Source organism: Quercus lobata, chromosome 8, assembly GCF_001633185.2.
Source record: "Quercus lobata isolate SW786 chromosome 8, ValleyOak3.0 Primary Assembly, whole genome shotgun sequence".
Taxonomy (NCBI): Eukaryota; Viridiplantae; Streptophyta; class Magnoliopsida; order Fagales; family Fagaceae; genus Quercus; species Quercus lobata.
In genome coordinates this window covers 43536823-43681001 of record NC_044911.1, presented here as the reverse complement: position 1 = coordinate 43681001, position 144179 = coordinate 43536823, and the positions used below count along the sequence as shown (strand labels likewise).

At 35.3% G+C, this 144179-nt stretch overlaps 8 protein-coding genes across 15 annotated transcripts; 7 read left to right on the top strand and 1 right to left on the bottom strand.

Moving 5' to 3' along the window:
* The first annotated feature begins 9427 nt into the window (after positions 1-9427).
* On the top strand, positions 9428-14050 carry LOC115956009 (ATP-dependent DNA helicase PIF1-like). 3 transcript variants are annotated; one of them, XM_031074454.1, is made up of 2 exons: positions 9428-11676; positions 13527-14050. In XM_031074454.1, exon 1 carries the CDS (start codon positions 9822-9824, stop codon positions 11400-11402), a length of 1581 nt encoding a protein of 526 aa, XP_030930314.1. In that variant the 5' UTR covers positions 9428-9821; the 3' UTR covers positions 11403-11676; positions 13527-14050. The 3 variants fall into 3 exon arrangements, with proteins under 3 accessions (XP_030930314.1, XP_030930313.1, XP_030930312.1); XM_031074453.1 differs by having other exon boundaries at positions 13518-14050; XM_031074452.1 differs by having other exon boundaries at positions 13212-14050.
* A 680-nt stretch (positions 14051-14730) lies between these two features.
* LOC115957567 (integrin-linked protein kinase 1) lies at positions 14731-26309 on the bottom strand. 3 transcript variants are annotated; one of them, XM_031075849.1, is made up of 12 exons: positions 25596-26309; positions 24516-24629; positions 23873-23968; positions 22946-23031; positions 22687-22807; positions 20208-20287; positions 19264-19326; positions 18955-19073; positions 18435-18520; positions 17105-17226; positions 16640-16751; positions 14731-15371 (listed from the first exon to the last, which is right to left on the bottom strand). In XM_031075849.1, the coding sequence occupies exons 1-12, from the start codon at positions 25944-25946 to the stop codon at positions 15348-15350; spliced, it is 1374 nt and encodes a 457-aa protein (XP_030931709.1). In that variant the 5' UTR covers positions 25947-26309; the 3' UTR covers positions 14731-15347. The 3 variants fall into 3 exon arrangements, with proteins under 3 accessions (XP_030931709.1, XP_030931707.1, XP_030931708.1); XM_031075847.1 differs by having other exon boundaries at positions 14731-15492; positions 25596-26307; XM_031075848.1 differs by having other exon boundaries at positions 14731-15492; positions 24516-24590; positions 25596-26306.
* A 2763-nt stretch (positions 26310-29072) lies between these two features.
* Positions 29073-31566, top strand: LOC115957776 (B-box zinc finger protein 22-like). Its single transcript, XM_031076098.1, has 2 exons — positions 29073-29391; positions 31048-31566. The coding sequence occupies exons 1-2, from the start codon at positions 29203-29205 to the stop codon at positions 31474-31476; spliced, it is 618 nt and encodes a 205-aa protein (XP_030931958.1). The 5' UTR covers positions 29073-29202; the 3' UTR covers positions 31477-31566.
* Positions 31567-45688: 14122 nt separating this feature from the next.
* Positions 45689-60918, top strand: LOC115955751 (serine/threonine-protein phosphatase 5). 2 transcript variants are annotated; one of them, XM_031074063.1, is made up of 14 exons: positions 45694-45892; positions 47326-47416; positions 47838-48007; positions 48092-48163; positions 52966-53116; positions 54440-54649; positions 55461-55569; positions 55666-55783; positions 56682-56829; positions 59279-59527; positions 59688-59813; positions 59896-59996; positions 60250-60324; positions 60496-60918. In XM_031074063.1, the coding sequence occupies exons 2-14, from the start codon at positions 47338-47340 to the stop codon at positions 60553-60555; spliced, it is 1668 nt and encodes a 555-aa protein (XP_030929923.1). In that variant the 5' UTR covers positions 45694-45892; positions 47326-47337; the 3' UTR covers positions 60556-60918. The 2 variants fall into 2 exon arrangements, with proteins under 2 accessions (XP_030929924.1, XP_030929923.1); XM_031074064.1 differs by lacking the exon at positions 54440-54649 and having other exon boundaries at positions 45689-45892.
* A 10312-nt stretch (positions 60919-71230) lies between these two features.
* LOC115956921 lies at positions 71231-71965 on the top strand. Its single transcript, XM_031075182.1, has one exon. The coding sequence runs from the start codon at positions 71231-71233 to the stop codon at positions 71963-71965; it is 735 nt and encodes a 244-aa protein (XP_030931042.1).
* A 14207-nt stretch (positions 71966-86172) lies between these two features.
* Positions 86173-92315, top strand: LOC115957336 (protein MAIN-LIKE 2-like). Of its 3 annotated transcripts, none has more exons than XM_031075556.1 (6): positions 86173-86293; positions 89114-89238; positions 89352-89996; positions 90101-90268; positions 90761-91150; positions 91238-92315. In XM_031075556.1, exons 2-6 carry the CDS (start codon positions 89131-89133, stop codon positions 92213-92215), a joined length of 2289 nt encoding a protein of 762 aa, XP_030931416.1. In that variant the 5' UTR covers positions 86173-86293; positions 89114-89130; the 3' UTR covers positions 92216-92315. The 3 variants fall into 3 exon arrangements, with proteins under 3 accessions (XP_030931416.1, XP_030931415.1, XP_030931418.1); XM_031075555.1 differs by lacking the exon at positions 86173-86293 and adding an exon at positions 86835-88957; XM_031075558.1 differs by lacking the exon at positions 86173-86293 and adding an exon at positions 86837-88896.
* Positions 92316-95366: 3051 nt separating this feature from the next.
* Positions 95367-97594, top strand: LOC115957410 (receptor like protein 29). The gene is made up of 2 exons (XM_031075644.1): positions 95367-97039; positions 97384-97594. The coding sequence occupies exons 1-2, from the start codon at positions 95675-95677 to the stop codon at positions 97465-97467; spliced, it is 1449 nt and encodes a 482-aa protein (XP_030931504.1). The 5' UTR covers positions 95367-95674; the 3' UTR covers positions 97468-97594.
* Positions 97595-131579: 33985 nt separating this feature from the next.
* Positions 131580-131918, top strand: LOC115956920 (uncharacterized mitochondrial protein AtMg00810-like). The gene has a single exon (XM_031075181.1). It carries the CDS (start codon positions 131580-131582, stop codon positions 131916-131918), a length of 339 nt encoding a protein of 112 aa, XP_030931041.1.
* Positions 131919-144179: the final 12261 nt, after the last annotated feature.

The following is a 144179-nucleotide window of genomic DNA, read 5'->3' as shown; positions in this document are numbered from 1 at the left end:
AGCCTGAAGATGACTCCGACAATGAGGATGATGGAATCCTAAATTCCTTCACTGCCTCCTATTGAAGGGATTGTTGAAGATGTGGATGAAGAAGAAGACTTGGTGGAGTCTAAATTTGAGAAGATAGATTAACAAGATGACATCCACACAGCCTATGCAAAATTATATAAGGTCTCTGAAAAACATGAGAAGTTATATAGGTTGGCCACCAAGAAGCTCAGTGATATGGAGCTTGAACGAGAAGAAATTTTCACAAAGTTTGATGAAGCCAATCAGACCATTGGAGTAGTGGGATTTGAGAATAATTTCTTGGCTGAGAAGACCAAGAAACTTGAGGCAGAATTGTTCCAAGTCAGAGCTCAATTGGAAAGGACTTCAAGTGCAAAGCTTGATGAGATGCTTAGTTTTCAAAAATCTGCTTCTGATCAAACCGGTTTAGGGTATGATTTCTCTTCTCCTAATATTGCTTCTGCTAGTACTACTATTTTTGTTCTTCCTAGTAATAATATTGAATCTAAAATCAATGATGTGCAAAATGTGTTAGCTAGTGAGAACATAGATAAAGGTAAATCTATCTTAGGAGCACCCCCTTAACAGGATAAGAAAGAAATCAAAAACCCTAGGGCTAAGAAGCTAGGGAAACACTCAAAAGCCTAAACAGAAGAAGCAGCATCTCTATCATCACTGTGAAGCAGCTAGACATACTCGACCTAATTGCTACAGGTGGTTAGCCACTCAACAGAGCAACAGTATGATCTCATCGGGAAACCAAAATCAGTTTCTATCCTCCTTTGCTCCTCTTGGAGATCTTCTCAAAGCCCTCGTGTTCCTTTCGAACTTGAACGGTTTCAATTCTTCCCCCTCATCACCGGATCAAGGGTTTGCTAAACGAAATGGTTCTTTCAAGGTGTGGAAGAAAAAAGACTCCAAGTGATTTAGTCACTTTTTCTCTCTTTCCCCTTTTTGTTTTTGTTTTCGCATTACTTGTGTATTTTGCTTTATTATTTTAAGTCAATCTAGTTTTATGCATTGCTTTGTTTAACATGTTTTTTTTTTTTTTTTTTCAGTTTTGATTCATTTTGTTTTTCATAAAAAAAAAATGAAAAATCAAAAAATACAAAAACAGTGTGTGTTTGTGTATATTGGTTCTTATGTAACTTGGATGGCCATTAAAATTTTTTTTTTTTAACTTTGTATCTTTTGTATTTTAGATAAGCATCTCTATGCATAACTAAGCAAGTGAGTTTTGTGGCTCATGTTTGTAATGAGTAAGATTAAGTAATATCTTATACTTAACACTCGTATCACTCTTTTTGACAGAAATGACTAGAAAATTCTAAGAGAAATGCATAAATAACCATCTCACCACTATTACCCGCCAATCATGAAATGACATTTGTATGCTTTGGCAGAGCAAAAATGCAATGACAAAAGCTTAATATCATTGGGTATTTCTTTTTTCTCTCTTGTATGTCCATGCATGGTTTGCTTAAAAGAAAAACATGCAAAGAAAAATAAAAAGCAAAAAGAATCAAAATGCTTTATAGGATGTACCTCGAAAGTGATAGTCCCCATCAAATAATTATGATTGTGTGTAAGCTAAAGTGATTTTCTCATATCTTAAATCATCATAACATGTAGACACTTATGCAATCTTGTGATATTTTTCACACACAACACGCAATATTCTTTGCTACTTTTGATACATGTGCAAGTACAATGTGATTTGACCATCACAAAGAATACATGTGTTAATGTATGCTCACTAAACTATCTTAACTTGTTTTTGAAATATAAAATTAGTTAGACTTGTTTAGTATATATGTGTGTTTTGGATCTATGTGCTTGACATTTTTTTGTTGAGAAATGATTTTGAGAGCTTAAAATGTTGTTTGGATCTTTAGTTGTGTAGCATGCTTGATTGTATTCATATCTGTATTTTTCTCTTCTTGAAAAACTGTTTTTAAGAAATCTCGACAGCTGTTGGACACCTCTCGACAGCTAGGCTATCTATCAAGCCTTTTCAGTTTCTTTTTATTGCATTCTCGATAGCTTCTCGACAACTACTCGATCCATCGAGGAACTTTCTGGATGCTTGATAACTTTTCGATCCATCGAGCCCCTTTTACTGTGGACAGCTCTTGATAGGTCCTCAATAGCTTCTCGATAGCTATTTCTTGCGTTTTTATTCTCGACAGATCTCGATACCTCTTGATCCATCAAGAAACTGGAGTTCCTAAATAGGGTCCACGTGATGTTTTCTTCATTTCTCCTCGATCTCTCTCGACAGAAAACGTCTTCTCACTTTCCTAATCACCTCTCTCTCACTCCAAACTTCATTCCCAAGAGATTTTCGGCCTAGATTGATCTTTCTTCTTCTAGTAAGATCTTCTTTCTTTCACTTTTTCATGCATTTCATGTTTCTGACCTAACTTTTGGGATTTTTTGATAAACTTTGGGGCTTTTCAAAAAATTTGGAGTTTTTGTGAAATTTTTGGGACGGGTTTTTGTTTAAATGAGTATGAAACATCATGCATTGCATCAAATCTACATTATAACAACGTTTCATACATTTTAGATATGTGTTTACTTTGTTGCAATGATGTATGCTGGTAGGTTTGGATTAGGCTAAGCCCATGATATTTTTAAGTTTGCATGTCACATGTCCATACATTTTTCATGCATACGTACCTTCTTTTTTCTTTATTTTGATATTGATCTCTGTTGATGCTTTTCTGTGTGTTACTTTCTCTCTCTCTCTCTCTTTCTTTCGGTTAGTTGCTCTATGGCACTTAAACGAAAATCCACTCCATCCCAAAACCCTCTTCGTTCGGGGGCATCTTCCTCTAACCCTACCCCCTTCCATGTCAGGTTTCGTGATGAGAAGGCCAAGTCGGACTTCTCGAAGAAATTTTCACAACGCAGCATTCATTTGAAATGCCAAGTCATTCTATTGGATTTTTTCGATACTGACCTTCCCACTGTCATCTACAGTCGGGGTTAGGAGTTACTATGTGGCATCTCGGTCATTTGTCCCTCCGTGATCATACAAAAGTTTTACTCTAATATGTATGGATTCGACACTTCAGTACCTCATTTTATTACTCGTGTTCGAGGTACGCATATCGTAGTTACTCCGAATATTGTATCCGAAGTGCTACACGTTCCTAGGGTAGCGCATCCTAACTACCCTAGCTGCGATCATCTGAGGACTATGTCCAAAGACGAACTCTCATTTCTATTTTGTGAGACACCTTCATATTGGGGTGACTGTTAAAACACCCCTTGCTAAGGCTTTGTAAAAGGTTTGAGATTTCTTAACATGGTGATAACATTCGTTCTCCATCCATTGTCTCATTATAACTCCATTACAGAGTCTCGTACTCGATTTTTGTTATCCCTTCTTGAGGGACTTTCTATTGATTTTTCCTCTCACTTCATCCTATCCTTCATAGATGTCTATAAGGATACGGCGACCCATGATAAGCTCATTTTTCCTTCGGCTATCACGCGAATCCTTCACCATTTTTCTGTCTCTTATCCCACGTCTCCTCATTTCTCGGTCTTGTGTACCATAGACGTTGCTACCGTTTGACTGAGTGAGGCCCAGCTTCGACCAAAATGGCCACAGACAGAGACAACAACTCCTCTAGCTTCTTCTGCTCCTTCCACATCCGCACCTTCTTCATCAACGGGTGGTGTGACCCTCGAGGCAGTCCTGGCGTAATTGTAATGCATGGATGCTCGCCTTGACACACTCAGTGATGAGTTGTGTCAGGTGAACACCCGTATCGGCCGTATTACTAGACGGTAGGCTTGCCTTGGTGGCTTAGTGGAGTCTCCCCCTCCTTTTTCCAGAGGCATCTGAGGACAAGGATGATGACAATGACTCTGACGACGACGATGATGATGAAGATGAGGATGTTAGCTCGCCTAGTGATGATGAGATGTCTACTTGATTTACTTACCTTTTGTCACTCGTGACAAAAAAGGGAAATAGTTTTGATATGAGAGTAGTCATATACATAGGGGGAGAGTTAGTATAGGAGATTTTTATTAGGGGGAGTATCTATATTTTTTTGAGGGATGTAGTGAGGACTTATGTATTTTTTTTCTTTTCTTCTTTTAGAGATACATTGTTCTTACATTGTGATAGCAAACCTTGTATTTATGATGTTATATATATGATGAGGTTGTTATTACAGTTCTTTCACCTATCTTTACATGTACTGTTTCTTTTCTCTCTTTATGCACATGATTCTTATATATTATATGTAATCTTTTATTTTTGTTTCACACTAAGATGCCTTGATGAGTTTTATTTAAAGTATTTCAGAAATACAAGTTGTCAAAGTCTTCTTGCTATGAATTCTCTTCTTACAAAATTTTTCAAGAGTTTGTGTTAGAATAGATTTTACTGTATTCAACAAATGAGTATGAGTTGAGTGATTTATGACTTCTCTCATATGTTCATTTATTTGTTGTGGTTTTGTCACGGATTGCCAAAGGGGGAGATTGTTAGGACATATGTGAATCATTGTTAGGAACATATGTCTCTTTGACAAAACGCACTTTACTTATAATAGGTAGATCTAGGATGTATTTAATACTTCAAGGAACAAGAGTTCAAATTCAAGTGTTAAAGTCATACAAATCTGTCCAAGAGACAAGTGAAGAAGTACTGGATTTTAAAACTCGACAGCTAGTATCTATCGAGGTTTAAAAAACTATTTTAGCCCGATACTCGATAGCTACTTGACAAATAGGATATCTATCGAGGTTTAAGAAAATCAGATTTTCAGTTCTGATTTTCATCCAATCCATGTATAGATGTTTGGGCTTTCTTTTCTCACAACCCTAAATATATATATAAGGATTGTTTTAAAGGCTGTCACAACTGATGCAACTCAATGCAAAAGTTTTTCACAAGTATATTGTGAACCGGAGACATATGCCCTAGTTCATATTTCTATTCAATAAGCTGTTGTGTTTGTACACCGTAAGATTTTGTAACCAAGGAGTTTCGTGATCTTCATCGTATTGATGAACTGAAGAATTTTACAGCCAGCATCTTTCTCAAATTGGTGAGTAAGCCACATACTGGGATTCGCGCATCAAATTGGTTAGTCATGTACTGGGAGTCGTGCATTAAAAGGAGAGATTGTCACTACAAAATAAGTCCAATTGGGTATTGGGATATGGGTTCAACTGAAGGTTGGTATAAGGTACTGGGATTCATTTACTTATAACCGCTTGTTGTGATAATAGTGAATTCTCGGAAGTGGTGACCTTAAAATTACCCGGTGGGGTTTTTACCATATAGGTTTTCCCATTCGTAACAAATCACCATGTCAATTTATTTTCAGCTATATTTTAATTTAGTTGGTGATTTGTTTGTGCTACCACGCTTATTGCATGCTAATTGAATTAATTAATTAACTTGGCTAATTAATTGGTTAATTTATCATAAGGAGTCAATACATTCTTAGCCTATCAAGCTTAATAGATTATTTATCCATTAAAATAACATAAATAAATTATGTCTTCCGTTGAAATTTCTCACTACTTAATACCTCTAACTTTCAAGACAGGTGGTGTAAACTATAAATACTATTGAATCCCACGTGAAGAAGAATTAGTATAAGATAAATGATCTTCCACCATTCTAGCTTAATCTTTTATATATAACATGTTAATTTATCATTCTCAACACTACCCTTTAGAAGGTTTACCACCATCATTAATTAAAAGCATTCTTTTAAGTTTTTTACTGTAGGTAAACATGAGGCAAACTGGCACAAGTACAAACAATTCATGCTTAGTGCCTATAAACACATTTTACAAAACTCTCAAAAGTGTAAAGTCTATATATATGGTCTGTACTCTACACTCATTGTAAACGTTCCCACAAGTTTTTTACCTTAGGTAAACATGAGGCAAACTGGTACAAGTACAACCAATTCGTGCTCGGTTTTTACAAAACTCTCAAAACTCTAAAGTCTATATATAGTCTATATTCATTGTAAACGTTCTCACAAATTTTTCACCATAGGTAACCATGAGGCAAACTGTTACAAGTACAACCAATTCGTGCTTAGTGCCTATAAACACATTTTACAAAACTCTCAGAAGTCTAAAGTACGTCTATAGTCTATAATCATTGTATACGTTCTCACAAGTTTTTTTGCCATAGCTCATAGGTAAACATAAGGCAAACTGGTATAAATACTAGTGAGTCCAACGTGAGGAAGAATTAAAATAAGATAAATGATCTTCCGCCATTCTAGCTTATTTTTTATGACATGTTAATTTATCATTCTCAACATTATTTTTAGAATTTCCTCAAAATATATATATATATATATATATATATATTTAGAAGGTTTACCTCCATCATTCATTAAAAGCATTTTTACAAGTTTTTTACCATAGGTAAACATGAGGTAAACTGGTACAATCAATTCGTGCTATTAGTGCCTATAAACTATCTTACAAAAGTCTCAAAAGTCTATATATACTTATCAGAAAAGCATTTGAAAGTTGAGATGATTGGTACTGAGAGATATAAATGCATTTGAGAAATGAATCAGGAATTTATTTTCGGAAGGCCAAAAGATGAACAGAAGAATTTTGATCATTTAAGAATATGAAATATACTAAAATTAAAAATTAAATTGATACATAAAAAATAAAAAATAACAAGCTAATATTTATTTAGAATTAAAAAAATAAAAAAAATTAAAGACAAAAATAATTGTTTTTTATACATTTCAACCCAATCATTTATGCTATATTAAAATAGAATGTGGCGTTCTTTTGAATGCTGACAATAAATAATTTATGATTAGTTATGTACTAAATTTTACAATATTTGTTTTTTGATGTACAAAATTAAAATAGTCCATTTTATTATTAGTTACACTGGCGGCTCCACGTTAGAGCCAGGATGGTCACAAGACCAACCTGACCTGGAAAAGAAAATCATTATTATATATAAAATTTAAAAATTTTATGATTTTTTTACCCTTAAAAAAATGTGAAACCATCCTAAATTTTTTTTAACTCAATATAATTAAACTTTGGACAAAGTTTAGCATTGTAAACTAAGGCTACAACTCCACTCAATATTTTTTTTTTATTGAATACGAATTTTGACAAATCTACAATTAGATTATATTTTTTTTCTTATATCATCCGTGCTTGCAAAACTTCAAGAAAATCAAAGATCAATAGCTTATATCATCAATCAAATGTTTAAATTTCAAGTTTTTGTAATTTAAAATTATACGCAAAAAATAAGTTTATAGATCAAATAGTAAATAATATCCAATTGATATGAAATTTGACATGCGTTTTAAGAACATAAAGAACATACAATTCAATAGTTAGATTTTCAGAATATATATTCATGTTAATTTGTTTAGTAAAAGTTGTAGTCTTAAGCTACAATTAAGTTTGTAGTCAAATTTTGTCCTCAAACTTTGTTCCTCTTAACAATATTTTGAGCTCTTAAAAACAAGAAGAAAATTTTATTTAACTAAAATTTTGAAAAAAAATGTGGCTTGCAACATTAATAATGAGATTACCATGCAATAATTTCAAAATAAAAAAATTCGTAAAAGAAAATTGTAAGACTTCATGTATTTGGGATTTTTTTTTTTTTTTTTTGCTTTTATTTTTTGTTGTTGTCAATATATGAATTTATCCTTTTATTAGATTTTTTTTTTTTTAATTTAAGTTTCTTCATGACCACCCTAAAAAAAATTCCTAAAGCCACCACTAATTAGTTATGTACTAAATTTTGCAACAATTTCCTTTTTGATGTACAAAATTAAAATAGTTCATTTTATGATTAGTTATGTACTAAATTTTGCAACAATTTCTTTTTTGATGTACAAAATCAAAATAGACCATTAGAATGCCATCTTTTATTTGGTTGCAAAAGCCTATTTTTGATAATATTTATTATTGAAAATATTTTTTCCATGGTTGCAAAAGAAACTAGAAGAGTAAACAATCTCTCTACAAACAAATTGATCAGTTATTAATTTTCTCGTTCTTACCATCGATTGGCACAATTCAAAACTATTTATCAATTTATTTGAATTTCAGATGCCGAACTATATAATGCTATTAATGAATCAATGATGAAGTTCCATTAGGTAGTTGCAAGTTGCAACCAAATCCCAAAGTCTGAATGTTTTTATTTTGGGTCTCAAATAAGAAACCACAAAAAATGTCATAGACACATAGACATAGTTATAACGAATAAGCCATTTATATTTTTTTTTATCGGAGATTTTTTTTTTTTTTAAATGGATTTCACTTTGCTTTGTTAGTAAGAAATTATTTTGTTTTTGTTTCGGAATGTGGCCCATCAGCCCCATATTTTGTACGCTATGTAATTCAGGATTTTTATTTTTATTTCCTGCAATGAGGATTGACTAATTGTAAGTTTGTAACACAATTAGGTTCTTCTTAGTTTGCCATTAATTTTTTTTTTTATAGAGAATTTCAACTTATGACGTTTAATCTTGATAATAGCTCTTTATTATTAGATCAAGATACCAGTTGGTTTTTTATGTATACGAAGATTGAATCTTATATATTTTATTCAACTATAAAAAACTGCTAATGTAGGTAACAACTTAAGAAAGAAAAATTCTAGTAGCAAAAAGGTGGAGGAAGATGTGCCAAAAGATCTTAAGTCTATTTGAGAATTGTGCTATTTTAACCTAAGTTTTGAACATTGTCACCTATTAGTTACAAGCCCATGGGTGAAAAGTTGGAGTCCAAATCTTCTATCCCACTTTTTTTGCTTCGCTCTATACTCCACAAATAAAAGCTTGCCACGTATTCACCTAATTAATTAAATATTACCATTAATTAATAATGGTAGTATTTAATAAGTCAATAATGATAGTATTTAATTAATTATGTTAACACGTGGCAAGTTTTTATTGGTGAAGTATAGAGTAGAGTAGAAAAAGGGGGACAGAAGATTTGGATTCGAAAAGTTGACGCTATCCCATCGTTTAAGGTTGCTATTTACTCTCCATTAAAAAAAATGTTCACTATTTACTAAAGAACCTCCACAATTTTATCAACTTAAAATTGGCAACAAATTAAATACAGTCTGCTCCATAATGAAAGTATAATTGTTTTAACTATTAACTACGTGCCGTGCATAGAATTAAACTGTTTATTCTTCTTCTTGGGCCTGAGGTATGATTTTTGGTCCAAATTCAAAGTTTGCCATAGATATTTGATATTTCCCACCCTGCAAAAGCTCAAACAGTAACAGTAACAGTAAGCCCAATGACCATTGGACATCTTAGCTAAAGCCCAAAGAGTAGATCAACATGCATGAATATGGTGCAGCTCCAGAGAGATAGATAGAACTGTTTTATTTTGGGTAACATCTTAGAAGACTTTTACCCAAAAAAAAAAAAAAAAAATATCTTAGAAGACGTTTCTTACTTCCTCTTATGGAGGTTGTTTTGTCTCTGCCAGTGCCAGATAACAGCAATTTTGGTTAAGCCCTTGGTACCAACTCAAAGCCAAAGCCACTCAACAACTCTCTTATCCATTTACCATTTGGTAAGACATCTCTTCATCATATTACATCTTCTCTTTTGGAATTTCACTTTGCGCTTATATGAAATAAAAATCCCATTTCAGTTCCAAGTTATGCAATTTTATCTTCATGCTATATGCTGCATTTCATAGCTATTATCCTCAAGTGAAAAAGAACCTTAATTTGGCAAAACCTTGAAGACCCAGATAGGGAATTGTAAGAAACAAAGAAAAAAAATTTAGGTATGGGGTTTATCACCACTGCAATAGCGGCATACAGATACTTTAGCACCAATAGTATTGGGAAAAGCACAAAATTTGCACAAAATAGGTTTAGGAGTAAAACCAAGACCAAAAACAGTGAACCCAGAAAACCTAGGACCAGAATCAAGTGGACTGACCAACAAAAACAAATCATATCTGCCATTTCTGAGGGAAATTCAGTGTTCATCACGGGCTCGGCAGGAACTGGTAAAACATTATTGGTTAATCATATTATCAAACTGTTGAAAAAATGTCATCACCGATCTGGGGTCTTTGTCACAGCGCCCACTGGCGTTGCTGCATGTGCTATTGGTGGACAAACACTGCACTCGTTTGCAGGCATTGGGCCTGGAGTGGGGGATCGCCACACTTTGCTAGATAGGGTTCTTTCAGATAAGAAGGCTTACAATAGGTGGAAAAAAGTTGAGGCATTGGTTGTTGATGAGATTAGCATGGTTGGTGCAGAGTTGTTTGAGAATCTTGAATACATTGCGAGAGAGATACGTGGTGAAGATGAGGTGTGGGGTGGAATTCAGCTTGTTGTGAGTGGAGATTTCTTTCAGCTACCACCAATTCTTTGTAAGTGGAATGCATCAGGCAAGGAGTTTGCATTCGAAGCTGACTGCTGGAATGCGAGTTTTGATTTTCAATATGAGCTTACTGAGGTTTTTAGGCAATCAGATTCGCGATTTATCAAGCTGCTTCAGGGTATAAGGAGAGGGGAATGTGAAGCTCAGGACATAGAATTTCTTGAACAATCTTGCTTGGTGACTGAGTCTGAGTCAGATCCTTCGGTGGTACAGCTATATCCATTGAATAAAGATGTGGAAACAGTAAATCAGATGAGGATGGAAGAATTGGCAAAGGAGGGTACTATATATTTAGCAGTTGATAGTGGTAACAATCCTTGGAAGAATCAACTCAATCAGGGAATTGCACCTGATGAGATTTTCCTCTGCGAAGGTGCGAGGGTGATGCTGATCAAGAATCTGAGTACTTGGCGTGGACTAGTGAATGGTGCCACTGGTACAATTATAGGATTTCGTGAGCCAGAGAATATGGATGTGACAGACATGTGTTATGACAACCTGCTACCAATTGTCAGATTCGATTCAGGGCTAACCATGGTGATTACACCAGCAAAGTGGGTTGTGATGGAGGGAGATAAAGTTGTTGCTGAAAGAAAGCAGATACCCCTCATACTGTCATGGGCTCTAAGTATTCACAAGTGCCAGGGTATGACTCTTGATAAACTTCAAACCAATCTATCCAGTGCTTTTGGCTATGGAATGGTCTATGTAGCACTTTCCCGTGTGAGAAGCTTAGAAGGCCTTAAGTTACAAGGTTTTAGGCCTTCGAAGATTAAGGCACACCCAAAGGTTTTGCAATTCTACAAAGTTTTTGTTAGTGAACGAGATACAGAAGTCAAGAATGATGGAGCCAACAAGATCAGTGATCGGAGCAGTGAGGTAGCTCATGTTACAGACACAAGAAGCAATGGGGCAACAAAATATCATTTTTCTCTTTCTGAATTCCTGTCTTCACGCCAAAAAAGAAAATGAAAATTTCAGATACTCTGATATTTCTCTACTAATTTTGAGGTTCTTAGTAGGGAAGTTTAGTTGAGTTTACATGGTGGTAAATAATTTTGAATGCCTGAAGAGTAACCAATTACAGCTTTTCTGTGGGATCTTAAAAATTCCCTTTAGTCTTTACCGAGCCTTAGATTGGGGAATGCATCAATGTTTGTCAAAGAAGAAGGTGAATTGTGATTATTTATCCTTTGCTTTGGCCCTCAACTACTGATCTCTCAATCCATTTGCTGTAGCGCGTAAGGTATGCAAGGAAAAAATAAAGATCCCTCATTACTACCTTGATGAATGTTAATGCACAAACTTTTTAGCAAATATGTACATTGTCTTATGTCAATCAATATGCAAATGTTGGATGTAATAATTTCATTTTTGTTCAACATGACTGTATGCATGCACACATGGTAGTGTAGTACAAGTATCTGCACAGTATGCATGTGCACACATGTATCTTTATGAATGTGTGTGTTAGGTCATAGGTCCAGGAGGGGGAGGGAGCAGAGGGATATCAAAAATGTCCTACAGTAATGTTATAGCTTAAAACTAGAATCACTAGACCTTGCCTTTTTAATATGTATATATATAGGGTTAGGTTCAAGTTACACCTGTTGTAACTCTAAGCAATGTTATACTACCCAATAACTTGTTAATGAATTCATATATTGAAAATCCTACCATTGGATTACATGTTTTGTATATTCTTAACATGCAGTTAATTTTCATCCCAATCGGATTTTATTTACCAATTCTATCCATAAACTTATCTTTTATGTATTATTTTGAACTACAAAAACCGAAATTTAAACAATTAATTGATAACATGGCTATTGATATTTGATTATCTTGAAATTTTGTAAGTATGGAGAATATATGAAAATAATGTAATTCAACAGTGGATTTGTTATAATTCACTTCCAATTAAAAAATATTGAGTGATGTAACATTTTGAATCCAACCCACACACACATACATATAGTACTATATTTGGTATTATTCTCTGTTACATTTTTCCCCTCTGTAAAACACATCATTTGTGCACTGTAACTAATAATAATACTTGACTACTATTGCACAACTACTACTATTGTTACTTTATTTGGTGGATTTCCATTAATTGGTGATCAACTTGCCTTCCATTTGGGTTTGTGAAACATGAAAGTAGTGTATTTATTTCTCATAATGTGTATGACCTTTAACAAAATAGATTATAGGGTTAGTTATAGCTATCTATTTTACACTAACAGGATATTTGCGATATGCACCCTAAACTTCAAAAATTTACATTTAATACCTTAATTCAGCATTATTTTGCAATGTTCACTCTACCATCAAAATCTATGCTTTAATTAGCATATTAATAGTAATCTTTTAATCCTAAATTATGAGGGTACTTGTAATGTGCGGCTTCAAATATAAATTGATATCTTAATTTGAGATTAATTAACTTGTTAATATGATAATTTAAAAATGAATAAAATGGTGGATGAACATTGCAAATTAATCTTGAATTAAAGTGCTGATCACAAAATTTTATAATTAAATATGCACACCTCTAATAAACACAGTTTAGGGAAGAGAGCTTCAATTAACTCAAAATTATAATTCTTTCTTTTTGCCAATTTTCTAAATTCTAGTTGGGCTCCGTGGTGCTGCTCAAAAGCAATATGCATTTTGTCTCAAACTTTCCCATTCATCCATCTTCTGCTGACAATATAAGAGTAGCTGCATGGTGCTTCATACTTTTACATTACCTGACTTCTTCTCTTTTTTTGGTTAAAGTGGTAGCCTCTAGGGATTGAAAAGAAAAAAAAAAAAAAGATTGAAGCAATAGCAGAAGTAGGAGCCTGCTGTGTATTTGGTGTATATCTCTATGGGTTAACAAAGGAGGGACACATGCACACCTATGCACGCAGATGAAAAATGGGTCTCTAATCATGGAGCATTTTATTTTCACTTGACCTGTTAGACTATTAGTTAATTGGGATATGGAGAAAATATCCCAACTTTTTGATGACAAATATGCAGAAGAAATTTGAAAGATGCCCATTCCAATTACCTATAGGCCTGATGAGTTTGTCTGGCTAGGGGGAATAGGTGGTGAATTTTCAGTAAAGTCAGCATATAAATTGAACCTACAGCATAGACTCTCTCAAGTTTGTGGAAGAAGATATGAGCTATGGAGCTGGAAGTTTCATTAAAGACTCAAGATGTTATAGCAGAGAGTAGCATCAGAAATTGGAAGTCCTGCCCCTTGGAGCTGGACTGGCAATTTTATCAGAAGTCCTACCCCCTGAAACTAGATTGCAAATTTTATCAGATGAGAGTTAAAGATGTGTGTGTGGATAGGGCAGACGGCAGTGTACAGGAGTTCTCTCCATTGATCATTGAGAGTGATTTTCAAATGGTAGTAGCTAGTATTCATAATCTTGTTATGCAGTTGACAAAGGACATCAAAGATCTGGTTAGAACCCTCTTATCGGATTGTGATTGTAATTTGATTGCTCATGCCCATTCTAAATGGGGCTTTGTAATAACCCTGGTGGCTCTTTTATGTCATAGGTTTTCCCTCAGCAATTGTTGTGCTTTTTTTGATGAATACGATTGTTGTGCTTTTGAGATGGCTCTTTGCATAGCTTTTTTTGTTCTCGTGTAGTGACACTTGGTTACAGCACGTAATGTGGCCTTTAAGTTTGTCACCTGAGCACCTATGCAACCAGACCACCATAGCATGGATGCAGCCTAAACTTACAAGATAGTGTTAATTTACAAAGAGAAATGTGGGATAAGATCCTCTCCCGTTCAATTCTCAAATTCCCTCCAATTTTTATTTAAATGTAAGACGTGGCATTCAAAAATCAAATAAATACGTATGTCACACATGGCTAAAAATGGAAAGGAATTAGAGGGAAATCCTTTCTCCGAAAAATGTCAAACGTTCCTACTCCCCTTATTGCATTGTGGAAGCAGAAAGGTATTTAGGTGGTAAAAGTTGATATCCAATCAGCTTAATCAGGTCTTGTTGGTCTGTCACCCATGTGTACATTATATTTCTGGTATAATGCACTGGGATTGGAACGTGAAGGTAGGGCTCTTCATTCCGATATACTACCTTGGAATTGAAATAGGCAGTCATGAGAACAATTTAAAAGTTCTGAATAAAAAACGATTCCAATGACATTGGACAGAAGATTTTCTTTTTTCCAAAACAGTGCACATCCGACATGAATGTCCATATTTACCATAGGAGAAAATCAACGACCTGTAGTTAATTGAAGGAAAACTCAATGCCAAACCAGCAGAAAACAATATACAAATTACATATATTGGAAAATCTCATACTATCAACTTATCATACTTATCATTCATTCAGGTTTTGAATCGTTCAAGTCACTTATCACCGGGAACACTTCAAGTAAAATTGCACCAAAGAAAAAGATTGATAAAGGAACAGACAAGGAAAGTGGGGCTCCTGATGTCCTGTTCTTGACTGAGATTTTTGGTAAACTGCAATGACACGGCTCTGCCTTGCCATCCAATTGAAGGCTCTGTACCAAAGTTGAACAATCAAAATCACCTGAAGCATAAGTTTCATTGGACAGATCTCAGAAGTTCTACACCTTAATTAACATCTAGAACCAATTAAAGTAACAAACTTCCACTCAACCATAAGTTCAGATAGATTCATGAGAACATAAGAAAAGTCGGGTTCTTCAAACGAGTAATCGAGTAGGCCGGATCCAATATGTAGCAACTGTGATCCTGTCATGCATCTATGTCTGTCTAAATTGTAGCCCTTGGCCCAAAAGAATAAACTAAACATGCGAGAAAGACATTGTTTAACAAGTGAGATGAAATCAAGTCAAACCAGTATGTACTTTTGCACAACAGAAACCTGCCACAGAAAGCTTCCTCACTTCACGCTGGTAAAGAACTGAAATTCTGCACACATTAAGGCAATTATTACTCATCTGATTGTGGAGCTAGATGATCGGATGCTTGGATTTAAACGATTCCTCTTCATAAAGGCCTCAAGATTCCGAAAACAGTTAAGATCCCCAATCTGTTGATGATACAGGAGAATTCCAAAAGCTTAAGTGCAATAACCACCAATTCTCAGGGGGAAAAAAAGTGCAATAATCACCAAGATGGCCTGATAGCCCTGATAAAAAAACACACACACACACACTACAAACATGCAAATCCACCACTTCACATGCACCAAGAAAACTAAACATTCCAGAAAATTTTGATAAGGAAACTCAAGCCAAGACGGGTTGGATTTTATTTAAAGAAGAGTTCAAAGTTGTTGGATTTAAATTTTTTATGCTTTTATGTTAACTTGTTCAAAAATAAAAATTCATTATTAAGTTACACATGGACCTGGTGGGTTTAGAACCCACAACCTCATCCTCTACCTTATTCTTACAAACAAAGGACATACTATTTGACCTAGAGCTCATTGGCATAACAAAGTTATTTCTATTACAACTCTTACAAAAATGACATTGACAGCCTAGTGATAAGAGGATTTGAATGAGCAGGTTCAAGTCCTCCCACATTTAAATTTTAGCACTTTTGTTCAGAAGTTAAAAGAGGGGATAACAGCCTTATGACCTGCCACAGGTCATGCAGGTGAGCACCAATCCAGTTTTTGAATCAATCTGGGTATAATGGTATGACCAGACTGGAATTTAGGCCAGTTGACAGTTTGACCAGTACAACCAGCTGGTCCAATCTAGTTTCTAAAAGCATGATTGTGACTCTAGAATATTCACAAGTTCTAGACAATGCGTAGACTATTTTTAGTGTATTGACTTATGACTTATCCATTGATTAGGAAGACAGTCACAACCAGCTTAATAAGTGCATTTGTAATTCAGATATTCATTTTCTTAACAAGTAGTTCGGGATTTTCCTATTTCCAACAACTCTACATGCGCATTTCAACTTCCATTTGACAGCAATACATGTTCCTATTTTCATTAAGTCTTTGACACTGCTATGTCAGAAACCTCATAAAGACATCAAGGACCAACCATGCCATTTTCCTCATTACAAGAACATCACTAGAAGTTAAGGTAAAGAGCATTTATCATGGTTCTTACTTTTTTTTTTTCTTTACAATAATGTGTAATGACAAGCTTCAAAAATATTGATAAAATTCAGGCTCACACAAACAGAGATAGATAAACACAAAGAGTTCACACCTTCCAGCGCCTATTTTGAGCAAGTTGGTTATTAATGACATCCAACCTCGCAATTATTTGCCTAAATGTTGGTCTCTTGAATGGTTCGTCACTCCAACACTCCTGAATTAACCTGTAGACAAATCACAAGACCATACTATTTCAGAGGAATAGTAAGAGAAAGGGAAGGAAATAAATTATTCCTAATGGAATGATACCAAGAAATCACATGTTCCTTGACTCCGGAACTGACAACTCAGAATTAAAAAATAAATAAACAGGAAAAATTTATTTTTGGAGGGGGAAAAAAAAGACTACCCCTTTTGGAGGTACATATCAGAAATGAGCATTGCATACAAGAAGATATTAGAAGATAAGGACAACAATATTTATTGATAATTACCCCTTCTTAGTTAGTGTCTAACTCAACATCTATTATTTCCTGGAATTCATTCAGCTGTTATCAAATGAACTTGAAGGACTTACTCTTTTAATCCATGTGCATAATGCTTGGTGGAAGCTCTAAATGGCGGGCGCTCGTTTGAGACGTATAATTTAGGAACTTCGTTTTCTGGATTTGTAGAAAATGGTGGGCACCCTTCAATCATCTAGAGTAACAGCAGATGATAAATATTACCTTCAAGCCCTAATACTGAAATCTTTTATCAAAATTTGTGTACTTATATACCACAGATGCTGTTCTTGTGCATTTATCACATTGTGTAGTTAATTAGAGTCCATTTACAATGAACGAAACAAAAATGAATGAAAAGATCATAAAATTTAAATGAAATGAGGGCAGATTATAATCCTTATGATTGGGAGTCACTAGAGAGCTAATATCGAATGAGTGGTACTTTTGTGTTGTATTCTTCTAAAAGAGTGTGGTGATGAAGTCTCCCAACCAGCTGTCATTGTCAAGAATATTCCTTATCAATTTGTAACTAACTCTCGTTTATAAGTGGATAGGGGCTAAGGGCTGTATAATTTTCTCAGTTCCTCTCTCTAAATTTTCTTCATGCACATGGTAACAAAGCAGGGGATTTGATATGCCTCTAGTTCTGCTCAATGCTGTCATCTTCTTCTTCATTTCTTAGTTCTGGTCCTGTTCATCATTACTCTGTTTAGTTTAGTTGGGTTAAACGTGTGTTGATCATACTGAGGTTGTGAGGTGTACGCAATCTTCATCACCATCGTCGTTGTCAAGATATAGTGGTGGAAACAGCATACCCATGTTCATGGCTGCTGTGTAGGTTGTTTCCTAGTTGGTTGGTGGGGATTCCCAGCCATTTCCAGTCGCTTTAGGCTGTTTTTTAAATTTATTTTTGGCATTTCCAACACAATCATGGTTGTTCATGATGAGATAGGTTGTGTGTTTAGGTGTTTATGGACATTGGTGACCTACATCTAGCGCAGTGGTCATCGACACTTGAAGAGAACTCCAAATCGAGACACATTATCTAAGAAAAATGGTCATCTCAGGGTAGAAGACTTCACTGATGCAAATTGGGCAGGGTCATCTTCAAATAGAAGGTCCACCACAGTGTGTTGCACCCTTCTGAGAGAGAGCCCCATAACACAGAAATGTAAGAAACAAAATGTAGTTGCTCAGTCAGGTGCTAAAGAAGAATAATGGATGGATGGCAGTAGGTTTAGATACATATGAAGGTATGTAGAAAGGATACATAAATGCATATCAAGAAGATTAAAGAAAAGAAGTCCTTGAATATGACACAGCTTGATGCAAATTGTTAGCAGTGCTATTATATTATGTATGTTTTCTAGGGAAGGGGAGAGAGAAAAAGAGAAATGTTACCTCTTGCAAGATCAAAGCAAAAGAAAATACATCCACTTTTGTATCATATTCCTCATTTTTATAAACCTCTGGAGCCACATATCGCCCTGTTCAAGGAGATAGTTACTCCATTAAAAACAGTTATACCTGTCAATTGAAGCTACAACAAGTACTTATGATACAACATAATATATTGCATATAACACAAAAGACATCTTAAAGCGCTTTCCATTAGCATAGAGGAACTTTTCAGATTTCAATGCATTAATATGAGATATTGCAAGGGCTTTGGGAATTTTCTGTGTTTAGGGACCATTTGGCAAAACCCAAATGTGTAGCCTTACTCTCTTTTGCAGAAAATGGCAACATACTGAAAAATTTTACACAATTGCCAAGAGATACAATTCACTTTACTCTCTTTTCGTAGGGAGACAATTAAATGACTGTAATTTCCCAAACTGCCCCTCCAGACCAATACATAAAACTGATAAAAGCAACAAAGGGGGATGCAATGATTCAGAATTAGAAGAAAAATACATACAAGATGCGTCTTGACTAGTTATAGGTCGGTTTTCTTTAACAGTATTTGCAAATTTCAGCTGCTTGCTGACCCCGAAGTCTGCAACTTTCAGATGTCCAGAATCATCCCGCAGTAGGTTTCTGTTATCTTACTCGTGAACAATCAAGAAACTTTTCAATACTTTTGATATTAATAATGCATATTTTTCACACCAATATTATGGAAAATGCTTAACATGCAAAGCGGACAAGAAGTCAAGCTAACAAAGAGAGAGGGAGACGGAGAGATAGAGGGGTTGGGGGGTGGGGGGTGGGGGGGTAGAGAACATACGAAGGCTCAAGATCTCGGTGGATTATTGCTTCAGGTTTATGCTCATGCAAGTAATTCATTCCTCTGCAAAAAAATATAGTGTATATTAGGATTCGGCAGTTAAGATATAAGAAAACGTCCAATAAGCATCAGCTAGGTCAACAAATAAGGGTCAGATTCTAAATTCAAACTATATTTATATAGGGAAAATTCAATAACATAATATTTGCATTTAACAGCAGAAAGAACAATGAACCAACAGCTGAAATCTGAATACCCATGGCAAGATACAGGACGACACTTCTAATGCTGATTTTATCGGTTCAAGTATGTGGGTTTGCTAATCATATGATGGTGCCTAACATTTTACTTCTTTCACTATTTGGTCTTCCAATAATTCCATTTCAATCAAGAATTATGGGTCACTTTACTAATAATAGATCAACCAGCTTGTCTAGGCTGCTCATGCTATTGATACCTCAGCAAGTAGAGGCTACTATGCTTAGGTAGGGTTCCACAATTGTTCGCCACCCCTCACTCTTTTTTTCAAGCAAAAATAAAATAATAGGTCAACAAGCTTTTCTTTTTCTTCCTTTAGTTTTGAAAGGGTAACACCACTTTTCCATTGTATTATACATCTCTCCTGCTCTTATATAAGTATCCTACAATTTATTAAACAGATTATTTAATTACTTCTTTGTTTTTAGTTTATGCATAATAGGGCAATCCCTCGGGCAAATAAAATCTTTAATCCTGAACATCCTTGTTCATAAGATCTATAAGAGTGTCTACAAATAAAATTGGTTTTTGTTTTGTGATATCAATTCCCAATAAAATTCTTGTAAAATCCAAATTCAAATTAATCGGAACATCAGATTCCATGTCAATCCCTGGGGTCACAAATCTTCTCAATGTCAACAGAAAGAATTTGCTACAAATTTTAGCATGCAAAACATTTAACTGACCTAGCAATGTCAAGTGCAAACTTCACAGCTACTATTGGCTTTAAGGAACGTTTTCTTTTCAAATAAGTACAAAAATCCCCCTGCAAAAGACAATAATTGAACAAAAAGTATGAAAATCATTTCCACATGCAAGTGATGTGGTGTAATTTGAGTTTAATACATCAACAAGTTTGTCTGATGAGTATCATACCATCAGCCAGATGACAAGTATGAAAAAACAATAAAACTGCCTCTCCCCCCCCCCCCCCTTTCCCCTTTTTGGTTTTATATGGTCCATGTACATTAGGAAAAAAACATATCATGAAAGCATCTAAGCTATTCAATTTGCTCAATCGACACCGCAATTTGAAAGAATCATATCTTTGTGTATAATTGGGTATAATTACAAAATTACCATCATTTCTTTGCAATGAAAATCCATAATGCCCATCTAATTTAACTCTAAATTTAAATGGTAAGGGTTATATGGACACAATTCTCTCAAATTCAGGTGTCAATAAAGCAAATTGATAATTTTTCTTTGAGGAGGGGGAGTTTTTGGGTTTTGGGGGTTGGGGGGGGGGGGCATTGTAAATGGAGTGAAAGGTTAGGGTGGGATAGTTTTATATTGAACACATGCTTACAATTTTGTAAATTCAAAAAATAATAACAATAAATAAATAAGAATAAAATTTCACCCTAAAAGTAAAGGAAAGTTTTAATAGCCACTAGATGTACTGAAATAAGCAATATCAATCGTTGTGTTTTGTCTAGTCTTTTATTCATCAGTATGATTACTACAAAATTTCTATTGGAATATTCACATGCGAGTAACATGGTTAGTTAAGTAGCAAAGTCCTACATTAAATACTATTGAGAAAAATGAATGATTAATATATTATAATTAGACCCAAACCTATTGGCTTAAGCTTCTAGGTCAAATAGTGTCCCTATGTGTTATATTAACTATCCAGTTAGAGTCTCCCCAATGAGTTATATCTCCTGAACAAGTGGTATCAAAGCCAATGGTTTGAGGGCAAGTGTTTATTAATGAATTACAAAAAGAAGAACAAGAAAGACTTTCATATTCTCTCCACCCATGGTTTAGTAAAGGTTCTACTAGGTGTGTGCTAGTGACTCCCATAGTTATGCAAGGAAGACTCTCATGTTTGCCCCACTCATGATTGAGTAAAGGGAACACTATTAGTGATGGTGATGCATGCACTTGGATTGTAAAGAAAAGGCTTTCGTTTAAGGGGGAGGAGGCTCGCAAATGAAGGGGAGATTCATTAGAATAATCATGTGTGAGTAGCATGGTTAGTTGAGTAGGGAAGTCCCACATTGAATACTAATGAGAAGAATGGATGGTTAATATAATATAATTGGACTCAAACCCATTGGAGTCTACTCAAGTAATGTACCTATACGTTATATTAACTACTCAATTGGAGTTTTCCCAAAATATTCTCTCCCCAATATTTTATTTTGCACTAATCTCCACTTCTTTAAAATGTTATCAGAATCAACCTTAAATTCACGTTTCTTTTAGTTTTCTGTTTCTTTTGATAAAAGTAAACATCAATCAGTTTCACCTAGACAATTCACTTCACTTTGAAATACTGGTGCAACAAAAAAAAATGACATAAAAGGGTTTTTTTGGGGGCGCTGAAGACAAGGAGGTGGGTTTTACCAACTACTTGCTAGACAGTTCATTAAGGTAGATGCTTTTTCAAAAACAGATTAATTTGGCAATTGGACATGTAACGTGCCAGACATTCATCGAAGTTCCACATACATTAGACATCGAAAACTCCCACCTAAGCATTGAAATCCTTATGTAGGATGCCTAAAAACACTCACATCTAGTGCATAATTATTAGGGTCTAAGTGTGTCTCAACTCAATATCTATCCAGGCATCTCACACGGTATTACTAAAAAAGTTTGAAAATTTCCCAACTAGCTTGTTAATTGTCATTTCTAGTGCAGGCAGAAGTTCCCCAAATCAACTTTTCCTCATTATTTTACCAAACCAGTTGGTGCAGACATGATTATTTTAGAGTTTCACTTCAGAATTTTCTTATTTGAGAATTGTATGGGATTTAATTGTTTTTTTTTATTAAACTTTTGTTATTGATGATTTGACGTAATCCTGGTAGCCCTATAAAAAAGATGCTCTAGCAATCGTGAGGCAGTGCTCTTTGCATCAGAGTTTATCTATAATTTGGTGGCAATTCCAACCACTGCTAGGTGGTGAAGCCTTGGGTCTCATGATCAGTTCCCTATTTTCTCTGTTATTTCTATTTGCTACACTACCAGTTCAGCATCACCAAAAAAGCAACATGCTAATAGATGATGACACCAATGTATAGCCAAAGAAAAGACAAAGCAAATTTACAAAATGATAAAATAATAAGGATTTAGGAACAAATAATCAGAATATTCCAATAATTCAGAAGCTAAACTTTTCCTTGTTATGGTGGATATAAAAAGAGGAATAACCTTGGGTAAATATTCTGTGACAATCATCATCGGACTGCTTTGGGTTACAGCACCCAAAAATTGGACAACATTCGGATGGCGTATTTTCTGAAGTAGTGCTAACTCATCCCTAAATGCCTCCCTGAGATGCCATAAAGATATTGAAAATCCAATCATTATAAAAGATATTTGTGAAGTTTAACTCTTCTATCTAAATTGGAATAAATAGTAAAAGAAACAACAAAGGAGAAATAAAATCCACTTGTATAAGCCAACCCACACTTTATCATCATCACTAAAGACTTCCTCCCCAAGAGTTTTAACAGCAACTTGAATTCCACGCCATAATGCAATGCGAAAGGTTCCCTGTCATATGTTAAAAATAGAAAATATGCAATAGTTTTAGAAATAAAGAAAGCAGAATTCCTCAAGTCAAAAAGTAGGTAATTTAGATCACTATTGTTGAGAGATTAATACATGTACTTGCTAATTTGATGCCACATATACAGTTGAGCCATCTTCAGAATTTAAGGACAACATCTATATCATTAAAATTAGAAATAATAAATACAGCCAAATTATTAATTCCACAATAGTGACTTGATTATTAAAATCATTTATTTAAATTTGTATGAATAATATATTTTATCAGCCAAATCACATGATAATAACATCTTTGAACTAACAAATCCCACATGTTTAACAGTTATAAAATTTTACTCACTCAAGATATTCTACTACTACTACAAAATGTCACAAAAGAGTTTAAACAATTAAAGAACTATTATCCAAACCCAACATGTTATACTATTTCAGGCACAATTATCGAGGTAATGAAGAGGAGAAGAGAATGCATGCATGCTTGCATACATACATACATGTTTGTGTTTGTGTGTGTTCAACAATTCCAAGCATATTATCAAGTAAATCAATGAAGATAAGAATATCTTACAAGGTTTTTGTGTACACACATTGTGTACACTAACTTCTCATCTCTTTTTTTTTTTTTCTTTTTCTTTTTTTATAGGTAGATAGTAGGGGAGGGGGAGGTGGGGTTCAAATCACAGTCATGAGGCACCACAAAGAATATTATTACCACTAAACTATCACTTTAAACCCTCCTCTTGTTAAATTATATATATATATATATTAAAAAAAGATAAAATAAGAATATTAGCTACCAAGAAATGAAAGCTTGACATGTTACCTTTGTTATGTCAACACTGTTAGAAAAATCAAGCTCCCTAGGATCAATCTCATATTCTGGGACTTCGCGAGCATTTTGCACATGCATGGGAGCCATCTAAAATGAAAAATTCAAGGTGACTATATACATAAGCATATAAAGAAAATGTTCACAGCACGATAAAAAAACAAACACAACAAGGTTGTTAGGAATCCATAGATAGAACTCACCCTTGAAATCCGGCTTACAAGGGAAGGGTACCCAAGAGCTTATAAACACAAGGTTAAGTTTACACTTAATCCATGTGGGACACTAGGATCATAACATACCACCACGCTTTGCAGCCGACGTCCACAAATCTAGCCTCTAAGTCGCCCCCTCCAAGATTCGACCACAAAGCCATAACTCATTTGATCCCATACTAAATGAGTTACGTTCGATTACTCAACGTGATGGTTGGTTCTGATACCAAATGTTAGGAACCCATGGGTAGAACTCACCCTTGAAAACCGGCTTGCAAGAGGAGGGTACCCAAGAGCTTATGAACACATGGTTAGACTTACACTTAATCCATGTGAGACACTAAGATCATAACAAAGGTAAGGGCTATGAAAGTACACAATAAAATAAGATTCAAACACAATAGAAGACAAGTAAGACATACCGGAGGCTTTGCACCATGTTTCTCCAAAAGTTTGATAACATCATGGTTTTTGTAGTGCACTGCATCTGCAAGAGGCTGTAAGATAAACCAAGAATCATTTTCCAGCGAGAAGATCTGCAAGCTAAAAATGATGATGAACTACATTTCATAGCATAAATGCTATTATCAGCTTTTCAAGTCCTACAAACTTAAGGAACTAAACTAGTTAACAACATATCTAACTTTTTGTACACATGCGGGCGCACGCGTGCACAAAAAAAAAAGAAAAAAAAGAAAAGAGGAATTGAGTGTGCTAAGCCAAGTCGAGTATTAAAAGTTCAGGCTTGTTCAATTAGTTTTAATATCGACCGCGAACCAAGCTTGAGCTTCTTACCAATGAAGACACTCCGTTTGGTTTGTTTTGATGTAAACTGTTTTCAAATGTAAAATGTTTTCAGTCATTTGAAATTATTTTTAAATGTTTGGTGTGAAATAAAATTTTTCAAGCACAAACCACCAAAATTGGTGCCTCCCAGCCACCAGACCGACTATCAACCACCAGATGGAGGGGAAAGCCATTATGTGTTTTTGTAAAAAAAAAATTTACCAAATTATTTTTAATAAAACGTTTAACAAAATTTTATAAGAGATTTTATGGTCAACAAAAAAACATTTTCAGATTTGACCAAAATCAAATAAATACAGTAAAATTCGTAACAGTAAAACAAAAACAGACGGTGAGCTGCTTAATTAACTTATTCTTTCCTATAATATAGTGAGACCACGACTAAAATTTTTTAGTCCTTCAATAATCTGTGAATTTTTACTACGAATGAGTTGTTTATATTATCAGTAAACTTCAAATAATAATTTGCTATCGTATAGAACTATTTTACAAACTTAACACAATTTAACTTTAAATCTATGTAAATATATTTTTAGACAAATTTACATATAAAAAATGTAACTATAAATAAATTCAATGTTTTGTCAGCTCAAACTGTTCATGAACAGTTTGACAGTCCTGAATCCGTCACTCTATCTCAACCAAACACATTGTTCAAAAAATCGTTAAAAAAAGATTAAAAGGCAGCAAATTACCGTGCTGCCCCAGCGGTCCTTGGCGTCAACGACGGCGTTGTGATCAAGCAATAATTGGACGACATCGGTGCTGCCTTGGCAGGCAGCGAGGTGCAAAGCGGTTCGCTTATCGATGTCTTGGAAATTGACGTCGGTGCCGGAGTTCAGAAGCTCTTTGATCCCTTCCAAGTCTCCCTCGTTGGCCAAGTACATCAGTCCAACTCTAGAATCAATCGCCTCCTCCGCCTCCGCCCCATCAGTTGAAGTCGCCGTCGCATTTTCCTCACCCTCCGGCGCCAGAGACGACTGCCTCATCATCTTGGACCGAGCTGGCGGAATAGGATTAGGATTAGGATTAGGATTTCTCTCCATATGCAAGTACACAGTAGTCTGTGCTGTGAGTTATTTGGTTGTTGTAATGGGAAAGAGAAAGACCGAGAAAAAAGAGGGAATATATGATAGCGTGTTAGATGGTGGATAAGAAGAAGGAGAAGGAGAGGGTGAGTTGCCTTTCTTGAGAGTTTCTTTACTTAGTAGTTGCTAGAGACAGAAGATCCTGTTTGATGGTGACGAAGAATCAAAGACGGAGTGTATCATATTTTACTGTATACGCCTAAAAGTCTACGGGGGGGTCGCTTCAGTCAATACCGTCTTTGATTTTGAGGGCGACTCCTCCTGGGGGTGGGGTGAGGGCCCATCTCTCTCTCTCTCTCTCTCTCAACTGTATTTCTTCCGGCTTGTACGTTTTTTTGTTTCCTTCTAGGAATAATGATAAGAACCAACCCTCTTTTTTTCCCTACCTTTTATTCCCAAAAAAAATACTACTGTAGTATTTCTTTTTCTGGAGGGAAACTGTTTTTTTTTTTTTTTTTCAACCTCTTGTTTAGCAAAAATTATATTATGTACCCGGCATATATGCCAGGTATCTCACACATAGGCAGGCCCCACAGTGTGTGGGACCCGACATGTGGGGCTCGCCTATGTGTGAGATACCCGGCATATATGCCGGGTACACCATATATCTGCTCCTTGTTTAGTGTGAATTGTAAACTACTATGGGTAAGTCTGATTTCTTTTTCTTTTCTTTTCTTTTCTTTTTAATAATTCTTGATGGGACCGATGAAGTCCATTATCTCGGATGAACTAAGCAAATATCTCCGTCAATAGATCCAAGACACCGACGAAGGTAAGGAAGCTATTCAATGCAATCAATAATGCCACAGACGGTTACGAGACCAGCTGTACAGACCGTTGGAAGCCCATCAAAACCTATATTACTGAGCATAAAGCGTTACCAAAATAGGTATTAAAACCACAATAATAGCCACAACGGCTAGGAGGAGTGGAAACATATATAAACCCCTCACAACCTCAACACAAGGTACATAGACACACCTAAAATCACTAATAGTTACTCTAATATTCTTTTTAAAAGGCTTCCTTATACTGACTTTGGCATCGAAGACGTTATGGGAGGCAACACACTGGTAACCACCTTAAGGGAGCCATCTATTCTTATTTGCAATGACTCAAACGAGGACTCAGTTCCATCTGGACGCATTTACAAAGATTGACGATTTGCACTTCATCAATTCTAACATCACTTTTTTTTAGATGACAATTCATTTCCTAAATAATACTTATCATTTTTTTTTTTTTTTTTTGCTGAATAATACTTATCACTTTTTTTTCTCTTAATAATACTTATCACTTTATTGTATTGTCACTTGCACTCTAACATTTTAAAAACAATAAGAAAAAGGGTTGTCGTATACTTGTATCTGCAAGAGTATATGGTAGTAAAAAGAAAGAAGCAAGAGTTCACTTAATTATGGATATTGCATATGACCCTTGAATGCATGTTCATTTCTTTTTATTACCACATACCTTTATATGCAGCATTTCAAAAATGTTAAATATGTATGTGTCTATATATATATATATATATATATATATATATATATAATAATTTATAATAATTTGGTAATTGCAAAATAGAGTAGAATTTTTAATTCTTGAAAGTTGGCATTTGTTACTTTTATGGCAAATTACACTATTGTTTTTTTTTGAGAAACAATTACACTTTTTTTAATCTTAAACTATCGCTTCGATTATACTTAAACCCTAAATTATCAAAAAAACACAATTGATCCCTTAAAGTTACAATTATGTTTCAATAATCCCCTACCATTTGTTTTAGCGTAAAGTCTGACAGAATTTAACATTAAAAGACAAAATCCATCCCTCTCTACAAAACAGACGGTTAAGGGGTAAATTCGTCTTTCAATACTAAATTTTGTTAGAGTTAATAGCAAAACATACAATTTTGAAATTAGAGAGTTGACCATGCATTTCAATAGTTTCAAAGGTGATGTGTAATTGGGATAATAGCTAATTTTAATAAAATGTAATCTCCCCTTATTTTTATTCAACTTCTTTCTTAATTGATTTTTTTTTAATAGCTAAATTGCAAACTACATCCCTGAAATTTCAAAATTTGAATTTTACCCCTTAAATTTGTATTTTGCTTGCATCGATAACTCCTTCATTCATATTTTCCGTTAAGTGCCACATAAATTTGTCTCGCATGTTTAGCTTATCTAATAAAATAATGCCATGTCATTTATAATTTTTTTTATGATGCAAAAATGATATGACATTATTTTATAGGACAAACTAAACACACGTTGTAAGTTTATGTTGCTTTCAACAAAATATATAAATAGATAGGTTGCTTATGCAAATGGAATAAAACTTTAGGTGATAAAATCTAAATTATAAAATTTTAGAATGTAAAATTCAATTATCCCAAACTTTAGGGGGTGTAGTTTCCAATTTACCTTTATTTTGTGTTTCTCTCAATAGTTTTGTTATACATTATGATTATTAGTGTATTAACTATTAATAATACTATATAAGTGGACTATTCAAGTAAGAATTCTTGACTATGAGGCCTGAATTTAGTAGCCTCTCTCTTATTAACCCAAAAAGAAAAAACCCTTACCCTCTGTATACCAATGAAAAATTAAAATTATTTCACTATTCAGCTTATTTTAGCTACTATTTATGAGCCTTACTGAACTTTTTGGTACTATTTATGAATCTCACTGTATTATTTTAACTAACTTTTACCTTTATTTACAATACTTTCAATAATAAATTTTCAATTTTAACAAACTAAGCAGTATCCAAACAAACTTAGCCTCAAAATCCTGAAGTGAAACCAATATCTGGTTGTCAAGTTATAAAAAAAAAAATCTGGTTGTCAAAACAAAGCCTAATTTTCAATTTCGGCCAATTCGGTTGGGCCCAAATCAAAGCGAAATGTGTCCACACTCCACTTTCAGACCGGCGAGTATTATATCGCGCGCAACGAACGCTACTTTACGTGGCCACATGCCAAGTGGTCACCGCCATTCGGTTTTTTACATTCCCGAAAATACCCCCGCCGCCCTTCGTAAAAGTTTTAAAACCCCAACTCAATTCAACCCGTGTCTTTTTGTAATACTAATAGATTAGAACAGTACATTTTATCCGTAAAGGCTTAAACCCTGCCTGGAACTGGAGGTTGAGACCGATAAATATAAAAAGACTTTAAAAAGAGTTTTGAATTTTGTGAGCGGAGAAGATGAAGATAAAGATACAGTGCAACGCCTGCGAGACAGCTGAAGCCACCGTGGTCTGCTGCGCCGACGAGGCGGCGCTCTGCTGCTCGTGCGACCACAAGATTCACACCGCCAACAAACTGGCCAGCAAGCACCAGCGTGTCCCTCTCTCCTCCTCCTCCTCCACCACGCCCAACTGCGATATCTGCCAGGTAAATTTCCAAGTTCTCTTTCGTAATTTCAGTTTCTCGCTTTCATTTCTCTGTAATTAATTTTAATTAAGTTTCATGCTGTGAAGGCATAGTAGTAATTTAAATTGGCGATTTGGTTTTGGATGATTGGTGGAAGTGGAATGGAACTGCGCTTTCTCTCGCACGGGTTAATATAATAATAAAGTTTACTGAGTTATGTTTAATTCTACCAATTGTCCCTGCCCAAATGGGAGCTATAGATTTCCTTATCTAGACAAGTTGAGTTCCAAAACAAGCACCTAGACTTAGAGGGTCTTTTAAGCACTACAACATTACCTATCCTCATGTTTCACTTGAGTTAGAGCTTACTGGTATATTGAGTATAGCTAGAATTTATTGGGTGGGGTACATGGTAGCTAGAATTTATTGGGTGGGGTACATGGTATCTGGCCTTTCAGAACTGCTATAGAATAATAGAATATCTGTAATTTGTGTATCAAAAAACGATAATCTTTGAAACACAAATGACGTGGAGTGAGACTGACTGTACAAGTTGCATTCTTTTTCATTTGGCTTTGGCAGATGATTGGGGCGGTTCTCACTTTCCCAGGAACATAATATATTTTGTATTAATTTATTTATGAAATAAATACAATTTTTCAATGACTTTTTATCACTAATCTTTTCTCATCGTCCAAATTTTGTTAGAATAAAAACATGCTTGCCCTTAACCAAATTTATTATCTTCTTCTTTGACTTTGAAAAATAGTGAATATTCTTAAACCATGAACTCAAAGTGGAACACAAATACTGGTTTCCTGTACCAAGGATGGCATCGATAAACAATTCATGCAATAATTGTGTTATTTTCAATTCAGTAGGTGGTAAGAAATTCATTGACATGGTTTCCTACATTTGATATCTAATTAATTGATTTGAGTTATGAAACAAAAATCTAAAAATGCAAGTGTTCAAAGTCGTTGAAAAAGTAAAAAGTAGCAGGTTGTTTAGCCAAAGTAGCGAGTGTTCAAAGTCGTTGAAAAAGTAAAAGTAGCAGGTTTTCCTCTCATTTTCTTTTTCCTTAACCAAATTTATCATCTTCTTTTTTGACTTTGAAAAATAGTGAATAGTCTTAAACCATGAACTCAAAGTGGAACACATATACTGGTTTCCTGTTCCAAGGATGGCATCGATAAACAATTCATGCAATAATTGTGTTCTTTTCATTTCAGTAGGTGGTAAGAAATTCATTGACATGGTTTCCTACATTTGATATCTAATTAATTGATTTATGAAACAAAAATCCAAAAATGCAAGTGTTCAAAGTCATTGAAAAAGTAAAAAGTAGCAGGTTGTCTAGCCAAAACTTTGTGCACTTGTTATTGCTAAACCGAAATAGCCACTTTGTAAAATCTGTACGAAAAGAAGCCCGTATGTCCCTTTTGTGATTTTCATGGACTTTATAAGACCCAGGTGCTTTAATTCTCTCTATCTAATGATTAATGCTGTAAGTTTTCGGACCTGATATATGCTTATCAGTAAAATGTTGCTGTGATTCAAAAGTTCAATTATTCGTTATGGTGTCGCTCTAAGCAGTTCAAACATAAGATTTTCTTGAATTAGTTTATGTTTTTAAATACTTAATTGTGATTTAAGCATTTTCTATCTACTGTGTAGGAAACTGTTGGCTATTTCTTCTGTCTAGAAGATCGAGCTTTACTCTGTAGGAAATGTGATGTTGCAATACACACAGCAAACTCCTACGTGTCTAGTCACCAAAGGTTTCTGTTAACTGGGGTGAAAGTGGGGCTTGAAGCAACAGAACCCTGTGCGTCTTCTACCAAGGAGAAGTTGAGTTCTGTAGAAAAAGTTTCTGAAGCAATGCCATCCCAGCCAATGTCCAAAAGGGGTGGAATGGCTTCGTTCACTGGTGAAAGTAAAGAACTTATGCCCAGACAATTAAGTGGAAATGGGACTCTTCCAACAATCAAGGCACCATTAGCTGGAGGAGGTACCATTCCTGGGGGTGTCCCAGAGTGGTGCGTAGATGAATATCTTGGATTGACAGGTTTTAGTCAGAATTATGGGGCTATGGACTGCGTATAATCCAGGACGCCCTAGACATTTTGAGGTCTAAGCTAAAAACTAAAATAAGACATTTTTTATACGTATTGATTAAATTAATATTTATTTAATATTTTTATATTATAATATATTTCATTTAAAATCTATTTTTGGTAAATTTTTTGCTCATTTATGATATTTTCATCTAAATTTTGTGTTATATTTTTATTTATTACTAATAACAAATTTATCCATTGATCATTTTTGAGACTCAATTAGTTTTTTTTTTTAAGTTTTTCATATCCAGATGCATATTTTCTGGTAGACATTTCTAATCAAACAATATATTTATAAAGACTAAAATAAAAATTAACTTTCAAGTATAGAGCAAATGAGAAATAGAACTTGATTTATAGAAAAAGTATTGTTGTAATTTCACTGAATAATAACAAGTTTTTAGCAATCTCAACCTGCATAAATAAAGATTTATTCTTTATATTACCGATAACTAAAATATATATAAAAACACAAGATTAAAATTAAAGAAAAAAAAATTAAGTACAACCATAACAAAAGTACAAGCCCAGCCCAACCAAGAAGATGCCAACATGGCCACACAAGTCTTATTAATAAGACCCACCCACAAAAAACACAAAACAAATCCTATTACACCTATAACCCAAAAAAAAAAACCCCTTGAAGGCCAAACGTCCATCCATAACTCAATATAAACAGGCCCAGTTTTTACAAATAAAAAGTAGAGAAAGCCAACCTTATACCTCAAAAGTCAAAACTCATCCATCTACAAAATCAAAACGTGGTAGCAAAACAAAATAAATAAAAAATGCAATTGGCAATCCTCACTCCTCAGTTAGTTCAAAGTTTTCAGATAAGATGTGGTCGGATGATTTAGATTAGAGGAAACTTGAGCCAGGCAGCCAGCAACAATGGAGAGAAAGAATGAGAGAAGCGGAGAGTAAGAGTTGTGAAAAAAAAACGAGCAAGAATGAGAAAGAGAAACGGTAAAATTTTTAGGGATTTGATGTTTTTTATTTGTGATTGTTCTGTGGTTAATTTCTTAAATTGGATTTGTAGTTCATCTTGTTGAATTTTAGTTTATCTAGAGGATAATGGTGTTATTTTTAGGACAATTGATTTTGTTTAGACCAAATTTTTTTTTTTTGTGCTACCAATGTTTAACCAGATATAATAGAAATTTTGTTTTTTTGGTCAAAAGGATGTGTCGGATTTTTTTTAGATTCATCTGAAACCTTTTTTTTTTTTGCCTTCTACCCCTTCTTTTCTAAAATTTTGGGGCCCCCTTTTACTTGGGGGCCTTAGGCAATTGCCTAATTGACCTAGTGGAAGGGCCAGCCTTGGTGTCATCTACAGTATGTTTCCTTCTTCTATTGCAATTTTATCATGCTCAAACCTTGAAGTGCTTTAGCCCTTATTTGGCAACCAAAAACAGTTATTTACTTCTTTTATTGGTTAGTGTGAACCAAAGACTGAAATGTGAGATTTTTGTAACCATGGCTAACAGAGAGCTCTCACAATATATTTATTGATTATCATATAGCAATGGATCTGCATTGCATGCATGGGGCTTACCTTCTGAAAGATCACATCGCCCACAATCTCCTGAAGCAATAAAATAATGATAAATTCATTACGTATGGAATATGTCCTTGAAAGGAAAAAAAAAATGTTACTATTTTTGCAAGATTAGAAGGAGTTTTCTTTTTTCTTTTTGATGAAGGAGAGGATTTTTCTTAGTTTTCTTTAAGTGCAATGGTAGATTATATCTTCCAAATTGTCAACTATTTGATATCTTTGTTCAGTTTGTAGATTTGGAAGGACCTAAAACAATGTTAGCTTCTAACAGATTTATGCCAGATACTGTGCGTAATTATGTCTGACCTTTAGCAGGAGCAATAGAATTTCAACTGCTCTGAAATTCTGCTAAACAATAAAAAAGGTTCTATGAAAGAGTGCTTGGACTACGTACCGATGTCTCATGGGCACTGGGCAGTGCCATGGCCCCTTCTTCACCCGCAGCCTAGAGTCTACACTGGTCAAGAAACATGGGAAAAGCCCCTAACACTTGTACAGTTGTGCCAGATATAGACAGATCTCACAGGGAAAGACTTTATTGGCACCATTTGAATGCCATCTACTTATCACAGGGAAGGCATTAGAAATCCAAAAGCTGCTAATGGGGAAAAGATAGAGGGGAAAATGTTGTAATTTCATATAGTGTGCTTTGGCTTTTGTGTTCACCTAGTTATACATGTTGGTCTTGGGTTCTTTTCTTAACGTAGATTTGGTTTATCTCTATTTTGTAAGCAAAAAGACCTCAACAAAGTCACTCAAGAAATTTTCCCTTTTAAACATATTTTTCTTTATATGTGTGATTTTCTCCATGAAAGGCAACCATACTATCTACTTGCTGAAACCTGAAAAGCAACAAACAAATTCATAAAATGAAATTTGTAAACCATAAAACCAACTTTGTTAGCTTAGAACTTGTATCAAAGTCTAGAAATCCAAGAATAAATCAGCTATTTAAATTTCCTTCTACAAGTCAAATAGTGAAGAGTTTTCAAAAAGATAAAGGCCTACTCAGATCCACTCTAATAATTGAATTAATGAAGGCTTGTGACTCGATTGAGTGGAAATTCGTGATCTCTTGTTTGCTTGCTATTGGAGCCCCCCAAAGTTTGTGCATTGTATCAAAGTGTTTATAACTTTTTCAAGTATTCAATAGATTGGTCTGTTTGAGATCTGTTTATTTTGCTGATACTGAAATTTTTTTGCTAAAAATACTATAGATAAAGGTAAAAGTTAGCTGAAATAATACAGTGAGACTCATTAATATACCAAAAAGTGCAGTGGGGCTTATAAATAGTAGAAAAATAAATTGAATGGTAAAATACGTTAACAAAAATAATTTTTTCCAACCACACTTTATTGGATGTTTAGTGGGCTTTATTTCCTCTTTCTTTTTCTTTTTTTCTACAGTTCTAGCACCGAGTTTCCAAGGCATCTAAGCACCGAGTATTGTTTTACTGTTCCTAATAGTTTTCAGCTCTCTGTAAGAGACTTTCAGGTTTGAGAGCTTATGCTAAGACTTTCAGAAGCCAATTATGCTAGACTGAATTTGCTAGTCTCAACTAAGGTATCTTGAAGTGCCTTGTTTAAGCCTCTCCGGTTCAAACCATTGTGGTCCAATGTGTAGCTAGTAGCTGACTAAGTGTGCGTTTGGGAAGCGTGCGCACGTTTTTTTTTTTTTTTTTTTTTTTCACGTGTTTCAGGCCAATATTTTTACTGTTCATTCACTGTTGTGGCTACTGTTCATAAACAGTAGCCGCAATATTTTTTTTTCCATAAACAGTGTAGGGGGAAAATTCCTTGTTTGTAAGGTATCTTGAAGTGCCGCTTCAAAAAGGATTGTAAGGATCAGTCCCAATTTGTGGTCTTCCAAAATGCTATCCTAAGTAGGCTACTGTGCCGCAATATTTGACTTTTTTTCCGTAAACAGTTTTGTACAATTTTCATTAAAAATGGGTCCCACGGTACTATTCACACATTTAAAAATTATTTTACTACAGTGTTTTTCAGTTTTCAATTTTCAGTTTTCAGTTATATCTAAACGGACCCTTATCTGTATTGTTTAGCCTTCAAGTATACTGGACGAGGTTGTTCATCTTACCAAAGATGGTCATAAAAGTTGTGAAGCAGAAATTAAGTAGCTCATTGTGGAATGGCTCTAGTTCATCAGCAACTAGAGCAAAGGTCAATTAGGATTTGGTTTGCAAACCAAAGTCTGTAGGAGGCTTAAGGCTTAAGGAGTGGAACACGGCTGTAACTATTTGAGATTTGTTTTCTCAGCCAGATTCTATCTGGGTGGCTTGGGTTATAGGTACATGTAAATCTTCTCAAGGGTAAGAGTTTCTAGGTGGTGAAGACCCCTCAAGAACGCACCTAGTCATGGAGAAAGATTCTAAGTTTTAGAAATATCACTAGGCATCCCAGCAAATTTGAAGTTGGCTAAGGTGAGAATATATCTCTATGGCATGATTGGTGGTAATTCTAATGGCATTCTCTACTTGAAATATGATCGTAGAGTAATGTATGATGCAGCTAGCTCTGTTGATGAGTATTATGAATAATGATACTGAACATGGAAGCATGCTCAATTTAAGGAACTGATTGTTGGAAAATATGGCTAAATAAACAAGTTTTGATTCAACAATACAAGCCCTAAAAAATTAGCAATGACAAAAATAAATAGATAGAGTTAGAAAGATCTCACAAACTATAGAATCACGCAAATGCGTTGTCTTTAAAGGTTGATTCGTGCCACCCATAATAGAACTCGGTGTGAATGGCTTTCTTGGCCAAACAACCCCCCAAGATTAGACTATAGTAATTTCTTCAAATTGATCACACACTCAAGCAAGAAGAACTAAGAACAACCTTACTCTTGCCTTTCCTTTCCTTAAAAAAGCTGAAGCTGAAACTGTGCAGCAAAACAGAGCAAAGACAGAGGATATGTGGCTGGAGAAGAGGAAGAAAATATGATATATGAATAGTGTGAGTTGTAGGGTTTATAAGCTAATGAAGTGAGAGCTGATGGGTTGAACCACCGGACACTGTGCAAGCCAATGAGTAGCACATTAAATGCCCTAACGGGCTGCTTATTTAATGCCCAACGGGCAGAACTAAGATGGGCTAAAAGCAAAAGATAAGAAAATGGAATGAGGCCCAAGAGAGACAAGCTTAAGTCCAACCCAAGCCCAAATCCAACCTTTAGCCCATTATCTTTCAAGCTATCACTTAAGAGGTGCAAAGGTTTATAAACATATATGCAAACTTATCTCTAACCAATGTGGGACACAAGCATAGTTTAAGAGTTTGAAACACACGTACTCCAACACTGATTACCATCCAAAGTTGATTGTCTTTGGTGGAACTATGAGTTGAGGACAAACCAGTATGTGTTCCACGCAAGACCGTACAATTGTCATGTGTCAGTGCTTGGAATGATCTAAGAAATCAGGTTTCCTGAGGTAAAATGGTAAATTGCTATGGTTCCCTCAAGCAATCCATAAACATGTTTTTATTATGTGGCTTGTAATGCATAAGAGATTGGTGACCTAGTATGTTTGTGCAGTGTGAAATCAACATTGATTCTCAGTGCGTTTTGTGCAAAACAAGAGTAAAAAGATGGGAGCAACTCTTCTTTGAATGTATTTTCTCTCAAAGAATCTGGAAAACTGTCGAGTTTGTATGTTATCATAAATCCTAAAAAAATTGTTAAAGATACTCCAAATTTTACAACATGACTTTAACAAACTAACATGGCAATTAATGTGATTGGTGAATCTCAAAAATATAATAAAAGAAGGGTCATGCTAATGAGTGCCCTTATGGCACTCGTTAATAATCAATTTTAGGAAAGTTTTGACATCACTTTTATGGAAAATGAAAAAAGCTGTCAAAACATTAATTGTTTTTTTCTTTTCCCATAAAAACTTTCTCTATCTAGATTCTTAACCAATACCCTAAGGGCACTGGTTAGCATTTCCCATAAAAGAATATCATTTTTTTTTATTATAATTGGTGACTTGTAAAAGCTAAGTAGAAAAATTTGTAGTAACCCTTGCATTACTCAAATCCTAAAGTCAAATGGAATGATATAGTGGCATGGGGTGAAGGAAAAAGTTTGAGGGTTGTTATATGCAAACTAGCTATATGGGTTATTGTTTACCATGTTTGGAGACGAAAAAAGTGCTATTGTTCATCAAAACAACAATGGAAGTGTGATTGTACCATCCCAGACATGGTTGTTCGGGAATACACCACCAACAAGTGGGCTACGGTGGAGAAATGGGAGTCACCATTTGTTTAGGTCTAGGAATCAAACTAACCTCTATGTAGAGGTCTACACTCAAAACCTTGAGTCCGACGAGTTTGGAAAGGTATTAAGCACCCAAGCTTGTCAGGCCAAGTGGGCTAGTCTCTATCTTTGTATTTGTAGCCACATTTTAATAAGGGCCTCTCCAAGGAACCTTCCTGATCATACAACAATTAAGTCAATCAAGAGGGCACATAAGGAAACCACATCAAGCAAATAAGGTGACATATTAACAAATTAAATTTAAATTATAAATCAAGTTTAACCAAATCTGATTATGCACACAGGGAACCCACATCAAGCAAAGAAGGAAACATATAGAAAAACCTTACGTGAAAGTTTTCTATGTTTTCATGTGTTTGATAGTATCAAAATAAAATGGGTCATAGGAAAATTATCTCTTTGTATGGAAAACAACTCTATCTTACACTAAGTTAAGTAAGAAAAATCAAAATATACTTAAAGATTGCTACTAAACGTAGAAAAATAAGATAGTTTTCTATAAAATGTTTTTTTTTTTTTTCAAAAAATGATTCATTTTTTAGAAAATGTCAATTCCGTAACGAATAGAGCTTAAAATTCAAGTTGAAATAAAAAATCAAGTCTAACCAAGTTAAGATATTAGCAAAACTTAGGTGGTGTTTAGTACATACACTTAAAAACTGAAAACATGTGTGAAAATACGTGTGAGTGAAAAAGTGTATGAAAATACGTATAATATTGTTTAAAAAATGAAAATATGTGTTTGAGTAGTATACCAAATGGACCTTAAATAAAATTACTTAATAGGAATTGTGCATATTGTTGATGACACTTTTTTTCCACATCTATGAGCCATAACGTTAGCTGCTAATCTTTCACAGCCCTAATGTGACAAACCCAACAAATAAACTTCACTTCTTCAAGCTCAAAAAGTTGTAGAAGTCACCATCAAAAAAAAAAAAAAAAAAAAAAGTTGTAGAAGTCTATTTCTGAAGGTTGACCTGAAACTAGGCCATCGAAGGAACCCATCACCATAGGATGCTTATTTTCATGATCCAACAAATTTAGCAAGTTTTAGAGAATTTAGTGTGTATTTGGCATTGGTTTAAAAAATTAATTTTTTTTTTACTATTTAGATTATTTTTGTAACTATTCATGAATTTCATTACATTTTTTAGTATTATTTATGGGTCTCATGCTATTTCAGTTAAAAGTTTATTTATAGTACTTTCAGCTAAAAGTTTATCCACAGTACTTTCAACTAAAAGTTTTCAGTTTCAGCTAAAAAAGCTGTTCCAAAACAAACACTTAAGAGTTTGTTTGGGATCTACTTATTTTGTTGAAGCTGAAAACTTTTTGCTGAAAGTACTGTAGATAAAATTAAAAGTTAACAAAAATAGTACAGAGAGACCTATAAATAGTACCAAAATGTGCAGTGAGACTCATGAATAGTAGAAAAAATAAGCTGAATAGTAAAATAAGTTGGTAAAAATAATTTTTGCCAAACATGCACTTAATATAAACTATACAGCGTTAAGTCAACAAAATTACTCGAAACAGTAAATTTGGGGTAATGTAGGGAGTAGTGTTATTGTAGGCTATGTATAGTTTGGAGCAATGTTATTTTTATTATATCATGGTTATTTGATAAATTAAATATATGTGGTAAATTTATGTGGCACTAAACGAAAAATATGGATGGAGGGTCTACTATTGCAAAAGAAATAGAACTTCAATGGGTAATGTGGGGCCTGAAGTTTGGAATCTCGGCCCACTTCACATTAAGGGCCCAAAGCCCAAGCCGAGGAGGCTTATTGCCGAGGAGGTATGACGAGAACCCCTTAATGGCCCAAGAATGTAGCCGAGGATAACCTCAGGCTCAACGCCTCACAAAACACCCGAAGGAAAGGACAAAATCAATACAAGAGCAGTACAAGCAAGAAAGCTGCCAACACCCTAACGTGGAGCCCAGCACCTGACAAACCCATACCCCATACCATGCTATCCAGTTTTTTCCAACCACTCTGACGTGAGGATTGATAAGACGAGTAACCACCCCAAAGAAGGAGAAACTGACACGTAGATGAAGAAAGGAAAATGAATACTAGTATAAAAGGGAAAAGAGAGCTAAAAAGGAGGGGGATCTTCCTAGGAACTAGAGGGAGGAAGGGGGAACTCATAAAAAAGAAGAATGGCGAGGATGAAACGCTCCTCGGACTAGTCCGAGGAGATAGATCCTCACACCACATCCGTGTAAGACTCAGCCCTACAGGTCAAACCCATCTTCGTATGGGCTTCCATAAAAAACCTGACCAAACCATTGCCCAACGACCAAGGTCCAGCCTTTCCAAACCCACTCTCTACAAATCATATTGTTTGGGCCTTTTACATACGAGCCCAAGGTCATTCCCGGGCCGTTAAAAATCGTGTCCCTACAATTGGCGCCGTCTGTGGGAAGGCTTGCGCGTTGGCGCAGGTGGCGGTGGAGACAACTCTCTAGCAAGTAGAGGTTCGCAGGGTTTTCCCCCATCTCCGGCTACATGCAGTTGTTGCTCCAACGTAAACTCCCGCTAGGGGCTATGTCTCACAGTGCCAATGGCACGGGCAGCTCTAGGGGCTTCTAACAAGCAAGCAAACCCTCCTCACCTTGATCGAGGGGCTAACCTTTGAAAAGTAAGTAAGTAAAAAAAAAAAAAAAAAAATCACAAGTTTTGGACAGAACCAAGGCCTTGCATGGTCCTCGGACTCAAGCCCATGGGAAAACCAAGTACAGAAAAGAAAAAATCACAAGTTTTGGACAGAATCAAGGCCTTGCATGGTTCTCGGACTCAAGCCTATGGGGAAACCAAGTACAGAAAAGAAAAAAAAATCACAAGTTTTGGACACAACCAAGGCCTTGCATGGTCCTCAGACTCAAGCCTATGGGGAAACCAAGTACAGAAAAGAAAAAATCACAAGTTTTGGACAGAACCAAGGTCTTGCATGGTCCTCGGACTCAAGCCTATGGGGAAACCAAGTACAGAAAAGAAAAAATCACAAGTTTTGGACAGAACCAAGGCCTTGCATGGTCCTCGGACTCAAGCCTATGGGGAAACCAAGTACTTAAAAGAAAAACCACGTTACATGAACCTTAGAATCTACCCGAGAAGAACTCCCCATTAACAGTTGGGTTAATCCCTAAACTGAATGGATTCCCCAATCCACTCTTGGATCCTCAGTACCAAAGGGGATAGATGCAATATGGAGCAATATGTTACCAAAAACACAATCAAAGCCCCTCAATACTCGGCTACCCTCTCGGACGAATTATTTAGAGTTCATCGTTCTCAGACATTTGTTTTGCATGCATCGCACAGCGCTCGGCCGTTATCTCGGTTAGTTTCAAGAGTTTAATTTATTGAGAATTACCATTACTATACTTGATAATGTCAGTAAGTTTAAATTAGTAGGAATTTGTTTTAAGGCATTTTTCTGCTCCAAGTATCATTAAAGGCAAGCGTATATTTAATATTCATGCGTAAAGTAGTTGTTGCAGAAAAGAAAAGTATTTAGAAAGAAATAAACTCTTCTTTTATTAAGACAAAAAAATAGTACAGTGTACAATGTAAAGCTAGAACAAGCTTATACTAAAGCTAATTACGTAAGTGAAAAGAAAAGATACAAGAGAATGAAGAGAAAGCCGAAGAAGAAGCACAGAGGAGAGGTTGGCTGCTGTTCCAAGATGTCGATTAAGGGAACCTTTCCTCAATACTTTTACATGCCCATAACTCAGGCAGCCAAAGAACCCAACGTGGGGCCTGCACCGTTGAAGAAAAGGTGCAGAGAGCACCTGGCATTGGGCTAGCGCCGCTGAAGAAAAGGTGCAGGGAACCCAACTTGAGGCCCGCACCGTTGAAGAAAAGGTGCCGGGAACCGAAAGTTGAGGAGCCCCCGCAAAAATTTGCCTGCGACAAGGCAGACGGCGCTGATGGCGGAAATTCCTTCTTCTGACATACCAAAAATCTGGCATGACCAGAACCTACTTCGGATTTTGACTGAAAGAGGGAGAAATACCATCTTCCCCCTGTCAAAACGGGGGACTGGCTTGAATCTGTGCCATCCTTGTCCGTACCATATCACCTTGAGGATTCGGTGCCTCTGAAGCATGCGAAGACCTTTCATCCCCATCCACGCCTCAAACATCTTGCTTTGAAGCAGAACGGAACTAGAAATGGAGATCGTGAATATGGAAGAAGAAGTATGATTCTGAAAGGAACAGGAGAGTTCATGTGTAGGTGGAGTGACCCCCTACCCTATTTATACACACAGCAAACCGGTGGCATTTAATTTATGCAAATTTCCAAGGAACGCTACGGACAAAGCAGAATTGGCTCAATTTCCAACCTCATCCTCAGCCGTAGGATCTGAAGATCCTCAGGAAGGCGCGCCTCGAGTACCGAAATATCAAAGGACTCCGCGTGAATGAAAAATAAAGGAGTGTCCCTTGTTTTGACACGACTCCCAGGTAAATGAAAAAGCACAAATAATAATAGAGTACAGGATTTGAGCAAGTCACGAGGTGGGCTCAGCATCACCAAAACCCTCCTTCCCAACTAAAGAGTCGGGAAGTAGGATTTTGAGGGGCTATTGTGGGGCCTGAAGTTTGGAATCCCGGCCCACTTCACATTAAGGGCCCAAAACCCAAGCCGAGGAGGTATGACGAGAACCCCTTAATGGCCCAAGAATGTAGCCGAGGATAACCTCAGGCTCAACGCCTCACAAAACACCCGAAGGAAAGGACAAAATCAATACAAGAGCAGTACAAGCAAGAAAGCTGCCAACACCCTGACGTGGAGCCCAGCACCTGACAAACCCATACCCCATACCATGCTATCCAGCTTTTTCCAACCATTCTGACGTGAGGATTGATAAGACGAGTAACCACCCTAAAGAAGGAGAAACTGGCACGTAGATGAAGAAAGGAAAATGAATACTAGTATAAAAGGGAAAAGAGAGCTAAAAAGGAGGGGGATCTTCCCAGGAACTAGAGGGAGGAAGGGGGAACTCATAAAAAAGAAGAATGGCGAGGATGAAACGCTCCTCGGACTAAGTCCGAGGAGATAGATCCTCACACCACATCCGTGTAAGACTCAGCCCTACAGGTCAAACCCATCTTCGTATGGGCTTCCATGAAAATCCTGACCAAACCATTGCCCAACGACCAAGGTCCAGCCTTTCTAAACCCACTCTCTACAAATCATATTGTTTGGACCCTTTACATACGAGCCCAAGGTCATTCCCGGGCCGTTAAAAATCGTGTCCCTGCAGGTAAAATCAAAATTCTGAAATTTTAAAATATAAATTTCAAACATCCTCAAGTTTTAACGGTGTAATTTGTAATTAAGCAAAAATATAATAAAACTTCATCTCTTTTTGTTAAATCTTATGCATGAACTATGACATTTAGTTTTCTACGTGAAATTAATCTTAATTTGGTTAGTAATAATTCATTGAGTTAAATGTTAAATCCATTTTAATTCAAGTAGATCGAGACTGTTGGGTGATTTTGTTGTTAAGTTACAATAACACATTAGATAAACTATGTTCTATTGTACACTTTAAATTTTATTTTATTCATATCATTTCATAATTTAATATTTTATTATTTTTAAAAAATATTTTTTAAATTTGGATGATTACCAGAAAATATCAATTCGGAGATGAAAAAAAAAAAAAATTGAATCTTAAATCAGAACTCTTGATAAATTTGTTACTAGCAATGTAAAAACTTATTAAAAAAATGTAGATGAAAATCTCATAAATAAATAAATAAAATCATAAAAGAGTTAAAAGATAGTGAAAATACGTAATATATTATTAATCAATGAAAAAATAATTGTAATGATATTCAAATGTAATAAAATGATTATTGGTTATATAAAAAGAAATTACTAGATTATTTTCCATGTACATATGTTGCTAAAAAATATTTACTAGCAATACTTGTTATAATTGTTTTTGCAAAAAGTCCATTTTTTTTTCAAGATTAAAACTGATAAAATCATCCAAGATATAAAAACATCATCTTTGACACTTTGACTTGTACCAACTCATGAGCTATCTCTCCTCTTCCTACCACAATACCATTCACTCATATTCTTCTTTACCATTATGCTTATGTATGGATTATCATATCTCTCTTGCTTTGCATTGTGGTTATAAAAATGGTTGGTTGTAGCTTGATGACGCAACAATGGTGAGCCACAAGTTTAACCATGAAAGGAATGTATGATCCGACCAGTACTTAGCAAAGTGAAGCTTTAGATGGTCTATTTCAACCCAAGCAATCCATATGGTAGCAGCTACAAAGCTTATCCTCAACATATTTCTCTTATATTGTTTTAATTTGATTGTATTGATGTTGGGTTATCTTTGAATATACAGGGCTATTGTAGGTGATTGAGTTGTTGTGAAACAAGTATGAGTGTTGATAAATGAATTTCCTTGTTATTGAATGGGTTGCTTCATTGCTATTTAAGCTTTCGTAAAATGACTATAGTCCATAGCTAAGCAACCCACATCCCACAATGAGTCACTAAATGTTGTACACAAAGCCTCGAAGTCACATAAGCAATATGCTAAGGGCCAAAGCACGCCTAAGCTAAGACTATCAAACACCCTCTTTGTTAGTTAATTTTCTTATACTATTTCATCCACTTCATTTATTATTGGACAAAATTGCCAAATGCCCATTTCGGGCAAACTAATCAATCATTTGCCCTTCTTCCCAAACTAAATAGGGAAATGCCCCTCTTTTGAAAATCGAGTTTTTAAAAATCGATTTAAGCCCTATAGCGACGTTTTTAAGGACCTATAGTGACGTTTATAAGGACCTATAGTGGCGTTTTGTAACTTGATATCCATAAAATCGAGTTATAGACAATTCTATTGCCTATAACTCGATTTCATAAATATCAAGTTATAAAACGTCACTATAGGTTCTTAAAATGTCATTATAGGTCCTTAAAAACGTCGCTATAGGGCTCCAGAAAATTTTTTTTTTTTAACTCGATTTTAAAAAACTCGATTTTCAAAAGAGGGGCATTTCCCTATTTAGTTTGGGAAGAAGGGCAAAAGGCTAATTACTTTGCCCAAAAAGGGCAAAAGCCCATTTTGTCCATTATTATTCCATAAAACATAATGTTCTTGTGCTAAATACAGCAAATGTCATAACAAGTTTCTTGGATTCTTGATTGCATGTGGGAAATTCTCTCTCCCTAGATCTTCAATCTTCCTAACATATCACCAACATTTTCCTATAAGTTTTATGTTATTTTTAATACATAGCTTAGCCATGATTATCTTTTACTAATACAAATAATATTTTTCACTAGGGAACAAAAATGATAGCCTTCTCAGAGTTTCTAACAACAAAGGGATTCTAAACTTGAATCCTTTTAACGAACCCGGGTTTGAAAGCCAAGCCAAACTAAGCTTGGCATACAACACACTAAGAAGTGAGAAGGATTTTTTTTTTAATTAATTATTAATCAAATATAAAAATGCCCCACTTAAAGTTATCACCTTATTATCCTCAATTTGTATTGAGATAGCCCTAAACGATGTGGTGAGGTCTCCTCTTATGTAAGTGTGGGTTAATTGTCAACTTGACATTTAATAAGTACATCATTAATGGAAATGGACAGAATGACGACATTAAAAACAAATATAAATGTTATGGATTTAAATTAATAATTTTTTAAATATTATGAGCAAAATTATTTCAATACTAAAAGATTTAGTTTGTACTTCAATCTTTTTTTCCTCGAGCTAACTGAAACTTATTATTTTTTCTTTGTTTAAATGTTATATCGGGAAAATAATCAAAACACATTATAGATGGCATGAAATTATATGATATTAGCTTGTTGAAAAAACAATAGGGCAACCCACATAGTCCTCATTTTATATGTATTTTTTATATTTGTTGATACAATTCATAACTATTACTAAACCCTACAATAGTAACAATTCCATTGCCACTAAGCTTGGTTTCTCTATAGTAGTAATCACTTTAACCAAGGATAGCTCTCAGACCATCAATCACTCCAATCCTTTAAATACTAGATCTTTGAATGAATTCAACATGTGCAATCTCTTTTTTATTTAAAAAAAAAAAACCATGTGAAATCTATTTCACTCTTATAGGGAAGACAAACAATATTAAAAAATTAAAATTAAAAAATTGAGAGAGAATTTGTAATTGCCTACTTTTGTGCTAGAAGATCAAGGAAAAAAAAAAAAAAAACCCCAATTTGTATCACACTTATCTATTCTATTCTATTCTAGGCGACTAGACAGTACACCTCCAATAATATTCAAGTCTTCAAGACCCTTCCAGCCACAAACAACATCAATTAGTAGTAGTACTAAGGTAGTACTTTATACTTTACATTATACTTCGGAAAAACTAGGGTTTTTCAGTTCTCTACTTTTCCCTCCAACTCTCTCTCTCTATCTCTCTTTCGAGATCGGCTATTCTCAGCTAATGCAATAGCTTCTTCCTCTCTTCATCAGGTTCTCACTGTTGTTCCTTACTCTTTTTTTCTTTCCTTCCAGTTATTCTCTGTTTGGTTTATAAGAAAAAAGCCAAGGAAGAAAAAAAAAAAGTGAAATTTTCATTTCCTTGCATTATGTTTTCCTGCGAATTCTCGGGAATCAAATAAGGGGGAGCTACCCTTGGTTTCTTAGATTGAGAATTGATAAAAAGATTAGATTTTGAATCTTGCGGAGTTGTGTTGTTTTGGATTTTTTTCTGTAAAAAGCTGACTTGGGCTATTGGATCAGGGTTAATTTGTTTGGAAGTGTTTATTTTCCAAGGTCCCAAATAAAAAAAAATCCAAGCTTTAATTTTTTTTTTTTGGGTATGTGTATCTATATTTGTAGCTGATTCTTGGCGCATTAGTGCACAATTTATGTTGAGTTTGAATTAGTTTTGATCAGTGTTTTGTTAGTGTATGAGAATTGTGTCATGCAGATTAAATTTGGGCACCAATTTTGGTTTTCTTTAAATTATAAAAATTTGACCGTTTTATGTGCATTTATACGATTTTTTGGATTTTTGTAAATTATGGATTTCAGCCTACATTAAGTTTCACTTTTAGTACGTTTTAAAATGCAAGTGTATTGAGAACTATTTAATCAGAACTTCTTGTGAGGAAAGTGCTTTAGTGTAAGGGCTTTGGTTTGTGTTTGGCACATTTATCATGTCGTGTCTGGTCTAATGCAGTTATTTATCATAGGTTTTGGTATACTTTTTTTCATAGTTAGCATTCCCGGGTAGCTTGATTTCGTTTGTTCATTGCAGTTTTGTTATTGAGATAATTTGCGTTTATTAGATTCGACATTAAATAGAGACCTTTTGTGTGTGTGTGTGTGCCAATTAAAAAATGGAAAGAAGGGTGTGGGTTATTAAGTTCTTCACATTGGTTGTTATACGATTGCACAGTAAATTTTTGCAACACCAAATGCTCGGGGTAAACTTGTTTCCTGAATATATGTTACTTTCTAGCTTGTGCCCTGAAGAATGCTAGCTTTCTTAGGAGTCAACTTTATGATGCTAACTTTCCTTAGACAGTAATTTCTTTTTCTTTGAAATTTTTTCGTGTATGTACTTAAAAGAGGAAGTTTGGTTGCTCACATATATGGTATGTACCATTTTTATTAGTCCAAGTTCATACGGGCAAGTTAATTAGGGAAGGTTAATTGCGGCTACCATGTTGGGCTTTAATAATATTAAATTGGTAATTGATGGACTTTTTATATCTATTCTAAAATGTTATTTGTCACTCCAGTACTCCCTGGCACATAGAGAAATGCAAAATACGCAGCTAATTTACTGGTTCTTATTTTTCTAATAAAGCAGGTCAAAGTAAAACATTGTAAAAAGAGGATAATAGGATGTTCAATGAATCTTTTTATCTACTAACATTCAATCTGACTTCTTGTAGAAACAAAAGGTTATGCCCAGTATGGAAACTGAAAATTCTAGTATTTCGCGTGCCGAAGAAATCAAAGTCCTAGCAAATGAAGCATTCCAAGGTAATGTTTCTGCAAGCTGTTTCTTAGGTAAATTCCTTATATGCACGTGTTGAGTGTTATCCTCCCCCCCAAAAAAAAAAAAAAAAAAAAAGTGGGTGTGTTTCTGTTAAAGCATTGCACCATCCTCTTGATATCTTCATTTTAATAAAATATAATATCAAGGAAATCTAAAATTTTCAAATTGGATTCAAATTTGAAGAGCAGTCTCTTTAGCATTGCCTAAATATGGTTTACTGAATTTCCGGCAAGTAAACTGAATACAATAACTCCTGGGAAAGGTATTTTAGGTTACCTATTTTCTTTCCCTGGTGAACACTCTTTTTTGCATAATTTTTCTTTAATCAGTGTTGTGTTTGTCAAGGACAGTTTGCTACCTTTATCATGCTGTTTTCTGGGCTAATCATATCACTTCACTTTTCAGCCCGCAAATATGCACAAGCTATTGATTTGTATACGCAAGCAATTGAATTGAACAGTCAGAATGCTGTATACTGGGCCAATCGTGCATTTGCACACATTAAACGGGAGGAATATGGTAGTGCCATACAGGATGCTTCAAAGGCTGTCGAAGTTGATCCGAAATATTCAAAGGCATGTTTGTGATCCTAAATCATATGTAATAACTGTGCAATTTAAATTTATTATTTTTTTTTAATGGTTATCTGCTCTTAACAGGGCTATTACAGGCGAGGAACGGCTTATCTTGCCATGGGGAAATTCAAAGAAGCACTTAAGGATTTTCAGCAGGTATTTTGTTTGCAGTGGTTGGCTTCAATGCGTTTCCTCTCCTTTTTTTTCTCTTTTTTGGTTGACAAGTATGGAGATAATCATTTCAATATTTCCCTGATAAATATTTGAAAGATTTTTGGATTATCTTGTAAAATATTTAATGCAACTCTATTGCCTCTAAATCTGACACATATTATTGATTTTTTAAATTAAATTTGATACATTTGTGCTCCATTTTTTGAAAGTAGTTAAGTTTCTTTCTATCTTGAATATTGTACAAGAAGTTGAGCACCTTTTGCATCCTTGTGTTTGTCACCAATGTAGTTTCTTACTCAATGCAACACGATTCTGTCAGTCTAAACATGGTTTGTATCAATATCAAATATTTCTACTCTCAGTTCTTTGAGCTATGTATAACAACACTACAAATCACTCCATCCCCTCTATTAGTGCTTGAATCATTGAAGAATTGAGTTACTGTGGTTATTTGTGTTAAATCTATATAAGTACGGGTTGACCTAACAATTCCTTGTCATTTTTTATTCATATTAAAAATTTCCTCTGTCCAACAACCAGTTTTTTTCCTGGAATGATATCTATAAGTCTTAACAATTTTTTGGTAAGTAATCTAAAATTTCACTGATGTAGAAACAGCAGGCTTCACCCTATATACAGGATGTGTTTTTTTTATAAGTTAGTATACAGAATGTTTACTAGAGAGAAACCAAAAAACTAGTTGAACATTGAAATATTCTTTTCTGTATAACTCCTTATTTCATAGTTGAAATGTTTTCATTTGGTACTTTTCAACATCAACATCAGGAAATTTTGCTAAACAATACTCGGACAAAGCTTCAATGCATTTATTGTTTCTTATAATTATTTTTGATAAGTTATAGAATTTCATTAAGAGGCACAAAATAAAGTGCTAGGAGTGCATTTTGCAAAGAACACACTTATAATGGGATGTAGTATATGTTTATGTGTTTGTGCAAATATTTAATAATTTTTCATCAATTTTGAAGCTTGTGTGCATCAATATATTGTCACTCCTTTCTTTCCCAAGAAGGAAAAAATTTTGGTAAAGGAGAAAGCATATCCAAAAAGGGAGGTTTTCTTTTCAGAAATGCATGTTTCTCCAAGTTGCTGATCTGCATTCAGCCCAATAGCACAGCCCACTTAAATCCTTGAGGCGGCTAAGGCCCTCCTTAATCCTTATATTGTTTTTGTTAGGATCTAGAGGGAGAAATTAGTGGTAGTGTGATTTCTGAGGATATTGCTACATCTGATTGCTAAGAAGCAATTTCCTACAAGTCCTTGCTAGTTGTTTTGAAAGCAGGGGGAAGAGGAAGGAGGGAAAATTTTCCCCTAGAAATGACCCAATTGATGGCAGCCAAATTGAGTAAGGAGCAGCAAAAGGTAGGCAATTAAGGATGGTGAAAAAAGCAAGTGGTGCTAGCTTGTCTGGTTAATGTCAAAGTGTAGTGGAGGAGATGAGGCATTCTATCTTCATTTTGAAATATTCTATATCATAGAGTTGTTAGCAATTCCCATGGTATGCCATTGGGCTTGTCATTCAAGGAATGAATGATTTGGAATCCAATGCTGGAATAATAGAAAATAAGTTGGTGGGATGGAAGAAAATATACTTGTCCAAGGGTGGGAGGTTGACCCTTCTAAAAAGTACATTGTCTAATACCAACTTATTTTCTATCACCGTTTACTATTCCAATGTATGTGGAAATAGATTGGAGAAGCTGTAGTGGGATTTTCTATGCGGAGGAATAACAGATGAATTTAAATTTTATGTGGTCCTTGCATCTTACTATGTCTGGGGTACATTGGGTGATGCTTGGGACGGTTGTAGATTTTCTTTTGGGTGGAGATGCTTATTGGGTAAACATCATAGTTCTTTTGTTTGTAATTGGAAGATGGTTCCTTTATGTGGAGGAGAGGAACAACAAAACTTTAAACGGACACACAGTTAAGAAGGTGAAATCATTGATTGTTAGATATTTTTTTTAGTGGTCTTGCACTCTTCATAATTCATGTAATTCTTTGGGGGGAAAAGCTGTACATACATAAGCAAAAAAGCTCGTATTTATTTTTTTTTTTTTTAATTTTTATTGCGTAAATAATTAAGCAATGCAGTATTCTCACTCATCTCCTCTCTTCCCTTCCCTGCAAAAGAAAAAAAAAGAAAAAAAAAAGAGATAAAGTATTGACACATTTAAAAGCAAATTTCCAATCTAGGAACAATAATTATATGTAAGAATGGTGTTGATTTTCTTTGAAGCTATCATAGGTTTGAAAGTTAATGTTGGTATGAGTGAGATTGTGCCAGTAGGTGAGGTAGGTAACTTACATGCTCTAGCTTGTGTGTTATACTGTTATGTTGTAGGGTAGGAAATCTACCTATGAATTACTTGGGTATGCCTCTTGGGGCACATTACAAGGATCTCTCGATATGGAATTCAATTTTAGAAAAAATGGAAAGGAGACTTTTGGGGTGGAAACAGTTATATTGCTCTAAGGGCGGCAGACTTACTTTGTTAAAGAGTACTCTTTCGAGTCTTCCTATATATTTATTATCACTGTTCACTATTCCTCAAGCTGTAGTAGTCAGATTGGAGAAGATACAAAGGAATTTCCTTTGTGGGACTTCTAATGAGGTCTTTAAATATTCATTAGTTGCGTGGGAGAAAGTTTGTTTACCGATGGAGGAAGGTGGTTTGGGGATAAGGAGGGTGGGGTTGTTTAATCAAGCCTTGCTTGGTAAGTGGTTATGGCGCTTTGGGAAAGAAGTTCACAGGTTATGGCGTCAGGTTATAGCAACCAAATATGGAGTGGATAGTGGGGGTTGGTGTATTAGGGATGTTCGAGGGACCCATGGCTGTGGAATGTGGAAGAATATTAGAGCAGGAGCTGAGAGTTTCTTTAGACATGTGGAGTATGCTGTGGGGGAAGGCCATCATATTCATTTTTTGGTTTTGGAATGACCCTTGGAGTGGGCCTATCCCTCTAAAGGATCTCTATCCAGATCTGTTTGCTTGTGCTGTTTCCAAAGAAGCTTGGATTTCTGATTTGGTTGTTTCTAATTTAGAAGGGGGTAATAGAAGCTGTAATTTATAGTTCCGTTGAGCTTTTCATAAAGGGAGGTAGAGAGAATGCTCTCTGCTTAAGCATCATTATTCTAATATGCCAAGTGGGGAGGGGAGATGATATGTTGACTTGGAAGTTGAATCGGTCTGATGTCTTTGATGTTCGCTCTTATTATAACTTGCTAGCTGATCCGGATGGCTCTTCTTCTATCTCTTTTCCCTGGAAGTGCATTTGGAGTACAAAGGAACCTAAAATGGTGTCTTTCTTTTTATGGACAGCAGCTAGGGGTAGTATTCTTACCATTGATAATCTGGTTCTTAGGCGTTTACCACTGGTTAATTGGTTTTGCATGTGCTGGTGTGATGAGGAAACTGTGGATTATCTTCTTCTCCATTGTAAGTTTGCTTATGCCTTGTGGAGTGAAGTTTTTTTGATATTTGGAATCCAGTGGGTGATGCCGAAGACAGTAGCCTTCCTTCTTTTTGGCTGGTGGAATTAGCCGGGGAAGCATTCCTCTAATATTTGGAATATGGTTCTAGCTTGTTCGATGTGGTTAGTTTGGCGGGAGCATAATAATCATACTTTTGAAGATATTGTGAGATCAATAGATCTTTTGAAGCCTATAATAGTTGGGACTTTATTTCAGTGTGGTAAAATTTGGGGTTTTACACAATGTATTCCCATTTTTGAATTTCTTCTTTCTATTTGTATCTCTTCCTGAGGTACTTGTATTCGTTTTAAGTTCTGAGTGTTCACCATTTTGAACATGATGTCCTTTTTATGAAATAAATCTATGATTACCTATCAAAAAATAAAAAAAAGTTTTGGTAGAACAAACTGCTTTGAGAGGTAGGAGGTTTGCACTCTAGTCAACATAAACACACTAATAAATGTAACATTGCAGGATGAAATGCCAGACACCTTTTCTTTGGTCATCTACCCCGACGTCCAAAACATACATCCTTGACTTAAAAAGTTCTATATTAAAGGAGAACATTAAGTGAGTTTTAACTGAATACTTACCCTTCATTTTGTGAAATCTTATTGCAGCTTAGTGGTGTTTTGTGGCCTATAATAAATATACATATAGATCTTAGGTAAGGCTGTGTATATTATTTATGTATTTATTTTATTAGGAATCATGCCAAGAGCCTTATAGTTCAACTAGTTGGCATCTCTTGGTGTTTCCAATTTAGACATTATAATTTTTTTTAGGAACCATCTTTCTGTGTTAGTTTATCATAAAAAATGTAAAGAATGAATTTTTTTTTTCTGTATTTGCACATATGGTTGTTATTATATCATGTGTTTCCTGTTATGTAGATTTTTGTTTTTTTCAAAGATCAGTAAGTCGGCACCCGTAGGGAGGGGGGGTGGAGAAGACATTCAAACTAGTGACCTCTGTTCTTGAAGTGTGGTCCCTAGCTGATTGTGCTACCCTTCGGGGTGCAATCCATTGTTATTTTGTCATCTGATTTGTTTTCTTTTAATTCATTAAATCAATGGGCACATGCATTTCTGAAGTTACACAAAAATTAGTGTATAACACATTTTTCTTTCTCATTTCCATTTTTATTTACTCATAATGCAGTTCTATCGTCTTCTTTTTTGGGGGAAAATAAATGCAAGCTATCCAAGAACATACTTTCTTTAACAAATATTATTTGATGTACAAATATATATATATCTCACATCTTTCATTCATTCATTAAAATTAGGTCAAGAAATTATCTCCGAATGATCCTGATGCTGCCAGGAAATTGAAGGAATGTGAGAAAGCAGTGATGAAACTTAAATTTGAGGAAGCAATTTCTGTACCTGAGTCTGAAAGGCGTTCAATAGCCGATTCTATAGATTATCATTCCATAGGTATTTTTTTGATAGTATTTTCAGTATCTACGACTGCATGTGAATCATGGTCAATGGATTCTAAATTGTTTCCTAGTTCAGAACAATCACTGCTATATTGCTTTGAATCTTGATATGTATTTATGCCTATTGTTGCTGGATGAATGTGTAAATTTAAATACATTCTGTTAGAGGAGTAAATGAAATATGATCGTAGGAGCCTCATCTGTCTTATTCTCTTTGGTTGCAATATGAAAACTGTAGGCTTGGCTTGTTGCCTATTTAGGCGTCAGCTCCTAAAGAATGTATGCTGGCATTGGGTTTCAACACATCCCTTTTTTTCCCCATCTTTCCCGTTTTATTGTATTTCAAAATTTATTCAGAAATTTTAAATCTAGTTTTGATTCCTTGCATCAAATTTTATTTTGTAGCTAAGTCCACTGTTGCAAAATTACAGCTTTTATGCTGCAACCTATTTTAAAGCATATGTTATTGTGAATATTGTCTAAAACTTGTATTTGTTATACGCAAATGCTGATGCATTTCCAGAATAGTTTGGTTTGAGTACTTTAATAACAATGACTAATGAAGTAATTTTTGAATTATTTAGCAATTCTGCCATAGGTAAAATTTGCAAAATTACAGCTTTTATGTTGCAACCTATTTCAAAGCATATGTTATTGTGAATATTGTCTAAAACTTGCATTTGTTATACACAAATGCTGAAGCATTTCCAGTATTGTTTGTTTTGAGTTCATTGACTGATAAAATAGTTTTTGAATTATTTAGCCATTCTGTCATAGGTAAAATTTTATTATGTTGATGTAAAAAATGAACATATGCAAGTATTTGATGGTTTTAAAAAATTATTTTGGAAACTTTAGGAAGGGTGACATTTGACACATGAATATTTATTGGAGCAGTCAGAAGGCATTAGAATTGGTAAAAGTCCACTTAGTGAAGCTAAAAATATGGCATAGTGCTGTATTTTAAAAAGTAAACAAATATGGTGCAAGTTTTGGGTTACACATGTATAATCTAGAAGTTCGGTTGCTGTAGCAATTCTGAACCTTAAAGATGGAGATTGTATAGAAAATAATTCCTATAAAAGGGTATTTCTGGCAGCAAATATCTGTAATATACTGCAGGGGTTTTGCACTTTCAATAGCTTGAACTTAGGCTAAATATGAGGATTTAGACTCCCACCTATTTTCACTTTAGAGACGATAGTGGCCTTATTGCTAGGCTTGCTTAATTAATATTAATCTATTCATTTTTATAATTTATAGGTTAAAATCTAAGGTCAATTAGTATTAATTATTACTATTTTATATATCATTATAGGAACAGGCCCCAATTCATCATCAGTGCCCACCGAAGTGGCTGTAGCAGCAGTGGCAGTAGCAGTTGTGGCAGTAGTGATGATGATAGTGGGAACAGCAGCAGCCATAGTGGTAGCAATAATTTTAGTGGTGGTGCTGGTGGTCCTAGGGGCACGTTGGTGGGGTGGCTGCGGTGGTGGTGTCTTTCATAAGGGTCAAGTATATGACCTAGGTCTGAGCTCACGGTCAATAAAATATTAAAGAATGACCATCAGTCATTCTCATGATTTGAATTCAGAAAAAAATTTACTACTAGCACCTAGATTTTTTTATTTTTTGCAATTGATAGATTCATCCATTTTTTAAGGGTATTTCCTTGAGAATATTTTTTCAAGTATCATGCAGTTTCATAATTCAAAGGGTGAAAAAGGGGACTTATAAAAAAAAATTGGTGAATAAGGGGGAAAATATTGCCTTGAGATATTACATTTAATGCCTCCCTTATATGTCCATGACTTTAGGCACCAAATGGGGTTTTGCCTTTTCTACTGGCATGATACTTCCCCTAGAGTAAGAGGATTAGTGGAGCCTTAGTTTCATTGCGTATTTTGCAATAGGCTATTTACAGGGTATTGTAATTTATGTTGTGTCTAATGAGACATGGTTGACAACCCCAAGGGGTAGCTCAATTGGCTTGTGAGCACCTCTAGTGAAATGGACGTCATTAGTTTGAATCTCCCCTTCCCACTACCATTGGGGCCAAAACTAATAAGAAAAAGTCATGGTTGACAGTAATTTTATTAGAATTAGACTTAAATGGTTTTACATAAAAGGATTTGTGTAGCTGATCCAAGCTGTTGGGATTGAAATTAGGCTTTTTGTGTTAGAGTTGACAGTAGATCTTAAACTTGTGATTTATAGTGAATTACTTTGGATTGTTCCTGATTGATAATAAAGACTGATTTTTGAAGAGTTTATTATCTTGATCATAGTTGTGTTTATCTCTCAGGCCTAATGAAATTTCCTTTTGATTTCTAATCTAGATGTGGAACCACAGTATTCTGGTGCAAGAATAGATGGAGATGTAGTTACCTTGGATTTTGTGAAGAAAATGATGGATGATTTTAAGAATCAAAAGTGCATACATAAACGGTATGTCTATCAAGCGTGATTGTCAGTGTTGTAAATGTGGTTAAAAAATTATCACTCTGATCTCTTGATTTTGAAATCTTGGTGTTGACAATGTAGATACGCATTCCAGATTGTCTTGCAAATGAGAGATATGTTGCGAGCCTTGCCTTCTCTTGTTGATATAAATGTTCCTGATGGTAATCATTTCACTGTTTGTGGCGATGTTCATGGTCAGGTAATTACATTACCTTCGTATCTTTAAAATACTTGAATGGGTGCTTGGTGTTGTTTTAACTTCTAATTTAAATGTGCTTGGTTTTGAGTTAATTTTGAATATGCTATTCTTTAGAAGAAAGGAGAAATGGTATCGGGTATATTTTAGATGATAGAGAATAAGAGTGCACTGCTAGGTAATACAACAGCTGTGTATAAATGGGTAGGTTCAGATGGTCATGAAACCATAAGATGGGTACTGGTTGCTATTTATGCTTCAGAGCAAAATTAACTAGCAAAGCCAAACAGGACCTCCTGAACCGTCACTACATTGCCAACAATGTGATTCTCAATCTTTTTAAAGCTGAAGCAGTTGTCTTTGCTGCCATATCATATTCAACTTTTTTGGTTCTGGAGGTTTTATCAAATCAAACCTGGTTGTGGTACCTATTGACTGATTTAATTAAGAATTATGATATTATGCCTGATAAATCTAGTCCTTCGGGGAACCAATGAGCCATAGCTCAACTGGTACATCCTTTTTTTTGATAGGAAAGAGAGAATTTCAAACCTATGGTGTCCTCCGCTCCATGATGACTGCTCTCTATTTCTTGGATATCTCTATATTCCCAGTTACATTTCTTCTCTCTTTGTAAAGATTTCCAAATATAAAGTTGATGTTTAATATCTCTCTACTTCATCTAGACCCTAGTGGTGCTATTTATTGCATGAGATATAGGCTTTTCCCCCCCTATGTAGTTGTTACATCATATTGACATGCCTGATTATGTTATTGTCATTTTGTAAAAATCTGTCATGTCTTTCAATCCTTATGTTGTTTTTTATTTTTTTGGGGGTGGGGGAAGGGGGGTTGGTTCTATGGCACTAATTTATTGATTTATATCTTATAATGCCTGCAGTTCTATGATCTCTTAAATATTTTTGAGCTTAATGGGCTTCCCTCAGATGAGAATCCATATCTATTCAACGGTGACTTTGTGGATAGGGGATCGTTTTCGCTGGAGGTTATACTCACTTTGTTTGCATTTAAGTGCATGTCGCCAGCAGGTGAATTTTATTTGTTCTTGATATATTTTTGCACTTCTGGTGTGGTCATTTTACTTATGTAAGCAATTTTTGTAGAATCATATCTATCTTGGCCACTGCTGTTTAAGTCATGCAGGAAATCTACTTTTTACATGTTTGTGTCCTAATTTTTAATTGTTTCCTTTAAAGATAATTTTTCTTGCTCTTTGCTATTCTAATTATGTTCTGTTTGTTTCAGTGGAATTATTATTATTATTATTATTATTTTTTTAGGTGCATTTTCTGGTGTTTGGTACAACGGAAAATAAGTTGCAACACAAAAAACAATATTGGAGACATGAAACTTTGGGCAAGAGTGATTGAACATAAGTTAGGATACAAAGCTACAATTTCAGAAAACCAATTTATATTTTTTTTTATGCTAGAGTGATTTTCCATGTAAGCTATTTCTATACTTAGACATCTAACGGAAATATATAGAGAAACTATAAAAATTCACATATTTTTTTGACATAGAAAAAGTGTATGGGTGGGGTACTCAAGAGGTTATGTGGTAGTTCTTAGAAAAGAAATGAGTTCCTCAAAGGCATCTTAAGGATACATATGACTGTAAGTAGTGTGAGAGCAAGTGGGGGCATCACAAGTGGGTTTCCTATGTTTTCATCGAGGATCAACATTAAGTTTATATCTCTTTGCCCTGGTTATGGATGAGTTCATTTCTTTTTGGGAACCTATAAAAAAGTGGATGAAATGAGACGTTAAGTTTTGGTCAAGTTAGACATTTGGAGAGAGATGCTGTGAATCTTTAAGGCTGTTGGCTAAGTAGGACCAAATTATAGAACATGGAGTGTAAGTTTAGTAAAAATACGAACGAAAATGAGGGGGTTGTAAGATTTGATACTTAAGAAATACCAAAAAGTAAGTGAGTTTGATATCTTGGATCAATAAATTATAAGGATAAAGAGATTGAAAAGGATGTGAATCATAAGATAAATGCAGTGTGAATGAAGTGGAGAAGTTATTAGGAGTATTATGTGATCGTAGTATACCTATTAAGTTAAGGACAAAAGAGCTATGGTGCTAAATGTTAGGCTATTAACAAGCAACATGTTAATAAAATAGGTGTAGCTAAAGTGAGAATGTTACAATAGATAAGTAAAAACACAAGGAAACATAGAATTCAAAATGAAGAAATTCATTTAGAGATAAAGGTGGCCCCTATTGATGAAAAGATGGAGAGTCACTTGATATGGTTTGATCATGTGCAAATGAGACCTATTAATGCACCAATGGGGAAGTGTGAATTGATTTCAAGTTGAGGAACAGAAAAGGTATAGGAAGAACTAAAATAAAGTTAGTAGAAATAGTAAAAAATGGCATACCAATTCAAGAGGTGATAAAGAGAGTATGATTTTGAATAGGGTAGAATGGTGAAAAAAGAATATATTTCACTGATCCTAATTAGTTTGCAAATCAACAGAAAATGTTTTGTGATCAATAGAAAACAAGACCAATAGAGCAGAAAACGTTTTCTGGAACATTGATTGCTTAACAGATCACTAACCGCCACAAAAACTTTCCTAATAATTTCTCTCTCGTCGTTTCCTTTCTCTTCACAAACCAACTGGTGATTTTTATCCAATTCCAATTGATCTATTTTGTTCAAAGCAGTTACTTTCTCTTATTTATTTATTTATTTATTTTGCATAGATTCTGAATTTGGGGTATACTTCCCCAAGCCCCCAAATGACCCAAAACTAAGAAGTATTTTCCTATTTGGGATCTATTTTTGTGAAAAAGCTTTTGTTCTTATAATTTTTTTGAATTATAAGAAATTTTAATGGTTTTCCATGCAACCTAAACAACAGAAATGAATTTCTAGCTTATTTTCAAGGTTGTGACCAACAACAGGCAAACAGGTCAATTTTCAATTTTCTAGAAAATGTATTATAGAAAACAAAGTCTTTAAAAAAAAAAAAAAAAAAAAAAAATCCCATTGAAACAAACAGCATAGATATTATATGGTTTTGGATCTGAACTAATACAGCTCTTTCCACATCTGTTTCTAGAATGTACTTGATGTGGGAGGCTCAAAGCAAAAATTATGTTAATTTAGTTTTATTTTATTTTGCAATACAATTGCATTTTTATTGGCCAATTCTAGTTTTATTTTAAATCCTAGTAGTTTATTAGGTTATTAGTATTTTAATTTCTAGAAGCAAAGTTATTTTTAGTAATAAGTCATTATGGTTTCAATGACAATTAGAATTAGGGTTGGTACTGACTCCAAGCAAGCCTTGGTGCTAACTCCTAAGTTTTATCTTTATTTTTCATGTTCGTTAATTTTATTGTTGAATTGTTTTGGCTTGTCCTATGTCAGTACTGCTGCTTCATTTCTTCATTAAATATAGTGTTAGCAACCTTCAATTCAGTTTGATAATCTTTTAACCTTTTCGTTTTATGTTGTCAGCCATATATCTCGCAAGAGGAAATCACGAGAGCAAGAGCATGAACAAGATATATGGTTTTGAGGGTGAGGTCAAGTCCAAGTTGAGTGATACATTTGTGGAACTATTTGCAGAAGTGTTCTGTTGTTTGCCATTGGCACACGTGATAAATGAGAAGGTATTTGTAGTTCATGGAGGTCTCTTTAGTGTTGATGGGGTGAAACTTTCTGACATAAGAGCAATTGACCGGTTTTGTGAACCGCCCGAGGAAGGTAAATTGGGCTTCAGCCCCCCGTCCTCCCTTGTTCTCTTCAAATGACTTTTTACATTGCTTTTAACAAGGTGAAGTTAGAGCTTTTGAGATATGTGATTGTAAGCCGCCTTATTAATTTGGATGGATGGGGCTTATAGTACTTATCTGGATTTCATCAGGTTTAATGTGTGAATTGCTATGGAGTGATCCACAACCCAACCCTGGAAGAGGTCCTAGCAAGCGAGGTGTTGGTCTTTCTTTTGGTGGAGATGTGACGAAAAGGTTTCTGCAGGAAAATAATTTAGGTAAGTTGGTCTCAAGTGATTTTTTTTTCCTTCTCTTCTAATGTTCTCAAGTCGGTGAATTCACACTTTACTCGATTGACAGATTTGGTTGTGAGATCTCATGAAGTAAAGGATGAGGGTTATGAGATCGAGCATGATGGCAAACTTATAACTGTATTTTCTGCTCCAAATTACTGTGACCAGGTACGTTATTCATGGCTGATCCTTTTTTACTGTGATCAATTGTTTTATGTAGTTCACTTTTATTTGTAATGTAAGCGAGTAGCATATTCTTTTGGAAATTGAAGAATCTGATACTTTTGATTGCTTGTGTTATTTATTTTAAAATTCTGTGATTGGTTATAAAATAATGAAGTAATGCCTATGTGTCTTCAGGATATCTGGATATAGTGCCAAAGTTGATGTATAACGTTGGTCTGTAATTTGTGTTTTGCAGATGGGTAACAAGGGTGCCTTTATTCGTTTTGAAGCACCTGATTTGAAGCCGAACATTGTTACATTCTCAGCAGTTGTCAGTAGCTACTGTTTCAAATAACTGCTGTTTACTTTTATATTTTTCTTTTTCTTTTATCTTTTGTTATAATATGCTCCTCTGTGTGTGTGGAGGCTTTTTTTTCGATGTTTTTCAATGGTAATCTGATATTAGTTTTTTCCCCCCTCCCTGTTATTAATCAATTTGCAGCCACACCCTGATGTCAAGCCAATGGCATATGCAAACAACTTCCTGCGGATGTTTTCATAATTTTTGCAGCTGACTGGAATGGCCAATGGTATATTCTTTTCTTTTCAATAGCTTTAGGTGATGTGGGCCAGAGAAGAGGCAAAACATGTTGAAAAAAGCAGTTTTTATGTTGTGATGATTTTTTGGAGAACAAATTTTCCCCCCTTTTCTCCTTGTACTTCTCATCAATGGCAAGAATGTTTCGAGGTACATGGTTTCATGTTTTTCCCTAGTGTTGACCCTGAAAGGTCAGTCTAGATGAAAACTCACTTTGCTTGCTTGAATAACTCTTCTAAGTAAAATGTATGGCCATTTTCTTTCTGTATCTCTAAGTGCAAAGTTCTTTCCAAATAAAGTTGCTTTCTCCTTACAATTATTTGATAATGAATGCGTGCATTATCCTTGGTTGGTTTTACTGGTCCTCATATTTAAAGGACAACCACAACATTATTATTATGAGAGTAGACGTCTGCATGGTCCAGAAAAATTGGTTATTGTTCTTGTTTGCTCTTGCTACATCTACATCTTGTTATTGGTTCTAAAATATAAAAAAGTTATTGTTCCCTATGGTGCTATGTAAATTATTATTTTGTGATGTATTCTGATTTGGTCATATTATGAGCTTGTAAAGAACATTCTTGTATTTGTCAAGAGCCTTATAGTTTAGTTGCACTGTCAACCATATCAAATGATAAAAAAAAGAAAAAAAGAAAGAACATTGTAATTGGTAGTACTGTGAGAGTCTGAAGGGCAACCGTGGTCCTTGTTAATTGAAATTGTTTTAGTACATGCGAAATCCTTTTTTAAGAAACTATAGTATGAGTTAACATTAGTCCACTAATCCACATTGAAGTTGTCTCTTCATGTTGAAAAATTAAAATTTTACTCCAATGCTGGATGAGGCATAATTTGTAGAAATCATATTTGAGTTCTTCAATCAGACACAAGATAGAAACATTGATGTTAACGAGGAAATGAATTCCAAATCACCTAATAGGTTCATCATATCCATATCCTTCAAAAGCATAGCACGTAGATATGTCCAACAGCTCATGCAGATCCGTCTCCCTATGTATGGCCCCTTAAAATGCATTGTGGTCTGCAATGTTGCTGTTGCCAAAGGAATTGACGTCAATTTCTCTTCCAGGCCTGAATTTGGATCCTCCAAATACTTCATCTATCTATAGCAGTTCCCCCGATTCGCAAGGCCTAGTGTGGCTACTGCTAGCAAGTCATCAAAGGGTTCATAGATGTGTTACGCAAATTAAAATCTCTAAATATAGTTCTATTTGGGTTGTTTCAATAAAATTGTTTAAGGGTAAAGTTAGGCTCGGAAGGTGCTCAAAATGAGTGCTGATACCCAAAAAATTACAAGAAGTCCAGCTCGAGGAATCAAATCATGGGTCTTATGTGAATACAAAGGAGCCATGGTTCTATAAAGAAACTCTTGTAAAAATAGGTTGAAGAACCATGAAGAATGGGTTTAAAGCCCATCAATAAAGAAAAAGAGAAAATGACATTGAATAAGGTCCAAATGAACCAAGAAAAGGCATCGAAAGAGTCCTTGAAAGGGATCTCCAAAAAGCCTAGCAAAAAGGGAGGGTCAAGCCCAATGGGCCCACCATGAAAAAAACAGCCACAAGGGACCAAGTTTACTTGGTAGAAAAGTAAGAAGAGGGACGTCTGACGTTTCGAGGAACCACAACTAGAACGAAATTACAAAAGAAGAAAAAGATGCTTTGGGACTTCAGACTTCAAAGCCACTTTTCAGAAAAAAGAAATTAGTACGTGGAATTATTGTCAAGCCGAAAAAGAGAAAAAACATCTATGCCATTTTTTCAGAAAAAGTGGCTCAGCATGTGAAGTCATTATCAAGCCGAAAAAATCTTGAAGTGTCACTTTTCAGGCCTTGAAAAGAGAACCTTGGCTGATACATGGGAAGGCCAACATGAATATTCAAATTCATGGCAAAAAACCATGAATTAACCAGCAAGTTGAAGGCATCTTCGCCCGAGGAACATGGTCATAATGTAAAAAGAATAAAAAAACAAAGAAGAGGAGATAAAACACTCTTAAAGCAACCCCTAAAGAAACCAATGTGTAAGATAGAGTAAATAAATGAGTTCTTCCATTGTATCATCCTAGACATACAATGGAGATCCACTTTTTTTTTTTGGTGAGAATTAGTAGTGTTGGTTTGGTGGAAGGGGAGGAATATTTCTATTTGAGGCAATCCATTGTAGCTCTTTAAAGGATGCTTTTGCTGGGGAAAGTGTCCATACTAAAAAGGCTAAAAGTGGTGGGTATCTCAAGGTGCATGTTAATAGAAAAGGATAGGGAACCTCTGTTGAAGCCAAGAGCCTGTCCAATGACCTTTGGTCTATTTATAGTAGAGCCAAATAAACCTTTTATGGTTGCAAAACCCAAAATAGGGAAAGAAGGTTAGCTGAGATAATATGTGTCAGGGGGCTGGGTTAGCAGAGTGAAATCCAAGAAACCAAAATAAAAGGGCAAAAGGGGAAAACACCCATCCAAACCCAACTATAAAAAGGGTCAGGCCTTATTCACTTAAGGAGGGGGAACCAACAGAGGAGGAGATGAGATAACAACAATACAACCGTGGGAAGAACAAACCCAAAAGCCAAAAACTAGAAAAGTAAAAGAAAGTAGAGAGAGAAATAGAAAGTAAAAGAAGAAGAGAAAAGAAAAGTATCTTATAGAGTATTTGGCATGCACCAATAGGAAATTCCTCTCTCCCACAAAATTCTCCTCATCTAAATCTCTTGGAAGGAGATGTCCAAGCAAAGCTACTTAGATTTGAGTTCCAAATCTCACAAGTCTTGTGCAAAAGTATAAAGTCTGTGAGAATTAGGACCAAAGACCTCATGGCTGACTCATTTTTATGAAGTCTATGTATATATATATGTATATGTTTGGAAATGTATATTTTAACTTGAGGAACTAACAATTATTTGAGAATATTTGAATTATATTGTTGTTTTTGTGTAGAACCTACAGTGGTGAAGGAAAAGGACAAAGCCCATTGTATAGCAAGCGTGGAGAAAGACCCCATTGCTCAAGAAACCAGTATTTTGGCTTCCCTAGATTAAAGGCCCTATGGTTCAAGAAACTGGTATTCTCGGGTTTCATAGATTTAAAGGCCCTATGGTTCAAGGAACCATAATTCTCAGGTTCCACGGATTTAAACACCCTATGGTTCAAGGAACCAGTATTTTGAGTTGCACACATAAATAATAAAATCCATTGAACTACTTGTTTTCTCTCTAACTTTCTTAGTTCCTTCACATGCATATTTTGTCTTTTTTTTTTTTTTGGTTCCTTGGATTGCTATTTGTGCGCAGGTTGGTTCTAAATAACATATCTATCTTTTGCAGTTGAACCAATTCCAGCACACCCATAACTCTATTATGGCCTTGAAGAGCCCAAATTTCACAACGAGACTATGGGTTTGACAAACGACGAAAAATCAGCCTTTAACAATGAGTTTATGATCTTTTGGCATATCTTTACACTATAACAAATTTTGGTGTGAATTATTTAATTGGAAAGTGGACACATGGGGATTTGAAATAGATGCAAATTTGACATAGTTTGAATTTTAAATAAGTGAGATATGGCCATTAGAAATTGATAGAATTGTGAAGTATCAAGTAGCCTATTTAATCAGCGAAGTGGGGTTGGATAATTCTATTTTGGAAGGTGATTTGGAAATTGTCATAAACGCCTTGAGAAATGGTGTCTTGCTTAACTCGAGTTTGGGCCTTTTACTTAATGATACTTTGTCTATTGTTGATTCCTTAAAAAAGTTTCTTTTTTGCATACCCTGCGACAAGGTAATGCGGTTACTGATGTTTTAGCAAGGAGACTAGGTTGTCTTCTCCGCTTCTTGTTTGGATGAAGTGTATTCCTCCGGACATTATTAATTTTGTTAATGCTGATTTCCTAGCTCCTTGATTAATATATTATTGAAGTTGTTTCTAAAAAAAAATTATTAATATATTATTGAAGTTGTTTCTTAAAAAAGAAAGAGAAAAAAGCAGCCTATTTAATAGCGAAACGGCCCAAATCTAGACTTGGCTTAATTGTTGCTTAAACAAATTTGTGGTAGTTTGTTTTCTCTTTATTTCCCTTTAAACTCATACTTTAAACTACTTATAAAAGCCTCACTTAGCATGTTATTGTGAGAGAGAGAGAGAGAGGGCCATTTTAAGACCATTGGGAGAGCCTAAACTGTAGGCTGTAAATGAATCAAGCCGTTTATAAACAGCTTGGGCTTGGCTCGATAAAAAGCTTGTTCATGTTTGTTTGTTTATAAACAAGCCAAACTTAAACTTTAGTTTTAGGCTTGTTTAATAAACGAGCTGAGCCCAAGTAAAAAATATTGTTCGTGAACAAGCTTGTGAACACCAAGACTTGATACAAAAGTAACAAAACAAGTTGAGTCTTATGAGTTTGGTAATAAAATTGATATGAACTTGACAAGTAAACTCATATCCTTCTAAGACTTTAATTAATTATAAGTTGAGATCACTCATCTAAACCAAATAGGCTAGATAATAAACTTGATATAGGCTTGATAATATACTTGTGTTGGATCTCAAGCTCAAAAACATGATATTGAGCCTGAGTTTGGGCTTAATATTGACCTCGAGCTTGACCTGACTAATGAATCAAGCCAAGCCGAGAATGTTTAGAAAAGCTTAGAATGTTTAGAAATTACAACCCATTCTTGTTTGGAATACGGACCACATAGTGCTCATCGGCAAGTGGCAACCATGATGTCCAGAGTAGCCTCCTTGTGTGATGGTTCCATCAAAGTACTTGACGCCATAGGTGAGGATCATATCGGGGCAGTAACTCTCAAGTTCGTTGGCACAGCTATCGCAAGAGTGACATGCTCCAACCATGCAGCCAACACCAGTTTTGTCTCCAACTTTGAACTTTGTACCTTACTTTCCCACTTCTGTCACTACACTCACAATCTCATGCCTGCATTGTCCAATTCAGTTCACATGATTTTCATATTGGATAATAAAAAAATTAGAAATTAAGTCAAATCCAACAGACACATAGGAAATATCATCGAACTAGGCATGTTTTGGTGGGTTGAATTGAAAAGGTTCTTAGATTTGAGAGAAGTGCAATATAAGTGCTAATTCATCCGCAAATGATTTTAATAGTTTCAAGTCTTCTCCTACTGTAAATTCAATACTAACAATTTTCTATTATTCACTACAATCCTAGCACTATAGCGTACTGGACATGGCAAAACGGGCGGATCGGGTCGGGTTTGGTCAATCGGGTTGCGGGTCAAAAACAAGTCATTTTAAGTGGGTTAAAAAGGGATTCGGGTAAATTGGGTTGCGGGTCGGGTCGGGTTGACTCGTATTTTTTACATAAATTTTTCTTTTTTTAAGAAAACATGTATTTGCTATTTAGAAAGTCATGCAACAAATTACTTGATATAAAATGCATTACTTTGAATTCACCACTTATATCAAGAATGAATTACCCTTAGTAATACTTATTCAATAATTTTAAAATTATACAAATCCTAACATTGCTATTTAAAACAAAATAAAACAAAGATAAGTAAAACAAATACACAAATTTTATTTCTACACAATATCAACATCTCAAAATATAAACCAAAATTACAAACGACTTATTGGATAATTCATTTGACAAAGAATAAAAACATATAAGAAATTTGCAATTTTGAAAATTAATTTTATAATCGATTGTCAATTGTGCTTGGTACTCTATTTTAATTTGAGATATATATTAAAGTTTGATTGTTTACTTATTTATATATGGTCTCTTTTATGAATATCATATCATTGTTAAGCAACACACACTCTAAGAAATATCATAATTTATTTTGAAAAGCCGTTTATTTTGAACATAAATTGTTAAAAAATAGGTCTAAGTATTCATAATTTATGTTAATTTGATACTTTAGCTTTACTATTTTCACACTTATGAATGTTTCTCACACATTTTTACAATTTTAAATCTATATTTTTAACTGTACTATAACCAGATTATCTTGGCGCGTGCTTTGCTATTTGATATCTAAAAATCTTTACTCATTACAGAATGCTCAATCATTCATCTTTCAATTAATTTGCATACAGTTATGTAAATGTCTCAATTGTTTCCTTAAAGCTCATAACAAACAATTAAACCAATATTGTCTTAATTTTATTTTTTTTACCAAAAAAAAAAGTTTTAAAAAATGGTTTGGGTTCGGGTCGTGGGTTGGGTCGGGTTGACTTGCAAAAAAGGGTCGGGTCACGGGTCAACCCGTTTTTGTTTTGGGTCCAAAAAATTGGGTTCGAGTCATGTATTTTCGGGTCGGGTCAGAAAATTCTGACCCGTTTTGCCATGTCTACGTACAGCTTCTATATAAATTAAAAATCTGGTTGTGTATTTCATTTGTAGTGAGACTAATCTTACACAGATAATATGGAGGCTACAGAAACTTGAATTTGTAGAATAGTCAAATAAGTGGTGCGCTAACAAAATGGATCATATGTATTTTGTATGGCTATAAAAGCACCGGATGATGATTGATTGATTAAACTTGGGAATGGCTAAAGCCAAAGTCTTTAGATAACAAATATCGTCTAAGAGACCTTGCTAAATGCCTACATATATATCAGTATCTCTGTGTCTTTTACCTCGAGCAGTTTGCAAATAATATTTGCTAATATTAGCAAGAACTAAATAGTACAAAATAAAAGTGCTTGTTCAAATTTATGTTAGGATATAAGGCTCTGATCGAGAACAAGTATAGAGTCCAGCTTGTTCAAATTATTATTTTTGTATGATTGGTATAAAAAAATTACTTTTTCGTGATCTTTTTATTTTGTTTGTACTATGTTTTTACTGTGCTTGTATTGCTCATCTTGTTTGTACTGTGTTTTTTTCCTTTCTTGTTGCTAATCTAACATTTTTTAGGATGTTGACAGATTTGATACCAAGGTCCAAATACCAAATACCAGATTTGAAAACTTTAAATTAATTTTTTAGTTTGTGATTTTGAATGTTGTTGAAAAAAAAAAAAAAAAAACCCATGCATTTGGGTGTCCTCTCTAGTTGATATAAAATATTTTAATTGTCAATAGCTGGCAAGTTATTTTTTTTGTTGGCTATGACTAAAAATTTTTAATCATCATCTTGTTAATTGGATTATTAATATTATCTCATGTATTTAAAATTAAAATGTAGAATGATTAAGAAAAATAATAATTAAAAAAATATATTTTATTGATCTTAAATCTAAATCCAAATCCAAATCCAAATTTACGTATCCAAACAATGAAATTTTAAATGATGAATTTCAAATCCTTCATTGTTTAAAAAGATCCAAGCAAATAATTTCAAAATCAAGGGATTTCAAATCAAGGCATTTTAAATCAATGGATTTTAAATCCAAATCCAAATCCAAATGTTACCATCCAAACACAACCTAAAAGAAATATTCTTTACCTGATAACAGAGATTCCAGAGAAGCACAATCTGCGAGAGGATCGAAAATTGAAATCTTCTTCAGCCAAATTAATTCTCTCAAGAAACTTTCTTAATCTGTGTCAAGATTTGACAAGCTGGTAAATAAGTTCAAATGTATGATATAATAAATTACAAAAAGAAACCCCAAAAATTACAACATTTTTATTAGAAAGGTCTTTTGTATCGCTTTTATTTTTTTTAAAAAAGCATATTGACAATTTAGTGGCCCACTCTACATTATTCTTGGTGATTAATGGCATGGTCACATATGAAATTCCTAATTCATTGAAAAATATGAAATTTTGAAACAAATACACTTAACAATCATCCTCTTAATAAGAAAACCCTAATTGAAAAACAAAAAAAATCAATCACAAGAAAGCCCTAATTGAAAAACAAGAAAACCCTACTTGAAAAACAAAAAAATCAATCACAATAAAACCCTAATTGAAAAACAAAGACAAAAAGTGAAAATTTTTAATTTTGAGACTGAGTGGTTTAATTTTTGTTTCTCTAAACACCAAAGAGCTTGCCATCGAAAATGAAACACACATTCATACATATTATCTGAACACTATTATAAACACCTGGGAAGCACGAGTGCGCCGATTTGGCTAGCGCACCCAAGTCCGATTCGCATGGACGCGTCGTGCGACTGTGGAAGCGGCTACATGTGCATACATGGACGATTTTTTTTTTTTTTTTTCCGATATGGTCTAATTTGGTCTGATTCAGTTCAATATGGGCTGAAATTCTTGTTAAAAAAAAATGGTAAAATATTAGATCAAAACACACCGTTTTGTCATTTGTGGGCAAACTTTAAAGGAAAAAACCTAAAATAATCTCAATTCTCATTATTATCTACTATTACTCTTAAATTGGTACATGTTTACCATTATATGAAAAAAAAATGCTTAGCAATATATAGAAAATATAAATATAAATATATTAATTAATTAATTAATAAACGTATCCTATCGCACCTGTGTCCTACTTTTTCAAAAATTTTAGTGTCGTTACATTGCATCGCACCCACACCCACACCCGAACCCAAATCCACACCTATGCTTCTTAGATAAACACATATCCAATACATATTATCTCAATTAAAAACATAATATACCATAATTAAACATGCATTCAATACATATTATCTAAACCCTATCTTGAAAAATTGGGGTAAAAACTAAAAGAAATGTTCTTTACCTGATAATAGAGATTCCAAATAAAAAGTAAATGAGAATTCTACACAATCTACTTGAGGATTGAAAATTGAAATCTTCTTCGGGGAATTCTAAACAAAATTTGCTTGAGGATCGAAAATTGAAATCCTCTTTAGCCGAATGAAGTCTCTCAAGAAGCTTTCTCTTTTCTTTTTCTTTTTCTAAGAATTTTGAATTTGGGTAGAGGAAAATTGAGCCATATTCTCTTCTTATGAGAATTTTGAATTTAGGGAGAGGAAAAAAGAGCCGTTTTTTCTTCCTTTAAGAATTTTGAATTTGCTTGGCTAATACAGACGGTTCTCGATTTTATATTGCTTGATTGTATTACCCTTTTTTTTTTTTTTTTTTTTTTTTTTTTTTCAGTAATGCCACTTTTACCCTCAATTTTGGGGATTCATATTTCATATGGGTCGCTAATCGCTATAGGTATAGCTTGCATAGGTTGCAACTTGCAATTGCTATGGGTTTGGAAATTTTTTATTTATTATTTTCCATAATTATTAATTTTACAATAGAATTCAACCTTAGTTTTATGATAATTATTCTTTTTTATTAGACCAATACACTAATTAATTTTTTGTGCACATAGGGGTTTTAATATCAAATTTCTTATTTGACGACAAAAGACTAATATCAATTAAGAGAATCCACAACTTTAAAAAGTTTAGATATAATTATGTATGACATAGAAAAATTAAATAAAATAAAGCAACAAAGCAACAAAAATAATATCCTAATATGATACTAATGCCAGTATCAAGAATCAATGGAACCCTAAATGAAGAGTAAATCAAAGAAGAGCATTTGCATCCAATGTTCTAAAAGATAATAGTTTTATCTTTGCCATGCTTTTATTTTTGTGGGGGCCAATTATCTAGAAGGTACTATTAAAACTGTATGAATTGGGCCTATGGCCCAATTCGAGGATATTAACCAATCCGAGGATGATCAAATAAAGTTATAATGGGAATGGTATAAGAAGAAGGAATAAAGATTGTATATGCTAGTCCAAAATACGTTCGAGGAGAAAAGTCATCTCGGAAACGGAGATCCAAGATCAGTAAGAATGTCTTATCATCCTGGACCCTCTTCAAGGTTACATCACAACTAAGAGTCGGACTTTGGATAAGAGATAAGCAAAGAGGAGACAACAAATATCTTCAAAAGCTGCTACTTCCACATTAAATGTCTCCCAACTAACTCTCTAGCCACATTAATGTGGAGGTGATACTTGAATAGTGGTCAAGCAGCCTTACAGCTACTAGTTGATGGTTCTGGGAGGTGTTGGATGGGATAAGAAGGAGTTCCTAGAATCTAACCTACACGTGTATGGTGGGGATGATAACAAGATTATAGTATATAGCATGGGAAGGTGGCCTAGAGGAGCAAGATCAGGAAAAATCAAGAAATCTTTGTAATAATATTGTGAACTTTTGTAACTTTGTTCATCAATAAGACATTATAACATAAGCTCCTCAGGCCATGCCGAGGACAAATTTTCTTATTTTACTTGTGTTTAATGATCTTAATTCAGCAACTTTTATTGTCTTTCTTCTGGAGTAGGACTAGTTCTTTCACCCACGCTTTACAAATTCATTGTTTGGGCTTGTTGGGCTAAAACCCAATCCTACATTAGGTCCAATCCAAATTCAGTCCTTACAATTGGCGCCGTCTATGGGAAGGACTTGATCTATTCTGAAAGAAATTCGGGTACAACGTTTGAGATGGAAGAAGCAGGTCCACACCAAGTAGCGACAGGACCACACCAGGTGGATGCAAATCCACACCAAGCAGAATCAAGGGGGTCTCAACATAGCAATCCACGTAAGGGCCTCGAACAGAGAGGAGATCGAGAAAAAAGTGTGCATGCGGCTCATACCAGTAAAAGCCAGTCTTGAGGGAAGAGCCATGTTTCCCATGCAAGGAACGATAGAGACATGCAACGTGAAATTGATGAGTTGAAGAGGGAGTTGCGCCACGCACGGCGAAGATGTTCATCGCCTAACTCTGAGCTGTCCTTTAAGGAGACAGATGGTGCTATCTATAGACGGAGATCCAGAACTCCGCCCAACAAATCTTTCTTCTACGATGAGGAATACCACCATAGACATAGACACAAGAGCCCACCTCACAAAGGCCTGGGGAACGATGCCATGAACAAGGCGTTGAGCCAAGTTTCTAAGTTGCCTTTCACACGAAACATAGAAGGCGCGAGTCTTCCTCGGAGTTTCCACCAACCCACATTTACCATCTATAATGGTCGAACAGATCCAGTGGAACATGTCAGTCATTTCAATCAAAGGATGGCCGTCCATTCTAAGGATGAGGCTTTGATGTGTAAGGTCTTTCCATCTAGTTTGGGCCTAGTGGCGATGAGGTGGATCAATGGTTTGAGGGCTAATTCTATTGATTCCTTTAAGAAACTCACCCGGGCCTTTGGTGCTTGCTTCATCACTTGTAGCAGGGTTCCTCAGCCTTTGGGATCCTTGTTATCTATGTCCATGCGGGAAGGGGAAACTCTGAAGGCCTACTCAGATAGATATTGGGAGATGTTTAACGAAATAGACAGAAATTATGATGATGTGGCCATTAGTACTTTCAAGGCTGGCCTCCCAGCCGAGAATGACCTGAGGAAGTCTCTAACTGGTAAGCCTGTTACCAGTGTGCGCTAACTTATGGATCGGATTGACAAGTATAGAAGGGTAGAGGAAGACCAAATACAGGGGAAAGAAAAGGCTAAGGTGATCCCTCAAGAGAGGAGGGATTTCAGGTCGGATCGGTACAATAATAACCGACCTCGGAAAGATTTTGTTGGGCAGCCAGGATTCGCCAACACCCAGGTGGTTAATGCCGTATTCCGAGAACCAGTACAATAAGTCCTGGAGAAGATTAAAAATGAGTCATTCTTTAAATGGCCGAACAAGATGGCAGGAGATCCTATGAGGCGCAATCAAAACCTTTATTGCCACTATCATCAGGATCATGGGTGCACTACCGAGGATTGCAGAAACTTGTGGGACCATCTAGACCAATTAGTTGGGGAAGGGAAGTTAAAGCAACTCTTGCATCATTCTAGTGGTCGAGGAAGCCAAATGGGTTTGGAGTTTCGGGGAGATGCTTCTTCGAGGCTCCCTCTTGGCACAATAAATGTCATTTTTGCTGCCTCAGGGAGGACCGGATCTTTTCCTTCCAGGGTAATGTCAGTATCTCGTTACCCAGCTGAGGAATCCAGCTCAATGCCTAAGAGAGTCAAGATGGGCATCCCACTGGTGTTAGGTTTTTCAGATGAGGACAAACTTGGAACCATACAGCCCCATGATGATACTTTAGTGGTTACACTTAGAATTGGTGGGTACAATGTGAAAAGAGTGATGATTGACCAAGGCAGCGGAGCTGAGATAATGTACCCTGACTTATATAAGAGGCTAAATTTGAATCCTGAAAAACTAATAGCCTACAGTTCTCCTCTGGTGAGTTTTGAAGGTAAAATGGTTGTTCCGAAAGGTCAGATTAGATTACCTGTGCAGACCGGCCCGGATGTGGTGGAGGTGGACTTCATTATTGTAGATGCTTTCTCTCCATACACGGCCATTATAGGCAGACCCTGGCTTCATACCTTGGGGGCCGTCTCCTCTACTCTTCACCAAAAGATGAAGTACCCATCCGGAGGCCAGGTCTTGGAGATATTAGGAAATCAATCTACAGCCAGACAATGCTTGGTCACGGCCATCCAACATTGGCCTGAGGCTGAAATCTCGGCTACCGCTGATAATGGCTTATAGCAATCAGAAACTCCGGCGTTGCCCTTCAATAGACCAGCCGACGAGGCGAAATGTGAAGATCTAGAGAGGGTAATTGTTGGCGATGATCCGGAGAAATTCTTTCAGATTGGAGCTCAACTGCCCCTGCAGGAAAGGGAACAATTGGTTGAATTCCTTAGAAAAAATGTTGATGTGTTCGCATGGAACGCGTATGAAGCCCCGAGTGTAGATCCAAGTTTTATTTGTCATCATCTGAATGTTAACCCTTCCATCACTCTGAAGAGACAGCCACCTCGGCGTCCTTCAAAAGAGCACGCCGAGGCTGTCAGAAATGAAGTAACCAAGCTTAAACAGGTAGGGGCTATCAATGAAATTTTTTATCCTTAGTGGTTAGCTAACACGGTGGTGGTGAAAAAGAAAACTAGGAAATGTCATGTGTGTGTAGACTTCACGGACCTCAATAAAGCCTGTTCCAAAAATCCTTTCCTTATGCCTCGGATAGATCAGTTGGTGGATGTGATGGTAGGTCATCCTCAGATGAGTTTTTTGGATGCCTTTCAAGGATATCACCAAATACCACTAGCACTGGACGATTAGGAAAAGACAGCCTTTGTCACTCCCACTGGAAACTATCACTACAAAGTGATGCCCTTTGGTTTGAAAAATGCAGGGTCTACTTATCAATGGATGATGACAAACCCTAGTTGGGCAGGAGCATTGAAGTCTATATTGATGATATGGTCGTAAAGAGTAAGGTGGTGTCTGAGCATGTGGGAGATCTTGCGGACATTTTTGGAATTCTGAGAAAGCATAAGTTACGCCTGAATGCTTCTAAGTGTTCGTTTGGTGTAGGCTCGGGGAAAGTTCTTGGGCTACATGGTGACTCATAGGGGAATTGAGGTGAACCCTGATCAGATCAAGGCCATTAATAGCTTGCAACCACCTCAAAACCTCAAGGAGGTCCAGAAATTGACCGGGATGACTGCTGCTTTAAACCGATTTATCTCCAGGTTAGCGGATAGGCGTAGACCCTTTTTCCTTTTGCTGCATAAATGGAAAGGATTTGAATGGACCGAGGAGTGTGCTGTTGCATTTCAATAGCTTAAAGAGTACCTATCTCGGCCGCCCATTATGTTCAGTCTTGAGGTGGACGAGGTTCTGTTTGCTTACCTGGCGGTAGCCTCTCATGCGGTAAGCTTTGTTTTGATACGAGTAGACAGTGGCATCCAAAGACCAGTCTATTACGTAAGTAAGTCACTTCATGAAGCCGAGGTTTGGTATTTATCACTGGAGAAGGCCATCTTGGCAGTGTGTATGCTACACGAAAACTCCCCCACTATTTCCAGGCGCACACCGTGGTTGTTCTAACTCAATTACCGCTCAAGTCAATACCCCGGAGCGCGGATTATACTGGGAGGATTGCTAAATGGGGCACGATTCTAAGGGCTTTTGACATCAAGTATATGCCTCGTACCTTTGTAAAAAGCCAGGTCCTCGCCGATCTAGTAGTCGAGTTTGCTAAATTTCCTGAAGAAGTAGATGTGAAGTAGCATGGCGCGGACGAAAAATTAGTTGGCCTAATCTCCACACAATATCCCTCACCCTGGAAAGTATATGTGGATGGAGCAACAACCCAGCGGGGATCAGGAGTGGGGCTGGTTCTGGTATCTCCTGAGAAGATCACCATTGAAAAATCTTTGAGGTTGGGATTCTCGGCTATAAACAACAAAGCAGAATATGAAGTTTTGTTGATGGGAATGACGATGGTTCAGAAAATGGGTGGAAAGATAGTGGAAGTGTTCTCAAATTCAAGACTGGTCATAGGTCAAGTAAAAGGGGAATTGGAAGCTCGAGATACAAGAATGCAGGAATATTTGGGCCAAGTTAGCCGTATGCAAACAAAGTTTGAATTCTTCGACTTATCGCATTTCCCCAGAAGTGGAAATACCTATGCAGACTCCTTGGCTACCCTTGCCACTTCCTCGGCACAAGATTTTCCCCGAGTGATACTTGTCAAAGACTTATGCACCCCTACCCCAATAAAGAGAGACTCGCTCCAGGTCCATCAAATCAAGTTAGGGCTGAGTTGGATGGATCCTATACTGCTATTCCTTGAAAGGGATATATTGCCTGAAGAGAAGTCAGAAGCTGAGAAAGTACGAAGGAAAGCTCCTCGGTTTTGGCTGTCCGAGGATAAAAAGTTGTACAAACGTTCTTTTTCTGGACCATATCTGCTTTGTGTACATCTCGAGACATCAGAATTACTCCTAGAAGAATTATATGAAGGAATTTGCGGAAGTCAGACAGGAGGAAGATCTTTATCTCACCGGGCCATTACTCAAGGATACTGGTGGCCGGGTATGCAAAAGGAAGCACAAGAATATGTTAGAAAATGTGATCAGTGTCAGAGATTCGCGCCAAACATTCACCAGCCTGGAGAACTTCTTAATCCTCTTTCTAGCCCTTGGCCTTTTGCTCAATGGGGTTTGGATATTGTAGGTCCTTTCCCTAAAGCACTAGGAAATAAAAAGTGCCTGTTGGTTGGCACAGATTATTTCATCAAATGGGTCGAAGCTGAACTTTTGGCTAATATCAGAGATGTGGATGTCAAAAGGTTTATCTGGAAGAATATCATTACTCGATTCGGGGTCCCTAATACCCTCATCTTGGATAATGGCCTTCAATTTGATAGCAAAGCCTTTAGGAAGTACTGTTTTGATCTAGGGATAAAGAATAGATATTCCACTCCAGCCTATCCACAAGGAAATAGGCAAGCTGAAGCTGTCAACAAGGTCATAGTGAATGAACTTAAAAAGAGGTTGGATGATGTGAAGGGAAAATGGGTGGAGGAATTACCACATGTTCTTTGGACGTATCGGACAACGCCGTGATGGTCAACAGGAGAGACCCCTTTCTCAATGACATATGGGGCCGAGGCTGTAATCCCTCTAGAAACAGGTTTTTCGATGCTGAGAACAAATGCATTTACCTCAGACAGCAATGATGGGTTGTTGGAAAAGAGTCTAGACTTGATCGAAGAGCGAAGAGAAAACGCGATGGTCCAACTGGCTTACTATTAGCATAAACTCAAGCAAGGTTATGATACCAATGTAAAGCTAAGACCGTTGGCCGTAGGAGATCTGGTATTGAGGAAAGTTTTGGGAACCACCAAGAATCCAGCCTGGGGAAAATTGGGGCCTAATTGGGAAGGGCTGTATCGAATCACTTCGGTGGCAGGAATAGGTGCGTACTATTTGGAGGATCTAGATGAAAAAACTGTACTCCATCCTTGGAATGTAAACAACCTAAAGAGGTATTATTATTAATAAAAATAGTTCTGTTTAGTTCTTCTTTAATTCGTTTCAATCATGTATTGTGTGTTTCCCCATCTATTGGAGTATTGAACAGAAACTAAGTCATGTCAGGTTCCTCGGACCACAGACTTAGTGGAAATCAATACCCTTTGACATCTATTGAAGTATTGAATAGAAACTAAGTCATGTCAGGTTCATCGGACCACAGACTTAGTGGAAATCAATACCCTTTGACATCTATTAAAGTATTGAATAGAAACTAAGTCATGTTAGGTTCCTCGGACCACAGACTTAGTGGAAATTAATACCCTATGGTATCTGTTAACATGTTAGTCAAACATGAACTTAAGCATTTAAAGGAAATGAACCCCTGATTCCCTTTCTCGGATCACAAGGTTTGTTATCACCTAATAAAGATATAGACCGTAGTAAGCCCATGAGCATCACTTAAAGTATTCTGGGGTGCCCTGGACTTAGCTTTATTTGATTAAACATTAGAACACTTTTCTTGAAGTTAAACTTGCTAGAATTGATAGATTCAAATTATTTCTTAATAGTACTACGGATTCAATGGTTACAATCCACTCTGATTGCCAATTAAAAATATGTGTAAACTTTATTTTTCTCTTGTGTAAGTAACTTTGTACTTTCCTAGCATATGATTATGTTCAAACAAAGGACAGTCAAAATGAAAATTACTAAAAAATAATAATAATAAAACAAATATAAGTAAACAAAAAAAATAAAGTAAAAATAAAATAAATAACAACTCATACAAATTTGAGAAAGTAAAAATGCATATATCATTAAAACATGTCTTGGAAGAAAACAAATTACATTGCAGAAGTCATAATTACATTACAAAAGGAAGATTCAATGTTTTAATTTTATCTGAAGCTTGTCCTTGGAGTTCTTATTATCTGGTTTATCCGCTTCAGTAGGAATTGTTTTCTCCTTCTCTTTAGGGGCTCCCTTGGCAAGCATAGTAGTTAAAGCTAAGGCCTGTTCAAAACCTTGGGAAGCTGCCCCATCTTATGGAACCTCTACAGCCTTGTCCGAGGATGTTTCCTTTGAAATTTCAGGTTCCTTTGGCTGCTCCTGCTAATTGGGAGGAAGAGGGTCCTGAGGCAATGCTTCCTCGATTGGGTTAGCAGCCGTAGAAGCCACCTCACCTTGAGTGGAAGGAAGGTTCGAGGCTTGTATGGCTGGTGGGAAGTAAATGTTTTCTTGCCTTCTCAGCTCAGAAGAAGTCTCAACCCCGGCTCGGTTGAGAGCTTCCTCCCAAGTTTGAGTATAGTAGGTTCGACATACGGCAGGAATCTCTACCCGAAGGGTATCCTCGGTTTCGGCTACGCCGACGTTGTAACCGTGCTGTTCAGCCTCGTCCCTAGCTTTCTTGGCCTCAGCTCTCAATTTTTCAACCTGATCCTTGAGCTTCTGGGCTTTTTCCAGTTTCTTCCTGAGAGCTGCTATTTGCTCCTTGGAAGAAGCCAGCTGGTCATTGGCCTCATGAAGGCCCTGCCTCTGATCCTCGGCTTATCTCTCAGCGCTCTTCAGAGCCGAGTCAGCACTCCTCCGGGCCTTCTCCTCCTCGGTCAACTTTTTTCTTAAATCCACATTGCTTTGATCAGCAAAGTTGAACGATTGCACAGCTGCTACACGCCTTCTCCTCTCATCGTCCAACTACTGATAGCAAGAGTTGGTTATCTCCTCAACCCTGAAAGTGGCCTGGACAGTCTAAAAGAAAAAGGTTAGTAACATAACAAAAAAAAAAAAAAAAGGAAGAAGGATAGCATCATACCATGCCCAAATATCTTTTGAGGTTGAGGAAAACCTCATTCTTCCTGATGTTCCTCAACTCAGCCATATCGGTCGGGAGTAACAGAGCCCCCTCCAAAACTGAGGCAACATGGCATCCAATACCCCCATTGAAATCCCTGAGTGATGTGTCATCCCTCAGGGGTTCACCATTTAGCATGGGTGTTGGAGGCCAAGCCTGAGGCTCTAGAGGCTGATTATCCCCCCTCTCCACACCTCTTTGCGATGTATGGCTAGTCGTTTGCTACTTTGCAGCTCTCTGGGTCTCGTCCTCATGAGCAGGACGAGACTTCCCAACATCCACTACATCCTTTCCCTTCTGCTCTCTCTTCCTTTTCGGATCAGCAGGATCAGGTCTAGATGGCAGAGACGACTGAGGAGGAGGAGGAAGCTTTGGCTGTGCGGATTTCCTCGGTGCACCCTTTCCGGGCTGGGATTCTATTAATTCCATCAAACTCTTTTGGGGTTTCCTCTGGATACCCAACTCATCCGAAGTGGTGACTTCTTGATAACGCCTTAAAATGTATACTTGTTATATATTTATATGGGCGTTATCTCCTTATTACTATGCTTAATTTGTATAATTAAGTCATGATTTGCAGTAGTCCCTATTATTTATCTTTACATAATTTCTTGAATAAGATGCTATTCATTGTGTGTAATTTTCTACTTTCAGGAAATCATGTGAGAAAGATGAGTTCACAAGAATTTGTGAGAGAATGGAGGCCAAACTAGAATTAAAGTGGAGCTAAAGCACCATACTTAAATGTCTAAGGAGGTGCAGCTGGAGTGCTTGGATCATCTACCATGATTGGAAGCTTCAAATAAGGAAAGAAATCAAAGAGGCAGAACCTGAAAAGGAAAAATCTGATTTGAGTACTGATCAGTATTTTGGGTGTATCTCTCTCCTCAAAAATCCAATTGACACAAGGCCAGATGGGTTGGAACCATGACTTAAATATCTACAACTTTCCAGTTTTGAGTTTTTCGAAATTCTCAACTTTTGAAGGTCGAAATTAACTCACAAGTTACTGCTGTAAACTTGGACGGAAATTAAAATAGTAAATGTTTTATTTTCTTTGGACACTTAGACATTAGGGTTTTGGAGGGAGGCGATGTAGAACGAATTTTGGAGAGAAAACCTTGTATTTTCCTTTCTCTAATGGCAGCCTAAACTCTTTGCTAGAGCTAGGGGTTATGTTTCTTCTATATGGTATGAATATTCAATGTGATTCTTTCTAGGATTTTATCAACAACATATTTGATTGTTCAATTAGATTTCTTTTGATGTATTAGTTCTTCCATGCTTTCAATAAGTTCAATCATGTTTTTCTTATTATTTAGAGGAATTTCTAATAGTTTCAAATAGAAATCAGGTTTTAAAGTGAATGGGTTTTTTTGAAAACTTTTCTAACCGCATTATTAATCGAGGTTATCATGCGTTCTTGAATTGTCTCAGTTCAACCGAATCATAAGTTTTTAATTGTATAAGAACAATCAATTATGAAATAGATATTTTCTTAGATCACAAAGAATTTCATATCGATATAGAGAAACACCCTGATGCCCTAGTATTTACATTATTGATTTAAATAAGTTATCATTGTTATTCTTGTTTACAATTACCAGACAAAAATTATTCTTCATCTTCACTAAAAGTTTTTTAATTCCATTGCCTTTGAATTTACCTCGCTCCTTGTGGTTCGACCTCGGTATTCCGAGAATTATATTGCTACAATCTCCTGCACTTGGGAGTGAGCAAGCACTTTTGCTTGATGCTAGAAGTTAATGTCAGCCGGTATACCCTCGGGAGATGGAGCTTGGTTGAACACTTCAAATTCCTCTGAGGAATCTGACAAATCTACGATCCCTTCTGGACTTTTTTTTTTCTTCTTCTTCTTTTTCTTCTTCCTCTTCCTCTTCTTCAAGGATGAGTTAGGACAAGGATGCTCCTACTGAAGGAGTGGCTACAAAGAGTGGCCGAGTAAGGGGTGTACCTTCAGGAATGGGAATACTCTCTGGGTCAACGAATCCTTCGTAGGCAACACTAATACGGTGGAGCCGAGGATCGTTGGCTTTTATCACGTACTTAGGGGCTTGAAATGCGAGAGAAATGGGTGTGTACACAAGAATTAAGTGCGCTGCTCGCAGCTGACCGTCGGCTTCGTTTACGTACACCTCAGCCCGTAAAATCCTATCTAAGCTCTCTTTGTTGACTAAGCTGAGCTGGGGTTTAGTAGAATGCTTATCTGCAAAATCATTAAAATGGAAGAAAATTTTGTCAGAAGCAAGGATATTGGGAAATAAAAGAGAAATACAAGCCAAGACACATAAATCTACGGCTATACCCCCACCTGGTTCTCCCTCCTTAGTCGGACAGGGTAGGCCATCATGCCATTCCCCAGAAAAGATTAAAAAGTCTTCCTTTAAGCCTTTGTTTGATGTGAGGAGGCACTGGATTAATCTTACTGCGGGATACCTAGACTTAAGGTAATATCCTTGTCCCGTCAGATGGTGTAAGTTGTATACCCAATTCACATCATGGTGGGTCAAATTTAGGTTCATTCTCTTGTTTAGAGCTTCTATACTACCCAATACCCTAAACATATTTGGGGCACACTGTGTGGGAGATAGTCTAAAGAACCTAAGATAGTTCCTAGTGATAGTGCCTATGGGAATGGTCATCCCTCCCTCTATGAAGGCGATCATGGGGGTTACCACCTCTCCTGTTTTCCTAGCACCTTCCCATTCCCCCTGGGCAGCGTATCTCATGCCCACTGTTGGTGGGATCCTATACTTAGCCCTAAATCTTTCCATACCCTCCTCAGACTCAACTAAACGCTTGAACTTACCCATTTTCTAAGAAGTTTTGAAGAAAAATTAACAAGTTTGAAATGAAAACTAAGAGGATTCAAGGAAACTTATAGGTTTGAAAAGAAAGTCCTTGGACAAATTTTTAGTATTTGTAGATGCACAGGGAGGTGAGAGAGAGTGACAGGTTCAGTGTATGAGCTCTAGGATTGTGTGATTGTTGAAAGTGGGAAAAGAAATTGATTTGAAAAGCTATTTATAGTGGCGCAGAAGTTACAAGCGGGAAAATTTCCACTCGTAAACCTAAGAAAATCCTCCACCATTGGATTTACATCCTGCCGTTGAAAGTGGGGGGGACAAGGGAGCCGCCAAAATTTAATGATGGCACGCTATGAATGCCGAAGCATCAGGAGTGTGCCTTGAGCAGGTAAAAAGGCACTTGGGAGTTCGGGAGGGCATAACCATAAACGGGATGGATTGAGGATATCAAAATCCTCCTTTCCTCTCGAGGAGCCAGAAAGCAAGATTTTGAGGGGCTATTGTGGGGGCCAATTATTTAGAAGGTACTATTAAAACTATATGAATTGGGCCTATGGCCCAATCCGAGGATATTAACCAATCTGAGGATGATCAAATAAAGTTATAATGGGAATGGTATAAGAAGAAGGGATAAAGATTGTATATAATAGTCCAAAATACGTCCGAGGAGAAAAGTCATCTCGGAAACGGAGATCTGAGATCAGTAAGAATGTCTTATCATCCTGGACCCTCTTCAAGGTTGTATCACAACTAAGAGTCGGACATTGGATAAGAGATAAGCAAAGGGGAGGCAACAAATATCTTCAAAAACTGCTACCTCCACATTAAATGCCTCCCAACTAACTCTCTGACCGCATTAATGTGGAGATGATACCTGAACAGTGGTCAAGCAGCCTTACAGCTACTAGTTGATGGTTCTGGAAGGTGTTGGATGGGACAAGAAGGAGTTCCTAGAATCTAACCTATACGTGTATGGTGGGGATGATACTAAAATTGTAGTATATAGCATGGGAAGGTGGCCTAGAGGAGCAGGATCAGGAAAAATCAAGAAATCTTTGTAATAATACTGTGAACTTTTGTAACTTTGTTCATCAACAAGACATTATAACATAAGCTCCTCAGGCCGTGCCGAGAACAGATTTTCTTATTTTACTTGTGTTTAATGATCTTAATTTAGCAACTTTTATTGTCTTTCTTCTGGAGTAGGACTAGTTTTTTCACCCACGCTCTACAAATTCATTGTTTGGGCTTGTTGGGCTAAAACCCAATCCTATACTAGGTCCAATCCAAATTCAGTCCTTACAATTTCCTTTTGTTTTGTTTTGTTTTGTTTTTTTTTTTTTTTTTTTTTTTTTTTTTTTTTTTTTTTTTTTTTTTTTTTTTTTTTTTTTTTTTTTTTTTTTTTTTAATGATATTGGTTAATGGGTTTTGATTAATTTTGATAATTGCATTATGCAATTATGTTTTCTCAGAGTTCATGAAGTCCTAAAATTCTGTTAAAATTCTGGTTTTTGATGAATGTATACATATGCGTGTTTGTAGAGCTTTAGATGTTGTTTCTTTAGCGTGTGACATGTTTGAGGATAATGGGGTGGTGAAGTGGCTGTGTTGTGTTGTGTGTAATTGGTTTTGCCAACGTTGTTTGCATAACTGTGGAAAAGATTTGAAGTCCCATGTTGGAAGGTTTAAGGATTTCAAAGTATAAATACTTGGTATGAAATCCTCAATTTAGCAATTTAAGGATCTGAGAGCAGGGGCTGTGGTGAGTGTGAGATTATAAGATTATAATAAGTTGAACTTATCTCTTTTATTGGAATTGGGAAAATATGATGGAAGAACAAATTTGAGCACTTGAATTCTTTGTTCTCTGGACTGTGAGAATTGGATCAATATATGTTGTTTATTTGGAATGCATGACACGAACATTGCCACATTGGTTCCTATGAGTAAGACAAGAACAATCTCTTAAGGTTTCAATAAATTCTCCTCATATCAAATTGTTTTATATTATCTTCTTATCATGTTTAGATTTTCTTCATTTTCTAAAAAAAAAGTTTAGATTTTCTTCCTAGCATAGTGTCATTTCTTTACATGAGTTTATATTGTAAGATTGAATGAACGCTAAAACTATGTAAATTTGTAGTATAAGAAAGTAATCACAGTTCTTTCCATAGAACTCTGAAATTTATTCTCCTTCCTTAGAACTCATAAGTTATGTATTCTTTATATATAGTTGAGTGATGCATTTGTCCTCGATTGACATGAACTCAATGTTCCCTTTATGGCATGTGGAATGAAGGAGATTAATACAATGTTAGGAAGCACATACATGGACACGGATATGAAGCACAGACACGGACACGAATACGAGTACGGGTATATGTATGATACGACAATTTTTGAAAAATTAGGATACAACATGACGGGATACCTATATTAATTAATTATTAAATATATTATTATTTATATTTTTAAATATTATTAAGCATTTTTATGTTAAACATAGAGCAATAATGGATAATAAAATGAATTCATGAATAATAAATGAAAATTATAAGTTATAATACAAACCAAGAATAAGATCCAAAAAAATAAATTAAAGATAATTAGATAAGTGTTTAAGATTGAAACTAAAAAGAAATAAAAGATAAGTATAGATCCCTCCCGTATCTTGCAATTTTTTATTTTATTTTAAAAGAACACTATTGTAACAAGCGAAGTATTTCAAAAGTGTCGGCACCTTCCTAGATACTATTGTGGGTCTTGGAAAAGTGTTAAGGGTGGATTTTCCTTTTATCTTTTCTCTGGTGTGTTGAAAGTCACCCATCTAGCCAAGTCTAATTCATGGTGTAAAATACAATGATTTTTTGGAACTCACGTTGCCCCCCTCTACCCTTTTTTTATTAAAAAAAAAAAATACAATGATTTTCCAAAAAACACTATCCTACATTGTTATTTCTCCTATATAGCCTACATAAGTTGCAGTGTATGTATACTTGGGAAGTTTTTTTAAAGAATTTGAACGATGAATCTTTTTAAATTATGTTTCGGAATTTTTTTTTTGCTTCTAAATGCCAATGGTTGGTGGACTGATTTGAACTTTTATGCAGTTGTGAGAGGAAGAAAGTGTTAGTTTGTGCTAAACATTTATGCTATAATAACTATTTACCTCGTTCATACGTTCATTACAACCCTCTTCCTATTGATGAAGATGGCAATATGAACCTTTAATAAAATCCCATGGCAATCCATTTCCCGTGGGATTTCATCACCAATACCCTCTCTAGAGTCATCACAATATTTAAATTATCAACATATACCACAATAATAACAAATTTGGATTTTGGCAAGTTTTGTGTTGATCCCTTAGCATGCTAAAACCGGATGCCCATGGTTTGAGATAATTAAGAAGATTTGTGTTGACTTGATCCCTCCTCCTCAATTCAGACAGACCCTTAGTATGCTAAAACCAAGTTGAGCTTAAGAAGATCCCCTCATCCCCAAGAATACATATTGATGATAAGCTTATTCATTTTATTGATGTTCTTATTCAAGTATTAAACTATAAACTTTAATCTTTAATCTTTATTCAAGAATACAAGTAGTGTTTCTTTAATCTTTTTCATCGAGCATTATTCGTGAGTGTCGTAATTGTGCATCCATGCAATTCAAGCCAACCCTTTAAATGCATATTGATAAGCCACAACCCGTAAAAGTAATGTCAATTTTAGTTTGGTGGCGGCATCTAACCACCTGAAGCTATAGCCAGTATTTGAAGGCTACTCCCAAGGATTCCTTCACTTCATATAATTATGTGGTATTTGCAAAACGGGTGGCTCAGGCTGACTAGAAACAACAAAAATAAAAGTTAAGTGTTCAAAGAATTATGGACACCATCATTTGGAGGAAAAGTCATTAAATTCACAGCAAAATTTGCTTAATAGTACTTTTTAAGGAAAATTTTAGGTGGATGGCATGAGGGTGAAGTTATTTAGTTATGTAGACTCTTTCTAGAACTTGAGTTTATCAAACTTGAGTTCTAACCCAAATCGAGTTTATCAAACTCGAGTTTCAATTAGTTTAGGTTGCATGGTAGTCTAACATTGTATAACAAATTAGAACTTAAGTTTGTTGAACTCGATTTTGGGTTGGAACTCGAGTTTGACAAACTCGAGTTCCAAAAAGAGTCTAAATAACTAAGTAACTTCAGTTATATGCTATTCTCCTAAAATTTTCCTTAAAAAGTACTATTCAATAAATTTTGCCTTAAATTCACCATTGTAATCTTTTATGTTTGTCAATTCCAGTCCTTTTAACTTTTTTATAGTTCTCACACAATTATCATATAGTTGAAGGTTGTCATTTCTAGAAAATTGAAGTTCAAAAGATACTCAAAATCATTGTTTGGATTGGGAGAAGTAATGCATTGTTTTTGTAATGTTAAATTAAATGATAAATTACCGATTGTCCCAACAGCTTAAACTATTCAAAAATGACAGTGATATATCATGTAGTATGCAAAACATTTATAGATAGCCATGGAAGGCCAAAAATTTAAATGCTTTTCTTTTTTCCTTATCAATTATAGTGATTCTTAAATATAGTGAAATTATGTTTTGACATAATTAGCTACCAATATGAATTCTGTAGCAATTGAGTATACACTTTATCTCTCTTAATATTCATGTGTGGCGTACGTGACACTTATATTACACGTATTTTGAAGTTTTCTTGTATCTATACTGTTTTTGGTTCTTACCTTTCCCCAAAAAAAAAAAAAAAAAAAAAAAAAACTGTTTTTGGTTTCTTCAGTCTTTAATTCTAATTGCATTATGTGCTATCCTTGCTTGGTGAATCATGTACTACAAAATTAGAGTAACTGCTGAATCTTTGTGTTGATCTGTGATTGTGATATACAAGGGTTTTTTTTTTTTTTTTTTTTTTTGATTTATTCGGCGGGTTTGACTTTCTTTGAGGGCCCATTTTGAAATGTCTAGCCTTAATCCATAATTTTCATATAAAAAACGGGCCGGACAATAAGGCCCAAGTTACACAAAGAGTAAAAGGTGAAAGATAAATAAATATTTTTATTTTTTAATGGAAATAAAAAATTAAAATAAAAAGAAAAACGCTATCCTTAGTTAACGCTACGACGCCTCAATCGTCGTTTCAAGGGTTTCCTCACCTCGTTCAGTGGTATCGTCGAACTCGCTGCTCTCCGGCGTCGTTTTGGCTCTTTTGCTTTAATTTTTTCCAGGTTCCTTTTCTTTCTTATATTTCACTCTCTACTCTCCCTCTTCTGTTTTCTCTTTCTTCATTTTTATTTCCTCGTATCACCTTAAGGCCATGTTTGGTCTCTCCCTGACAATAATGCTGCAAAAACAAAACAAAACAAATCTAAATTCCTCAATCTCTAACTTATATATCTTCACCACCAAACTAGGCTTTAATATTTTTAAAACGTAAAAACTTTTTTTTTTTTCTCTTTTATTTACTTTCATTTTCTTGGAATCCAAACAATGATTCTCCTCCTTTTGGTACTCGGATTAGATTGAAGTTTAGTCTCTATTTGTCTCAACTACACCTAGGGTTTACAGATTTTAGTATTTTTGTTTTAGTTTGAATTTTTGTGAAGAAGTGTATTTATTTATTTTTTATGGCAATTGGATGCTAATTTTTTTTTAGGTTTTGAGTACTGTAACTTAGTCATTAAGCTCTGTTTGTTTCAGTAGGAAAATAAATTGTGTAAGAGAAATGGAGAAATTTCAGTTTTTATTTTTTATTTTTTTATTACTTCAGTGAATTGATAAATTTAAGATTGTGTGATGATTAGTGTGTTAAGGGTTTGTTTGTTTTGACAGAAAAAACTCTGTAGAAAGAAAATTTTATTCATGTTCAATTTGGTTTTGTCACTGTATTTGGGTCATGGAAAAATTAACGTGTTAAAAGTAAGATACATTTCTCCTTCAAAAAAAAGGTGTAGAAAAGTGCTAATCTCTTGAAAATAATTTAAAATGCTTAGATACAAAATGAGTTCTTGTTGCTGACATTAAAGAAGAGTTGGAGGGAAAACATGATTACATACACAAAGATAAGAATTGAGGTTTAGTTTTGAAGCAGGCCTTCTTAAGTAAGAAGGAACGTCTTCAAGGCAAGGCGATTTCGTGTACCCACCCCTCGTAAACCCCAGATGCACGACATTAATGACATTCATAGGTTTTTAGAGTTCTAATCACTCTAGTAAAGGATTTAATATTGACCTATATAAAGGCATTATTGTAGTCAATAAAATTGAGAGTGAGATTAATTTAAAAAAATTCGTGCTGCATATTTTAAGTTTAAGTTTTGAGGGTGTGATTGTTTAGGAAAACCTTGGTGTGATGGCCTAGTGTTCTATCTATCTAATTTCATGTTCTATCCACCATTTTAACACCCAACAACCATTAGCATATTCAACATTCAATCTTTATTTTACTTACCCCTTAAACATTAATTCATATATCAGCTCTTCAAGATTTCATCAAGATATCTTAACTTAGTGCTGAATTCTTGAGAACAGCCACTTCAAGCAAAAATGCTGAATGATAGGACTGTATCCAAGCCGTCTATTTTAGGACCCCTTATAAGTGGAATTAGCAACCTTTTTAAGCAAAATGAAATACATTTAAGGAGTTTTATGACTTGAATTCATCACACTAGTCTTTTACCGCTGTTGGACATGTGTTGAGGATCCAGGCTTAATTTTTTTTTCAAATTTCTTAGTCTTGCTAGCAAATGAGGTCTTAACACGTTATATTTACAGTTTTCTGAAAATATTTCTTGGTAGAAAGAATTTTATATTTTTAACTTGTAAAAATATATTACTTTTTGGGCAATGATATTAATCTTTACTTCAGGAAATATTGTGTTAAAAAATATGGAGACAAGTGCTGCATTGAGGCTTCATGTAATTGCTGAAAATATTTTAAGTTTTTATGGGAAAAACTTTTCCCCAGCCTCCATCTGTTTTAAGGAGAATTTCAGCATATGGAGATTTTTTTTTCCTGTCTATTTTAGGAAAATTTTAGTAAACTTATTTTTATAATAATTAAAAATTTTTTAATAATGGAAACAAAAAGAAGTTTATTGAATAAGAAGAAAATTGTGGTTAGGAGACATTTTGTCTTGATGAGAATTGAGGACAATTGATGAATTTGCTTTTAGTCTTACAATATTCAATCTTGTAAGTGGAAACCTTACATCCTTACCATTTGTTTGCTTGTTGCATTAGTTCATGGAAAAGTAGAGAATCTTTGAAAGTGTTAGAAAGCTTTAAAATAGATGTCATTTTTAAGTGCTATTTCTTTCCTTTACCTTGTTCTTTTTTGGAATAGTACTGTTTAGAGGAAAATTCAAGAAAAAAAAGTCTGGAGAAAATTGCCATTTGAAAAGAGAGATTGTTTTAGAGAAATTTTGTTAAATGTCTTGTGTAGGAGCAAGGCAAATGGTTAAGATATTCAATGAAGGTCGTACTTTTTTTATTTTAGAATAGTGCCTTTTCTTTCCACCACTTGTTTTCTTTGCTCTCTCTGCTGTTGTACATCTTGGAAACACAAGGCAAATGGTTAAGTTTTTCAATGAAGGTCCTTTAATTTATTTATCAGATTGACCTCTCTGAAAACAACAGTTAACCTAATCAAGCTCAGATTAGCCTTGAAGTGCCCTGGGACCACAGCTTATGAAGGGAAGGTCGTTGGTTCCCCATCCCCCTTTCCTCACGGCCAAAGACGCTCCCAAAAAAAAATAAAAAATAAAAAAATAAAACATAAAAAATAAAAGAAGAAAGTCAAGCCAATATGAGCTCCTGCTGATTTACATATGGTAAACCCAAGCTTGAATCAAGTTTTAACCCTGAATGACTTCCTCTTTTTAGAGTGTTGTGGTACTGCCTCTAAAACTGTGCCAGTTTGATCGATCATAATTGCTTTTGATTATAAATTTTATCATTGCATTAATTAGAAAATTTTAGCTAATATGTCAGTATGTTGTCTTCAATTAATTCATGGGTCTAATACGTTTTTGTCTCTTTTTTGGACAGTTTTGTCAGTGGTACTGATGGAGGTAGCAGTGGCAGACCCCTATGTGACCAATCCTGGACCAATTGATAGTTCGGTACTCTATGATCAAGAGAAGCATGTTTCATCAGCAGTTTGGGATGGGCAGGTACAGTTTACCATTACGTAGGGCTTGATGAATCTTTTTAGTAGTAGTATACTTATTGTACAACAACAACAACTTATTGTATGTACAGTAATACTTCATTAACATATTAACAGGAGCGTGGTGCGCTTCGATGTCATGAACACACTTCAAAGCTTGATCAGTGGGCACTTACAGAAAAACAGATGGAGTTGGTAGAGAAGGCTGGTTTTCACTACTTGAGATTGATTCCGGCAATTAGTCTAGACAACCCACTTATCTCTGCACTAGTTGAGAGGTGGAGGAGAGAAACCAACACATTTCACTTGAATGTTGGAGAAATGACAGTAACCCTTAAAGATGTAGCACTCTTGCTTGGCCTGGCGATTGATGGAGAACCTGTAATAGGTATAACATATACTACGTGCAGTTCAGTTTGTGAAAAGTATCTTGGGAGAGCACCAGAGTCTGGTTACACAAGTGGTGGAATGGTGAAGCTAAGTTGGTTGAAGGAGTTCTTTTTCCGATGTCCTGAAGATGCACCAATTGAAGTGATTGAGCAGCATACGCGTGCTTACCTTCTCTATCTTGTAGGCAGCACAATATTTTCCACAACTACTGGGAATAAAGTCCCTGTCATGTATCTTCCATTGTTTGACGATTTTGAACAATGTGGAAAGTATGCATGGGGGGCAGCAGCATTGGGATTCTTGTATAGGGCCCTTGGAAATGCCTCTCTTAGATCTCAAAGCACTATCAGTGGCTGTTTGACACTACTACAGGTTATTTTCATGTGCCTGTCCTGATTTTTTTTTTCTTCTTCATATGGTGTTTTTGGTCTACATTGCCTGTATGCTATCTTTGATTAGTTGTAATATTTTTACAGTGTTGGAGTTACTTTCACCTGAATGTTGGGCGACCAAAGCTCAATCATGATCCAATGCATGATCGCTTTCCATTTGTGCTAAAGTGGAAGGGTAAACAAAGTGGCCCAACAGCAAACCGTGATGTAGTTTTTTACCGTAAGGCTTTGGATTCCTTGAAACCTAGTGATGTAAGTTTTCTTTTATTTTTCAAATATGTTGTTCATTTTTATAATTATTATTTGGGGAAAAATTCACAAAACCCCCAAGTGGTCACTCCCCCACCCCCTCTCTAAAAACAAGGAACACTCTTTAAGTTTTTGAGTGTGACGCTTCATCCCGTGTGGTATTGCTTTATGTGTAAACCATTAATTATGTAACGCTTAACCCCTTTGGAATTTTTGAGTATAACACAGCCCCCTATGGAATTGCTTATGTGAGAGTGCATCTCTAAATATGAGCACGTGTCATCACATGAGCAACTCAATGTTTATTATAATGGATGTTTAATGATTTACACATAAAACAATGCCACTGCAGGGGGGGGGGGGGTTTAAATGTTACATTTTTAAACTTCTTGGGGGTTCCGCACTCTATGGATAAACCATGGGGGTTTGTGTACTTTTCTCTATTATTTGAATATCTAGAATTTTAATTCAGTTGGTATGGTGGTTGTCATATAGGTGGAGTGGCTTCCTTACAGAAATATGGACAGTATGGTAATTCCTGAAGATATTAAAAGTACTCTAATTCTTGGAAGGTCCAAGACAATGTTGATATGCTTTGACAAGGCAGAAAGACATCTCCCAAACCGCTGCCTAAGGCAATATGGCATGCTTCAATCGATTCCCGAGGATGTGCAGCGATGGGAGAGAAAGAGTCGTGGTGTTGATGGTGGGGTTGACTTGTCGGGGAAAATGGAATCAGAGCTTAACGAATGGTTGGATCGACGACTCCATATTGTGGAAGGTGATGATGGTGCAGATGAGAATGAGTACATGCTGTGGTTTCTCAGAATCACTCGTAAATTTGTAGGGAGGCCTATTTCTCTCTCATCCGAGTTTCAAAGAACAGTAAGTCTGTGCTGTATCAGTTTATGTTTGAGAAAAATTGTAAATGAATTTTACATATTTGAATAATTTATTCAATTTTTTTGGTAGAATGCTGGTTTGAGGGATATTGCACACATAGCAGATACGTTCTCAACAAAAGGGTTGGATCACCAACAAATTGATTCAATTTCAAGGATCAGGTTTATTGCACATGAGTGCCTGAGGGACCAAGTTGGAGGTCCAGTCATAGTGTCAGAAAGCCCACAAACTGAACTTGGGAAAAGGGTAAGAGGAAAGGAGAGGGTAAGAAGGAAGGGTAGTGGAAAGCGTTTCCGGAAGGATGATCAAGTGCAGTATAATGAAGCTAGCGATGATGATCAATCTCAGATTTGTGGTGCTGCAATTGGGGTTGATCAACTACAACTACACCATGCTGATAGAGATGTAGAGCATTCCCAGATATGTTCTGTAGATACTGTAGTCAATCATTTGCAGCTAATTCATGCGGCAGATGAGGGTGAGAATGTACAACTTTGCAATGCAAATGTTGAGGCTGAACTCTCTGAGCCAAGTCATGCAGCTGGCAAGCAAGAAAATGCAGAGGTAAGCCATGTGACTGGCAAGGAAGAAAATGTAAAGCTAAGCCATGCTGCTGGCAAGGAAGAAAATGCAGAGGTAAGCAATTCAGTTGGCAAGGAAAAAAACGCAGAGGTAAGCCATTCAGTTAACAAGGAAGAAAAAGAAGAGTTAAGCCCAACTGATATGGTTGATGATAAACAGCTACCTCAAGAACCTAAGGAAGTTGATGACTTGCAGCTTTCTGATGAAACGAAGGGGGTAAATGACTCTCAGATATCTGATTCAACAAAAGAGGTTCTTGACTCTCCACTTTGTGATGCAGCTACGGAGGTTACTGTGTCACAGCTTTCTGTTGCAACTAATGAGGTTAATGACTCCAAGCTTTCACATGATACTCGTGAGAGTGATCCACATACTACTAAAGAAGCATATGATGTTGTTCCACCATCATCTCTTGAAACTCGTGAGGATATTGCTCAAAAGGGTGATTGTAGTGTAGTAGTATAAAATAAAGAAATAACCATGTGATTTTGTAGATCTATTTCAGTCTTGATTACTGAAGATGTCTATTACATAAAGCAATTATTATAGATGTTCTCTCTTTCTCTGTCTCTCTCTCTCTGCACCATATTGCTTTCTACAGCTCAGGAATCTAAACCATTTTATCATGACAGCAGACCAAGACTAACAGTAGCAGAAATTCAGGGCTAGAGCGATCTCATGTAACTACATCTGACAAATCCGATTAAGTTGATCAGTACTGTTTTAGGTTGGATCATTTGAGTATCCATGATATCTGACCCTGCTCTCATAACATCTTTTGTGGTTTGTAGAATTAGATTTCATTAGTGTGGGAGATTATTGGAAGTTGGGTTTCAGTAGAGAACTGAATTATGTTCCAGAAATCCTTAATCTAGAATGAATATGTCATCTCAATCCAGCATTTTACTAATTGCGCTATGTCAATTTCGATTTCATAAAAATGTTGTAAATGGGTATAAGTTGGTTTTATACTGGTATTGAGGCATGCAGACAATATATCTTGTGTCCGATGCTGTAATGGATTTTGAAATTCCCTCACAAACTAAGCCTAATCTCCCTGACCTCTGGAGGAGTAAGTTTCAAAAATTAATACTGTAGTCTTATTTTCTTCTTAGCTTTAGGTCTAACACATTTATGTTCTCAATCACCATTTTATTTTCATAGGTTTGGTAAAGAAATACTTGTATCATGGAAGCACTATAAGTCTATAATAGTAAAGTAGGTAAGGGCATAGGCAAAGGTGTGCAAGACATCTTCTCCAAGAAATCCTAGTCCAGCAGGTGGTGGCGGACTTATTAGGGGCAGGAGTGGTGATTGGATTGGGGATCTTCCTCATTCATGAGAAATAACCACCAGTGTGGCAGCGGAGTTGTGGGCTTTTCACCATGGGTAGATCCTACCTACAGAGCCTAAAATGGTTGCCAAAGAACTAGTTGTGTTGGTTAACAGTCACAGGATCCCAAATAATCTGCTTACTAGCATTGTTAGTGAATGCTGGAATTTGATTCAAGTTTTTACCCAATGCTGCCAAACGCACAACTACAAGTCTACAAGGAAACTAATGCATGTGGGGACGCTCTGGCAAGAAGAGTTTGTCAGCAAGAAATTTCGTGTTCATTTATTTTGAATCACCAGCAGATGCAATTTTACTATTTTGACTCTATAATCTGTAATACCATTTATTCCCCGTTTTATATTAACTGCTAGTTGGTGTAATGAATTGTCCTTTTCTTTACTTTCATTTTTGCCGAAACTTTTCTTTACTTTCTTCACCCACACCATATATCATAGTGTTATCAATGGCCCTTTAAAACATGACAATCTTATTCAATAGTCGTACTCGTACGTGATGTGTTGAGTTGATTCATTTTGTTTAAAAAGCTTCACCATCACCCAGTACAAACATTTTGCTTGTAGAAGGCCATCATTCTTATTCCTCACGTCTCTCTTTTACCTTCGCTTCCACAAAATATAAAACCACCATCACTTAGGGAAAAAAATGTAAGACAAAAGGGACCCATAAATCTGAATTCCAATGTACCACTTCGGGCTCTTGTTTTTTTTAGAGTCCTCTGTTGCATTTGCGTAAGGGTGATTCAGTTTTAAAAGAGAGACTGTACCACTACTTGGGAATCATATTCAGTAGAATCAAGTTAGGCTTAATTATTGTCAAGTTTTCATTAATAACTTAGATTTTTAGGCTAAATTACAAATTACATCCTCTAATTTTTCCTAAAATTTAATTTAATTCTCTAACTTTACTTTTATTAAATTCAGTCATCTAACTTTACTTTCATTAAATTCAGTCATCTAACTCTCAATTTTGTTCAATTCAATTTTTCAATTAGTCTTGGTCAAAATTGAGCCGTTATGGAACCCAAAATGACGTAGTTTAATTTTGTATTGAATGAAATTGAAAGTTAACAATGCAATTTTGATGAAGACTAACAGAAGGACTGAATGAAACACAATTGAAAGTTAGAGGATTAAATTAAACAAAAGTGAAGTTAGAGGACTAAATTGAATTTTAAGCAAAGTTAGAGAGTGCAATTTGTCAAAATCGTCTTCTTTTTATGTTCATGATTTTGAGTAATGTGTTTATGTGAAATTTAAGGCGTTTGCTGTTAATAGAAAACTTGAAAAATATATATATTTTCAATAATTTAAGATTGACAGCAGGCTAGAATTAAAATTACAAGTGAATTTTTTTTTGGCCCAGTATAAAAAAATTGAAAAAGAAAATGCATTAAAAAAAATTTACAATGTGAATATGTTAAATTCATGAATGAAAAGCAAATATAATTAATCTTGCTATGTACATCGAAAGAATCACTGACTTTTTCACATCTTACTCACGTACCATTTGAGACAGAGATAGTGCTTGACTCGATCCACTACAACATATAGACATATGAATGGTGTGAAAAAGTTGATAAAACTCATGGTATCGGTAGACTCTTTGCAAATATAATTAACCTTCAAATGAATGAAGTGTAACTTTTCCATATTCTCATATTGAAAAGTCTAGAACCACTTAAATTTTACAAAATTTTTTTACACACTCTCATTGCTTTTGTATTGTAGTCAGTGGGTCCAAGTGAAGTGAACCATGAAAGTGTTAATTTGAGAAAATTTGTGAGTACAATTTGTGTTGTGACTTTTGCCATAATTTTGATGTGGTTGATTGTAAATGGTAGAGAAAAAATAGTAGGTTTATGTAAAAGTGATAAACAATTACTCATGATTTGTCATATCAAAGATACAATATGAGTTGTCATCTTATAACAACTAATGAAATTTTCTATGTAATTTCAATGCTTGTATAAGGCTTGAGCAATGTTACATATACAAAAAATTTGACAACATTTTTTACACTAATTGAGTTAACAAACTTATATTAATTTTAATCTAAATGCATAATTAACATTATTTATTTATTTATTATTGAAAATCTTCCACGTAAAAATGTCAAATTTATAGTCGAATTTTGTGTCTATCTCAAGGGCTCTTCTCATGTTTCTGTCAAGGGTATTTAATATTTTTCCACTGCTTTAATAATTGATTTTCACATGTCGAGGAAGATGAAACACGCCCGTTTATATCCAACAGAGCTCCCCATCCTTCACAAAAAAGCTCCCCACCGTTCTCTCTCTCTCTCTCTCTCTCGCGTTCTCTCTATGTTTTCAATCTATGACAGTATGACCCTACCTGGGCTTTACATTCTCACCCAAATGTCATGAACCACTAGTAATCACTACCCCACCCATCAGTTCAAATCAACTTTTTCTTTGCATCTCTCTCTCTCTCTCTCATAGTCATATGGTTGATGGTTCTGTCCCCCTGAAAGAATGAAATGAAACTCACTTCTAAAATCACCCAAACAGCTGCCACTCCTGATCAGACACCTCCATACCTCAAAACACAATGTGCTATTCCTTCTCGCTCTCTACTCTCACCCTTCTTCTTCTTTTCCTCTCACTAGCTTCTCCCAACACTACCAATGCAAAGAAACAACCCCCCAACAACATGCTTCCATCTGAAGCAGAAACTCTTTTCAAGATCATGGAATCCATGTCTTCTGATCAAGTCTGGAGAATCTCCCATCCCAACCCTTGTCAGCCTGGTTCATCCTGGCCTGGAATAGAGTGCAAATCAGCTCAGGACAACCACCTACATGTTACTAGGCTTGACTTTGGGACCCCACCAAACCCAACTTGCAAAAACACAGCCACATTTCCTTCACAAATACTAGCTCTTCCTTACTTGCAATCTGCGTTCTTCTTCAACTGTTTCACTCACACCAAAACCACCCTCTCTTTTTCAAAAATCGGAGAATCTAATTCTTCACTCCAACAAATTAGTCTAAGATCAAACCCAGCACTCATAGGTCCAATCCCACCTCAAATTTCTTCACTGAAGTCCTTACAAATCCTCACATTGTCCCAGAACCGCCTCACTGGGCAAATCCCAGTTACAATTTTTAGCTTGAACTCTTTAGTACACCTTGATTTGAGCTATAACATGCTCACAGGTACTATACCATCCCAAGTAGGTAATCTCAAAAATCTCGTAGGCCTTGATTTGAGCTATAACTCACTAACAGGGTCAATCCCAGTGACAGTTGGCCAACTGGGTCTGCTTCAAAAGTTGGACTTGAGCTCGAATTCGCTTACTGGTGCTATTCCTGATAGCATTGAGAAGCTCAACTTGTTGGCGTTTATGGCTTTGAGCAACAACAAACTGCGTGGACACTTTCCAAGAGGATTGGCAAAGTTGCAAAGCTTGCAGTACTTCATTATGGATGACAATCCTATGAATGTGCCTCTCCCAGTAGAGTTTGGTGACCTTGTGAAACTACAAGAGCTCAGGCTTGCCAATTCAGGCTATTCAGGCACTATACCACCAAGCTTTTCACAGCTTATGAATCTAAGCACTTTGTCTTTGCAAAACAACCGATTAAGTGGTGAGATTCCAGCAGGTTTTGGCAGCCTTCCTCGCATATACCACTTGAATCTTAGCAGAAACTTGCTGTCCGGTGTTGTTCCTTTCGATTCAAGTTTCTTGAATAGACTGAGAAGGAACTTGGATCTTAGTGGAAACCCAGGTCTCTGTTTGAGTCCCTCTGTAGCATATAGGATGAAGATTGGTGTAAGTGTTTGTGGAAGCAACAAGACTAGTGGTTCTGTAATTCAGCCACTGAAATCTCAAGCTCCATCTGGGTTGATCTCCATATCATTCTTTCTATTTGTTCCTTGGGGCCTCCTGGGATTGCATCAAATATTGTTTCCAGTATGAATTTAAGCTATTCTAGTTTTTTTTTATGATGCTTTTGTTTTTTTGGTTTTTATAATTTTTATAATGTATTAAGCTATTCTAGTTCACTTCTGCCTTATTAATTTAATTTATTTTTGTGGGTTTTGTATTAATGAACCGTGTGACTTTTAAATCATCTATTTTTAGTAATATTTTTTTGAGAATGGAAAAAATTGTCAATATTTTTTTATTTTTTTATTTTTTTTTTCTAGAAATAGTTAATTACTGTATGGCTAAGGCATACATATTAGTAAAATCCAAGTTATTATTGTGTCTAATAGGATTTGTTGATGGGGCTGATCACTGTTCACTGTGTTCAGGGCTCCAGGTTCTGTCATCATGTCATGCATTGGCGCTCTGAGTGCATATTCATCGGTAACTGCAAAAGTTCAGCAAAATTTTGAGGTTTTACTGTTACAGCGTATTTCTAGGATCGAACAGACCTGTCTGTGTAGCTCTAGTAAGCGCTATTATTTTCTGAATTTTACCATCTGCTTTCATAGGCCTTGTCGATTATGTTTTATCTAGTGTGTTTGGCTTGCGATTAAAAATGAAAACTATTTTTATATTTAGTTTATTTTTGTTACTATTTATAGGTTTTATTGCACTTTTTGACACTATTTACGGGTCTCATAAAATTATTTTAACTAACTTTTACCTTTATTTATAGTATTTTTTGTAATAATTTTTCAGTTTTAGTAAAATAAACGGTATCTAAACACACTCTTAGGCTCTCGATGGTTGAAATGGAAAAGCGAATAGAAAATATTTTGGAGGTATTTGGTAGGAGTGTTTAGACAACAGTTTTCAGTTTCAAATACCCTTACACGTATTTCTATAATATTTTTTAACCCACGCATATTTCCACAACACTTAAACAATAATACTAGAACTTTCTAGCCAAATGAGTCATTTTGTTTTTCTCTAGCATATTTGATTGGGATGATGAAAAAGTGAAGAGATGGTAAATTATTTTACTTGGATGAGGTAAAAAAAAAAATGAGAGGAAAAAAATGCAATTTGTATAAATTTATTATCTTGTTTACGTAAAAAAAAATTAAAAAAAAAAAACTAACGTGGACATTAAAAATAATAATAATACAAACATAGTGGGTTAAAAAAATGTTGCATATTGGATAAAAAAACTCATGTTTAGGAGAAATTATAAGGTCCTCATGGTGGACAAGTGTTGTGGTCCATCATTCCACTAAAAGATTCTTATCTGTTTAAAATTGCTTAGTTAAAAAAAAAAAATTTAAATAGAAACTGATTACTAACTCAGTAATTTTAAACAAGTGGAAGTCTTTTAGTGGAATGGTGGACAAGTAATGTGATCCACTAGAGGACTATATAATTTCTACATGTTTAGGTATAATGGAGGGAAGGGATAGGGCAAATGGGTAATTTTTTAAAATTGGGGAGATGCAATTTTAGTAGACCAGAGAGAAAATAATTGGGCTCTATCAAAATCACCTCCTTCCCCCTCCCCAACAAATAACCCTCTAAACCAAAATCCCTTTATTTCATGGATGTCAATACCGTACCGTACCGGCCGGAATATACCGTACCGGCCAGCAATCCGGTACACTCGACCCCAGTGTTTCGTACCGGAAAAAATACCGGCTGTACCGGCCAATTTCGGGCAATACCGGCCGGTACAGAAAAAAGTTTTTATTTTATTTTATTTTTTTTTAAGTTTTGTAATTTTTGAATTTTTGTTAGGACAAAATGGAAACTTATTTGTATTAACTTATTATTATTATTTGTTTTCTTAGTATGCAATGGTAACTTTTAAGCTTTCTATTTTATTTTTTTATTTTTTTTCCCTTTTAATTGATACTAAAGTCTAAAACCATGAATAACTAGTTCTAAATTGAGGAAATATTTTATGGTAAACTTTTATATTTATTATAATATATATATACACAAACACATACATACATATATATATATATATATTTATATTATAAATATAAAAAATAGCGGTAAACCCGAAACGGTACACCGGTATTGACCGGTATCCGAAATATATCATACCGGTGGCCAAACTGGTACGGCCTCCGGTACGGTATTGACATCCTTGCTTTATTTTCCCTACTCCCTTTTCCATTTTCCCCAAATCACCTCAACCAAACATCCCCTTAATTATTTATTTGTTTTTCGATTATTTGTCAAATTTTCCCATCATAAATGCTTTTGTTGTGATCCTAGATTATTAAAATTGCACAATCATGATATGTAAACTGTTAAGTGGTAGTGTGGTACTTAGATTATGCGAACTGTTAAGTGGTACTTTCTGCAATAATAATAGGATCACAACTTTTGTTGTATCCTTTTTCACAACTTTTTGGTTTTTTTTTTTTTTTAAATATCTTATATAGTTGATTATGAGTGGTAGAGAAAAAGTAGTAGATACATGTAAAAATGACAATTTGTCACATAAAATAGTCGTGTAAAATAGTCGCGTAAAAGAGTGATAAAAATGGTGATTCTAAAAATAACCTGCAGAACAGTCTCTAGAAACTATAAAATTCATATCTCAAAAAATGAAACTAGGTAATGAAGTTATAGAAGAAATCTCCTAGAACGCATTAATTTGTAAATAATAAAAGAAAACATTTTGTTATTTGATTGGGAAACTGACCCTTTATGACTAGTACTACCTATGCAAATTGGGGAGATTTTCAATGAGCGTGCAAGGGAAAACAAAACATCATCTGACAGTAACATGGGTCTTCTGTCTCAAAATTGGATCATGAATGCAATTAAAGCTTTCCCAGCGGTCTAATTTGGTTACGGTCGTGTGGACCAGGGAGAGACTCCCGGTCCTAGGGGAATAAAAGTGCAAGGTAGAGCCAAAATCTACCAAATTCAAGTATGGAATTAAATGGGTAAAATAATATTTACAAAAATCTTGTGTAAAAAAAAAAAAAAAAAAAGTTATGCACAAGGTCAATCTACCTCCATAAGGCCGTTTGGGATTCACTTAGGAAATAGACTTTAACAAATAGAGAGGTTCTTATGATAATAATAAATAAATAAATAAACAAATAGAGAGGTTTAATTCAAAAGTTGTTGATTATAAAAAGAAAAGAAAAGTTGGTTTTTTTATTTATTTTATATATATATATATATATAATATTATTCATTTTTTAGGTAGTTCTTATTTTTTTGTATAACTAAACTCTTTAAGTTTCAAATACATTATTCAAATTTCTCATTCTCTTACGAAAATTATCATGATAATCAAAACTCATCACAAATTACACTTGATATTACTCAAATAGTTGACAGACACGTTCAAACACATAGCCAAGACTGTATTTTGATATAAATTCAAATTCTCACTTCCAAAATAACTAAGTATTATGTCAAACAAAAAATATAAGAGGGAGAGAGAATTTGTAATGGAAAACTCAAAAAAAAAAAAAAAAAAAAAAAAAAAAAAAAAAAAAAACACCACCAAATTGTATTAACCCAAAATAGTATTTTAAAAAAAATATAATAATTCATCAACCTAAAGTAGAGTTGTAAGAAAGAATAAATGAGAGAGAGAGAGAGAGAGAGAGAGAGAGAGAGAATAATCACTTTTTCGGAAGAGAATGGTAAAGGGAATAGCAAATTTATAGAAAATAAGATGAGAGAAGAAGAGTCAAAATAAAGGATATAGTCATGAGTCATAAGCACCAAATTATTCAAGTCATGCTATGTAATAGAATAACATTATATTCTTATACACTATCTTTATAATGCGATAAACTATCTTTATAATGCAATAAAATAACATTTAACAATCAATTAAAAAAAAATCAAATTACATCAACCCAAAGTAGAGTTCTAAAGAACAAAAAGTCATCAACCTAAAGTAGAGATACAAAAAATAAAAAATCTACTAGAAAAAGGAAAAAAAAAACATAAAGAGAGAAAGAGAGAAATTACATTTTTAATTTGTGTGGGATGTATAGAATTGGAGAGAGAATAGCAAATTTATAGTAAGATGATGGGGATAAGAAGCCAAAATGAAAGGGAGAGGAAAGGATAAAGGAAAAGTGATATTAAGGTTGAGAGTAGTGGAGAGATGAAAAGGTAAAAAAGAAGGGGAAAGGTGGAGGAAATATAATAGTAAGGTTCAAAATTAATAAAGATCATGTTAATGGGTACTCTTAGTGCAGTTGTTAATAAACCATTTTAGAAAAATTTTTATACAACTTTTATGGGAAATTGAAAAAGCTATCAAAATATTAATTGATTTTTTTTCCAATAAAAACTTTTCTAAAATGGTTCACTAACAAATGCCAATGCTCTTAGGGCATTTGTTAATTTTTCCCAATTAATAATAAGAAGAAGATTAAAAAAGGAGAGTGAAATGATTGGAAATAGGTGGTTGATGTGGTTCAATAGAAGCGTAGCAATAATAAATACTATGTTTAAGCTTTTAGATTTATAAATAGATTCCTAATGCAATCATCACTTCATCCATTATGCTCTTATACTATGATTCACATCTCTTCAGTTTCTCCATTTATATGAACTAGTAAGTTGCCTGTGTAATGCACAGATAATTTTGTGATATTTTATGTAAAACAGTTTTTGATAATGTTGTACGTATATTATAAAGAAAAAGTAAACTACATTAGAGTAAAGAAACATATACATTTTGAGATATTAAAAATTAGTTTAGTAACTTCATTGCATTTTAGTAGACTTCTTAAGGTAAGATTATTTTTTTTTTTAAATCATGAAACCAACAATAAATGCAAAAGAGTAACGGGACCATGAAAATTAACTAATTTGTTTTGTGTTCATATATTTCATACTATGAAATAAAAGTATGCCCAACTCTTTGACTGTCTTCCACTCATCGATAATGTGACATTAAAACATGGTGTGCGCAAGTGTACATGCATGTGTCTTATAGATGATTTAAAATTAAACCATGATAGAATATGACTTTACATTGCGCATCAAATATTCTCTCTACTTATATACCCAAAACAAAAACTAATTAACCAAATTACCTAAACCTAAATCATATTTAAGCCCCTAATTTAAAAAGAAAAAAAAATACCTATAAGGGTTTCGGTGTCTTGATGGTGGTAGAAGGCCAGTATAACGAAGGTGATGACCCTTCAGATTCCTCTTTCTCTCTTTTTCAAATGTTTTGTTAGTTTCAAGTCTTTTATTTTGGTAATATATGGTGAAATAATGCGTTTTATTTAACAATCTACAATATTTTTGTGTCTCTTTATCTTTCTCTAAAGCCTTATCTCGTTAGTTATTACTATTAGTTATTACTTTTTTGTTTTTTGTTTTAAAAAAAATACTAAAACAGTGGCTATGCTAAAAGACATGAAGAATAGTGACAAGTGTGGTGTAAGCTTAGGCAATTAATAAGATATTAGTAAGAGAACAGTAAAATAAGTTAATGTGAACTTTTTGGTAACAGTAAAAAAAATTAATGAAAGAGGTAAAAAAAAGGCTAAATGTAAAATTAGAATGCCACTTGGCAGGATTTCATGCATTCTCGCATAAGGTCTCTACTTTTATATATACTAGCCGTGAATCCACGCATTGCGCGTGATAATTATTTTTATGGTGGTTTTATTAAAAAAATTTTACAATTTAAACTAATCTAATAATGAGTAATGTATTTCGTAATATATTTTCATTTATCATAGGAACAATCATAAATGTAATATAGGAACAATCCAAAACACCAAAAAAACGTAAACTAAAAAAAATTAATAAAACTTAACAATGATTAATTGAATCAATATTAGGATAAAATTTTGTTTTTGATAATCTATTAAGGTTGTTTTATTTGTAGAAATTATAATTTCGGCTGCCCAAAACATATTATCAAATTTAGGCAATTAATGAGATATTAGTAAGAGAACAGTAAAATAAGTTAATGTGAACTTTTTGGTAACAGTAAAAAAAATTAATGAAAGAGGTAAAAAAAAAGGCTAAATGTAAAATTAGAATGCCACTTGGCAGGATCTCATGCATTCTCGCATAAGGTCTCTACTTTTATATATACTAGTCGCTAACCCGTGCGATGCACAGGATAGTTAAACAAAATTTATACGCATTCACTTTTATTGGTACAATTATTTGAAAATAATTCTAACTAATACCCAAATGTAAGAGACACATTGATTTACTATTTAAAGTAGCCTTCTGAAGAATTTACACATATTGTGCAACTGAGTCTTAATTTCTCATCAACAATAAAAACATGGAAATTCAAAACATGGAAAGAAAATAAAAATTACAACAATTAATTCCATTATCTTTCATGCTATACTTTGTAATTGTACGCAATTAAGTCAACTCAATTTAAGTAGTTGTAACAAAATTGGCTTCTACTATTCTCTATTCTATAGAGATATGAACATATTGGATTTCTCAAACAATTACCGGTATTGCAATAAAATGATTTATTATTGAAAATAAGAAACAAAGAAAATCTGTCTATAACTTAAGAAACACAATATAATAAAATTAAAGAGATAAAATTTTCGGAGGACAAAATATTATAGATAATTTTAGAAACAGATTATACACTTAAAAGGGTTAGTAATTTATAGCACTTACCCCCCACTATTAGTATACAGATACCAAGTGCGGTTATCGTAACCCTTTGAAAGAACCTTCTCCAATTGGACCCTATAAAAAAAAAAAAAACACCCAATTAACAAAATTGATCCAAAAGGGTCTAAAAAGCACACAAAATCAATTCAAAAAACAAAAATATGAGACAAAGTAATTACTTTCTGCTACCAACGAAATCGTCTTTTGTATTGCTGTTCCAAATTGCAATACTTATCTCTCTAAGGCCTTCAATTAACGAAAACACAAACTTTTCTTGGAATACCGGAGTATTATGACCATCTATACATACAAAAAAAAAAAAAACAAAATCAGCATAACTCACAATAACTCTATAGAAGCCTCAAAAATATAAAGAGAAATTAAAGGGGTTGAATTTGATATTTACGTTTGGAGAGAGAGAGTTTGCAGAAACTGTGGCTTTATATTTCTTAACTTGAGAGAGAGGTAAGGTTGCTAGAGTTTTGAGGGTAAGGTTGCTAGGGTTTTGAGGTGTTATAATGTTTTTATTTTTATTTTTTATTTTTTAAATATTATGCTGACATGGAAAATTGTGGTGCCAGCAGAAGTTTCGGTTTTATATATATATAGACTAGTCGTGAATCCACGCATTGCGCGTGATAATTATTTTATGGTCATTTTATTAAAAAAAATTTTACAATTTAAACTAATCTAATAATGAGTAATGTATTTCGTAATATATTTTCATTTATTATAGGAACAATCATAAATGTAATTGTGGGGCCCAATAATTCATGGACCAGGCCCAGTTGCTCCTGGAAAATCCGAAGGCCCAATCCGAGGAGAGCTGTGGCCCAAGCTCTACAATACAGAGTACAAAACAATTTTGGGAGGCAGCCGAGGACAGTTTAGTCCTCGGCAGATCCAGAATCCCACCGGAATAAAGGGGTAAAACTGGAATAGGGACGAATTTGTAAGGAGATCCAAAATATCTTGGGGGAGTTATCCTTACTACCCTTCCAGATAAGACCCAGCGCCTGACAGAGCCGTACTCTGCAGCTTTATCAAACCATCCCTAACAATTCTGGGATTGGACTAATGGGACAAATGTCAGTGTTTGTAAAGATTGACCCTACACGTGGACGAAGGACAGCGAAGGCAAGCTAGTATAAAATAAAGAAGTAAGTAAATCTGAAGGGGGGTCTGATCCCACCTCCAGGAAAGAAAGACTACATGGGGGGAGAACATCTCAACAACACCGGACTTCACTGAAGAAAGTCCGTCGTTAGGTAACCGGAGTAAGGCCTCAATGGTCCTCGGATCAACTCCGAGGAGTCCCATCCCATAGGGTGCGACGCCTTAGGGCTTAAATGTTCAAGCCCAACTCCTTTTTTCTACATGAATTCCTCTAAAAACCATGACCGGGTATCGCCCCTTGACCAGCGGCTAGCTTTTCAAGCCCACTCTCTACAAATTATATTGTGAGGGATCCTTCATATGCGAGCCCAACATCATTATTGGGCCGCAATGGAATTGTGTCCTTACAATTGGCGCCGTCTGTGGGAAAGCTTGCGCGCTGGCGCAGGTGGCGGTGGAATCAACTCACGCGCCAAGCAGAAATTTCTGAGATCTCCTCCGTCTCCGGCGACATACAGTTGTTGCTCCGACGTAAGCTTCTGCTAGGGGCTACGCCTCGCAGTGCTAAGGGCGCGGGCGTCTCTAGGGGCTTCCAGCCTCAGGCCAACTTTCCCCGCCCTGGTGTAGGGGCTCGTGGTCGAAAAATAAAACAAGTACATTAAAAAGATCATAAGTTTTGGACAGAACCAAGGCCTTGCATGGTCCTCGGACTCAAGCTTATGGGGAAACCAAGTACATTAAAAAGATCATAAGTTTTGGACAGAACCAAGGCCTTGCATGGTCCTCGGACTCAAGCCTATGGGGAAACCAAGTACATAAAAAAGATCATAAGTTTTGGACAGAACCAAGGCCTTGCATGGTCCTCAGACTCAAGCCTATGGGGAAACCAAGTACATTAAAAAGATCATAAGTTTTGGACAGAACCAAGGCCTTGCATGGTCCTCGGATTCAAGCCTATGGGGAAACCAAGTACATAAAAAGATCATAAGTTTTGGACAGAACCAAGGCCTTGCATGGTCCTCGGACTCAAGCCTATGGGGAAACCAAGTACATTAAAAGATCATAAGTTTTGGACAGAACCAAGGCCTTGCATGGTCCTCGGACTCAAGCCTATGGGGAAACCAAGTACATAAAAAGATCATAAGTTTTGGACAGAACCAAGGCCTTGCATGGTCCTCGGACTCAAGCCTATGGGGAAACCAAGTACATAAAAAAGATCATAAGTTTTGGACAGAACCAAGGCCTTGCATGGTCCTCGGACTCAAGCCTATGGGGAAACCAAGTACATAAAAAGATCATAAGTTTTGGACAGAACCAAGGCCTTGCATGGTCCTCGGACTCAAGCCTATGGGGAAACCAAGTACATAAAAAGATCATAAGTTTTGGACAGAACCAAGGCCTTGCATGGTCCTCGGACTCAAGCCTATGGGGAAACCAAGTACATAAAAGATCATAAGTTTTGGACAGAACCAAGGCCTTGCATGGTCCTCGGACTCAAGCCTATGGGGAAACCAAGTAGTATAAGTTTTGGACAGAACCAAGGCCTTGCATGGTCCACGGACTCAAGCCTATGGGGAAACAAGTACATAGTTAAGTTTTGGACAGAACCAAGGCCTTGCATGGTCCTCGGACTCAAGCCTATGGGGAAACCAAGTACATAAAAGATCATAAGTTTTGGACAGAACCAAGGCCTTGCATGGTCTCGGACTCAAGCTATGGGGAAACCAAGTACATAAAAAGATCATAAGTTTTGGACAGAACCAAGACCTTGCATGGTCCTCGGACTCAAGCTATGGGGAAACCAAGTAATAAAAAGATATAAGTTTTGGAAAGGCTTGCATGGTCTCGGACTCAAGCCTATGGGAAACCAAGTACATAAAAGATCATAAGTTTTGGACAGAACCAAGGCCTTGCATGGTCCTCGACTCAAGCCTATGGGGAAACCAAGTACATAAAGATCATAAGTTTTGGACAGAACCAAGGCCTTGGATGGTCCTCGGACTCAAGCCTATGGGGAAACCAAGTACATAAAAAGATCATAAGTTTTGGACAGAACCAAGGCCTTGCATGGTCCTCGGACTCAAGCCTATAGGGAAACCAAGTACATAAAAAGATCATAAGTTTTGGACAGAACCAAGGCCTTACATGGTCCTCGGACTCAAGCCTGTGGAGAAACCAAGTACTATGGCACATAAACCTCAAGATCCATCCGAAGAGGACTCCTCGTTAACAGTTGGGTCAATCCCTTAATTGCACGGGTTCCCCGGTCTACCCTTGGATCCCCCGTGCCAAAGGGAATGATGCGATACGGTACAACATATTACCCGAAAGCACAAAGTCCTTCGCTACTCGACTATCATCGCGGACGAATTGTTTAGAGTTTATCGTTCTCGGGAATTGGTCTAGCGTGCATCGCGCAGCACTCAACAGCTATCCCGGTTAGTTCCATGAATTTAATCTATTGAGGATTACCATTGTTATACTTGATAATATTTGCGAGTTTAAACTAATAAGGGTTTGTATTAAAGTGTTCTTCCGCCCAGAATATTGTTAAAGGCAGGCTTAGACTTAATATTCAGACCCAAAGTGGTTGTTGCAAAAAAAAAGTATGTATAAAGAAATAAACACATATTTTATTAAGACAAAAGAACAGTACAGTGTACAATAAAAGCTGAAACAAGCTTACATTAGAGTTAACTACGTAAGCAAAAGAAAAGTACAAAAGAGTGAAGATGATGCCGAGGAGATATCTCAGAGGAGAGATTGGCTACTGTTCCAAGATGTCGTCTAAGGAAACCTTTCCTCGACGCTTCTACATGCTTATAACTCAGGCAGCCAAAGAACCTGACCTCAGGCTAACACCGTCTACAGAAAAGGTGCAAGGAGCCGGAAGTTGGGAAGCCCCCGCAAAAATTTGCCTGCTACAAGGCAGACGGCGCTGATGGCGGAAATTCCTTCTTCGGACATACCAAAAATCTGGCATGACCAGAACCTGCTTCGGATTTTGACTAAAAGAGGGAGGAACCCCATTTTCCTCCTGCCAAAGCGGAGGACTGGCTCGAATCTGTGCCATCCTTGTCCATACCGTATCGCCTTGAGGATTCGGTGCCTCTGAAGCGCGCGGAGACCTTTCACCCCCATCCACGCCTCAAACATCTTGCTTTAAGGCGGTGGCACTAGAAAGAGAGATCGCGGATATGGAAGAAATATGGTTCTGAGGAGAACAGGAGAGTTCATGTGCAAGTGAAGTGATCCCCTATCCTATTTATACCCAGAAGTGAACCGGTGGCATTTGATTCGTGCAAGTTTCCAAGGAACGCTACGGACGAAGCAGACTTGGCTCAATTTCCAACTTCATCCTCAGCCGTAGGATTTGAAGATCCTCGAAAAGGTGCACCTCGAACACTGGGACGCCAAAAAGTACCGCGTGACCAAAGACTACGGAAATGCCTCTTAATTTGTGGGCCTGGTAAATTCGCGGCCCAGGCCCGTTCTGCATGGAAGCCCACGGACTATGGCCCACACCAAGGAATAACCTTTGCCGAGGACAACTTCCTGCTCGGCAGCTTATGAGACACCTGAGGAAAGAGCATAAAGTTTTGGACAGAACCAAGGCCTTGCATGGTCCTCGGACTCAAGCCTATGGGGAAACCAAGTACAAAAATTATTATTATTACGAGTTTTGGACAGAACCAAGGCCTTGTATGGTCCTCGGACTCAAGCCTATGGGGAAACCAAGTACAAAAATTATTATTATTACAAGTTTTGGACAGAACCAAGGCCTTGCATGGTCCTCGGATTCAAGCCTATGGGGAAACCAAGTACAAAAATTATTATTATTACAAGTTTTGGACAGAATCAAGGCCTTGCATGGTCCTCGGACTCAAGCCTATGGGGAAACCAAGTACAAAAATTATTATTATTATGAGTTCTGGACAGAATCAAGACCTTGCATGGTCCTCGGACCCAAGCCAAGGGGGAAATCAACTGCTTGGACAAGAAAAAGTTTGGATTTCATAAGGTGGGCTACTTGATAAAAATGTCAGATCACTTGACCCACGGTTTAAACACCATAAAAGGTTAAGGACAACAAATTGTAAGGAAGGTGGTGGAATGCCCCAGTATTCAATGGCCTAAGAGGGCTGTTCATTTAGTGGGTGGTATGTTTTCAAATGGTTATTCCTCACACGACATCAAGCCTTCGTTTCTCTCCTCGGCTAGCAGGGGGTAAGTATTACTTTTTACTGGTCTGCCTTATTGTGCCAAGCACTTCTATTAAAATTATGGCAACATCTTTTTATTATTAAGTATTTTGGTCTTAGTCGTCATTGATTTTGATGCGATATTATTGAGCCGAGCAGCACTTGCGAATTTACAAAAACAAAGAGACAGAATATGTGAAATGAAATAACAACAAATTTTTATTAATACGAAAAATTATTACAACGTACAAAGAGGGGCTCAAACAAGCCTATACAAAATGTGAACTACCTAAGTAACATCCGTAGTACAGATATGTAAATAGTCAGGTGTCTTTTAAACTCGTCTTCAAAGTCTCTCCAATCTCTGTCTCAATACTGCTCATATTACGATGAGAACCTTCTTTGGAAAAGATGAAGAAGGAAATAGTAAGGAAGAAATCAATGAAGAAGATGGAGGAGATGAATGAAGAAGATGGAGGACATGAGTAAGGAAAGAGGGAAAAGAGAAAGCACCAGAATGGAACTGGTGCTGGGAAGACTATAAGAGGAAGGTGGAGGAGGGCACCAGTGAGCAAAGAGAGGGAGAAGCAAAAGCACTTCGCCCCTGCCTCAGCCCTGACTCCTAACACACTGGTGCCATGTTAGGAACGCTCGTGAGGAGCCGGGTGGTGCTGATGTTGGGTGTTCTCGACTCAGTCACGCCGAGAATTCGACGTGATGAGTCCCTGCTTCGGATTTTGGCTGAAGGGAAGGTGAGACGAATCTTAAGTCTCCGCCACCCTTGTCCTGACCGAGCCATTTTAAGCTTTATTAGAACACGGTGCTTCGAGAAGGGGTATGGTTCCTTCATCAATCGTTTTGGTAAACGCATTTTGATTGGGTGTATAACAATGGGGTTAAGTGAACGCTAAGGGAGGCTAGGAGTTTCAGATCTCAGAAGGATGGAAGGGAGTCTGCACTAAAATGATGGCCTCCTGTATGCCTTCTTATAGGAAGGGCAAAATGAAGGGAATTAAACTCATTCAGGTTTCCAAAAAAGAATCTGAAGAATAAAGGTATGTCCGTCCCACTTCCCCACCCCATCAGATGAGCCGCCGAACGTGAATTAACCTCGTAAAGGGAAGCCATTAAATGCGCACCTTGGATAGCCAAACGGCAGGAGTAGATTACGAGCGAATTAAAAGGAGTACCTGGTAAACCGGCGAATTTCCTGGACAGGTGAAAACCGCCCACATTAATGCGGGGCTAAACTAAATAAGCCCTACTAAAGGCTCGGGTTTATCAAAACCCTCCTTTCTAACCCAGAAGTCGGATAGCAGGGTTTTGAGGGGCTATTGTGGGGCCCAATAATTCATGGACCAGGCCCAGTTGCTCATGGAAAATCCGAAGGCCCAATCCGAGGAGAGCTGTGGCCCAAGCTCTACAATACAGAGCACAAAACAATTTTGGGAGGCAGCCGAGGACAGTTTAGTCCTCGGCAGATCCAGAATCCCACCGGAATAAAGTGGTAAAACTGGAATAGGGACGAATTTGTAAGGAGATCCAAAATATCTTGGGGGAGTTATCCTTACTACCTTTCCAGATAAGACCCAGCGCCTGACAGAGCCGTACTCTGCAGCTTTATCAAACCATCCCCAACAATTCCGGGATTGGACTGATGGGACAAATGTCAGTGTTTGTAAAGATTGACCCTACACGTGGACGAAGGACAGCGAAGGCAAGCTAGTATAAAATAAAGAAGTAAGTAAATCTGAAGGGGGGTCTGATCCCACCTCCAGGAAAGAAAGACTACATGGGGGGAGAACATCTCAACAACATCGGACTTCACTGAAGAAAGTCCGTCGTTGGGTAACCGGAGTAAGACCTCAATGGTCCTCGGATTAACTCCGAGGAGTCCCATCCCATAGGGTGCGACGCCTTAGGGCTTAAATGTTCAAGCCCAACTCCTTTTTTCTACATGAATTCCTCTAAAAACCATGACCGGGTATCGCCCCTTGACCAACGGCTAGCTTTTCAAGCCCACTCTCTACAAATTATATTGTGAGGGATCCTTCATATGCGAGCCCAACATCATTATTGGGCCGCAATGGAATTGTGTCCTTACAGTAATATAGGAACAATCCAAAACACCAAAAAAACGTAAACTAAAAAAAAATTAATAAAACTTAACAATGATTAATTGAATCAATATTAGGATAAAATTTTGTTTTTGATAATCTATTAAGGTTGTTTTATTTGTAGAAATTATAATTTCGGCTGCCCAAAACATATTATCAAATAAACAATTATTAGCAAAATCTAAGAATTAAATTTCTATACATGCATTGTTATAAAATAATAATAATAAAAATAAAATTGCAAAAGTTAAAATTTGTTACCTATCCGATTATTTGTCTAGCTAACCTTTGCTTTTTTTTTTTTTTTTTTTTTTTTTTTTTAAATAAATGGCATTATAGAATACTTCTAATACAGTTATTAAGAGTACTCTGTCCACCACAAAGGATTAGAAAATAAACAAAAATTAGTAAAGTCTTTTAGTTTAACATCTAAATTGAGCACTATAAAAAATCATGCTATGTAACAGAATAAATACCAAATTATCCAAATCATGCTATGTAATAGAATAATATTATATTTTTATATGCTATATTTAATTCTTTAGAACGCAATAGGATAACATTTAACAATGAAAGAGAATAAAAAATAAACAACAAAAATTTAAAAAACAAAACTAAATCAAAATTTAAAAAACAAAACTAAATCGCATTAACCCAAAATAGAGTTTTAAAGAATATAAAAAATTATCAACCTAAAGTAGAGATGCAAGAAAAATAAAAAAAATCCACCAAAAAATTTAGAGAGAGAGAGGGAACCTTTTTTTTGGTGAGGGAAAACTATGCATAGAATAGAAGAGATAGTGACAAATTTATAGTAAGAGTGTGTGAATAAGAAAAGACAAAAATAATGGAAGATGAAGGGAAAGAGGAAGAACGGTATTAATGTAGGGGGTAGTGGGGAGATGAAAAGATTGAAAAAGTAGTGGGGAGATGAAATGGTAAGGGAGAGAGAAAGGTTGGAGAAGTGCAAATATTAAAAAAAATAAACATTAAAAACAATTATATGAAAATTGGGAAAAAAAAAAAAACCCTAACCTTAAATATTCAACGTTTTGTTTTGTTTTTTTTTTTTTTTTTTTGTTTTTTTGTTTTTTGTTTTTTGTTTTTTTTTTTTGTTTTTTTGTTTTAAAAAAAACTAAAAAGGCTCACACAAAATCCTAAATCTGAACTGAAAAAACTTTAGGTGGGGCTTGATAGTGGAACTAAATAAATAAGAGGTGGGTTGGATTAATTATACAAATTTATTATAGGGTGATAGTGGAAGTAAATAAATAAGTAGTGGACTGGATTTATTATAAGGTGATAGTGGAAGTAAATAAATAAGTAGTGGACTGCATTTATAGGGCTGAAAATTGTAAAAACCATTTTAAAATTGTAGGAAAAATTATATTTTAAAAAAGAAAAGGAAAAAAAGAATGACGTGACAGCTGATGTGGCGTAATGTGAGAGCAGCAGCATTAAATACTACGCTTCAATTTTTAGTAATATATAGATATTGAATTGAATATTAATTGATTATTGATCCAAGATATGGAAAGATCTCGATCTTTGGTATTTATAGATCATCAAGTCTTGTAGATTCTTTATCTCTATTTCTACTTTTATTAAACTTACATTGCATGTACTCTTCTTTTTTTTGTGTCCTACGTAATTAAAAGTCTTTAGATTCTAAAGCGTCTTGCCAAACCATGTCATCTGATATTAACGTCACATATAGTTTCATCTAATTAAACTATTTCATTTGTATAAAGAATACACCAAGGAATTGATTTAGTGAGCTCATCCATCATTAGTACAAAGAGATATGAACTTAATGTTGATCATTGATTCAAACTGATAGTGATAAAAAACTCACTTGTGATGCCTCTTTCTCACATAAGTTACATCTCTATCATACATATTCTTAATCAATTTAATATACTTTAGAACAACTCATTTCTTTTCTAAACCCACCACATGAGCATTTTAGGAACCTATCATATACTTTCTTTCTGTCAATAAAAACACTATAAAAATCTTTATAGGCCTTTCTATTTTTTTTTTTTTTTCATTCGGGGTTTTTTTGTTTTGTTTTTTGTTTAGAAATATTAGTTGTTTAAGCTAAAATATATCTTCCTAACCATGAGTATTGATGTGGGTGTTTATTTGATCAAGAAGTGTGGAGATAATAAGTAGGAGTTTGTGAAGTAAATAAAGATAAAAATCTGGCAAGTGGGTGAAACTTTCTATAAAGGTGTGTGAATAAAAATTTTCCTGGTTTTGGGTAGGGGCCATAACACTTCTTTGAAACCAAATGAAGCAAAGAAATGAAATTACAAAATTCACATTTTTTTTTTATTACAAGAGAGAGAGAGAGAGAGAGAGAGAGAGAGAGAGAGAGGAAAGAAATGAAATTGAAATATTAAAAAAAGAAAAGTGGGGCTTGGTAGGAGGACCATAGGTCTCAATGGAACAAGATTACGAGAGGACTGAACACAAGGACAAATGAATATTGTGACTTGTGAGAGCTGGATCCCACTCTTTTTTCCCTCCTAGACTTTGAAAATGCTTCTCTATTTGTAACAGTCTTATGGTACACATTTAACTGCTCTATTGTTATCTTGCTCAAAAGATTTCTCATTTACCGACTACCACACTAAAGTTTAAATCTGCATGCAATTGTTATGTCACAGTGATGTAAAATTTGCCTGATGTCCTTGCAGAGCTTTTACTATGAAAGTTGAAAATTCGACCTAACTCCATCATAAGGGAGAGAGACACAGAAGTTTTATCAAAGTTCCTTTTTATGAAAGTTTTGGTAACTCACACCAAGCTTTGTGGTAAGCATGCAAGCAATATTGTCTTGTCAAGAAAATTAAGAAAGTATAAGCAATTTTTGTGTCACAATTTTGACATGGTTACTGTAAGTGATTATCTACTAGTCACAATCAACAATTTTTATAAATTATGACAAATGATGTGGTCACTATGCAAATATTGAAAACTTTTTCATGGAATCAATTTTTTTTTTTAATCTATTTATTATAGAAAAAAGAATAGATATATTCATTTATGAATTTAGCTTAAAGACTACAACTCTACTCAATATGTTTTTATTAGATGTGAATTTTGACAAATCTATTATTAAATTATATTTTCTTCTTATATTTTTCATGCTTGCAAAATTTTAAAAAAATAAAAAATCAGTAGTCATGTCATTGATCAAATGTTTAAATTTAAAGTTTTTGTAGTCTAAAATTATGTATAAAAATTAAATTTATGATTCGAATAATAAATAATATCTGATTGGTATGAAATTTGACATGTGTGTTAAGAACATAAAGAATATACAATTCACCAATAAGATTTTTAAAATAAGTAGCCATGTTAATTTTTTTTAATGAAAGTTATACCTTTAAATTACAACAATATTTGTAGCCAAACTTTATCTTTTACTCATTCAATGTCTTGTTTACTATGAGAAAGAGAAGGGAAATACATTTTTCAAGGCAACAATAACCTTCATATTCTCTTTATCAATAGTAGCAAAAGGGAGTAGCTATATTACATTTCATGTGATCATTATGCAAAAAGATTCGCAAGAGGCTTGTACTAACAAAAGAAATAAACTTAAAAACCTTCACAATCGCTTGGAGACAGCCTAAGCCGTGTAGATTGGAACATATTCTTTACCCTACCCCATATTGCTCTCTTCTTCACAGGAGTGATCACCTCACCATTGTCATCACTCACACTAGTCACTCTGGTAGAGGACAAATGTTTTTTTGTTCTAAAAAGCAGATGTATCTCCTCCCTCATCAAGTGTATGAGGTGTTTCTTCAGTTTCACCAATAAGTCTTTTCAATGTCCTCAAAACATTTTTTAATCTTTAAATTGTTCCGTTGGCTGTTTTAGAGAATCCAACAATTTCAATACATAAATCTTTGTAGTGATTCATGACTACCTGATCTATCCCCCTCATAAGGTGGGCAGCCAGTCTGAAAAAAAGAATCAAAATTAAACTTCTCTTTTCAGGAAAGAGAATAACCAAGTAGAATCCCAAAGCCTCACTAGTGAAGGAGAAATAATTGTCTCTCAACCAGGCAGTAGTACTACTAGTCAGAAACCCATACATACTACCATTTTTTTATTTTTTTTCTTATCTTATATCTCTGAATGTGCTATGTAAAGTCTCATCATTGTGTCACCCACATTTTGTCATCAAACCAAATTTTTGGTAACCCAAACTAAACACATTTTGAGAAGGAAACTTTTGAAGTCAGTCTGAGAACCAAAATGATTTTCTTTGCACGTGTTTTAGGCAATAGGGACAGACTGAAAATCAAGGCTATAAGTAAAAATGTAGAATTTGGTTACAATTTTGCACGAGTGGGGGTGATATAGAGGGCGTTTGGATTGCACTAAAAGTGGCTGAATGCCTTGTTGCGTTTTCCAGCTTTTTTTTTTTTTTTTTTTTTTTTTTTTACTTTCAGTCGCACTATTTGACCAAATCAACTGTAAACAGTGCATTCATGTACTGTTCACGGATCCACAAATTTCACTTTTTAATAACTTTTTCATTAAAAATAGGTCCCACAATACTATTCACACATTTAAAAATTATATTGCTATAGTATTTTCAGTTTCAATAAAAATAAGCTCAATTCAAACGAAACTATAGGCTCTGTTAGTCTACGAGGGAAAAGGTTTTCCAAGGCAGGAATAATATATTCATCACTTTCTTTTCTTTCTTAACCAAAGTTTTGGAATGTAAAAAAAGTTTCAGAACCTCACGTGGGAAGCCAGTATTCTGTGCTAGTACAATTTTGTTTCTCTTATTTTACTTTTCTTTTTACTGCTCAGTAAGTATTGATTACGCGCCAATTGAAATGCTTGTTCCTAAAATGAGCCGTTTTTTACGCTGCCTTGCTGCCTTTTTCAACCCAAGTTTAGTCTGTAGTAGGAAATATCGACAGGTGTTGCGTCAACCACTCGCGGTTGTTGCGCGTGATATTATGTTCCTTTTTAAATTTTATTTTATATTTAAAAAAAAACTCCTTTTGTGATTTGAAATTAAGAAAAGTGTTATTGAAGAGATTGTTGGACAGTTGGCAATGCAGTGGCAGCAGCCAACACTCACCTTTTTTTTTTTTTTTTTTTTTTTGGTTAAAGCCAACACTCACCTGCCTTTTCAGATAAAACCCAACAATGAATTTAAAAAAAAAAAGATTTAAAAAAAGATTTTTTAATGCCTTTTTTCCTTAATTTTCTGGAATAAAAAAAAAAAAAAAGAATTGGCTGCAAGAAATAATTCCTCTTCTTACTAAAAGAACTAACGTTTTTTCCCCTTAATTTTCAGGTACTTTTAACGGATATTTAAGATTTAAGTCTCTTATCCTCACAATATGATCATTATTTTTAATTTTAAATAATTAAATATAAATTGACCTTATAATGAAAAAAATTAATAATTTAATTTTTTAGCGTTAATTAGACATTAACTACTGTTAGTGCAAACACAATAATAATAGAAATAACACAACAAGAAACTAAATAATACTTGAATATTATTAACTTAAAGAATGAAATTACACAATACTATTTGGACTGAGGCGCGACACTCGTTCTTTTAAGTCTTTAAGGAGATTCAAGCCCCTGGTTGGTAATTACTCTGAATGGACTGTCAAGTAGGAGGATTCAAGAGACTGATTCATTTCCATCTTGGATACCTCCACCCTTCATCTCCCTCTTGCGCACGTATCTAACTCAATATCTAAGACAATTCATGTTAGCCCATTAATCACCACAATTAAAAAGAATAAAATAGTCTCTCTCCTTTTCAACGTAGGATTAAACATTTTCACAACTCTTCATCTTCCATATTCACTCCCACATCTTTACATTTATATTATAACATTTATTTATTTTAATTATTTAATATTAAAATGATCCAACTACCGACTATTATTTGACTTGTTTTAACATTGTTTACCTGTAGTTTGGAAATATAACTTTATCCATTTAAAGTTGGGACTGTTATGTAGTTGTTACTACCACATCACTTTCACCAGTAAAAATATATTAAAAAAAAAAAATCAAGATTTGAAACTGTGTTTGTAATTTAGATTGAACAGTCTCAATTGAGCAAGGGTGAGTTGAAACTCGGTGGAACATATTCTCCCTCAAGTGAGAGTCGATCAAGAATTAATCGAGAAAGAAAAAACAATCAATGTAGTATTCAATGTAGCTTAACGTGGGACTTATATGCATGATAGTTTTGACATTAAATAAGCAAACTTAAGCATAATATCACGAAGATTCAAAATCCAATTCCCTCTAGACTCACATGACCATAATTTCTCAAGATTTCGTAGTTTAAATTCAACAAATCTAAAACACATTATGTAACCATGATTGGCCAACTATTCAACATTTGTACAATGTACCATATATAGTGAATAAAAACACACATGAAGTATGTGAAGCACGTTAGTGAGCAGGGTATATAAAAAAAATTTATGAGGTGGTTTAGGTAATACACAAAACTAATCACATTTGTTAGGTTCTAAAGACTTAGGTGTTTATGTATTTAGAACTCTAATGTGTATTATTGGCAAACCATGATCAAAACAATATGTTTAAAAGTGTTTAGTCTTGCTCAAAGTTGTATATTTTATGTAAAGTTGGAATCGAGCTAATGCAGAAGTTACTGTGCATTTCGGCCTGGCTTGATCGATCGAAGCTTAGGCTCGATCGATCGAATCTCGGGCAGAATGCGTTTTTCTGCAGATTTCCAACTCAGCCCTAGTTTGTTTAAAACGTTTAGGGTTTTCTAATTTGTCCTAAGTATAAAAAACAAACCCTAACCACATTTTAGTGTTGCTCATATTGTTGTTTGTGTAAATCTCTTGTGAGATTTAGAGGAGCTTTCCTATACATAAACTTAGGGTTTTCAAGGAGGAGATTTTATCTACACCTTGATGATCAACTCAGTTGCTGCCATTGAAACTTAAAGAAACACAAGCAGGTGTGTTTGTATCTGGTGGTGAATCCAAGAAAGAAGGAATCCATGGATTCGGAGTTTGTACGTGGTCGTGTCAGTAAGTTCTATTGGTGGGGTAGCAATAAGAAGTCGAGCGTGGGGGCTTGTAAGTATTATTGTATGAACTTCGATTCTTTCAAGATAGTGGATTCAAGTTTACCTTGAGGATAGCTAGGTTAAATCCTCCTCAGGTTTTTATCGGTTTGGTTTTCTGGGTGATCATATCTTTGTGTTATTTATCTTTTCGCTACTTTGCATGATATGATCTCTGTAATTGTGATAACCTAGATTTGTTAAATTGGACTAAGTAACAACTTGGTTAATTACCTAGGTTAATTCAATTGTGTTTTAAGGGGTCTAAAAACTATCAAGTGGTATCAGAGCGGGTTGCTCTCTTGTTGTTGATCTTTTGATCACTGAGTTGATCCTTAACCCCTGTTGTCATGGAACACGGACACTCTCTAGTTATTCCTCCTCACTTTGCTGAGAATAATTATGCTTATTGGAAAGTAAGGATGAAAACATTCTTGAAATTGATTGATGAAAGAGTCTAGAACTCCGTTGAATACGGATGAGGGAAGCCCACTACTCTTGTTAGTGAGTGGGAAACTTCTCAAAAAGAAGCAGCCGCGTTCAATAGCAAGGCTATGAATGCTATCTTTAACGCTGTTTCTATGAAGGAATTTAAGAGAATCTCTAATGTTGAGGTTGCTCATACTGCTTAGAATATCCTTCAGACTGTGCATGAAGGCATAAAGGCTGTCAAAATCAATAAATTGCAGCAATTGACTTCAAAATTTGAAAGTATTAGGATGTTTGATGATGAATCTTTTGATGAATTCTATGCTAAATTGAATGATATTATTAATTTTGCTTTTAACTTAGGTGAAATCTATGATCAATCTAAAATTGTTAGGAAGATTCTTAGATCTTTAATTGAAGACTTTAGACCCAAGGTGACTGCCATTACTAAGAGCAAGGATATGGACTCCATCCCTGTTGATGAACTTGTAGGATCTTTTCAATCTTATGAGTTGGACCTACTCAAAACTAACAAATCCAAATCAATGGTTCTTAAGTCAGTTGATGATGTTGAGATTGGTGGATTTGATGATAAGCTCTTTGCTACAGAGATTGCTTACTTTGCCAAGAACTTTAGAAACTTTCTCAGGAATAGTAACAGAAAGGCAAGAGGCACGGACACTGCTGAACCTAGAAACTTTAGGAAGAATGATCCCACTAAGGTTAACAATAATGATAAACCTAGAAAAAAAGTAGGTCAATCTTCTAATAATTCTATAGGTCCTCAGTGTTTTGGATGTCAAGGGTATGGTCACATGAAATCTAAATGTCCTACCTATTTGAAGTCTAAGGATAAGACTGTGGCTGTAACCCTTAGTGATGGTGAAGATTCTGATAATGAGTCTGATTGTGACAAGGATGGAAACTTCATTGCTTTCACTGCTACTGCTGTAGTCAATGAGAGCATATCTGTTGAAGAGAACCCTTCTGATGGGGAACTCTCTGCGGATGCAGATCTTCAAGAGGCCTACAATAAACTTTGCAAAGTTGCTGTAAAGGATGCTATGAATGTTGAATTTGGCCTGAAGAAAATTGAATCTCTTAAGCTTGATAAGAAGAATTTGCTTGTAAAATTATTTGATGCTAATGAACTTTTGAACAATGTGAAAACTGAGAATATGCTTTTGCTTGATAAAGTTAAAATCTTTGAAAATTGATTTATCTGTTGCTAGATCTGCTAGTTCTAAACTTGATCAAATGCTGAGTGTTCAAAAGTCTCCTTCTGACAAATCTGGATTAGGTTATATTGAAAGCATCTCTGTGTCTGCTCCCCATTCCACAAACTTTGTCCTTTCATCTTCTTCTGAACCTTCTGTGAGTGAGATTGTGAGTGAAACTGTCAAACCCCCTGTGAGTGAGGTTGTCAAATCCATAGAAGTTTCATCATTTAGGAAGATTAGGGTTGATCTGAAAGAGTCTAAACCTAAGAAGCCTACCCTATCTAAGGACAAGACACATGATAAACCTGCATGGGTTTGTCATTTTTGTGGAAAGTCTGGACACATACATCCAAACTGTTATAAGCTGCAAGCTGCAAAGAGAGCAAACAAACCAAAAGTACCTGTGCCTCAAGCACAAGATCCTATGGTACTCATTAGTGAATTGGTAAAGGCTTTAAACCTTTATTCCAATCTTGGAGTTGGTAATCATTCCCATGTGAATAAAAACTCCAATGCTTATGGTGCATTTAAAAAGTTTTGGATGCAAAAGACTTGAACTAATTGAGTTTTTCTGACATGATCCTTGTGCTTCATTGCTCTATCCTTTGTGACCATTGTTCTTTGGTTTTGTTTTTTTGTTTCTAGAATTTTCATTGCACAACATTCATGCATTTCATTCTAGGTGTTTTTTTTAATAAAAAAAAAAAAGAAAAAGGAAAAGGGAAGAAAAAGGAAGCAAATTGTGTTTTGCACTAGTTTCTTAGTTTTTGAGAACAAGGTTGGTCAATTTTTTTTCACATAACATGTCTTTTGTACCTTATTTAGCTTTGATGAGCTTACTTATTGCACATTACTAGTTGAAACTTTGTAGTGCATGTTGTGTGGGAAAGATGTTTATGGTTTTTGATCACTTTATCTTGATCTTGAAGTCACATATTTTTGACTGTCAGACTTGAACTTTTAGAGAAAGGCATAAATAACCATCTCACCACTGTTCACTAGCCAATCATTAACACCTTAGTGCATATCGTAAGATTTTGTGCTCGAGAAAGTGTAGCACATGCACAAAAAGAACATAAGATGTAGCCTCGGTTTAATTGCTTAATACTTAAAATTGGTGTGTACTATTAGGCTTGATGCCAAAATCACATAATTAAAATTGGTGTGTACATTATCCTGGCTTTTTAATAAGTTTCTGAATAAATTAAAATTGGTGTGTATATTATGAGGCATAATTCAAGAAACTTACATGATTGCAAGCTTATGATTTAGGAGATATGAGAGTTATATGATGTAACTCTTTAGGTGATAGTATCTTTTAAATTCTATGTGATGAATTTTGTAGACTTTGTAATTGATTGTTATTCACATATCACCTTACATGTATCTCAAGTTTTTGCTAGTTGTACACACTACACAAGTTACTCTTTGCTAAACATTGTACATGTTATTATGTGTGTTTATGGTCTGACCAACCAAGTTTTGCAAATACTTTGAATTTTGTGCAAAATTGATTTGATACTTGAAAATTTATGGAGAATGCACGAAATTTTAATTTTGGGATTTTTGGGCTTAAATTCTTGTTTTTGAAAATCATATCATCACATACTCATGCATTTTGTTCCTTATGTCAATGCTTTGAGTTGTTCCTAAATGTCTTTTCAAAAATTGTGTTTTTTTTCTCAAACCTTGTGAGCCTCTGTCCATTTCGATTGATCCAACCTAATTTTCGATCAATCGAAATTGTTTTGAAATTGTTTTAATTTTTTTTTTAAAGAGCCTCTGTCTGTTTTGATCGATAGAAACTGATTTTCGATCAATCGAAACTCGTGAATCAGGTTTTTAAAAATATCAATTTTGACTTGTTCCTCTCACTTTTTCAAAACTTTCTCTCTCTCTCTCTCTCTCTCTCTCTCTCTCTCTCTCCGACTTGGCAAGGCTCCACAGAGATTTTTTTTTGTCGTTTTCGGCCAATCTTTTTGCAAGGTTTTTCTCTCCATGAGCCGGTATGTCCATATTACCCTCTCTTTTTCATTTATTTTCTGTTTTACATGCATTTTTTCATGCATTGAAGGGTTATTTTCGGACTTAGCATATTTTGCGGTTTTTGATGATACAAACCGTATTTTATGAAATTGATCATTGGATTTTTGTTCTAGGATGTTATAATCATGATCCTTGTGGTTTAATTTGATCAATTTTGTGGTTTTTGAGGAATTGAAAATTCTAGGGATTGTAATTAACCCGAATTGGGGATTTTGTTCAAATTTGGTTAAATTGATGAAATTGACTTGTTGATTTGATGTAATTGGTCATTATTTTCTGAAATCTATCTTGTATGATGATCAATTAGTCAATTTCTTTCAAATTGATCAAGTGGTTTTTCAAAATTTTGGGGTTTTTGTGTTAGAAACTCTATGCTCAAGCCAATTTTGTGAATTTGAACTTAATTTGAACTTAATTGCACTGCATTAGGACATGCATTATGCCATTTAATTTGTTCATGCATCATATAGATTTTTGTTCTATATTTTTTTGTGGTAACTTGCAGTCTGCCTTTGGTGTTTTTTTTTTTGTTCCTTTGCTTTGTATCTTGGTTATTGTCCTAGCACCATGCCTAGGAAAACTAGAGCCCATAGGACCCCTTCCACTTCCTCTGAGTCTCCCTTTAGGAGTGAGGTGTTTAGGAATGATAAAAGCAGAGAGGCCTTTGAGACTTTGAACTGTAAGCAAGATTTAGGCTAAGCGTGTTGTGATTTTAGATGAGATTGATCGGGCCATTAGAGCTAACTTTGAGTCTAGAGGTTGGTTGTCTCTCTTAGAGATAGATTATTCACCCCCGACCGTCCTGATTAGAGAGTTTTTCTCGAATCTCTCTTGCCACGTCTATGATTCCAACACTCTTGTTAGGAGTTGGATACAAGGTGTTGAGTTCATCATTACCCCTCGGGTAGTGGCTGAAACTCTTGGGGTTTTGGTTGTTCAGGAGCATGACTATCCCTATGATGAGTCTCCTCCCTTAGATGTTGTCATGTCATACATCACTGGGTCTTCTATCCAGTAGGGTTCTGATCCTCGGATCACGTCCACTGAGCTTATCGAGATTGCCTGTCTTTTCTTTAGGATAGCGTGTCATTCGTTGTGGCCTATTTCTCATCTCCACACCATCCCTCTAGAGCGATGTGTGTTTTTGTATGCGTTTGTTTCTGGTGCGTCTATTAGTTTCCCTCATCTGTTCCTTCATTCTTTGAACGAGGTTCATAGGAGTTCTGCCATAGGGCATGCCCTTATTCATCCTATTTTCATTCATAGGATTCTGCTGTTTCTGGGTCTAGATGGTTTTCCTTTCAGTGAGCCTGTTTATGTTGTTGCTCCCAGAGGGCTGCTCACTTGAAAGTTGCTCCTTTGCATCCTAGATGTGTGTCATCTGGTGCTGTTCCACCTCCTCCCTCTTCTACAGGTGCTGATGCTGTTGAGACATTTGGTGCTGCTGCTGCTGATGCTGATGCTCCTCCACCGACTACTTCGGATGATTCAGATATTCGACGTACGTTAGATCATGTCTTAACCGTTCAGGCAGCTCATGGACAGATTTTGGTGGGCGTGCTCGATGAGATCCGTGCTTTGCGCACAGAGTTGGCATAGTTTAGACGATCTTCACCGCCACCTCCCTTTTGATGATGGATTTTGTTTGCCCTTTGGCATTCTGTCACAAAAAGGGGGAGTACATATTTGAGCTTGTAGAGTTTTTGTCTTCAGGGGGAGAGTATTTTTGGTTGGTTGGAGCCTGTGGAGTTTAGATTGTATCCAGGTGCTTCACATTGTATTTTATACTTTTAGCTCTTGCCATATTTTTGTTGGGATATTCATGTTAGGGGGAGTTACTTTTATTGCTTTATATGTTTCTTGTTTTCAACTGTTTATTGATTTATATTTATGAGTTTTTCATTGATATATGTCTTTATTGTGTGTTGTTTGAAATCAAGAATTTATTTTGTTTACTTGTATTTTTCCACACATGCGGTTATGCATTTTGTTTAGTGTTTCAGGAAATATACAGGTTGATTCAATTGAGCTACTGTCTACACTTGCAACTGATGGATAGTAGTTAGGATTGAGTTTGTTTTATGAGCATTTGTTTTGTAAAGGGCTTTTCTTTGTAAACTTTGAGCTTCTAGTTGTGTTTTGTCACGGATTGCCAAATGGGGAGTTTGTTAGGTTCTAAAGACTTAGGTTTTTATGTATTTAGAACTCTAATGTGTATTGTTGGTAAACCATGATCAAAACAATATGTTTAGAAGTGTTTAGTCTTGCTCAAAGTTGTATCTTTTATGTAAAGTTGAAATCGAGCTAATGCAGAAATTACTATGCATTTCAGCCTGGCTCGATCGATCGAAGCTTAGGCTTGATTGATCGAATCTTGAGCAGAATGCGTTTTTCTGCAGATTTCCAACTCAGCCCTAGTTTGTTTAAAACATTTAGGGTTTTCTAATTTGTCCTAAGTATAAAAGACAAACCCTAACCACGTTTTAGTGTTGCTCATATTGTTGTTTGTGTAAATCTCTTGTGAGATCTAGAGGAGCTTTCCTTTACACAAACTTAGGGTTTTTAAGGAGGAGATTTTATCTACACCTTGATGATCAACTCAGTTGCTGCCATTGAAGTTTAAAGAAACACAAACAGGTATGCTTGTATCTGGTGGTGAATCCAAGAAAGGAGTCCGTGGATTCGGAGCTTGCACGTGGTCGTGTCAGTAAGTTCTACTGGTGGGTAGCAATAAGAAGTCGAGTGTGGGTGCTTGTAAGTCTTATTGTATGAACTTCGATTCTTTCAAGATAGTGGATTCAAGTTTACCTTGAGGATAGCTAGGTTAAATCCTCCCTAGGTTTTTACCGGTTTGGTTTCTTGGGTAATCATATCTTTGTGTTATTTATCTTTTCGCTGCTTTGCATAATATGATCTCTGTAATTGTGATAACCTAGATTTGTTAAATTGGACTAAGTAACAACTTGGCTAATTACCTAGGTTAATTCAATTGTGTTTTAAGGGGTCTAAAAACTATCAACATTACTCACATACCTCACCCCATCTTAAATGCTATCCACTAAAAGAGACACATAACTTGAGCTCACCCTAACTATTTGTTGTTTGTAAAGGTGCAACATTTTCTATGCTTGACTTTAAGTTAATGCACAATTTAGGCATTTTACCCTTTTTTTCATGTAGTGCTCACCTTTTCCTAATTTGGGAGTACTGGTTTTTTCTATAAGCATGAGGGTATTTTTAATTACAAATATGAAACATATAGCCGTAGATGGTCATTTATGCAATTTCTCTTTCACAAGTATCTAGTGTATAATCAAGACTTTCGATATGGACACATAGGTCACATGATTTATTGCATTCCAATCACTCACACAAAGCCACAAAACATAGCTCAACTAATAATCTAGCGCATAAAATTATATTGCTAAACTACACATGGTACACAAGCATAGTCTTGGTGTTTTATGGCCAACCAAGGGTACACACTACACACACAATTTTTGGATTTTTTTTTCACTCTTTCATTTCTTTGATGTTTTTCAATTTATAATAAAAGCAAAAACATAATTCTAAAACAATGAAAATAAGCTAAAAAATAATGCACGAATATATATAATAATATACACTAACTCCTAGGATGAATGATGAACAAGAATGCACATCCTAGGAGAACTAGCAGATCATGGGACAGACATTGATAACCTTCCGAAGGGGGACTAAATGCAAAGGCCATCGAGTGGTTTGTTGAAAAAACCACCAAGTGATGTTTTGGGATGAAAGAGACACCAAGATTTTCTAAAAGATTTTTAATGAAATAATATTGAACATCGATGTGCTTGGTCCAAGAATATTGGACAGGGTTCTTGATAATGTTAATGGCACTATTGTCACAATGGATAGTCATAGTGCCTTGAACAATGTCATAATCATTCAACTACTTCTTCATCCAAAGAAGTTGAGTGCAATAATTGCCTACATCAATGTATTATGGTTCAACAGTGGACAAAGATATGGAATTTTGTTTCTTGCTTATCCATGTGAAAAAAAGACGAAGAAGATATAGAAAGATAACAAGTGCTTTGCTAAGAAATAAATTAAGTTTTCTTCAAGTACAAAAGACTGAAGAGCACTCTTGTTCATTCAAAATCAAGGCATATACTTACTCTAAATCAAAATAGGAAATCTCCTGCCAATTTCCATTTGATTTAGTTCCATATTAAATCAAATACTTCAAGCTACACACCTAACTCGGAGACTTTAAGACACAATCCAAGATCAAGCTTCATAGTCCTTTAGATCATCAAGCGTGACAAAAATCGAATTAGAGAAATCTATAGTATTCCTTTATTGCAAATAATTTTATAGAGAATTATACACACTTTCATATAATGTCAATACAAATTGATTATTTTTTGCACTTTTTTGTACTGTGTGACTTTTAAGCACAAAATTTGTGTGTTCAATAACATTGTCGAGATTGCATATCAAAAGATTATACGGTTATGATTTAGTAAGATAACATACAAAAACAACATTATTGAAACCATATAAACAATTAAAAGGACTGAGCCAGTGCAATTGAAAAATTATAAATCAAAATAAAAACACCTTTAGCGAAGCTAAGATTTGGCTCGAGGGGGGGGGGGGGAGGGATTTGTTTTGAATAAAGAAAAAAGTTTATAATTATATGTGTGTGTATGCGTACATACGCGCTTATACACATACATTTTTTTTAAAAAGAATATACATATACATTGATGTCATTAATAATTACTATATGTATAAATTAAAAATAATTAAATAATAAAAATATAAAGTAGTACTAATTTAATGAATTATACATAAAGTTTCATGAACAAAAAAATTTATCATTTTTCAAATTTAAATGGTATCGATCTTTTATTTGGTATCTTTTTCTCTTCAAACCTTTAATTCCCTTTTATATATTTTGATTCCAAATTAATTGATTCTTGATATATAGAAAAGATCTTCCTATTTTGTTTGTTGATATATAGAAAAAAAAAATACTAATCAATTTATTATCCCATAAAAAATCGTTCAACAATAAACACATATAAGAGAATATATTTTGTATATGCATATTTTTTTTTTAATTAAAAAAAGAATCTATTATAATCTTTTGACTAAGATAGGTAGAATTTTATTTATTTTAAAACATTTTTTTTATAAAATTTTTAGAACAATTACAAATTAAGTGACATCCACATGTTCAAAGGGATAGCCACGAATTAGGCAACCATGACTAAGGCTAGTGTATGTCGACTAGGGGTTGTTTGCATTTGTGTTCTCTATTAACTATTAAGCACTGACTCATTATCTGCCCTACATTTTCTAGCAATTTCAACTCTGAACTCTCAAGCCATTCGCCTAGATGTCTACATGGTATGTTGGGAGGACAAAATCAAGTTTTAGGAGAGAGTTAGAGTTTTTTTAAGAAGGGAGGGGTTGGGCAATTGCCCTCTTTCGACCACCCTGACTCAGCCACATGGGCTTTATATATGGGCCAAAAGTGGTATTTTACCCTCAAAATTTTTTTTCTTCTTTTTCTGAACTTTGCCATGATCATATATATATATATATATATATGTATGTATGTATATTCTTCTTTTTCTAAACTTCACCATGATCGTACCTTTGATAAGGGTCACGGGACCATTGAAGCCGATTGGCAAGTACTAAGTAGCACATTGAACAGAACACGTGAGAAAAAGAAACAATTAATAATCTATATATCTATATATAAAACCGAAATCTTTGACTTTTTATTGACCTCTTCAGAGTTTGTCATATCATTATCATTTTATAAATTTTTTAGTCTTATTTTCTTCTCCTATACTTTCTAAGTTAATAAAAATCTTAATTTGATTACAATTCAAATTCTACTACAATTTATTTGTTCATGTTAGTATATAGCTTAGTTTAGCCTATCCCATCGAGCTTAACCCAATATACTATACTTGTAGTATACTTATATTATTTGTACTTCACACATACTTTGCCTATATAAGGCTCTATATTATACAGTGTTATACACAGAATATACATCAATATATAGACTATTCAGTCTTTCTCTCTCCCACTTTATATTCTTAACAAGGTATCAGAGCCATTACTTTGACATTCTAGTACCTGTGGTCATCTTCAGCATTCTTTTGCTGCCCTTGCCTTCATCCAGTAGCCATTGTTAGAAGTGAGTTACCACCATCACGCCAACAGTCCTTGCAACGCTCGGATCTCATCATTTTGTTCATCAAATTGCTAAAGCAAAGGCATAGCATGATAGAATGGCCAATCCCAAGCAAAACCCAACCAAGAATAGCCAGAAAACACAAGACACGCGCTCACACATGCTGATTGAAGTTTCTGACTCATGAACACGCACTGCCACATGCCACCAGTAGCTCACATGCGCTACACATGCCAGTCACAGCACCACCACTTGCCTACATGCGCACATGCGCCTGATCCGGTTTGCGTCACCCCACGTCAACCCTAAGGTGATGTCATTTTGCCCATAACAACATCCTCGTCAACAGCTTACATCAGCACACATCATTTAGTGACTTTTCTGTTGCTGACCATTGACTTTTTTCGTTGACTTTTGACCAAAAATCAAAATTTTTCAACAGGGCCTATCTTGCTCAGTTTTTCGCATAGATTCCAATTTTGAGTTCCGTTTCTTCGTTTGAGGTCCCTAAATCCCTCTTTTTGGTAATTTTCTTCATTGTGGCTCAAGGAAACGAATGAGACATTATACGTCCTATCACCATTATCCTAGATGGTCCTACTACCTATCATGCATGGTCTCAGAATATGACTGTCTTTCTCAAGGGTCACAAACTATGGCGATATGTAACTAGTTCGATTCTCAAGCCAGTGCCAATACCTAAGTCCAAAACTACAACTGATTCTGATGTCTCCAAGACTACTATTATAGAGGATGATTATGAAGCACGCCTAGAGGAATGAGAAAGTATTCAGAGTGAGATCTTGTCTTGGTTTATCAATATCTCTGTACCTTCCATTCATAGTCTTCTTCCTTGTCTTGGTACTATTGCGGTTGGTTGGATATTTTTGTCTAATCGCTATAATTGCACTAATGATTCAAGCCTCACATTGAATCAAAACTTTATCAAATGCACCAAGAGATAGGTCAGTCTATTTCTGATTATTATTCTCAGACTTCTTCTATGTGGGAACACCTCTCTGCTGCAGATCCTCCATTACTGTATCCTGAGGACATTGAGCTCTTTGTTAAATATCGGGACCATCGTCAATTTATGCATTTCATAATGGGTTTACGCGAAGATTTTGAGCCTACTAGGACTTCTCTGCTTAGTCAGTCTCCTACTCCTCTTGATGCTGCAGTCAAGGAGCTCATCTTTGAGGAAAACCGTCGGCCTACATATCACATGTCATCCTCTGACCATGTGTTGGCAACACCCTCTCTTCCCCCACAGCCTCCCATTACTACAATCACTGCCCCTCCACGATTAACCTCTGGGTGTCCCTCCTTTTAGTCTTCGTAAGGTACTCGCTGTGAGTTTTGCCGTGCCAAGGGCCATGATATCTCTGTTTGTCGTAAAGTTCAGAAATTCATGCAAGAGTGGAACAAAGCTCCTCCTCTTTGAGCAGCTGCTACGTGTCCCTTAGATCTATTGGCTCCTACAGGTCCATCTTTGGCATCCTCACTTACTACAGCTGATATCGAGGCAGTAGTTCAACAGGTTTTATCTCGAACTTCCACTGCCCTTTCTGTTACTTCAGGTAACCATTCTTGTTTTTTTGATACTGCATGTTGTAACCATATGACCCATGATGAATCACAATTCTCTGACAAGACACCCTTAGCACATCCTATCTCTATTTACACTACTGATGGAACTCCTATGTCTGTTGGTCATAAAGTTGACACTTTTCATATTCTAAAGTTGTCCTTCAATTTGCTTTTTGTTGGTCAACTTTGTGAATTAGGAGTAGATATTCTATAACTAATCATGGTGTGGATGTGCAGGATCCCAAGACAGGTCAAGTGCTTGGGACAGGCTGTAAGGTTAGACATATGTTTGAGGTTCACAACTTGAAGATTCCTTCACAAGTTGTTTCTGCTGCTGCTGCTACTACTACCACCCTCTCGCCTAATTTATGACATGCTAGTCTTGGTCATACATCATTATCTCGTCTTCAGTTGTTAGCTTCTCATGGTCATTTAGGTTCAATTCAGTTTCCAAAATTTGATTGTACTTCCCTGTCATTTTGGTAAACAAACAAAATTTCCCTTTAATAATAGTGACCCTTTTTCTTCTGCACCTTTTGATCTTATACATTCTGATATTTGGGGTCCGGCACCGGTTCCCAATGAGGGGGGATCTCGATATTTTGTCATATTTGTGGATGATTTTTCTCGATATACCTAGATTTATTTGCTTCACCATAGGTCTGAACTTGTGTCCATTTACCAAACATTTCATAAAATGATTGAAACACAATTCAATCGCATCGTTAAGATCTTTCGATCAAATAACGCTTAAGAATATAATGATAAATCTTTCTTGTCCTTTTTAGGTAGCGAAGGTGTTGGGTTCTAAGACTTTAGGTTTAAATGCATTAGAACTTCATTTTGTAATGTTGGCAAACCATGATCAAAACATTTAGTCTTGTTTTAGAGTTGCTCAAAGTATGTTTATGTGTAAAGTTGGAATTGAGTGTACTGCAGGATTTATTGTGTAAATCTGCCTGGCTCGATCGATCGAGAATTAGACTCGATCGATCGAAGCTCATGTAGATTGTTTTTCTGCAGAATTTTCCAACTTAGCCCAAGCCTGTTTGATGTGTAGGGTTTTATGTTTTGCCTTAAGTATAAAAGGAAAAACCCTAGTCACGTTTTAAGGTTGTTGTTTATGCTTTGTGTATGAATCTCTTGTGAGATCTAGAGGTGTTTGCCTTCATACATACTTAGGGTTTCCAATCTTAAGATTGATGTCGAGAGCTTGGTGATCGTTTCAGTTGCTGCATAAAGAGCTTAAAGAAAACATAAGTGGGAGTACTTGTGGTTGCTGTGGATCCAAGAAAGAAGTAGTCCGTGGACTCAGAGTTGTCACGTGGTCGTGGTAGTAAGTTTCCTACTCAAGGTAGCAATAGGATGTTAGTGGTCTAAGTCACTATTGTGTAAATTTCAATTCTTTCATAGTGAATCTGTTTTACCTTGAGGATAGCTAGGTTAAATCCTTCCCAGGTTTTTTACTAGTTTGGTTTTCCTGGGTTATCATATCGTTGTGTTATTTATTTTCTGCACTGTTTCAATGATATGATTTATCTATATTAATTTAGATCTACATAATTTACCTAAGTTAATCACTTGGCTAAATAACTAGGTTAATCTATTTATGTTTAAGGGGTCTAAAAACGTACAAAAGGTACTTTCCCCCACTGTGCTCTTTATGGCCTCAAGCAGGCTCCTCGGGTTAGTTTGAAAATTTTAGCTCAGTTGTTGCTTAGCAGGGTTTCACTTTGAGTCCTTATGACACTGCTCTCTTCGTTTGAAGATCCTCTGCTGGTATAACTCTTATTCTTCTTTATGTTGATGACATGATTAGTATTGGAGATGATTCTGCAAGTATCGGCTCTCTTTAGTACTTCCTTAGTCAACATTTTGAGATGAAAGATTTGGCTACTCTCAGCTATTTTCTTGGGCTTGAGGTTATCTCATCCTTTGATGGATACTATCTTTCCCTAGCTAAACATAGTTCTAACCTTCTCTCCAAAGCCGATATCACAGACAACAAAACTGTTTCTACTCCTTTTGAATACAATGCCAAGCTCACAACCTTGGATGGTGAACCTATATCAGATGCTACTCGTTATCGTCAACTGGTTAGTAGTCTGATCTATCTCACTGTCACTCGCCCGGATATTTCAGATGCCGTGAGTATGGTTAGTAAGCTCATGGATGCCCCTTGTTTTGTCCACTATGCTACTGTTCTTCAGATTCTCTAATACGTCAAGGGCATACTTTATCATGGTCTTCACTACTCTTCTCGATCTTCTCTCGAGCTCCATGCTTATTCAAATGCGAATTAGGCAGGTGATCCAACTGATCGATGCTCCATCACAAGTTTTTGTTTCCTGTTGGGTAGTTCTCTTGTCTCATGGTGTAACAAGAAGCAGTCGTGGTTTCCTATTCAAGTACCGAGGCTGAGTATCGTGCTCTTGCTAACACCACCTGCGAGCTTGTCTGGTTTCGATGGCTCTTGGCTAACATGAATGCTCCACAACCCACTGCCACTTCTCTTTATTATGATAATCATAGTGCTATCTACATTGCTCATAACGATGTCTTCCATGAATGCATCAATCACATTGAGATCAACAGCCACGTCATTCACCAGCATCTCAAGAAAGGCAATCTCTAGTTATTCTCCATCTCCTCTGCCGACCAACCTGCTAATATCTTCACCAAAACTCACTTGCCTGGTTGTGTTCGAGATCTAATATCCATACTCCAGTTCCACTTCTCCTTGCCACCTCAAGTTTGAGGGGGATGTTATTATATAGCTTAATCTAGCCTAGCCCAGTATACTGTACTTGTAGTATACTCATATTACTTGTACTTCACACATACTTAGCCTATATAAGGATGGCAATGGGGTGGGGCGGGGCGGGGCTGAAGTATGGGGTCTTCGTTTCCGCCTCGCATGGTTTTGTTTTGCCCCATCCTTGCCCCATCCCGCATGACAGGGAAAACTTTTTCACCCCATCCCGGCCTCTTGGGGGCCCTACGAAGCCCCGCCCCACCCGTAAAACTCTACATTTTGTTAATTTTCCGTACAACTATTACAATTTTTTTAATGAGACATATTTCATTAATAAAAATATACTTAAAATTACAACTAAATTTATCCCATCAAATCAAATTTATTTTTAGAAAAAATTAATTAATATATCTAAGTGTTTAACAATACAATCATTTAAAAAAAAAAAAATCTCATAGTATAACACATAACAAAATAAAGGTAGAGAACTACATTGGGTAGAATAAAATAAGCTAATATTGATAAGTTTGTTTTAATAGTAGGGTTTTAGGGTATGAAAAATTTACAATTATAACTTTTAGTAACGTGGGGCGGGGTAAGGATGGGAAGGGGCAGGGCGAGGTGGGTCTAAAAGTTTAAACCCATCCTCGCCCCGCCCCATGGTATGGAGCTAAAATCTTGCCCCATCCTCGCCCCACCACCTTTGCGGGGCGGGGAAAACCCACGCGAGGTGAAGCGAGGAGGGGCGGGTTAAGCGGAGCGAGAAAAATTGCCATCCCTAAACCTATATAAGGTTCTCTATTGTACATTGTTATACACACAGAATATACAATATACAGACTATTCAGTCTTTCTCTCTCTCATTTTATATTCTTAACAGTTCATATCCAATCAAATACAATACCTATGGGAAACTATTTTAAATTATAAAATAATTTTACTATTAACTTTTAATTAATAGTTTTTTGATGCAGCGTGGGCATGTAGAAGCAAAATCTATAACACACAATTACTACAACTCTTCCACAAAATCTAAGTTTCACAAGAACACTAGGCCAGTAGGCAAAATAATAGAGAAAACATCTCTAACAAACTTTTATTAATCAACGCATATAATATAAATAACTTCTCTATAAGGAGTATTTATATGAATAGAATTTCTCCTAGTCCTTTTAGGAAAATAAATAATAAACCTATTTCTACTTGAGAAAGGAAAAACAATTTAACTAGGAAAAGAAAAACAATTAAAATCCTAATTCAACTAGAAAAAGGATTTTAATTGAACTTGTAAAAGCAAGTAAATCCTAATTCTACTAGGAAAGAAAAAACAACATAAAATATTAAAATATTTTATTCTTCCTTAACCAATCTGCGTCATTTTTTCATATAAGGCTCTTTATTTGTTATTATATATTTTGTATCTCCAAATTAACTTACAGTTTTTTGCACTTCTTATCCACGTTCATTCTTGAGAAAAGAATGAAGAAACTCAATTTGCTTTGGTCTTTGGTTCCATGCTTGAATCAAAGAATTGTGGTTTAAAATGGGATTTTAAGTTTCAGTAGTATGTCGGTAACTTGCAATCTATCAAGTTGCTTTATATGAGATATTGTTTTAGCTACATGTTCTATCTCATAGGACCCATGTGGCATATTTAAATTTGATCTTTGTTTATATAGTTTCTTACCAAAATAAGTTTAACTATTTACTAGCCCAAAATAAGTTAAAAGATATGTTTAAAGTTGAACATAGAGTAGTTGCTGCTCTTTAAATGATAAAGTACAAGTGAAGAAGCTAGAAGAAACCTTTCCTCTGCCTAACTAATGAAGAAGTTACAAGTAGGGGTGTCAATTCGGATTAGCGTGTCGGGTTCGTGTTGTGTCGAGGTAGGGGCATTCAATTAAATGATTCAACCCTAACCCGACCCATTTAATAATCGTGTCATGATCCTTCAACCCTAACCTGACCTGTTAATAAGACAGGTTGACTTGACCCAACCAATTTGACACGCTTAATAAATGAGTCGTGTTGGGTTGACACGAATGTAACACAACTCATTTCAACTTGCATAATATTAAATATAACATCCATCTATTTTTTTTTTTTTTAACATTCCAAAAGCAGTGCATACACTTCAAACTTTCAACCTACATTCAAAATTATAGTTTAACAAAGATATAAGATGGCCAAGAAGCAGAACGTCAAGTAGTCTTATCATTCAAAGAAACTAAAACAAGTGGGCCATATCATGCAACCATAAAATTGTTCATATCATATCAAAAGGGAGTATTACAACGTTACACGTGGTTGTAATCTTTAAAAGCAATACCCATTAGATCTAGTTTATAAACTATCTCAATAAACCCACTTGCAAGATATGCAGATGGTGTCCAACACTAATACCAAAAAAAAAAAAAACACGCACACACACATAGAGCACAAGACAAAAGCTATAACCGTGACCTTAATAAAAAATTAATATGTCTCATATATTTATAACGGCACATGAGTTCAAAATTTATAGAACAAAAACATTATGCATAAAAATTACTGCAGAATTTTGAAACACCAAGAAAATGGTTTTCTTTAATTCTATAACTCACTAAACACATGAGAGAGAGAGAGAGAGAGAGAGAGAGAGAGAGAGAGAGAGAGAGAGCAATAACCAATTTGAGACTTTGAGTTTGAGAATTGGGCGTGAGACTGTAAGATAGAAGAGTGAGTACTGAGTAGTATGGCTAAAATAAAAAAAATAAAATTAGATATTTATAAGAAGGTTTAGAGACTTAGGATTTGTAGGGTTTAGAGATCTAAGGTTTGTAAAGTTTCAATTTTCAATTATATCCCTTGTAAGTTTTTGTAATTAATCACTTTTATTTTTTAAATTAAAATATATGTTGGATATAAAAGGTATTTGACAAATCTAAAATAAAATAAAATTTATTTGTTATATGAGTTAAAGGAGTTGTGTTAAGTGGGTCATTTTGAGTTGACACCAATAAATTGGCGTGTCAAACGTGTCTATTGCAGGTTATGCAAGTTGACCCGATTATGACACGTTTCTTATCGTGTTGCTTTCGGGTCAACTCATTTATGACCTAAACACATTAAGTCCCAACCCAAACTATGTTGGGTTTGTGTCGTGTTCACGAGTTGGGTCGAACATTGACACCCCTAATTACAAGAAACCTTTCTTTTGCCTAAGTAATAAAACTTTGTGCTATTGCTTTAAATAACTTTTTTCTTTCTTTCTTCAATTTCATGCATTTTTGCTTACTACTCCAATTCAAAAATAATGACTTTTTTTTTTTTCCTGAAACTCATCCAGTAACTATTCCCGTGCATTGTACCGATTAGCGACTAGTTAACATGTGTAAACCCAAAAAACTATTAGATACGTAATAAAGTAGAATTATAGTGTTGGTGCTTAACACCCATTTAAAAAAAAAAAAAAAGCGTCACCACTCACCAATAAGAGCTGCAAACGCAGAAACGTATTGTCGCCAATTAAGTGCAGCCAAACGCATAGTCGCACAGGACTTGACAGCCTTTTTTCCACACCAAATGAGCCATTTCCTGTTACTCATACTTTGCTTAAAGCTTAATGTTGCTTACCTGGTGGAATGGATATTCTATTATTCTGTTGTTGAAGAATTTCAATTTCTTACTTACATTTACGCGGCGCCTACAATATTAAGATAGAGGAAAACAAAAGGTTGGAAAAACGTTTGAACAAAATGAACCAATGACTGGTTCTAAAGTCTAAACAGTAAATAACGAACCTATGTATGACTGCCGAAGTTCTTGGATTAGGTTTTGAAACAAGTAAATTATACAAGTGTGAACTTATGACTGAAAGTTTTTCCATAAAAGTTAGAATGTTATGATAAGGTGAAAAACACCAACTTAGGTCGACTCCTACCCAAGTTAGAATTTTGAACCTATGACTTGATTCTAAGTTTTCCTCCAAATTGGTTTAGAGAAAAATTCCTCTAATACATTACATAATAATTGATAAAACTATTTAAGTATATTTTTAGTGATGTGGCCTATTTAATGAGTTGTGTGACATATTTAAATGTAGATGATTTTAATTAATTAGAAAAAATGTGCCAACTTGAACTCTATGTTGTTTGTGTCAATTAAACAAAAATCATAGGTTGATGCTCATTTAATGCGGTGGTAATAGCTTCTTCTTAGATATTTCGAGTTTCCTTCCCTCTCACGTGTTCATGGGGTGCATTTCAATTGATAGAGTACATACTTGGACTGTATTTGTCGTGTCCGAGGAGGAATTCCTCCTCGGACCTCCTTCCTTTCATCTCCCATTGATGAGACTTTTACTGGGAGTCATTTAATACTTATCTCCTTCTCCTCGAACTTGTTTGTATCCTCGGACAAGGCTCAAGGCTCAATACATTATTTTGGGCCCTAGTCCCTACAATATATATATATATATATATATATATTATTTGACCCATAAGTAATAAAGCAAAATATTAAAAAAAAAAAAAAAAACTATCATTCTAATCAATCTCTAAATTAAAAGAAAAAAAATTGATTTTCTTTTCAATTGATATCTTATGTGACTTTGCACTCTTTCCTACACCAAAAATCAACAGTATACTATAAATATAAGAAAAACAACAAGAAATTGAAGAAAACAATATTTGGGTACTCAAGAAAATTATAAAAACTAAAAATATTTAATATATATTTCAAAGTGACAAAACATAGAATTCCTGAGACAATATTTATTAAGCATACCAAATAAATATTTTATTTTGGATTTAACAATAAATTTTGTTTAACCACGTGCCTTAAATAAAATTATATTAGAATCAGTTAAGAATTTTCATGTATTATTTTCAAAAAATATGGATTTTGAGTGGGAGCTTTTATAAAATTTGTACAATCTATTTATAATCTTGCTATTTTTTAATGGTATTATAAACACTTAAGAACTTTCATGTACTTTTTTTTCCCAAGAAAGTAATGAATTTGAATACAGCTTTTATAAAAATTTTATATTATATTTTTCTCTTGTTGGTTTATTTAAGGGGGCTAATTTGTATTTTTAGGGAAGTTAAATTCTTAAAATTTTTAATTATGCAACATAAAAATATAAATTAATAAAATTTTGTGGGCTTGGGCTGAGGGGCCATAGCTTGGCAAAAGAATAATTTAAGTTGTGAATTTAAATTAGAACCAATAATAACTTACCATCTATGATTTATTGTGAAAATATTGTAAATACATGTAGCACTTCTCTTGTGTTTGTATTTTAACACTATTTGCAAAATTTGTTGCATATAATAATGTCTCACTATTGTATAGTTTTTCAAATTAATACTTATTTCTCCGTGTTATGCTTCACTCAACTAGATTGGACCTTTTTTTGTTTGTTTGTTATGTAACGAATTCAAATGAAATTTGACCATCAATTTGAGAAGCATTCATGGACAAAGAAGAGAAAAGGTTTTTAGTATTTAGCAAGATTTTAAAATTTTCCTTTGTAAGTGGTGCCTTTTCCTTATCCTTTGATGCATGTGGATAGTTTTTTTAAGTTGATTGTTTTGTTTTGTTTTGTTTTTATAAATCTACATCGAAACTTAAATCCTCATCATGGAAATCAATGATCTATGTGACAAGCTCGAGCTCGATGACCTTTTCTTCAATTTCTCTAAGGCTTTAGAATTGAGTGCAACCAAATTTTGATGAGATAGGCAAGCACAAGTGTGAATTTTTTTTTTTGTTTTATTATTATTATTATTTTTATAGGATTTTTTTGTTTAGTTAAGATAACATAAGAGTCAATTTATAGTGAGGGTACTGAAATAAATGAGGCTTATGCAAATAGATAGAATATACAATCATATATATAAAGAGGGTCATTCTATTGTACCCATCTATTTTTTTAGTGTGTATGGTACCCACCCAAATTTTAGCCGCATATTTTTATTGTTTCAATCTTGACCATTTATTTAGCTTTAGTAGTAACCCTATTATCGGTAGAATAGGTAGTGTACAAAAACAAAACAAGAAAAAAAAAACCAAAGAAAAAGAAAGAAAACAGAGAACGCGAGAAAGAAAGCAGAGTGAAATAAAAAGAGGGTGAAGAAGCAGATCGTCCACCGCAAGCCACCGCCACCACCACCGCCAACTCTCACCATCCACCACCTTTAGATCGTTTGCCACTACCACGTACCAATGAGAATTTGTTTTAGTATTTGAGAATTTGTTTTTCTTTCTTTCTTTATTTGATTTGGGGTTTTTGTTTTTGTTTTTTTTTGTTTTTTTAGGTTAGATTTGATCTAGGTATTTTAGTATTGTGAAGCTAAGTCTTGTGTAAGAATTGAGGTTTTTTATTATTTATTTTTTACTGATTTTGGGTTAATTTGTTTGGGTATTTTAGATTGATTTGGTTTTGGTATTTTTTGGGTTATATGTTTGCTAGTTACCTATGATGATTTGGGGTTAAAGATCCAAGCACTTAAATTATATGAGCCGGTATGTCTCCAAAATCTTCTCAAGTTAAATAAGTAAAATAGAAATAAAATAAACATTATTTATGATTAAGCATACGAAAATATTGATTATTTGAAACTTTTTTTTTACGCATGATTAAGCATTCTGTAATGTCATTTTCCCCCCTAAGGTGATAAATTGATAATCATGCCTTGGAGGGTTGAGTTTGTTTACTTTGTCTGGTGTATCTACATTGTCATTGTGGTATGTAAATATGTAATGCAAAGTATCACTCTGTTAGCTGCTGGTTTAGGAGTCTTTTGGGTAAAAATTGCAAAATTTAAAGTTAATTTGCATTATAACTACTGTTCGAAGTTAATTGGGAGAGTGAGGAGAGAGACTGAATTTCGACAATGACATTGCCGAAATTCAGCCAAAAAAGCAGGAGAGAGAATAATGTTACCGAAATTCAACCAGGAAGCAGGAGAGAGGAGAGAGAATAACAAAAAAGTAGGAGAGAGGAGAGAGAATAACCATTGCCGAAATTGTGGAGGAAAAATTTTTTTTTTTTCCCCACAATTTCGGTAATGCCATTGCCGAAATTGTTGGGGAAAATTTTTTTTTTTCCCCCCACAATTTCGGTAATGCCATTGACGAAAATGTGGGAAAAAAAGAGAGAAAGAATTGGGGAAAAAAAATTTCCCTATTTGGATTACGGCAATAGCATTGCCGAAAATGTGAAAAAAAAAGGAAAAAAAAGGAGAAAAGGATTACGGCAACGGGATTGCCGAAATAGGAAAAAAAAATTTCCCCTATTTTCGTAAATGTAAATAAAAAATAAAAAATTAAAAAATTAAAAAAAAAAAGAAAAAGAGAAAAGGATTACGGCAATCCCATTGCCGTAATAGGAGGAAATATCTATTTCGGCAATAGCGTTGCCGTAAATGTAAATAAATAAATAAAAAGAAATTGGGGAAAAATTTGAAAAAATAATTTCCCCTATTTCGGCAATAGCGTTGCCGTAAGTGTAAATAAATAAATAAAAAGAGAAAACAGCAATGGGATTGCCGAAATTGAGAAAAAATTAAATAATTTTCCCCTATTTCGGCAATAACGTTGCCGTAAATGTAAATAAATAAATAAATAAATAAAAAAGAGAAAACAGCAATGGGATTGCCGAAAATGTGGGAAAATTTTTTTTTTTTCCCAAACAATTTCGACAATGGCATTGCCGAAATTGTTGGGGAAATTTTTTTTTTTCCCCCACAATTTCGGTAATCCCAGTGCTGTTTTCTCCTTTTTTTTTTTTTTTTTTTTTTTTTTACATTTACGGCAACGCTATTGCCGAAATAGGGGGAAATTATTTAATTTTTCCTAATTTCGGCAGTGCCATTGCTGAAATTGTGGGAAAGAAAGGAAAAAAGGATTACGGCAATAGCGTTGCCGTAAATATGAGAAAAAAGAAAAGAAAAGAAAAGTACAAAAGGATTAAAAATAAAAAGGAGAGAAAACGGCAATTGGATTGCCGAAAATGTGGGAAAAAATAATTTCCCAATTTCGGCAGTGCCATTGCTGAAATTGTGGGAAAAAAAAAAGAAGAAAAATTGTGGTAATGGTATTGTCGAAATAGGGGGAAAAAATTTGTGACAAATTAATTGTGGCAATGGTATTGTCGAAATAGGAAAAAAAATTTTGTGACAATCTAATTGCCGAAAATGTGAGAAAAAAAGAATTGTGGCAATGGTATTGCCGAAATAGAGGAGAGAGATATAAAAAAAGTACGCATATTATTCTTTCAATATATTTTTGACTGAACCAGTTTGGTTTGTCACGTTCTTTTAGAAATAGATAAGGATAGATTCAAGTACACTTTTTCTAAAGTGCACGCTGTAAACAAAAACAAAAAAAAAAGTACATAGATTCTTATAGAACGAAAAAATGACTGATGTGCACGCTGTAAACAAAAAAAACAAAGAAAGTACGGATTCTTACCATAGAAAAGAAAAAATGATTGATGTGCACACTATAAACCAAAAAAAGTAAAGAAAGTACCTAGATTCTTACAATATAGAAGAAAAAAATTATTGATGTGTACACAGTAAACCAAAAAAGCAAAGAAAGTACATATATTCTTACACTACGGAAAAAAAAATGATTGATGTGCACGCTTTAAAAAAAAAAACAAAGAAAGTACATAGATTCTTACAGTGGACTTTCCTTCGTTGTAAACAAAAAAAAGTAAAGAAAGTAAACCAAAAAAGACAAAGATTCAATCAACCAATCACCTCAACTCCTCATCTCATTTGATTTTTATTCTCTGCAGAAAATATATTTTGCCACACGTAAATCTTTAACGTGATTCTTTTTTGTCTACTCCTCATCTCATCTCACCTCATCTCCATTCTTTTTTGTCTGCTCCTCGTCTCATCTGACTTATATTCTCTGCAGAAAATAAATTTTATCACATCTAAATCTTTCTTTTTTGTCTTTTTATTGTTCAATTGGTAATAAAAGAGAAGGGAAGTACATAGATCCGTATAGAAGGAAAAAATGACTGATGTGCACGCTGTAAACAAAAAAAACAAAGAAAGTATACAGATTTTTGATGTGCACAATATATATTGATGTGCACACTATAAGGTGTTATTGAAACCCTAAACTATAATGCACAATATATATATATACACACACAGACACAAAATAAATAAACGTACACCCAAATCTAACTTGCAGTGCTAGAAAACATCATAGCATATGGAATTAGTACCATGTTCTTTCAAATAATACAAACTAACAATATGGTCCAACTCCTAAAAACATAATTAAAAAAAAAAAAAAACAACAGTCCAACCAATCCACTGAAGTAGATTGAATACTTATGTTGGGTCATTCAGTTTAGCCACTAGTGGAGCCAGCCACAGTTCGAGTGGGGCATGTTCTTCTATTATGGCCTTCTTGCCTACAAAGACTGCACAATGGCCTTGGTTGATGCTCTGCCCCTTCGTCCATTTCATTTCGAAGCCGAGTTGTTCTTGGTCGACCTTTTTCACGGCGCAGCTTGACATTAGGATACAAGACCGGGAAATTAGGCTCATTCCAATGTACACTGTCCGGAACTATGCGAAATCTAGGTGCATAACAAGCAACTTGTTCTTCCAAATGGTAGCAACGGTCGATATATCGCATTGCAGAGATGCCTTGATATTTACACACAGCAATGACATGTGAGCACGGAATCTTATAAACCTGCCATTTTTGACAACTACAAGTGTTCTGCCTCAAATTTACCTCATGACGATGATTACCCCTATATGCAGAGTTAGGGTTTATTGGTGTTCTGACTTCAAACAGACCATCTTCATGACTGAACACCGTAACTGAATGCTTTGGTGCCTTTTTTTCCCATTTATTGAATTTATTCTTTGCATAGGCCGTAATGCGTTCACCGGCAGTAACCTCTGCACATGCCTTAGTATACCGATCGGCAAAGTAGGCGACACAACGATAGTATGTAAGTTCAACTAATGCAGTTATGGGCAGATTTCTAGCACTCTTTAGAATTCCATTGAAGCTTTCAGACAAGTTTGTGGTCATTGCCCCATAACGATGTCCACCATCGTATGCTAACGTCCACTTTTCCACCGGCATTTCCCTTAAATACTTCTCACCATCTGCACTTAATTGAGTAATTCTATCCCTGGTGATTTGATACTTTCGTAACTGATTCTCCATGCCTGCCCACATTACCATAGCCTTCAAGTTTTTATTCCCAATTTGTTGATTGAAATTGCTAGCCACATGGCGAAGGCAAAAACGATGATACCAACGTGTCGATTGACATATAGTCCGTATCGCTGCCATTATACCAGGATGACGATCAGATATGACACATAACCCTTCTCGATTAGTGACATTAATCTGAATACAACGCAAAAACCAATACCAGCTATCATCAGTTTCCTTCTCCACAATGGCAAAGGCAAGTGGAAAAAGTCTGTTGTCACCATCCCAAGTTGATGCAATCAGTAACGTACCTTTATACTTACCATATAGGAAAGTTCCATCTATACTAATCACTGGCCTACAATGTTGAAAACCTTCAATTGATGGACCAAAAGCCCAGAACACTCTCTCGAATATCGCACAGCCTGGCATAGTAGCAGGTATTGTTCTCCAAATAACCCTGCTGTCCGGGTTTGAATCAGTCAAAGCTTTCAACCATTTTGGCAATAATTGGTAAGATTTGTCCCAATCACCAAACGCTCTACCAATTGCTTTCTCTTTTGCCTCCCACACCTTGAAATAAGAAGGCCTGTATTGGTACTTATTGTAAAGAGTCTGTTGAAGTGAAGCAATCTTTATGGTTGGATCATTTTTGACAACATCCCTCAACTCTTTCTCAATAACATGGGTGTCTAATTGCTCGTGATCTTGTGTGAGCGTAGACTCTGTACATGTGTGTGGACCATTGTACTTCCTAACCTCAAACAACCCATATGTAGCCCGGAAGCATGCTCGAAGACGCCAAGAACAATTTTTGCACCTTACAGACCAACATTCTGGATCTGACTCTCTTACACAAAATGTTTGGTTCCTTTTGATGTGATAGTGTTTAACAGCAGCTTGTAGTTCATCCTTATCGGCAAAAAGCAAGCCCACATAAAACTCTTGGGTAGGGTCCCAAATACTCTGAGTGGGCTTTTCAAATGGTGGGGTTAGATCAATTATATTATCCCACGTGTTCTGTGAAAAGCTTAGTGATGAAGGTTGATGGACTCCCATAGTTGGACTGCTTTCATGATTACCTTCATTTGGAGGCTCCTGTTCATCTCCAATATCATCAAGGACCTCATCGTCATCAAGTTGGTCATCACTATCCATAGTCCGCATCCTTTCTGATAATGTATGGACCGCATTTTCAGTAGTAGCAGCTATGCGATGTGTATCATTAGGATCATTAGCAGCTCTTTGAGAGGCGGTTTGGTCATACTGAGCTTCAAACTCAAAACAAGCAGTCTCTTGTGTGACATGCTCAGTTGGATTATCATAGTCAGCATCACTGTTGGAAATTGGCCGAGAAGGAACATGTTGGTCCTCAGTTGCAACATGGGTATATGGAGAATGATAGTTAGCACCGCCAATGTTGATTGGAGAATGAGCCGCATCTTGAGAATAATGACCAATATGAGTGGCATATGGATCATGGAAGTGCCCGCCATGTGAATAGTTAAACAATGCACTCGGTCCTTCGTTGGTA

Bases quoted from the DNA above. Each gene is read 5' to 3' on its own strand.
- LOC115956009 (XM_031074454.1), top strand. From the start codon at position 9,822: ATGGGGTTTATCACCACTGCAATAGCGGCATACAGATACTTTAGCACC.
- LOC115957567 (XM_031075847.1), bottom strand. From the start codon at position 25,946: ATGGAGAGAAATCCTAATCCTAATCCTAATCCTATTCCGCCAGCTCGG. The intron at 19,074-19,263 runs GTATGTTCTCTA...GTAAGATAACAG, and splicing joins CACCGAGATCTTGAGCCTTC to AAACCTACTGCGGGATGATT. The intron at 17,227-18,434 runs GTAACATTTCTC...CTGTTACTCTAG, and splicing joins TTGCTTTGATCTTGCAAGAG to ATGATTGAAGGGTGCCCACC.
- LOC115957776 (XM_031076098.1), top strand. From the start codon at position 29,203: ATGAAGATAAAGATACAGTGCAACGCCTGCGAGACAGCTGAAGCCACC. The intron at 29,392-31,047 runs GTAAATTTCCAA...TCTACTGTGTAG, and splicing joins CCAACTGCGATATCTGCCAG to GAAACTGTTGGCTATTTCTT.
- LOC115955751 (XM_031074063.1), top strand. From the start codon at position 47,338: ATGCCCAGTATGGAAACTGAAAATTCTAGTATTTCGCGTGCCGAAGAA. The intron at 48,008-48,091 runs GCATGTTTGTGA...TGCTCTTAACAG, and splicing joins TTGATCCGAAATATTCAAAG to GGCTATTACAGGCGAGGAAC. The intron at 60,325-60,495 runs GTCAGTAGCTAC...ATCAATTTGCAG, and splicing joins TTGTTACATTCTCAGCAGTT to CCACACCCTGATGTCAAGCC.
- LOC115956921 (XM_031075182.1), top strand. From the start codon at position 71,231: ATGCAACGTGAAATTGATGAGTTGAAGAGGGAGTTGCGCCACGCACGG.
- LOC115957336 (XM_031075555.1), top strand. From the start codon at position 88,894: ATGGTAAACCCAAGCTTGAATCAAGTTTTAACCCTGAATGACTTCCTC. The intron at 90,269-90,760 runs GTAAGTTTTCTT...GTTGTCATATAG, and splicing joins ATTCCTTGAAACCTAGTGAT to GTGGAGTGGCTTCCTTACAG. The intron at 91,151-91,237 runs GTAAGTCTGTGC...TTTTTTTGGTAG, and splicing joins CATCCGAGTTTCAAAGAACA to AATGCTGGTTTGAGGGATAT.
- LOC115957410 (XM_031075644.1), top strand. From the start codon at position 95,675: ATGTGCTATTCCTTCTCGCTCTCTACTCTCACCCTTCTTCTTCTTTTC. The intron at 97,040-97,383 runs GTATGAATTTAA...CACTGTGTTCAG, and splicing joins TGCATCAAATATTGTTTCCA to GGCTCCAGGTTCTGTCATCA.
- LOC115956920 (XM_031075181.1), top strand. From the start codon at position 131,580: ATGAAAGATTTGGCTACTCTCAGCTATTTTCTTGGGCTTGAGGTTATC.